General features: G+C 37.1%; 15 protein-coding genes and 2 pseudogenes across 22 annotated transcripts; 8 read left to right on the top strand and 9 right to left on the bottom strand.

The window, feature by feature from the left end:
* Positions 1-7235: 7235 nt before the first annotated feature.
* On the bottom strand, positions 7236-11044 carry LOC121787991 (ras-related protein Rab7-like). The gene is made up of 7 exons (XM_042186847.1): positions 10809-11044; positions 10244-10270; positions 10023-10122; positions 9437-9583; positions 8817-8897; positions 7819-7964; positions 7236-7538 (listed from the first exon to the last, which is right to left on the bottom strand). The coding sequence occupies exons 1-7, from the start codon at positions 10859-10861 to the stop codon at positions 7472-7474; spliced, it is 621 nt and encodes a 206-aa protein (XP_042042781.1). The 5' UTR covers positions 10862-11044; the 3' UTR covers positions 7236-7471.
* A 2785-nt stretch (positions 11045-13829) lies between these two features.
* Positions 13830-15516, top strand: LOC121773549 (putative proline-rich receptor-like protein kinase PERK6). The gene is made up of 7 exons (XM_042170433.1): positions 13830-14271; positions 14354-14440; positions 14499-14569; positions 14666-14742; positions 14812-14959; positions 15039-15203; positions 15283-15516. Exons 1-7 carry the CDS (start codon positions 13830-13832, stop codon positions 15514-15516), a joined length of 1224 nt encoding a protein of 407 aa, XP_042026367.1.
* A 1943-nt stretch (positions 15517-17459) lies between these two features.
* LOC121787981 (coatomer subunit gamma-2-like) lies at positions 17460-25138 on the top strand. Its single transcript, XM_042186840.1, has 18 exons — positions 17460-17734; positions 18736-18833; positions 18928-18978; positions 19226-19339; positions 19440-19640; positions 19716-19817; positions 20441-20548; positions 20642-20875; positions 21709-21959; positions 22072-22243; positions 22361-22516; positions 22598-22648; positions 23220-23357; positions 23491-23694; positions 23785-23916; positions 24000-24173; positions 24331-24570; positions 24736-25138. The coding sequence occupies exons 1-18, from the start codon at positions 17689-17691 to the stop codon at positions 24928-24930; spliced, it is 2667 nt and encodes an 888-aa protein (XP_042042774.1). The 5' UTR covers positions 17460-17688; the 3' UTR covers positions 24931-25138.
* Positions 25139-25432: 294 nt separating this feature from the next.
* On the bottom strand, positions 25433-28796 carry LOC121760914 (probable receptor-like serine/threonine-protein kinase At4g34500). Its single transcript, XM_042156507.1, has 7 exons — positions 28096-28796; positions 26988-27092; positions 26774-26896; positions 26320-26490; positions 26110-26239; positions 25827-26036; positions 25433-25741 (listed from the first exon to the last, which is right to left on the bottom strand). Exons 1-7 carry the CDS (start codon positions 28626-28628, stop codon positions 25664-25666), a joined length of 1350 nt encoding a protein of 449 aa, XP_042012441.1. The 5' UTR covers positions 28629-28796; the 3' UTR covers positions 25433-25663.
* Positions 28797-49477: 20681 nt separating this feature from the next.
* LOC121760895 (AP-3 complex subunit sigma-like) lies at positions 49478-52091 on the top strand. 3 transcript variants are annotated; one of them, XM_042156500.1, is made up of 7 exons: positions 49478-49671; positions 49770-49812; positions 49952-50013; positions 50126-50222; positions 51030-51100; positions 51232-51294; positions 51717-52091. In XM_042156500.1, exons 1-7 carry the CDS (start codon positions 49603-49605, stop codon positions 51789-51791), a joined length of 480 nt encoding a protein of 159 aa, XP_042012434.1. In that variant the 5' UTR covers positions 49478-49602; the 3' UTR covers positions 51792-52091. The 3 variants fall into 3 exon arrangements, with proteins under 3 accessions (XP_042012434.1, XP_042012431.1, XP_042012426.1); XM_042156497.1 differs by having other exon boundaries at positions 51232-51323; XM_042156492.1 differs by having other exon boundaries at positions 49479-49671; positions 51232-52091.
* A 307-nt stretch (positions 52092-52398) lies between these two features.
* Positions 52399-57787, bottom strand: LOC121787972 (annotated as a pseudogene).
* Positions 57788-69313: 11526 nt separating this feature from the next.
* LOC121770934 (transcription factor RADIALIS-like) lies at positions 69314-70116 on the top strand. Its single transcript, XM_042167710.1, has 2 exons — positions 69314-69689; positions 69887-70116. Exons 1-2 carry the CDS (start codon positions 69450-69452, stop codon positions 69908-69910), a joined length of 264 nt encoding a protein of 87 aa, XP_042023644.1. The 5' UTR covers positions 69314-69449; the 3' UTR covers positions 69911-70116.
* A 9113-nt stretch (positions 70117-79229) lies between these two features.
* On the top strand, positions 79230-84063 carry LOC121773543 (annotated as a pseudogene).
* Positions 84064-84280: 217 nt separating this feature from the next.
* On the bottom strand, positions 84281-85737 carry LOC121768487 (syntaxin-112-like). Of its 2 annotated transcripts, XM_042165039.1 has the most exons (3): positions 85562-85695; positions 85417-85470; positions 84281-85356 (listed from the first exon to the last, which is right to left on the bottom strand). In XM_042165039.1, exon 3 carries the CDS (start codon positions 85344-85346, stop codon positions 84468-84470), a length of 879 nt encoding a protein of 292 aa, XP_042020973.1. In that variant the 5' UTR covers positions 85347-85356; positions 85417-85470; positions 85562-85695; the 3' UTR covers positions 84281-84467. The 2 variants fall into 2 exon arrangements, with proteins under 2 accessions (XP_042020973.1, XP_042020966.1); XM_042165032.1 differs by lacking the exon at positions 85417-85470 and having other exon boundaries at positions 85562-85737.
* A 1014-nt stretch (positions 85738-86751) lies between these two features.
* On the bottom strand, positions 86752-88123 carry LOC121762561 (40S ribosomal protein S25-2). Its single transcript, XM_042158464.1, has 4 exons — positions 88014-88123; positions 87844-87918; positions 87592-87726; positions 86752-87052 (listed from the first exon to the last, which is right to left on the bottom strand). Exons 1-4 carry the CDS (start codon positions 88014-88016, stop codon positions 86939-86941), a joined length of 327 nt encoding a protein of 108 aa, XP_042014398.1. The 5' UTR covers positions 88017-88123; the 3' UTR covers positions 86752-86938.
* Positions 88124-115451: 27328 nt separating this feature from the next.
* On the top strand, positions 115452-117357 carry LOC121771657. Of its 2 annotated transcripts, XM_042168499.1 has the most exons (4): positions 115452-115591; positions 115848-115901; positions 116003-116355; positions 116442-117357. In XM_042168499.1, the coding sequence occupies exon 4, from the start codon at positions 116463-116465 to the stop codon at positions 117051-117053; it is 591 nt and encodes a 196-aa protein (XP_042024433.1). In that variant the 5' UTR covers positions 115452-115591; positions 115848-115901; positions 116003-116355; positions 116442-116462; the 3' UTR covers positions 117054-117357. The 2 variants fall into 2 exon arrangements, with proteins under 2 accessions (XP_042024433.1, XP_042024426.1); XM_042168492.1 differs by having other exon boundaries at positions 115848-116355.
* Positions 117358-117747: 390 nt separating this feature from the next.
* On the bottom strand, positions 117748-118748 carry LOC121781553. Its single transcript, XM_042179280.1, has 2 exons — positions 118433-118748; positions 117748-118344 (listed from the first exon to the last, which is right to left on the bottom strand). The coding sequence occupies exons 1-2, from the start codon at positions 118661-118663 to the stop codon at positions 117880-117882; spliced, it is 696 nt and encodes a 231-aa protein (XP_042035214.1). The 5' UTR covers positions 118664-118748; the 3' UTR covers positions 117748-117879.
* Positions 118749-119595: 847 nt separating this feature from the next.
* Positions 119596-122250, bottom strand: LOC121768025 (protein ANTAGONIST OF LIKE HETEROCHROMATIN PROTEIN 1-like). Of its 3 annotated transcripts, XM_042164383.1 has the most exons (6): positions 121895-122250; positions 121692-121779; positions 120835-121373; positions 120519-120744; positions 120002-120415; positions 119596-119799 (listed from the first exon to the last, which is right to left on the bottom strand). In XM_042164383.1, exons 2-6 carry the CDS (start codon positions 121708-121710, stop codon positions 119792-119794), a joined length of 1206 nt encoding a protein of 401 aa, XP_042020317.1. In that variant the 5' UTR covers positions 121711-121779; positions 121895-122250; the 3' UTR covers positions 119596-119791. The 3 variants fall into 3 exon arrangements, with proteins under 3 accessions (XP_042020317.1, XP_042020313.1, XP_042020304.1); XM_042164379.1 differs by lacking the exon at positions 119596-119799 and having other exon boundaries at positions 119862-120415; positions 120835-121568; XM_042164370.1 differs by lacking the exon at positions 119596-119799 and having other exon boundaries at positions 119862-120415.
* A 1984-nt stretch (positions 122251-124234) lies between these two features.
* LOC121773534 lies at positions 124235-125713 on the bottom strand. Its single transcript, XM_042170412.1, has 4 exons — positions 125137-125713; positions 124910-125091; positions 124573-124762; positions 124235-124509 (listed from the first exon to the last, which is right to left on the bottom strand). Exons 1-4 carry the CDS (start codon positions 125711-125713, stop codon positions 124235-124237), a joined length of 1224 nt encoding a protein of 407 aa, XP_042026346.1.
* Positions 125714-126593: 880 nt separating this feature from the next.
* Positions 126594-127127, top strand: LOC121773523. The gene has a single exon (XM_042170403.1). It carries the CDS (start codon positions 126594-126596, stop codon positions 127125-127127), a length of 534 nt encoding a protein of 177 aa, XP_042026337.1.
* Positions 127128-128377: 1250 nt separating this feature from the next.
* LOC121787959 (diaminopimelate decarboxylase 1, chloroplastic-like) lies at positions 128378-132374 on the bottom strand. Of its 2 annotated transcripts, XM_042186818.1 has the most exons (9): positions 131801-132374; positions 131277-131451; positions 130550-130699; positions 130173-130334; positions 129686-129871; positions 129444-129566; positions 129270-129359; positions 128984-129097; positions 128378-128523 (listed from the first exon to the last, which is right to left on the bottom strand). In XM_042186818.1, exons 1-8 carry the CDS (start codon positions 132283-132285, stop codon positions 129017-129019), a joined length of 1452 nt encoding a protein of 483 aa, XP_042042752.1. In that variant the 5' UTR covers positions 132286-132374; the 3' UTR covers positions 128378-128523; positions 128984-129016. The 2 variants fall into 2 exon arrangements, with proteins under 2 accessions (XP_042042752.1, XP_042042743.1); XM_042186809.1 differs by lacking the exon at positions 128378-128523 and having other exon boundaries at positions 128875-129097.
* A 506-nt stretch (positions 132375-132880) lies between these two features.
* Positions 132881-136352, top strand: LOC121787950 (phosphatidylinositol/phosphatidylcholine transfer protein SFH3-like). The gene is made up of 13 exons (XM_042186796.1): positions 132881-133023; positions 133182-133283; positions 133524-133785; positions 133860-133959; positions 134031-134297; positions 134397-134474; positions 134565-134666; positions 134751-134800; positions 134920-135019; positions 135125-135244; positions 135312-135426; positions 135497-135876; positions 135949-136352. The coding sequence occupies exons 2-13, from the start codon at positions 133238-133240 to the stop codon at positions 136036-136038; spliced, it is 1710 nt and encodes a 569-aa protein (XP_042042730.1). The 5' UTR covers positions 132881-133023; positions 133182-133237; the 3' UTR covers positions 136039-136352.
* The last annotated feature ends 529 nt before the right edge of the window (positions 136353-136881 follow it).

The raw sequence follows: 136881 nt of genomic DNA, 5'->3' as shown, positions 1-136881 counted from the left end.
AGGTCGGGACTAGTACAGCTCCGGAAGAGACGGAGGACAGGAACCCAAGGGGTAGGAACGTCGACCATCTGTATTGTCGAGGAACCCCTACCGAGTTTCTGAATTGTATAAAGAGTTTAACTTCACGGCAAAAGGAAGCTGTCACGGAACTTGTACATGAGTCTAAGAGTCAATGCAATATTTGTACATTATTTAGCTATTTCTATGCATTATTTATCATGTTTTATTCATCTTTAGATTGATGTTGTACATGAGTCTAAGAATGAATGTAATATTTGTATGTTCATTACTTGAGTGATTCTGTACATTATTTGGCTATTTGAATGCATTATTTATCTTGTTTTATGCATTACGTGGTTGCTGTTGTACATACTAGACCCTAGCCCCTAGGGTTGTTAAACCCCTAGGGAAAACAAGAAACATGTGTCAAACTTCGAAACACGGCACAACTTAAATTAAACGGGTCAGGATAAATATTCATTCCATATTACAAATAATGCATTACAGAAATTAAACTACGCATTATACTATACTAAAATGTACATTATGTATGTCTGTTTTAAAAAATACCTACGCGCTATTTATGTGCAACCCGAGATGAATTACTGCAGCTCGTGTATTTGGACAACGTTTTTTAGACTTAAAACATAATACACCCTAGCCCCTAGTCTTGTTAAACCCTTAGGGAAAACAAGAAACGTGCATAAAACATCGAAACACGGCACAACTTAAATTAAACGGGTCAGGATAAATATTCATTCCATATTACAAATAATGCATTACAGAAACTAAACTACGCATTATACTACACAATATGTACATTATGTATAACTGTTTTAAAATATACCTACGCGTTATGCACGTGCAACCCCAGACGAATTACTCCAGCTCGTGTATTTGGACAACGTTTTTTAGACTTAGAACATACTACACCCTAGCCCCTAGGCTTGTCAAACCCTTAGGGAAAACAAGAAACGTTCGCCAAAAAACGACACACTGCATAACTTAAATTAAACGGGTCAGGATAAATGTTCATTACATATCACAAATAATGCATTATAGAATCTAAACTACGCATTATACTATACAAAATATACATTATTTGCAACCCCAGACGAATTATTGCAGCTCGTGTATTTGTACAACGTTTTTTAGACTTAGAACATACTACACCCTAGCCCCTAGGCTTGTTAAACCCTTAGGGAAAACAAGAAACGTGCGCCAAACATCGAAACACGATACAACTTAAATTAAACGCGTCAGTATAAATGTTCATTACATATCACAAATAATGCATTACAGAAACTAAACTACGCATTATACTATACAATATGTACATTATGTGTACATTATGTGGATCGACGACCGAGTTCACGTTCACTAGCACTTCAAAGTCCCCGAGTTGAACCATTCAACTCACCAGCGCAACCTCTTCTACCGCCGCGTTTCGCTCTACCTCACCTCCCTCCCGTTGCTCGAGGACTCTGATTTCACCAACCTCTCCGCCGGCAAAAAATCAAACGACATCGTTTTATCGCTCGACGACAATCAGACGATCCACGATGATTTCCTCGGCGAGAGAGTCTCGTGGCTGAATCGCTGCAACCCCAGACGAATTTCCTGCTAAACAACGTTTGGGATTGACGACTGGTCTGAAAATAATTTACAACCTCCGAACAATAAAAAATGTAATTTGCTAAATAAAAAAATGTTCAACTGCTAAATAAAATATTTCCTCGACATTGATATATACATACATGTAAGATTCGAAACAGATCTAGCGACCAATTCAAAGTCAATTTATCAAATTACTTTAGAAATAGGTTAAACTTACATCATCATTTAATTATTGAATATGTATAAACTATGACGGTAGCATCAATCAAATTCAGACAAAACTGGGTTAATTCTTGAATAATTATGTGGTGGCGTTTTTATTCCACAGTATACAGATGGACCAACATTCAAATGGGCGGTTAAACATGACAGGAAACCGCTGGATTACCTTCTTCCATTATTAATCGAAAGACGCCGACGGGTGATTCAACGCCGGCAACCTGCGGTTTGTTGAAAAACGAAATCTGTACAAGTTCGATTGAAAGACGTCGACGCTGTGAAATTGATCTTCTCGACGGGTGACAGAAATCGTGCAGTGATGGAGAAGGGAGAGAACGAATGCTATACAATTTTGTTGAAAAAACCGCAGAGATCCTGAAGGGAGGAAATCATGGAATTTCCATAACAACCCACTTAATTGAATCTCTATTATGCCCTTTACGTTTTTTTAAATGATTATATTAAATAATTTCAGCAAATTATTTAGACCATAGGATTTGATTAAATCAACACATGAGATTAAGAAGGAGAAATGAGGAATGATGGGAAAAGGATTTGAATACAACTATATATGGGATGTATTCATTTCCTTTTCCTATATTTCCTCCTTTTTCCTTCTTAATATCAGCCATTAGATTAGAGAAATGGACGGTCAAGATCAACATTGGGTAATTAATCCCGTATTGCATTATTTGTCCTATTTTGTGCATTATGAGGGTACAATAGTAATCTAATAATAGCTGGAAACCGCTACGAATAATGCACCACATGGTCACGAGTAATGCATATAATTGCCTATATAATGCACAATATGTGAACTGCAATGCATACGAACAAGATGTGCTGTGTTATGATGTTTGACACACATTTCTTGTTTCCCCTAAGGGTTTAATAAGCTTAGGGGCTAGGGTATAGTACGTAGACATGTATGTAATCTTCACATGGTAACGAGTAATGGATATAATTGACTATATAATGCACAATTTGTGAACTGCAATGCATACGAACAAGATGTGCTGTGTTATGATGTTTGACACACGTTTCTTGTTTCCCCTAAGGCTTTAATAAGCTTAGGGGCTAGGGTATAGTACGTACTCATTAATAACAAATTATAAAACGATACGAATAATTCACCAAATTGTCACGAGTAATGGATGTTATTAACTATATAATGCACAATATGTGAACTGCAATGCATACGAATAAGATGTACCATGTTATGATGTTTGACACACGTTTCTTGTTTCCCCTAAGGGTTTAATAAGCTTAGGGGCTAGGGTATAGTACGTAGACATTACTAAATGCACGTATGTAATCTTCAATCCGTTGATTAACCCATATACACAATACCTCTAATAATGCATAATATACTGAGATAATGACAATTAACAGCTACATAATGCACTACCTAAACCAAATAATGCACATACGTATATTCCAATAACAACAATTTGTTAGTAATGTCTACGTACTATACCCTAGCCCCTAAGCTTATTAAACCTTTAGGGGAAACAAGAAACGTGTGTCAAACATCATAACATGGTACTTTTTATTCGTATGCATTGCAGTTCACATATTGTGCATTATATAGTTAATAACATCCGTTACTCGTGACAATTTGGTGAATTATTCGTATCGTTTTATAATTTGTTATTAATGCGTACGTACTATACCCTAGCCCCTAAGCTTATTAAACCCTTAGGGGAAACAAGAAACGTGTGTCAAACATCATAACACAGCACATCTTGTTCGTATGCATTGCAGTTCACAAATTGTGCATTATATAGTCAATTATATCCATTACTCGTTACCATGTGAAGATTACATACGTGTCTACGTACTATACCCTAGCCCCTAAGCTTATTAAACCCTTAGGGGAAACAAGAAACGTGTGTCCAAACATCATAACATGGTACATCTTATTCGTATGCATTGCAGTTCACATATTGTGCATTATATAGTCAATTATATGCATTACTCGTGACCATGTGGTGCATTATTCGCAGATACCAAAATGTGGCAGTTACTTTTCCGTCAAATGTCAATAATAACCTTGTAATGCATACAACCACCTTCTATAATGCAACACGGAACCAGTTTTATAGAATCAATCTGATCCGTTGATGCCTTAGATCTAACGCGTAATATTAAGAAGGAAAAAGGATCTAAGATGTGAAAAGGAGAATAACGCTCCTATATATATATATATAATCTATCGGTATACCACGGTATAGAAAAATTGATACCGTTACCGTACCGAAACACTGCGGTACGGTATCATATCGTACCAGAAACTGCGATATACCGAAAAATCAGTATTTTCGGTATTTTTCCGGTACGGTAAGTGCGGTATTTCGGTATAATTTCCCACCCCTAGATTTTACAATCTCAAGCGTGAAGTGGATTTTACAATCTCAAATCACTTCTATCTATTTTTCCTTATAAACATCTTTTATTTTTTTTTCTTTCATTTTCATGTATCTTAATTTGTACCTTTTCTTCAAAATATATTCTTCAATCACTAAATTTCTCATAAGGTTTCACAATTTCTCATAAATGTCGTCCCCCTCTCTCTGAATTCACAATTTCTTTGATTGGAATTTAATAATGGAGTACTAGTTAATACCTCTCCACAGCTCCATTAATCTCGATCTTCATCCCCACTCCAAATTGAAAAAAAAAATCAAAAATCATGGCGGAGGAATCACGTTTCATGTGCAAGAAATTACCATGTAGCTGCGAATTCAGTTGTGTTTCAGGAGAATGTAGAGTGTTTCGAAAGGGGCAAATTGTTAAGCGAATCCAAGTTTGTAGAATCGGGACACGTTTTGAGGGAGAATTCCCAAAAGACGCGTCCGCCATTGGAGGAGGAGAAGGCTTGCAATCGATGAAGGCGTTGTGTGGGCACATATATGGCGTGACACTCAGAAAAGGATAGAGGAAGAACGGCGATGCTACTGCTTCTTGCACGTGTCACCATGAGAGAAAAAAGAAATGAAGAAGAATTAACTCTATGTAAAATATGTAGTGTTCTGGAGAATTGAAAATTGAAAGAAATTTGGTTTTTGACGATAAGAAAAAGGGAGTGTGTTTGAAAGTAAATGATAAGATTAATAATTAATTGAATGAAGAAGAGGGGCTGACGTGTCATGTCGCTCAGAAGAATTGCTCAGCAGAACATTTCTCATCTATACATATATAAAATGAGAATTTTGACACTATTTTGGCGAAAAAATATTAAATTAAATATTTATTCATTGTTTCTGACTGGTGGTGGAGTAATTATCGATTAATTAAACCATTTGGACAGATGTCTTTTAGACTAACGACAGAAAAGCTATACAAACAACAAAGGCATTGGTTAGGTTGTGTGAAATGTTTGATAACCTTGACAAACAACCTAATCTTTATAAAATAATGTGAAAAGGTCTTAGAATACCAGAATGGCTAGACACTAGAGCGAGATTGCACAGATTTTAAACTTTAAAACATTTTTAAAAATTATAAAGTAATTATTAATAATAGAGTGAACTACATCAAAAGTCCATAACTTTTCGGTTTACGACACTGCATGTCCCTAACAAAAAAAAATATCGTCAGATGACCCTAACGTTAAACATAATCACGAATCATGTTTTTTAGCCACTTTTCGAACGAAAATGCCCAAATGGCTTGAAGGGCATTTTTTGCAATCCCTAAATTCGCTGACGTATGAATTATGTCACATTTATGTCAGCAACTTTTTACGTGATATCCTAATAAGTTCTGATACTTCATACGTGATTAAAGTTTTGTCAATATTTGTACACAAAAAAAAATCTTATATTCCTCTATTTCTAGTTAGTGGTAACAATATACTAGGTATATCATATAGAAAATTCATTGAGAAACTACAAAAATATGGAAAAGTGAAGTTATTTATGAAATAAAATCTGAATCAATAATACACAGAATAAAAAGTATTTCATATTTAATTAAATGAAACAATATTATTTTCTTGAAACACTGACATTTAAAATATTTTTTCATTATATATCATCGAACTAATTTGTTAATGTAAGCCTAACTTTAAGACGATTTTATATTTATTAATATTTTATTAAGAATTATAATTTAGCTCAAACTGAAATTTTTAACATCATATGAATATTCAATCTTTATATATATAATGCATAGTTTCTTGTCATTCATGGTAAAATTGAAACATGAGTAATATTTTGAAAATATTCAAGCATGTGACATTAGCTATTTAATCCTTGTAGATTTTTTTATTAATAATAGTATCTGAAATTAAGACAATGTAAATTTATAAATTAATACTGCAAAATTGGGATACTATCATAATAAATAAAATCGATCGATAAATCAAGGTAAAAAACAAATAAAAATTAGTGGAAATAGAAAACATAAAAAAATACCTGAAAGTGAGTTTTATAAGGAAGAAAGGGTCTCATTTTATTATTTTCATATTAATTAATGCAAATAATGATAAATATGTATCTTATAAAAAAATAGAAAGTGTAAATAATGACAAAATTTTAATTACGTATGAAGTACTAGAATTTATTAGAAAATTACATAAGAAGTTGCTGACAAAAATGTGGCAGAAATCACATGTGAATAATATAATGGAGTGACAAAAATGCCATTTTAGGGTCTAAGGGTATTTTGGTCCGAAAAAATATGATTCGTGATTATATTTAACGTTAGGGTCCTCAGGCGCTATTTTTTTTGTTAGAGACATGTTGTGTCGTAAACCGAAAAATTAGGAAGTTTTAATGTAATTCACTCTTAATAATAAAAATGGCTTATTCAAGACACTTGAATCGCGCCTATAAATACCAGTTCAAAATGCAATTTCAGAAAACTAATTTTATGCAAGTACATCATTTATCAGTTTTTCTATCAGGATGAGCTTTGTCTTTTAAAATATGCTTAGTTTTAGTCCTTATATTTTTTTTTATCTTTCTTATTCATGTCATATTTTTGCTTGTTTTGTTTTTGTAGAAGTACGTCCAATATGAATTGCATGAAATTATAAAGATGCTAAGAAGATGAACACGTAACCACTAATATGTCCGACTACACAAATTCAATATCTTAATTTATTTAAAACTTATACAATTATGCCTAATATAAACACTAATAATAATGTAAATCTCATTATCCACTAACACTATTTTAACTATCATTCTCATTATCTCTTACTTTACCAATTAAGCATTAATTCTCGTGTTAGAATATTTATGAATCAATGAAATGGTGGGCAAATGGCACAACCTCATAGACAGAAGAGACGTACGTTACCATCAACACCCTTTTCTTTTCCTGTGGAAAAATCGTAGTAGTCAACATGGAGAGAAATTGATAAAGAAATGTTAGAGATGAAAGGGTTTAACTTAACAGAAACTACAGTCAATTCATTGAAATTTTCTATCCAGCTCAGCCAAATCAGAGCAGTACAGTACACATTGAAGGTTAACCCAAGCAACCAAGATCAACAAATAAGAAAACGAATTCAATCAACAATACAAACACTAGTATACACGTATGAACTTAGTGCAACACATTAAAAAAAACATAAGAATGATGACTTCTTGGTGCATCCTGGGAACTTCTTAATCATATTACTCGATCAACATTCGCATCCAGTTGACCTTTGTTGGGCGCCGCTACCAACATCAATTGTGTCCGGCAGGTATCTTCACAATCATCAAGAATATTAGCAACAAGAAAATATGTCATTCAAGAATTATGAGATCAGTGCAAAATGTATAAACATGATATTATGTGCACATTCAAATCTAAACACAAAAGTCCTTAAGAGAGTTTATTTTTCAGAATGATAAAATGCACAACTATGTTATAAAGCCGTAAAACATTATGACAGCATTACGAGAAACTGAACAAGTATAATCAAGATGGTGTGGACATATGAATGCAACTTGATGAGATAATAATAATATGGGACTTTGTACTCACATTTCTTCCTCTTCTCCAGTCGTCAAGGCATTCTTTGCAATAACCTGAAAAGCTTCTTCAACATTGGTGCCTTCCTTGGCAGAAGTCTCAAAGTAAGGAATACTTCCTTTAGAGGCACACCAAGCCCGAGCCTTTTTCTCAGATACCTGTGGCGAAGCAGGCAAAACAATGTTTGTCAATATCAAAGATAATTTCACAGCTTATATATTGAAAACAGTACATCACATCACCTCAGTGCCCAAACAAAAAGGCTGCAAGTATTTATCATGGTACAAGCACTGAGTAAACAGGGAATGGAATGCAAATGAACACTGTTTACTTCCAAAAATAAAAATAAAAAGAAGTAGCAGCACAGAAGATGGGATGACCGCCACATTGGGGGGGGGAGAGGATCCACCAATTTGGATGGGCAGGGTTAGGGCCTCCGGCCTTGGGGGAGAATGGGGGCGCTGACAGAGGGGAAAGGTAGGGGCACTTGGACAGGACAATCAGCAGCAGTATCTGTCAACAAGGAGATTGGGGCGATCGAGCTTCCTTCCCTTATATATTAATTAAGGCAGCCAAATAATTTTGTTTTACTATCCACATTGACCATTTTAAGTTTTGCCTTTTCTTGGTGGGACCAGAACTTATAAACATAATTATAGGTAAGATAGCCTACTGAAGATTTTTCATGGGCGAGAGAAAAAAAACAAACAAGGAAGGTAAAGCAATGAATTGATGTCAATGTAGATTATATTGGGTTGTATGTTGTCTTACCAACCCCATAGTAGATATCAAGATAGGTCCACAATATTCCACCACGCATAAGATGAATGCCTTTGCACGGTGATTTTTTTCCTATTACTTAAATGACTTGGATACTAGGACAATGTCACAAAAATCTCTAATACAGTTCAGACTACAACACCAAGTGTCCCTTAATAATAGTGAAAAAATCTTATCTTGACTCTCAACCTCAATATATATAGAAAGAGAGTGGAGGGAGAGGAGTTTACCACTCTACTATTTCCACCATCCACATCAGTCTTGTTGCCAATCACCACAAATGGAAAATTTTCAGGATCTGATGGGCTAGCCTGCAGAATAACTTCAGTTTCATTAGTACATTTCCATTGTTTCCATTTATAGGATAGGTATAAACTATGCAATTTGAATTAGTATGAAAGTCTTATCTTTATCAGAAACATCAAACTCAGGGAAATACAACTGAACTACTCTTACTATTCTAAGAATTCTTGAGTAACACATTTGGCAATACGTCATGAAGATATTCAAGATGCAGTAACTTAGAACACCTTCTCACTTGTGTCCCCCAACATGAAGAATAAATTAAAAAGGTGAAATAAATCCTGCAAAATTTACCCTACATTATATTTTCCCCTTTCTCTACACATATAAGCATTATATTTTCCTTGATGCAGAAAAGGAAGCCCTTATTAATTTAAACCATCATATGGTTGAGGGTTGCCACCTGATGATAACTAATTTCATGCTCCAATATATATATATCTTTCAAACTTATCAGTTAACTTTAGCTTATATTGAATTGACGTGAAAAAAAAAAAGTGAACTGAAGGAGGGCACATTCTCAGAAGAAAATAAGAAGTGCAAGTACCTGAATCAAGAACTCTTCCCTCCAATTATTGAGATTGTCAAATGATTTCATGACATTCACATCATAGACAAGCACACAACAATCAGCACCACGGTAGAAAGCAACCCCGAGACTTTGAAATCTTTCTTGTCCAGCTGTATCCCATATCTAATTATACGCAGGCCAAGCATAGTGCATAAGAGGGATGCTAATGAGGAAGACCAAAGATAGTATCAAAACAAACAATTTACAAATATAAGTAAGTAATTTGATACATACCCAGTGCCCAAACTATGCCGTGATTCTCAAGTGGCTTTATCAAGTTATGATTGTTTTTTCACAATCCAAATTTAAAGGCAACGAAATTTAATTATGAAGAAATATGCTCTCTTACTTATTAATTATTTACATGAATCTGAGGCTCATTCATTTAAGAGAAGTGTTTATCGGACTGAGTCAGAACCAACTATATAAGAGTGGAGCAAAACTATTTATGTGTAATGGACATGTATGTATAAGGAACTTGAAATTTGTGTTTCCTTGTTCAGGACTGTTCAATCACATGCTATAATTGTAGAATGATGAAACAAGCAGCTCCCATGCTTACCTGTAATGTGAAGAGCCGATCCTCAAACTGCACTTCCTTTGTCAAGAAATCTGCCCCAATTGTCGCCTTGTATTGGTTGCTAAACTTCTTGTTTACATATCTTTAATTAACGGGTTAAGAAACTCATCACGTAAATAACCTGAACAAGGTTTTCGTAACAGAAGCAGTGAATTACATTTTGCATCAGCAATTATAAAATATATTAGTAGGATTGAGGATACTGATTCATCAATGAGGTCTTGCCCACCCTGAAAAAACAAAGACCAAAAACATTAACCAACATAAGAATGGAGCAAAACTATTTATGTGTTATGGACATGTATAAGGAACTTGAAATTTGTGTTTCCTTGCCCAAATGTGTAAGCACAATCAGATTGTACTATATTAGTATATAGGTATCAGGTATGATTATAACCTACGCGGCTTTGTTTAATTGCAAATTATTTCATCTCGCTCTTATTGATTGCATCTGAATAAAGTGTCAGACTTTGTATTATTTTAACAGGAACAGCATGCAACAAATTCAAATTCTCATAAATTTCACTTCTCCGTTTATCTCTACAGAGTTAGAGATCCAAACTCATGCGTTTGAATCCGGATCAATCCAAATAAACATCATATTTTATCAATTTCGCCTGCAGAAGTATTAGATAAACCAACCAAATATGAAACGGCCAGATATCTCTAACACCAACCATACACACAACAACAATTCACACAAAAACAATCGAGTTTAGTAAAAATAAATAAATAAATAAATAAATAAATAAATAAATAAATAAATACCCGCTATCGCCGAGGATGATGACCTTGAGGAGAGCTCTTCTACGAGACGGCATGGTTTCAGGTTCGAGCTGTGAAATTGACCCGATCTAACTTTTCAACGACAAAAGGCGTCTACGTGATGCCAAACAGTCGTTCCGGATTGAATCCGAGTACTGATTCGACTTGACCAGAGGCGGCTCTTTCTCTCTCTTGAGTTCAATTGTTCCTCTCACTACCCTCCTCTCCAACTTAACAGCTTGCAATTTCTGTCCTCATATATATTCCAATTAAGTGAATGGAAAATTAAATACTTAAAAATAATAACATATGAAGATTAAATTAATACTACTACTATTGTATTGAATCCTTTGTGCCAGACAGGCGTTCCAAATTAAATCCTAAGTTTTTTTTATTCTCTATTAATTCTATTTTTTCTATTTTTTATTATTAGCTAATGGTATATGACATTTTTATTCTCTTTCTAATATATTTAATGCGTTTATCTTTTCGTCTTCTAATGCATATTTTTTTATATATTTAAAATAGATGAAACTTTGCTTAGTAAGTCTAAAAATAGTTCTTAGTAAAAATAACACAGCATGCAAAAATTTAAATAATTAGCTGTATACATATAAATCTAAAAATTTCTAATTTAGATAGTGGAAGTCATCCAAAATCCAAATAATGATATTAAAAAATAATCTGTTTTTTTCATAATGAAGTTTCTTAATGAAAAAGTAAAGACATATTGTGATTAAGAAATCATATTAAAGGGAAGATAAAAGTTTCATTATAATTATTTGTAGCATTTTAAATAAAAAAAATTAAATACATCATTGATTGTCTCGCTTCACTAAGAGCATCTCCAATGGGAGAAGGTATAAGAAAATGTATATCATGTATTTACCTTCTTAAAAAGTGAAATATACCATTTTAAAAAGTAACACATTCCTAAGGGAAAAGGCATATAGAAAGGTAAATTATTTTAAAAAAATAAAATAATACTAGTACAGAATGCATTAAAAAACATAATGTGTAATACCTTCTCAAATATCTTTTCCCTTGGAGAAGGGTTTTTCATGAAAAGAAGGCAAATATGGTAGTTATAAGATTTTACCTCTCCATTGATGGGAGGTAAAGATACCTCTTCAAAATAGAAAAATGTATAATACCTTCTCAAATACATCTACCATTGGAGAATGATTTTTCATGAAAAAAGGTAAATATGGTTGTTATATTAGTTTACATCTTCATTTACCTTTCCCATTTGGAGATGTTCTAACGCCCTTGCCTAAGTGAAGGGAGGTTCCTACACTATTTTAAAAAAATATCATCATGCATATTCAATTAAGCATATGAAAATTACCAAATTTGATAGATTAATAAGCATTAGAAAAACATTAATCTAGGTCTAGGTTAAGAATTTAATCTTCGCCTCTTCGCCTCTTCGCTCTAACATGCTCTTCCAGCATAGTATTTGTTAGTAGTACAGGAGTACTATATAGTACTTACTACTGTATTATTTTCCATTTTCATGACGTCGTCTTTGCCTCTTCGCTCTAACATACTCTTCCAGCATAGTATTTGTTAGTAGTACAGGAGTACTATGTAGTACTTACTACTATATTATTTTCCATTTTCACGACGTCGTCTTTTCAGGTGTCATTCGATTGGTATGACTCAGTATCATACGACTATACATGTAGAAGTAATTAAGTTGTGAAATTATTTTAGTTGTATAAATAGTATTTCATTTCTCTTTTACGTTATTTGGCAAGGGGAACTTATATTCCACGAACTCAGTTATCAGTTTTCCCATTACATGACGCTTAATTTGTTGTCGTCGACATTGATTTCTCGATTGTCAGACAATGGTAAACGTGCAAGAGAATGGATTAATAGAAATATAATGAATTAAGTGGTGACGATAGATATGAGGCTGTGTAATAGGCTAATCACTAATGGTAGTAACATGTATTTTAGGTAAATTGGTACAATAAATATATGTGCACATAATGGTTAATGGAGCAATCTTAATTACATTATTGGAAAGAGATAGAAAAAAAGGAATTACATATTTTCCCAAGATAAAATTCCTAATTTCGGATAGCTTATAGTAGGTATACAAATAGCATGATGAGATCCCCAATTTGCTGCTATATTTAAGTTCAATATTATATATATGTTGCAAGTGCGTGATCATAATAATAATAATGCACATAATAGGTACTGAATAATTTGCAAAGGAAATAAAAATACTTTAGATGACATATTATTCGGATCATGTAACAAAAACACCTAAATATAGAAAACGAGAGTTGATTTACATTGTTGTAGGAGACCTATGGAAGAGGGTCATAGTTCACTAGTTTTCTTCGTAGAAACCAGCAGCATCTTTAGAGACTCATCCCTGGCTATGCTACACCTTTTCTTCCATTCATTCTCTCTCTCTTCAAATCTCAGTAGTTGCCGGAGATTGTGTGTTTTACTCATCCGAATTCTCACTTCCAATTCCGTATATTAATATCATGTTTGACAAAAGACTATTAAGTCTTTGATAAGGAAAAAAAAAGGTGATTAGACGGGAGCAGGGTAATATCATGCGTATTCTACAGGAGGCGCCGGGAAGAGGAACGCCGCCACCACAGCTGCTTTCGCCTAGCGAATTAGATGACGGGTGGAGCGGATCTCTATCGCAAACGGCCTCATTTTCTTGGAAGAAGCCGAGTGCTAAACATCGCGAGACCGCCATTATAGGGACCGCGGTAGGCGTAGGATTGTTCGTCGTTTTCTTGGTCATCTTCAGCATGTGTCGTAGTTGTAGAAAGAAGAAACGCAATGATCACGATGATCATCGTAGAGATTATTATCAAGATAAGCATCATACACAAGGTATTAATCATCACTTACGCCACTTGTAAATTGTAATCAATCTACTTTACTTTACATATATATATATAAGTATAATTGAGATTACATAATTATATAGGCGGAAACTACTATAACACCACTCATGGGAATAGAAACTGGCAGACCAGCGGCATGGACGGGAACAATAGATACCCAGGGGGGGCGACGAACACGGAGCAATGGATGCCGGCCCCACCCCCTCCTCCGCCGATGATGAGCTTCACGCTGCCCCCACCGCACCCGTCGGTGATGTGGAGCGGGTACAACCAGAGCACCTTCTCGTACAACGACCTGGCGGCTGCCACGGGTGGGTTTGCGCAGGCCAACCTGCTCGGGCAGGGGGGGTTCGGCTACGTGCACAAGGGGGTGCTGCCCAACGGGAAGGAGGTGGCCGTCAAGAGCTTGAAGCAGAACAGCGGCCAGGGGGAGCGGGAGTTCCAAGCCGAGGTCGATATCATAAGCCGCGTCCATCACCGCCATTTGGTATCCTTGGTTGGCTACTGCATCTCCGGATCGCAGCGGATGTTGGTTTACGAGTTCGTCCCCAACTCCACTCTTGAGGATCACCTTCACGGTACCCTTCTTGTCATACATCCATACTCCTCTACACATGACTGCATAACTGACTCATTTCTTGCATCCGTTTCCTACTGCAGCTCCTGAGAGCCCACCAATCCAATTTTCGACCAGGCTTAAAATTGCTTTGGGTTCTGCTAGAGGCTTTGCTTATCTTCACGAAGATTGTACGTTCTAATTGTTTCTACGCTTATTCTCCGTTTTTATTTTATCACCCACCTGCAGGTCATCCTAAGATTATCCATAGAGATATTAAAGCTGCAAATATTTTGCTTGATAACAATTTTGAAGCCAAGGTATATATATATATATATATATATATGTATATGCTACTGCTACAGGCTATCTTTCTACTGCATCTTTTGACATTCATTAATAAAAATTTGATGCAGGTTGCTGATTTTGGATTAGCCAAGCTTTCGTCGGAGACCAGTACCCATATTTCAACTCGCATAATGGGAACGTTTGGGTACTAACTAATTTCCGCACAATGAAATTTTATAGTAACTACAAATCATTTTATTAATTGGTGTTGCAGCTACTTGGCGCCTGAATATGCTTCGAGTGGGAAGCTCACAGACAAATCCGACGTGTACTCGTTTGGGATTGTGCTTCTAGAACTTATAACTGGACGACGCCCTGTCGACATCACTAGAGATGATGATGACGATACTCTAGTTGATTGGGTAATTAATCAAACCATATCTAGTTATGTTTTTTTTTCCTTTTAAACATCTTGAATGATGAAGTACATGGATGGTGCAGGCTAGGCCAATTTTGTTTAATGTGGTGGGAGAAGGAGGAAGCTACCAAGAGCTGGTGGATCCACGGCTAGAAAACCAGTATGAGCATGGAGAAATGCTTCGTATGGTAACCGCTGCCGCCGCCTGCATCAGACAATCTGCAAGAAAACGTCCTAAAATGAGCCAGGTATAATTAACACTAACTAGTCAATTTTTTTGAAGTTGAAGAAAACAATTTGAGTGTTAATGTACATTTTACGTGATAGGTTGTCCGGGCTCTGGAAGGCGACGTGTCGTTAGACGATCTGCAGGAAGTGATGAAAGCGCAGGGATCGTTGTCGACGAGCAACTCTGACTACGACTTGCAAAGATATCAAAGGATGAGCCCGGGACTTTCTAATCAAAACTTCAGTACCGCCGGTAGCGACTTAACCGACTATTCTCAGTCTAGCTCCAATGAACAGAGACGGCCAAGCCCGGGATTCCACTACGGCTCCTGATTCCTTTGTAAATTCATTTCCCATGCCAATAAAACCTAGCCGGAAACAATACTTTCTAATGCTTTTTTACACCATTGTTCCTTTTATCTATAGAATGCATGCATGGTTTAATTATTTGTTGATTTTCATTGTTGGCTTGGTATATGGAGGAGATTCATTAGGGATCAGTTGTACTGCAACTAACTTTTCTTAATGAATGATATGTGCAAGTTGGGTGATTAAATGTATGGGTAATTTGACCCTTAAAATACATAGATTATTACGACGTAATCAGTCCCTAACTTAGCCTAATGTTTACTCCTATTAAGTAAAGAAATGAGGAAAAATATTTTGTGGTAATACACGAAATGCACAAATTAAACGATGTAGAAAAATAAAACTGCTTGACAAAATGCTAAACCTAAAAGTGGCATCTTCTTATAATCATCACCGCAACTCTATATGAAAGTCTCTACAGTTAAAACTTCAAGCATAGTTTCTCCCTTTGTTCCCAATATGTGTCTCATTTTGATCAGACACGAGTTTAAAAAATATACTATAATAAAATGTGAGTAAAAATTAGTTAGTGAAATGTGAGATAAACTACCAAAAGGAGTAAAAAAAAGAAATGAGACGGTTAATATACGTATTAAAAATGAAAAACTGAGACACATAATAGAAGGGGGACGGAGGGAGTATTAACTATAAGTTGATTGTCATTTTAATTTTAAATTAATGTAGTAACTAGTAAGTGAATAAGTTGTCTAAACAAAATTATGTATATTGTGTTCATGTATATTATAACTCCCTTTTTTATTTATCTTCAATGCACGTACTTAAGAAATGCCACATCAACTTTTTTTGGACTTTGTTATTGAACTTTTATCATTTTGGTCCATTCTCCTCAAACTATATTGTTTTAAATTTTGGTAAGTTCTTTATAATGAGGTGCGATCAATTCTCTTCTAATAATATTTTAACAATTTTTCTTTTTACCTTTACTCTATATAGAGTATAATTTTATATTTAAATTTGTGTCCGTTCTCAAATTTTTTATTTCTAAATGACGAAAGAGTATTTAGCACCATTAGAGATTCTCTTAATAGGGTCATATTAAAATGCATTTAGTATCCAATTCACAGCTAAGACCAATCCTAAATCATTAAATCTCAAAATGAGTGACTGAGATTAAAGCTCGCGTATTTCAATAAATAGTAGATAAAAAATCAACTAAAGGGTAAAATAGTCAATCTGTTACTATAACATAAATTTTTATATCAACTTAGTGCATTACAAATACCAACACAGTGACATGAGAATTTCAGCACAAATACCAAGAAATATCAACACAATTTTATTGATATTGTAGATGCATTGTATTGTGATTGTTTGATACTCCATATTTATTAATATAAAATATGTTTATCAACATATTTCGAAAATTGAAATAAAAATTCTAAAATTTCATCATCTGATCATCGTCGTAACATATGCAATTGATATCTCATTAGAATCATTATAAACTTATCTTTAATTTCATATTTAAAAAAATAATTTAAATCGTGATAGACAGTTAGTCAAGTAAATTTAAAATTTTAAGACGATTTTGAGGAGAGAAAAAGTGATTAATTTTAGCTACGATATATGAATTGACATTAATAGCCTTTAAGTTTATTTAATAATTTTTAAATTTAAAATATAATTAACGTAACATTATTTCAACTACTAGATTACTTAATCTAATGACTAAAATTTGGTCATGTTAATTAGTTAGCTATTATTATAACCCCCTCTTAATATATTCAAATAAAAATGTGTATAAAATTGTTGGTACATGAGTTGTTCTGATCAATTTCAAATGCATTGCTTTTTATTTCGTTTTATTAATTGGAATAACGCATAAAAAAATGATGTGCACTTCAAGCACGGATTACCGAATGTACCCCTTGGAACCATTGACCTCTCACTAACATCACTCAAAGTAAATCTTCGGTTGTTCTTCAAGCTGCATCTGGGAATTCAGAGAAGAGAAGAGAAGAGAGAGAGAGAGATCTACACTCCATTCCACACAAACAAATTGAAACTGCGTTCGGATATTCGCTAATCATCCTCTTTGCACACTTGTATTCAGGCACAGGCAACAATTAACCTTATTAGTTTCTTTCCAGTTGAATCCACGCAGATCTCTGCACAATGGCTCAACCGCTTGTCAAGAAAGACGATGATCGCGATGATGAAGGTGCATTCCTGGAACTCTGTTGCCCGATTACTTGCTTTTGTTCTGATTCGAGCTCAATTAAAAACGCCCCATTTATTTTCTCATACTTCCTATTTACATAACGGGTTTCTTTTAGGTAATATCCAATTCGATTCAGATCTAAGATCTGATTGAATTTTGATTACATGAGTGTATGGTTTGTGATTAATTTAAATTCTAGAGAATGTTATACACTTGATCCACCACCCTGATTATTTTATAAAATTTGCAAATGGTGTAGTTTATTTTATTCATTACTGTTAGAACTGTATGAATATGTTTTGATTTTGTATTAATGGCTTTAAGTCTAATTGTGAATTACTGCAGCTTTGATTTGCATATCGTTTTGCAGAACTTAATTAAGCTTTAGATCTGCAGCTTCATCTGCGTTCTCTGAATCATAGAATTAATAGTATACAATTAAACAGCGTACTATGATTTCTGATGATGTGGATCAAACAGAGGCTGGGTTATTCCATGTTGTTTCTTATGATTTCATGTGCCCTGCTTCCATTTAGAGACTGCGGTAGCCCCATTTGTTAATCGTTAATAAATCTTCCGCTGCTGTCTCCAAAAGAAACACCTAATTTGCAACATGTTAGTGTACTGGATACTGATTAATAGGCTTATGTGTTAGATTGGGATGATCTCGTCTCATGAGTATGATCCATTTAATGTTCATCTAAATTGAGAGGGTGCATAGTAGTTTAAAGAGATAGGTATTGCTATGGGTTTGATAGTTGTAGTGAATGGATCTCGTTTCCTACTTTTTGGAAATAGAAGTGGGTGTATCCCTGTAGCGGGGTGGATCCCCTACATTCCCAAACCCACATACCAACCCCCCCGAGTCATTCAGCAATCATCATATAAATTTTTCATCATCTGCAAGGATTGTCTGTGGCGTGATTCTTGTGATTTACTCATGAGATAGGTATATCATTCTTTTGGATCTTAAGTAACTAATACATTAATGTGTATTGCAGCTGATTACTCACCATTTTTGGGGATTGAAAAGGGTGCAGTATTACAGGAAGCTAGGGTTTTTAATGACCCTCAGTTAGATGCTAGGCGGTGCTCTCAAGTAATCATTTTTTGCTATTTTAATTCAATAAGTTTTCCATTTTGTTTTTCTTTTCTAATTTTCTAATCTGGAGGCTTGATTTTCTCCTTGGTAGGTCATCACGAAGCTTTTGTATCTTCTTAATCAGGGTGACTCGTTCACAAAGGTCGAGCTCTGCAGCTGTTACAGATTCTTTATCTCTCACTCTCTATCTTGCACACCCACACTGCACATACGTAGACATCTGTCCTCCTGGCACACCTTTTAACTCAAATGTACATAGTAATCAGATCATATTAGAGGAGGATTAATAAATGTTGTTTTTCAAGTAGTTTGGCACTTCAGTAACATTTATTTGAAGTGATTTTTTCTTATATTAAACTATTCTTCAGCTTCTTTTATATAATTTATAGGTCGAGGCCACAGAAGTATTTTTTGCTGTCACAAAACTGTTTCAGTCTAGAGATAATGGTTTGAGAAGGATGGTATATCTAATCATAAAGGATCTTTCTCCCTCTGCTGATGAGGTACCTTGAGGATATGTTACATTTTGACATTACATTCTCTTCCAAAAATAGTTCCATGCTTTGAAGTTTCCAGACTAAACATTTTTTTCTGGCGTCAAAGGTTATTATTGTCACAAGCTCCTTAATGAAAGACATGAATAGCCGAACTGATATGTACCGAGCAAACGCAATCCGCGTCCTTTGCCGAATCACTGATGGAACACTCTTGACACAAATTGAGAGATACTTAAAGCAGGCTATTGTGGATAAAAATCCAGTGGTTGCGAGTGCCGCCCTTGTGAGTGGTATTCATTTGCTGCAGGTATTTGTCAGATCTGTGAGAATTTCACCTATTACTTACTTTCCATGGTTAGTCTACTTATTAATATAGTCACAGACTACTCCGGAGATAGTCAAGAGATGGAGTAATGAAGTTCAAGAAGCTGTTCAATCGCGCGCCGCACTTGTACAATTTCATGCCCTTGCTCTGCTACACCAGGTAAGAAGTTTAATGCCCAATAGTACATGATGACGGGATTTATGTACTTTTCTTCACTACTAACTTTGATTCTATCTCTGTATATCTTAAGTATGTGGAAAATGCATATGCAAGTTAGATTTCTAATAACTGGGAGTTCAATTAAGAACTTTCAGCTTATAAAAGGGTCTTCTTCTAGGGACCTGATCTCAAGTAATTGTGTGTTGAATCCTTCAGTTCTGATCATTTAATATGTCGCCTAACTTACTCTCTGTACATATCTTGGAAGTATAAGAGGTTATCTTCTATTTAATAACACGAAAGTCTAGGCACGCTGAAACGTTCTCAGGTCAGATTGAATAACTGTGCTCCTCTTGGTTGTGTTATAAAACTCATCTACTTCTTGCTCTGTATAAGCCATGATTATTATTTCTGTTCCTAATTAGCCTCTTCAAGTTGGTCTACTTTTCAAAAATGGAAATTGACCTGCTCAATGTTTCTGAACAATATCCTGTTTACAAACTATTGAGTTTGAAGTTTCATTGACCGTGTACAATTACAACTTGGCTTAGTTTTACTGTTCTGTACGTATTTCTTCTCCTAAAAGGGATCCTTATCAACAAAACATACTTTTGAACTTGCAGATACGACAAAATGATCGGTTGGCTGTTAGCAAGTTGGTTACAAGCTTGACAAAGGGAACTGTTCGCTCTCCTTTGGCCCAGTGCCTCTTGATCCGCTACACCAGTCAGGTGTTACTCTTACCGGCGTAAAGTTGCGAACAACACTTCTATTTTGATTTTGTTCAAAATATTGACTGTGCATTGGTTCATTGTGCTACATAGGTTATCCGAGAGACTGGTGTTAATTCTCAGACTGGAGACCGCCCGTTTTATGACTATCTTGAGAGCTGTCTTCGCCATAAAGCTGAAATGGTTATCTTTGAAGCAGCCAAAGCAATCACTGAGCTGAGCAATGTCACAACCAGGGAGTTGACTCCTGCAATAACTGTATTACAACTTTTCTTAAGTTCTTCAAAGCCTGTGCTAAGGTTTGCTGCTGTGCGGACATTAAACAAGGTTGGTGCTTTTTAATGGTAATTAGACGTGGGAAACTAAACTATTGACCATAGTAACTACATTTGTGTGATTGAGGTGTCACTGGTCTCACATAAGAAAAGATATTTCATTTCATTAGTTTCATTTAGCATTGATAGCCTGGTGTAACATTGCTGAGGCATCTAGTGTACTGGTTCTATAATCGGAAATTCATCTAAATTATGTTTAATTGTTTCTCTTATTTTGTGTATTATTAGTGTAATAAAAAAATTTAGCATGGTGGTCTCTTATGTTCAAATGGATTATGAACTTTGTAGAACTTGCTCAAGCAGAGAATGGGTTTGGGTTTGACAAAAGTTCCCACATATTTGTGTTGAAGAATGAATCGTCCTAGCTTGGAAATTTCTATGTGTTTATATTTTTATCAAACTCTGTTAAAACTAATTGAAGCTTGACTCAAAAGGCTCTCCATCCTTAGGTTTGCTAGCTATATTTGTGTCATTTCTAAGAACAGTCAACAGTGTTTATATGGTCACTTATAATTATTATTGTTGTTGTTGTTGTTGTTAGTATTTTACTCAGGATATGTAATATTCATGTTTTAACTTGGCGATATTGCTTTCTTTTTGTGAAAGAAGATGCATCATGTAAGTCCATGGCTCCATGCCCAAGATGATTCTACTCTTGTGTCTTATCTTCAATGTTAGAACGGTACTTATTGCTTGTAGAATGATAAAATTCAAATCCCATAGTTCTTTTTTCCTATAATACCGCTGAGCATCCTCTTTTATAGCAATATACATAAACCTAGCACTTACTGTTTTTAATGTTGTTCAAATTTAAACTGTGTGCAGGTGGCTATGACACATCCGATGGCGGTCACAAACTGTAATATAGACATGGAAAGCTTGATTTCCGACCAGAATAGAAGCATAGCTACTCTTGCCATTACCACACTGCTGAAAACTGGCAATGAATCTAGTGTTGATCGGTTGATGAAACAGATAACAAATTTCATGTCTGATATTGCTGATGAATTTAAGATTGTTGTGGTAGAAGCTATAAGGTCATTGTGTCTGAAGTTCCCTCTGAAGTACAGATCTTTGTAAGTGGAGTGTGCCTAAAACTAAATATTAGGAGCCTTGCGTTCTAATAATTTGATTGTGCTTTGTTCTTCATATCTAGATATGAATGTCTAATAATGTGGCTTCTTGTAGGATGAATTTCTTAAGCAATATATTGAGAGAAGAGGGTGGGTTTGAGTACAAGAAGGCAATTGTTGATTCAATTGTTATTTTAATTAGAGACATTCCAGATGCGAAAGAAGGTGGACTGCTGCACTTATGTGAATTCATTGAGGATTGCGAATTCACATATCTTTCTACCCAGGTTTCTTTCTATCTATCTACAATTCCTTCCTAGTTCCTTCTAGAGCACTCTTCATCGTTGCTAGCAGGTTTAGTTTTTAATTTTTGTCTTAATTTAGTTCTTTGTTGTTTTTCCCAGATACTTCACTTTATTGGAAATGAGGGACCCAAGACCTCAGATCCTAGCAAATATATCCGCTATATTTACAATCGAGTTATACTCGAGAATGCTACTGTGCGAGCCAGCGCTGTCAGCACACTGGCAAAATTTGGTGCCCTGGTTGATTCCCTGAAGGTAACAATGTACCTGTGTCTGTGGAAATTATGTTTTAACAATGGACATTACTAACTAGAATCATTACCATCGTTGCTGCAGCCTCGCATATTTATCTTATTGAGGCGATGCCTGTTCGACAATGATGATGAGGTCAGTGTTATGCTCTTGTGAAATATGCACTGATTGTTAATGATTTGAATAAAATTTTCAATTAGTTTCCTAATAATCATTTATCACGTGTCATAAATGAAAGTTTAAACACTATAGAACTGATGTGATTGAGGATTGTCTGGTCTTGTAATGTTGAAAGCCCTGCATGAGAAGGCACAAAGCAGTGATTTCATTGAAACCATCAAGTAGATCACCCGTGCTGAAAATCTGATTTTTCTGCTTACTCAAGTAGAAGAAACGCGTCTCCCAATTGCTTGTTCCAATCTCCTATTTTCAAATGTAAAGTTGGAAATTCTTTTAAAATATTGTGTTAAATTTAATACTGCTTGTGTTTTCTTGGAATTTGAAATCACTATCATGCCATGTGAAGATCCTAAGATTTTTTTTCTTGTCATCTCAAAAAAGATTGAAACTTATTATTAATTTGAAAGCCCAACTCTGTGAATATCTTTCCATGTCATACTCAGATGCTGCACATGCGTATTGTTTGGATGGATATTTGAATACTATGGCTTCTCTTTGTGATTAATATATGTGATTTTCTGTGCAGGTCCGAGATAGAGCTACTCTTTATTTGAACAGTCTTGGTGATGGTTCAGTTGCTGAAACTGACAAAGATGTAAAGGAATTTTTGTTTGGATCACTTGATATACCACTAACAAATATTGAGACTACTTTGAGAAACTATGTAAGTATAAATGTATTATACTTATCCATGCTTTCTTGAGGGTTGTGTTGTATTAGAGTTTGCACTTGATATCAAGCTAGATTTTTGTCCCTTTCTTTCAAGAGTTCATCTTCTCAATTTTGTTTCGCAACAGGAACAGAATCCTACAGAAGAGCCTTTTGATATCAATTCTGTACCCAGGGAGGTAAAGTCTCTGCCCCTTGTCGAGAAGAAAGCCCCAGGAAAGAAGCCAACTGCTTTGGGTGGTCTACCTCCTGCACCCACTTCTGCATCCGATGCTTATGAAAGGCTTCTCTCCTCTATTCCTAAATTTGCAAATTTTGGAAAGCTTTTCAAGGTTTGTGGATACTATTGGGCCTGATTCATTCCAATAACTGTTATTGTGTTTAGTATCCAATGAGACTTCATTTTCAATGTTTGTGATCAGTCGTCAGTGCCAGTGGAGCTTACAGAAGCAGAAACCGAGTATGCAGTTAATGTCGTCAAGCACATATTTGACCAACATGTGGTGTTTCAGTACAATTGCACAAATACAATACCAGAGCAGCTGCTTGAAAATGTATGCATCATATTGTTGCAAGTTTTTTACCCCTTTACATTTATTGTGTTTCGATAACTTAGTCGTTCTGTTCCTGTGGCTAGGTGACTGTTATTGTGGATGCTTCTGAAGCGGAGGAATTCTCTGAAGTAGGAGTCAAACCTTTGAAATCACTTCCTTATGATACACCAGCCCAAACATTTGTGGCATTTGAGAAAGCTGAAGGTGTCCCTGCGGTTGGAAAATTTTCTAACACATTGAGGTTCACTGTTAAAGAGGTATACTACATTCCTTTTGAAGATGCAAAATGCATGATTGTATAGCTTAGACTCAGAAAAATCTATGTTCTGTCATTTATATGAATATTTTTCTTTGGATCCATAAGCTGTGGTACTCTTACCGTTTATGTGATCATTGCCTTCATAAACTTGTTAGGTTGATACCTCTACTGGAGAGGCTGAAGATGATGGTGTGGAAGATGAATACCAGCTCGAAGATTTTGAGGTTGTTGCTGCTGATTACATTCTAAAAGTGGGAGTCTCTAACTTTAGGAATGCATGGGAAAGCATGGACCCTGAAACGGAGCGCATAGATGAATATGGCCTTGGGCCCAGGGAAAGCCTTGTCGAGGCTGTTAATGCAGTCATCAGTCTTCTTGGCATGCAGCCTTGTGAGGTGCGTGCCTTACAGCCCTATATTGCTTAGGGATAATTAGAATTAGCAATTGAAGTTGGAATTATGCATGTAAAAGTGCACAAGTTGTTAAAGATGAAGAAAGAGAGTTGCTTTTTGCCATGTCTTCACAGCTGTCAATAATGTTATTTATTTTGGTTTTTGCAGGGCAGTGAGACGGTCCCAAGCAACTCAAGATCGCATACATGTTTATTATCTGGTGTGTACATAGGCAATGTAAAGGTGCTTGTCCGTTTGTCGTTTGGAATGGGTGCGACGAAAGAGGTGGCGATGAAATTAGCTGTGAGATCCGATGATGTGAATGTGAGTGAAGCCATTCATGAAATAGTGGCTAGTGGATAGTCATAGCGCGATGAACATCCTTTGTTTTGTATTTCTTGGTGGAGGATACTATTTTTGATACAGATTTTGTTGTGCGGAGTGCAATTATTATACTAGTTTAAAAGAGGGAGGCAAATTGTGTACTACGCTGGGGAGGCTGAGAATATGGCTTTCCTGGGAATTTATTTGTTAATTTCATATCAAACTCCATTGGAACATTGGATTGCAATTGATGTCACTCACACAAGTCAATATAAATGCTCATATTCCTGGTAACCTATTCTTGTTTCCTTCCAAATTTGGCGAATAAGGCCGTTGCTGGGAATCGAACCCGGGTCTCCTGGGTGAAAGCCAGATATCCTAACCGCTGGACGACAACAGAATAATTAACCAATAATGAGTTTAATTTAGTTTCTTTCTAAAGTAACACAATTGAAGGTACTCTACATGCACGAACTATAATTCCTTCACGTGGTCATCTTTAATACTCTGAAAATGATATCCACGTATAGGAAAAGGAACAGATCCAACAAAGCAAAGGGAAAATATTACTATGAGTTATGAAGCAAAAATATACTAGGAGTAATATTTACAACCTCATTTAAATGGTACGCGCCAGCTGAAGAAAGAAAAAATGCCGTTCTACAAAGAAGCTCAGCCATCGTCTTCCCTTTAATATGTACACACAGTAAGACATGAACAAAAATAATCATCTTCACCTTAGTCTTCCTTCATCATCATTTATCACTTCTGCCTAGTTGGCTAATTGATCTCTATTGCTGATAGATACTCGGGCCTGCAGAGTTTCTGTATCACGAATTGGACGAGGTTCCTGCATGAAAACAACAGTTTAGCATCAAGTTCTAGAAACAGAATGGAACAACTTTGGTGTATGTATGTTGTCACTAATTACTTACCACGCGAAAAGGAAATTCATCGGCCTCAAGCATGTGAACAATCTGACCCATCTTAGGACGTTTGTTGGCATTCAAGTCTATACATCGGAGGCAAAGTATTAATATTCTCTTGATAGCTCTCGGGGGAGGAGGAACATCCATCAGTGGGTCTGTAATCTCTTTATCACGCCGACTTGCTACCATCCCTTTAAACCAATCCACCAAGTTCATCTGAAATATGAGAGTTGAACTTGTTACTACTTTTTCAAAAAGTAAAACGAGTTCAAAGATGTTTTTTCTTCACCTCTCCTGGTGGTTTGGAATAGTCTACTGGGCTCCTTCCGGTTATTATTTCCATGAGTAAAACTCCAAAGCTGTATACGTCGTTCCCCTCATTGAGCATACCAGTACTTGCATAGTCAGGGGAGACATATCTGCGATAAGTAAACAAAAATTACATCTCTTCCTCTTTCCAATCGGAGAATGAAAAGACTAAGGTCAGAATAGAACAAACCCGAATGTTCCCATCACTCGTGTAGTCACGTAGCTTTTCTCAGGTCCCAATAACTTGGCAAGTCCAAAGTCAGACACTTTCGGGTTCCATTTCCTGTCTAGAAGTATGTTACTGGATTTCACATCACGATGGACAACTTTGGGTTCTAATCCTTCATGTAAGTATGCTAGTCTGCAATATCATTCAGAAATTACATAAAGAAAAAACAGAGCATCTGCATCTCATGAGATGCTCCAAAGAATTGTTAGGTCATAGATCATCATTTTCTTGTCACAGTCAATACATCAGCAAATTGTAGACGTGCACATGAAAAAACAAGCCACAACCCCAAAAGAATTTGACAAAGGAAATAGGAGGATGCATGAAATGAGAAACAGAGCACCAATCAATCAATCAGTCATGTGAAGTATATCCACCCATATATTGGTAGTATAAAAATGGGATGACCCCTCACCCCCTGGCTGTCCCAATGGCAATTTTCATGCGAATATCCCAAGTCAACGGACTAACTGGCCCCACATTGCCATGCAGCCACTGCTCCAAATTGCCATTGTCAATGTACTCATAGACCAGCAACCTGATTGAACCAAAAATGAGCAGAAATAAGTGAAGATAAATCTATATATTAACAGAAATAAATCTAATGATAAGGAGTGGAGACAGGGTACCTTTGAGTTCCTTCAGCACAATAACCTAAGAGACTCACAAGGTTCTTGTGTTTTACTTTGCCAATAGCTTCAACCTCCACCTTAAACTCCTTCTCCGCCTGACCCCTGTTGAGAAAAGAACCAATGAGTGTTAAAAGTTGGTTGCTGTAGCATGCTTCATGAAGACCGATGAAAGAATATCTGCGTTGCATTATCCTTCGATCCAATATCATATCGTGCATCCCTTAGTTCAGATCAATCATCAATTAAAGAGATTACGAGAATCTTCATCCTAGCTCAAACAAGTAAGGAAAAAGATGTAGTTCCATAATATGCCACATATTTGAATCATGGGCTTGTGGCTGTCAATGTGCGCCCATATTATACCGTAACTAAAATTGTATGATCAGGACACAATGAACTTAGCCATGCTGCAAACAGGGGTGCATTAGACCTCTGCAACCAATAAGAAATTTGATGTCTACATAAATTTTGGCAATGGTGTCATGAGTCTTAAAACACCTAACATTCCTAGGCAAAGTTCGACTATGGGGCTAAAAGTGATTAAAGATGATGATACCCACTTGCACTACAATCCTCTGTGCCTCCAAAATCTCAAACATAATACTTGATTTCTCTACAGCAGCGCTTAACCAATTATCACAAAAAAGAGACCAAAAGAAAAGGGATCGAAAATACAAGCAATGGTATCTAAACTGAGAATGCAAAAAAGAAAAAGCTAATCAAGATAAGATAAAGCAGCATAATGATATTAAAGACTTGAACGGAATTATTTAAAGGGAACATAAGGATTAGTCTAAAGTTTCCATATACAAGAGAGAAGATAAAGAAGAAGCAAACAAATAAAATCTACCGATTACTTTGTTTTCTTCTTTTAATCCCTAGTCCGAAAAGGCAAAATTATTCACCTCGAAGCAATCTAGATCGAACTTCTGATTCCATCAACGAATTCCACACTCGCAACAAGTTCATTCAAACAAAATCAGCAATCTAAAATCACCATTCCTAACAAGCAATCTTAGACAAGACCTTAATCAAAATTAAATATGCACGTTGAATCCATACAGATAAACCCTAATTCTTATATTGGTAGAGATGAGGTGCATACTTGTTGTTTAGAAGATTTTTGACAGCAACCACGGAACCATCCTGCAATACCCCACGATAAACAATTCCATAACCACCTTCTCCAATCACATTCTGAGTCGAAAACTGATTCGTCGCAATCTGCAGCTCTCTCATGCTAAACCACCGCCCCCACCGAGAGCTCCCCAGACCGTCGGTCGACGCCGACATTGCAGACGAGGACTCGCTCTGCATCGTGCTGGACTCCTTGCTCTCCGACTCCGCATCAACGCCCCCAATCACAAACACCTTCTTCATCTCGCTCTTTCGCTGTGTCTGATCCGCCTCCCTCTCATCTCCGGTCTTAGTGAAAACCAGCGGCAGAAGTCCGGAGCTCTGATTCACGCCAATGAGGCGTCGCCTCGAGCTCCGGCTGCGGAGGAACAGGAGAATTAGAGCGAAAGCAGCGACCACGACCACGACGGTGGCGATGATGATGATGAACAGCTTCTGTCCGAGAATTGGGGTTTTTTGAGTGAAAAAACCGCCGGCGTCGGAGCTACCGGGATCCTCCATTTTCTCCGGCGAGATGGATCGATAGGTGTGCGAAGGGTTGGGTGAGAGGCATGTATGAAAATTAGAGAGATGTGGTTGGAGGAATTGAGTAGGAAATGGAAAAAGTGGAAGCCATTGTTATTTGTTAGCTAGCTCAAGGAGTGCGCAATGCCAATGCCATACCAGTGGAAAAAAGTGTGAGTTACGAGAATTAGAGAGAAAGATAGGGGCAATTTGGGGAAAGAAAATATGACCGTCGCCTCTGACCGTTAAGGTGGTGACCAATTTGACCGTTCTACCCTCTGTTCCTGTTCAAACTTGAAACCCAACACGATTTGTAATAAACGAGTTTTGAGTCGAATTGACTAATTCTGTTTTGGTAGAGTATCCCAGTCTTTTATCTATGTTTGAACGTTTCATTTATTGTATTTACTTAAATTTTGGTTACTATTAACATAATTAGTTACTTCGTCCCATATTAAGAATCATTTTAATTTTTCTGCACTCATTTTATAAAAATGATAATAAATAGTTAAAGTTAAGATATGGTAAAGCAAGAGAGAACTTCTCTACATTATGATCTCTCTTACTTTAACATTTATCCACTTTAACTATTTATTACTCCCTCCGTTTCACTACAGTTTAGTCATTTTTCTATTTCGGTAGTTTCTTCACAGTTGAGTCATTTTCATATATAGTAACTTTTTTCTCTTTCTTACTTTACTCTCTCTTACTTTATTATCTCTACTTTATTCACTTTATACTTTATTCTCTTTATCTTTTCTTCTCTCTTACTTTTTTAACTATTTATTTAACACACCCAACATCCATTTCTTAGACTCCGTGCCCAAAAATTCTGCCTCAACTATAGTGAAACGGAGGGAGTATCATTTTTATAAAATGAGTATAGAAAAGTCAAAGGGAGTATATTATAAGTAGATGGTGTTTTTTTAGAGTGAAGCCTTCAAAATTATAATTTATTTAGAATGGTTATGGATATTTTATCATTCATTGATAAAAGAGATGATTTATGAACACTAAAGAAGAAATCATTTAAGAATGATTTGATTTGTGTCATCTTGTAATATGTGTATGTACCACGTTACCACAAGTTTTTGACTTGTGTAGCAATTAGAATTATTAAAGGTACTATACATGACCTACATTATTTGCACCCATGTAAATTTGAAATGGACAAATTTGACCTTACAATTTGCACCTGTGGAGGTGGAGCCTATGCTGCACGTGAAGTAGACAGATTTTATTTCCATACCTAGGCAATTAAAGAAACATCATTTTGACGTTTTAGATTTTAGAATAACAACAAGTTCGTGAATAATCCGCATAGCTTATGAGATGATTTATTATTTTGTCACCGAATTTTACAATGCTAAAAATCAAACGTATGTGAGGCCATCGTTTTACAAATGCTAAAAATTAGAAACACATCCATCCACCGGTAATCGTAACAAGTTGATTCGGCTCGGATTTTAGAAAATGCAAAGAAATATAGATGGAAAGTTAGTAGAGTGTGAGTCCTAAATTTATATATTAGTTTTATAATAAAATGTGAGGGAAATAAGCTAGTGGAATGTGTTGTCTATTATTAAAAGTACTAAATAGGAAGTGTGACACGTATCGGTGGACGGTCCAAATAGGAAACTAGTTACTAGTGTTGGCTGACGAAATGAGTAATTCTTAATTTTATTAAAAGATATTTTTCCTAGCCTATCGGTCTTTTGTCAAATTAAAGCAATAATAATATTGATAAATACTAAGTCATATTAGTTCTCATTAATATATTTGTCAGAAGTAAAAGCAGGAGCACGACCCTTTATGAAGATCACAGTTTTCTTTCTGAAATAATACAAAATCACATGTATCGAATAAATTTACTTTAATGGCAACGATAGGTATGTGAAAATCAAATTTTATTAATGTTACATGCAAAAATAATTTAATAAAATGTAGGAATACATAACTAGTAGGAGTAGTACCAATCCACCCGCTGTCAGAATTAAAGTATAGTTTTATTTAAACATCTCCCTATAAAAACATAAACTGGTAAACATGTATACACTTTTTTGTTTGATTGTTTCCCGATTATCATACCCAAAACAAACAACATTTTACATTATAAACAAAAACAATCACGACGTGGGACATGCGTAACATGCAGCATACATTTAAGGTGATTTTTTTTCTCTTTTATATCAATAAGTTTTCAATTTATTCATGTGCTGACTCAAATCTCTCAATTATCGGGCAGATGAAAAACGTCTTACCAATCCAGCTGAGGTGAATTAATTTGACAATTACTATAAACACTAGATTCGCTTACTCTAGTCTAGCGACATACTATATGGTTTATGGGTATATGAAATAGTATAATTAGCAATCCATAATTATATTGACTCATAATTATGCGCAGAAGCTGTATATAGTCTTGTACGAGTACATTGCCTCAGATAACGTGTAGAAAATTTTGGGTATTTTTATTTTTGAATTTAATCAAGCGATCGTAGGAATTGATGAAAATATTTAATTCCCTACATGAAACCCATATCTTTCAAATATTTGCAGACCCAGGCTTGGTGAAATTATTTAATATAATGCAAGACAGAGAGGCAATAAATAAATAAAAAAAGATATGGTCGTTTATCATATCGAAACAAACAAAATAAAAGGAGAAAGACGACGGAACGCACAAGCTGTAATACTATAAATATAAATATAACATCACCAATATAAATATAACCCAAAACACGAAACAATGCGTGGAAATTATAAATATATAAAAATCTAGAAGACGCTCTATTGTTTTCAACTTACATCCATGCACACGTCCATTTCATGATCCCCATTGACTTGTCTATCAGCAACAAATTATGAGTGATGATGGGGTACGAACTAAACAAGCCCAACAGCAGTGACGGCCCATCAGCCCAAAGCCCAAGGAAGAGTATGAGTTCGGCATTACCAAAGAGTTCGGAGGAGTTCGGCATTACCAAAGAGTTCGGCCTCAGCCTACAGCTCGGTAAAAGCCAACCAATCAAGCTCTGCTCTCAGGTCGGCATCAAGCTCTACTCTCAGATCGGCAACCAAAGCAGTTCGGTCTCAGTATTCGACCGAACAAGGAGTTAGTGGACCCAGGCAGGATTTCCACAACTTCCAACACACCCACTACCACGTGGCGTCAACTCAGGCCACGATCTTAGGCCATGACCTACACGACCTCCACGACCTAGAGTGATGATGTAAGCCACGATCTTAGTTCAATGTATAAATAGAACTTAGATCTGATAGAAAAGGGTTAGAAGCTCTCTAGAGATAAAACACCATATAGCAAATAGCAAGTTTGTATTTGTAAGCTGTAGAAAACAGATCAAGCAATACAATCTTGCCCTCCCTTTTTCCCGTGGACGTAGATTTACTTCAGTAAATCGAACCACGTAAAATTCTCTGTGTCGTAATTTATTTTTACGAGCATTTATCATCATCAAAAATTCGCCGAATTAGGACGACCAAGTTCGGTCAAAGCAGTTTACCTCATAAGACCGAGGACGACCATGTCTAGTCAAAGAGGTTTACTGCATAAGACCACTTCGGTTAACTGGGAAAGTCCGATCCACGCGATAAAACTCGCCGAATTAGGACAAGGGAAAGTTCGATCCCGGCGACGAAAATCGCCAAATTAGAACACAAAGACGAGTCCGGTCAAAGATGTTTATTTCATCAGACCAAAGACGAGTCCGGTCAAAAGATGTTTATTTCATCAAGACCAAAGACGAGTCCGGTCAAAGATGTTTATTTCATCAGACCAAAGACGAGTCCGGTCAAAAGATGTTTATTTCATCAGACCAAAGACAAGTCCGGTCAAAGAAGTTCACTTCATAAGACCGAGGACAAGTATGATGAAATTTTTTCGCGAAGCTGTAAATACAGTGTTAAAAGCGAAAACAAAATTTCATTTTTCAAATCTTGTTCGGCACACAACTCCGCTACCCTACGAGATGGCGTTACGCTATTACAAAGGACTATTCTACTGTCCAGGGTTGCTAAAGTTGAGCCATCTATTCACAAAATCCTCGTGAAGCTGAGTTCGGGCGTTCCAGGCAGCCGCAGAATAAGCAGGTCGACGAGATGCTCTAATCGACCTGCCACCTCTTCTCTGAGCCCGGGAAGCCCTAGCACCTCGGCGGCGAAGAGTCTCTTCACGAAGCATCTGCTGATCTTGCTCGCTCATAGTCACAACTCCTCGGCGAATTTCAGTCCGTCCCTGTCTTGACGATTCCGGTTGCTCCTGAGCCCGTTCTCGTCTTGACGTTTCCGGCTGTTCCGGAGTTCGTTGTTGGCTGGGAGTAGGATTTTGAACAAGGGAACCAGAGGTTTGATCTGGAGTACGAGCATCTGTTGGCGCGATATGCCGAAGGAATCTTTCTATGGAGGGGCGCCGAGAAAGAACAATGTTGTACCGAGAAGCCCAGCGCCGCAATGATGTCACGACTTGTTGGCAAGCCGAGCTCTCCAGCGCATTGTTCCTCCGGAGTACATTATATTCCTCCCACAGTTCGTCAACTCGACTCTGAACATCTGATATGGTCATTCCCCCGCGCACACGGATGTAATCCTCGTACGCAGTCCTCTCAGCAATGGTCGTATTCAGCTCGGCCTCCAGATCATTCTTATCGGACTCTAAGTCCTTATTATCGGCATCCAGCTTCACTAAACGAGCCAGAAGCTCGTCATTCTTCGTCTGATCGGCTATAGCTCTTTTCTCAGCTTCGTCTAAAGCCGAAGAGTACAGCCGCTTCCAGTGAAGTACCTCCAGCTCCTTGAGAGTTAAGAATACAAAGCAGCTACGTCAGTTCGGCATTTCAGCTTACCGAGCAGGTAGTAAACCACAACAGGAGCAAGAGAGTACGAAAGGCTATACGAAGACACAAGAGCAGAAAGAAGAATTTTTTCATTCATAAGAAAAAAAAAAAAAATTTTCTATACAAGGAGGGCTTCAAGGCCATTTTACATAAAGGAAGAAACTAAACTAAGAGAAGGGAGACGAAATCATACTTCGCTAGCTTCGTCTCCACCTTCTCGGTGAGGTTCAGCTTCCTTCTCTGCTTCAGCTTCAGCCTCTGCCTCCTTGCTCTCCCCAGCCTGCTCGGCGCCACCGTAGCCGATCTGCTGCGTCTCCTGATCGGCTTCCTTCTCCGGATGCCCGGCTCGCTCGACTTCGGCCTCCCGCTCCAGCGGCTCGGCCTCACCCTCTCCGTTGTAAGTCGAAGCGGGTGAAACGGGTCCCACGGAGGCAAAGATAGCCTCCAGGTTCTCGTCCCGATCAGCTCGACAACTCCGGACTCGGTCTGCAGAAAGCAGGACCGAGGATGAAGCGAGCTCCTCAAGGAGCGGCAGATTCTGAAGCCGAGCTGCTATCTCTCGGCTGTACAGAGGCAGCACGACGTCGGCCCCCTGCTCGCCCTTATCGGCAATTAGCCTTACCAGACTACCGACAAAAGCCGAGAACTGGCTACTCAAGAAGAGTTTCTCCGTGTAAACACGGAGAGCCTCCCCCTGGGCAACCACGGCGGCAGCATCACTCCGTTTCGTCTGCTCTCGCTGGATGACGAGCTGGTTTTTGGCAAACTGAGCTTCATCCTAGGCCGAAATCCTAGCAGCTCTGGCTTTCTCAAAGTTTGCCTCGGCCTGCTCGGCCCGGTGACAAGCAGCCGCTAATTTCCTCTGCATCTCAGCATAGTCGTTGGACGCTTTGGAGAGTTCGACGGCGACGAGCTTGGAGAGCATATCGTTCCTCTGAAAATGGATAAGGAAAAAAGTCAACAGAGGGCACCAAAAATACAGGACAGAAGCCAAGCCAAAGAATCAAGAAGACAATTCACCTCGGCGAAGTCCGTGGGCCATAAAAATGGCTCACAGATATGCTCCGAAGGAGGCGCCAAGACCACGTCTTTCTCTGGCGCTCTCGGGGGCTTCTGGGTCTTCCCCTTCCTACTTGCCGAAGTCGACTCCGGCTTCTTTGGACCCGAAGAGGTCTTTTGCCTCTTCGGATTCTTCTCGGCATCAGGCGCCGAGCTGGTAGCCTTCTCTCTCTCCGGCTCCTCAAGCTCGGAGGACTTTCGGATAGCCTTATTCAGCATGAACACTGCCAAAAAGCAAGAAAACAAGGTTAGTTTTCTTCGTTAAAGCAGTAGAGCATAAAGATAAAGAGAAATCCTCACCCTCGGCCTCTTCGTCCGAAGACGAGATATTGAACACGAGGTCGCCCTTGACGAGCTCAGTTTCCGAATACTGTTTCCTAATCATAGGAATCTTATTGAGCTCGCCCTCGAGCTCGGCCAACGGTTCTAACCGAGGATGGGGAATCACGGACTTCGGCCTTCTCCAAGGAAAGCCCGGAGCCGAAGTCCTATTATAAAAAAAGAAACGGTTTTGCCATTTCGGCCACTTGGTTTTGCAGAAGGCCCTAAAAGGCTGTAAGGGGATCAAGTAAAACCAAGATCCTTTCCTTTTAAACTGGAAAAAATTAAGGATTGCCCTCAGAGACAGATCCTTATCTAGCCTACGAAGTTCGGCAGCAAAAGCCGATAAGTGCCTCCAAGAGTTCGGAGTCACCTGACCTAAAGGGAGTTGAAAAAAATCAAGAAGCTCTACAAAAGGTGGGGGAAGAGGAAAACGAAGCCCGCATTCTAAGCAGGCTTCGTAAACGGTGGCATAACCCTCCGGCGGGTCGTTAGCCCTATGATCATCATCGGGAACCACCGCCTTCCCCCCAGGTAAAAAATATTTCTCGTGAAGGGATATCACAGTATCCTTACTCAAGATACTGTGAAAATACTCTACGGTCTTCTCCCCGGATTCTTTCCGGCTAGAAGACCCCTTATCCCCTTTCCTACCGCTACCCGACACCGAAGAAGAAGAAGAAGACATTCTTCTTACTTTTTGAAAGTGAAGAAAGTCTGAAGAAGCTCTGGAAAGCGGAAGAAAATTTCTCGAGAAAGAGAGAGTATAGAAGACGCAACAGCAAAGGTGTTCAAATGAGGAAGAAAGAGCATATTTATCAGATTCGGCGAAGATTTCAAAATCGTTGCACCGTTTCGAATCCCACCTTTTCAGGATTCAACGGCCGGATTTTACTGTCGCATTTAATGCAGTCACATGCAAGGCACGTCCCCTGACGTCAGCCTCCCCCGTACCTTTATCCAGAATGCCGAAGTGACTCGCTTCGCCGAAGTGATTCACTTCGTCTTTCGGGGGGGGTAGTGATGGGGTACGAACTAAACAAGCCCAACAGCAGTGACGGCCCATCAGCCCAAAGCCCAAGGAAGAGTATGAGTTCGGCATTACCAAAGAGTTCGGAGGAGTTCGGCATTACCAAAGAGTTCGGCCTCAGCCTACAGCTCGGTAAAAGCCAACCAATCAAGCTCTGCTCTCAGGTCGGCATCAAGCTCTACTCTCAGATCGGCAACCAAAGCAGTTCGGTCTCAGTATTCGACCGAACAAGGAGTTAGTGGACCCAGGCAGGATTTCCACAACTTCCAACACACCCACTACCACGTGGCGTCAACTCAGGCCACGATCTTAGGCCATGACCTACACGACCTCCACGACCTAGAGTGATGATGTAAGCCACGATCTTAGTTCAATGTATAAATAGAACTTAGATCTGATAGAAAAGGGTTAGAAGCTCTCTAGAGATAAAACACCATATAGCAAATAGCAAGTTTGTATTTGTAAGCTGTAGAAAACAGATCAAGCAATACAATCTTGCCCTCCCTTTTTCCCGTGGACGTAGATTTACTTCAGTAAATCGAACCACGTAAAATTCTCTGTGTCGTAATTTATTTTTACGAGCATTTATCATCATCAAAAATTCGCGGAATCATCAAGTGACAATAATTTATGAGTGAAAATGTTACTATGTTAGATTCACTAGAAATAATAAAAAAAATTATAGAAATTAATTACATATTCATGTGACTGCCGGAGTAGTTTAATGAAATGGCCGGACAAGAGGAATGATTCATTAATTAATTAGTTGACGTGGATTTATCAAATCAGATATTTATTTTGATTTTCAAGGTTGATTATATTCTTTTATTTATATATTAGTACTCGAGGACAATAATTTAATGATAAATAAGTTTGAAATTTAATGAGCCACCACATATATTAATGTGCTTATATGAACTACACGATCTTGATCGGCGCAGTAAGTATAATCATATAGTGATCATATCATCAATGTTTCAAATTCATATAAGAAGTTTAGTTTAATCTTGAAATCACAAGGTTTCAAGTTCATATAAGTTGGGCAAAAAAGGAGTGAAAAGTTTGACAAACTTACTTAACAACACCAATAATTCAATCACCCTAAGTTTTTACTTAATTAAACACACGTCAACATTAAGTTATTCAAGTATGTATATGTAGGAAAACACGTGTGAAAATGTCAAAAGGCTAGGCCTTTGGCCTTTCATATGGTGTAACCTCCAAATGTTTATGAGGTGCCCTAATTGCAAGACCTTTCACTTGTTTTTCCTAGCCTATAATTATAGGCTTGATCTTGAAGTAGAAAAACCCACCAAGAAATCATCTTCTTTTCTCTCAAGGTCTCTACATCATAGTGTGCATCTTAGGAGCATTGTCTAGCTTGATTCTCGGAACTCCATCAAGTTCGCCGGTGCCTAGCAGGTTTGAGGTGCTTCTACACGCTAGGAGGAAGTCGTTTTATCTTTGGGGGCAATACGTCATTCCGTGAGCACTAGCCGGGGCCTAATTTGTCTTGCGGAAAGAGGGCTTTCCTCGACTCGACTTATAAATTTGGTTTGCTTTATTTTCGTTGTAATTTTCATTCCTCTTTTGTTGCAAGTTTCCTTTCGATTGTAATAGTTATAGTACCGCTTGTACACTGCTTGAGAATTTCTTCCCACTATTTCTGACAATCGCAAGATAAATTAGTGTACTCTTCTAAGACAGGGTTATATTAATCGAAGTTGGAGAAAACATGAGCTTCAAAGCTGGAATGAAGAAACGAACAGTACCAATGTTCATGGGCTACGAAATGGTTAATTCCTTGAGATCTACTTTCTTGAGAATTGTGTTTATCGTTTGTCATTTGACAAGAAAGACCAATTTAGACTTGATAGTAGTAATTGGGATGCATGGGTTGTTGAATATACCAATGCACATATGGTTCAATATAATTGTGTACTTATTGATGGAGACAATATTGTGCAAATTATTTGAACGTGTTGTTATAAACTACAATGATCACGAGGTGGTCGCAATGGTCTCCGATGTGAACCATGGTAACAATCCAAATGAATGGTTTGTTGATACAGGTGCCACATGTCATGTGTGCTCTGAAAGAAGCGTTTTTTCTACCTACAAATCTGTTGGAGGTAGAAAAGTACGTATGGGAAACCAAGCCTCTTCTAAGGTGGTGTGGGTAATGTGTTCCTAAAATTAGGATCTAGAAAAGTTCTTGCCCTTAAGGATGTGCTGCATGTCCCAGACATCCGAAATAATTTGGTGTCAAGCTCACTTCTAGTAAATCATGGATTTTCACTAGAATTTGAGTGTGAAAAGGTTATATTGACCAAGTATGAAAAGTTCACAGGTGAAGGTCACCTAGTGAATGGACTTTTTGAGCTGGATGTTATTGTCATTCACCGTGGAAAATGAATAAGCAATAAGGAAGATGACACATCCTCTTATTTACTTGAGTGCTCCGATTTATGGCATTGTAGAGTAGGACATGTAAATCTAAATGCTATAAAAAGATTAGTAAATCTTAATTTACTAAAAGTAGATAAGTTTAACTCACGAGAAAGATGTGAAGTGTGTGTTGAAGCCAAAATGGCTAAACTGCTGTTCCATTCGGTAGAGCGAAGCACAACACCTCTTGAATTGATCCATACAGACGTATGTGATTTGAAATTTGTGCAAACAAGAGGTGGTAAAAAGTATTTCATCACGTTTATAGATGATTGCACAAGGTATTGTTACCTTTACTTATTAAGAAGTAAAGATGAGGCAATTGAAGCGTTCAAAGACTTCAAAAATGAAGCTGAAAATCAACTTAATTGTCGAATTAAGTGTGTTCGAAGTGATAGAGGTGGTGAGTATGTAGCTCTGTTTGCATAATTATGTCATGCAAGTGGTATAATTCACCAAACAACGGCTCCATATTCTCCCCAGTCAAATGGAGTTGCTGAACGAAAAAATCGAACACTTAAAGAGATGATGAACGCTCTGTTGATTAATTCTGGTTTATCCTAGAACATGTGGGGGAGGCTGTGTTAACAGCGAATCATATCCTGAACAAAATTCCACTAAAAAATAGGGATGTGACTCCTTATGAGTTGTGGAAAGGCAAGAAACCTTCGTATTCATACCTCAAAGTGTGGGGGTGCTTAGCGAAGGTAGAAGTGCCTCCTCCAAAACAAGTTGCAATAGGCCCTAAAACAGTCGATTGCATCTTTATTGGCCATGCACTTAATAGTAGTGCATATCGTTTCCTAGTCCATAGGTCAGTTGTGCCTGGTGTGGCTGAAGGAACAATAATTGAGTCATGAAATGCTATTTTCTTTGAGAATGTGTATCCTTGCAAGAAGCAGTAGGATCGTTCTAGTGAAAGAATGATGGATGAATCCACTAGTTCTAATCCTCCAAAAAGGACGAGTTCAAGTCCTGAGGATTTAGAACCAAGACGTGGTAAAAGAGTTAAAATTGCTAAGACTTTTGGTCCATACTTCATAACTTTCATGTTGGATGGTGAACCAAAGTCATTGGCGGAAGCTTTGTCTGGCCCAGACACAGCGTGGTCGCAAGAAGCTATCAACAGTGAAATTGAATCCATCATGAGAAATAACACTTGGGTGTTAGTAGACTTGCCTGAAGGCTGTAAGGCTTTAGGGTCCAAGTGAATTCTGAAAAGGAAATATAAGCTTGATGGTACTATAGAAAAGTACAAAGCTCGCCTAGTTGTCCAAGGCTTTAAGCAGAAAGAAGGGTATGACTTTTTTGATACCTATTCACCTGTTACGAGAATCACTTCCATTCGGGTGCTTCTTGCGATTGCTGCTTTGCACAATCTTGAGATTCACCAAATGGATGTGAAAACTGTGTTTCTGAATGGTGATCTGGAAGAAGAAATATATATGGAACAACCCGAAGGGTTTGTTGTGCCTGGGCAAGAGCGTAAAGTATGCAAACTGGTAAAGTCATTATATGGGTTAAAGCAAGCACCATTACAATGGCATTTAAAATTTGACAACGTGATGTTGGCAAATGGATTCACTATCAATGAGTGCGATAAGTGTGTTTACATTAAGAACACAAATAACGGTTTTGTTATTGTGTGTCTTTATGTAGATGATATGTTGATTATGGGCAGCAATAGTGCCATTATCAATGAAACCAAAAATATGTTGAAGAGAAATTTCGACATGAAATATATGGGTTTAGCTGATGTGATTCTCGGAATCAAAATTAAAAGGAATCATGAGGGAATTGCTCTGACACAATCTCATTATATTGAGAAAGTGCTAAAGAAATTTCACTCGTTCGATTGTGAGCCAGCTAAAACTCCATTTGAACCCAACGTGCATTTGAGTAAGCACACGGGTAATCCTGTAGCTCAAGAAGAGTATGCAAAGGTCATTGGAAGTTTGATGTTTATCACAAACTGTACTCGACCTGATCTTGCTTGTCCTGTAAACAAGTTGAGTCGATTTACGAGCAATCCAAACAAGGAACATTGGAAAGCTCCGTGTAGAGTTTTGAGATACTTAAAGTATACTATTAACTTTGGGTTGCATTACACAAGATATCCCCAAGTACTTGAAGGGTACTGTGATGCAAATTGGATCTCTGATTCAAAAGACTCATTTTCGACAAGTGGGTATATGTTCACTGTGGGGGGTGGTGCTGTCTCGTGGAAATCAACGAAACAGACGTGTATTGCTCGTTCCACCATGGAATCTGAGTTTATCGCATTGGATAAAGCAGGGGAAAAAGCCGAGTGGCTCAGAAATTTCCTAGAATGTATTCCATGTTGGAAGAAGCCAGTGCCGACAATAGTGATACACTGTGATAGCCAAGCAGCTATAGGGAGAGCACATAGTGACTTATACAACGGTAAGTCTCGACATATTCGTTGGCGACATAATACCGTCAGACAATTAATCACAAGTGGTGTTATCACAGTTGACTATGTAAGGTCAGTTGATAACTTAGCGGATCCGTTAACAAAATGTTTAAACCGTGATCAAATGCATAAATTGCTAAAAGGAATGGGACTGAAAACCACATCTTAAAAGATGATTATAGTGGTAACCCAACCATACGATTGGAGATCCCATGGGCTTGGTTCAATGGGAAAACGAAGCTATATGAATCTAGTTGTAACACTCGGAAGATTTTTAATCTTTGCCCATTCTTTAGAAAGCATTGAGTGTTGTAACCCGCATGTGGTATGAGGCTAAGTTTTGACTTTTAATGATTCTTGGAAAAGAATCACCTATGTAAGTGAAGAAGTGTGGGCCGCTTCAACATGTGAATCACTTATGAGTCCAAAGTGGTGTTCCATGGCCAGTAAAGGACACAAACGTGAGAACTGATGAGTTTGTAAATAATATTGTGTCAATATTATTGTCTCGGTATACACTAAGGAGGAATGGTTCAAGGCATCACGTCCACCAGGCCGCCGGTATGCCCGATAGTGTTGACTATGGAAAGTTCAAAGCCACAAGCTACTATTCCAAATGCAATATTGTTTCTCGAGAATTGAGCATAGAGTCTGCATGCATGCATTTGTGTATGGTGTTGGTTTGAGCTTGCAGCGCTCTAACCAATGTGGGGGATTGTAGGAAAACACGTGTGAAAATGTCAAAAGGCTAGGCCTTTGGCCTTTCATATGGTGTAACCTCCAAATGTTTATGAGGTGCCCTAGTTGCAAGACCTTTCACTTGTTTTTCCTAGCCTATAAATAGGCTTGATCTTGAAGTAGAAAAACACACCAAGAAATCATCTTCTTTTCTCTCAAGGTCTCTACATCATAGTGTGCATCTTAGGAGCATTGTCTAGCTCGATTCTCGGAACTCCATCAAGTTCGCCAGTGCCTAACAGGTTTGAGGTGCTTCTACACGCTAGGAGAAAGTCGTTTTATCTTTGGGGGCAATACATCATTCCGTGAGCACTAGCCGGAGCCTAATTTGTCTTGCGGAAAGAGGGCTTTCCTCGACTCGACTTATAAATTTGGTTTGCTTTATTTTCGTTGTAATTTTCATTCCTCTTTTGTTGCAAGTTTCCTTTCAATTGTAATAGTTAGAGTACCGCTTGTACACGGCTTGGGAATTTCTTCCCACTATTTCTGACAGTATATATGTGGTAAAATAACAAAATTTGTCCAAAATTCGAATCCAGACAATATTTTATGGATGAAGGACATAAAAGAGTTTTACCCAATGCATGCATGATGTATCATGTTCGAATGAGACTAAACCCAGGTAAGAAAGTTTAGCAAGGCATATACCATTTGCGCACACATACAAAATGTGCGATTATCGTCTATGTAATCAAGCTACAAAATACAATCTTTTTTCTTATTCTTTTAGCGTGCTTTTAGGTTCTTATAATGCGTCTGTGTTGGCCGCAACACTGGCTAATACCAGGCGTTCGGTGCAGCATACGGAGTAGTAATTTTGAAAATCTTATTTTCAAATTTTATTTATTTATTTATTTATTTTCAGTTTTCAAATATCGTGATTTAAATGAATAAGTTATGAGTATAATATGCATTTGTGATGTATAGAAATAATATTATGAATAAATTTAAAATGCAATTATACAAGTGAATAAAAGTCTATCAACTGAAAAAATTGGAACTGAGTAATACTATGATACTAGCTAGTATTAACTTCCAAAATTGATTGATGACTTTTGTCTTTGGTGTGATGGACCGAAGGGCTATGATTACTGCACAACTACCACCACCACCACCTTACCACCACCACCATCATCATATAGGATGGTCATAACAAAAGAAAGGGCTAACATTTAAAAAATACACCAACTTTTGATTTATTTAGGTTTTTATCACAAATTTTAAAAAACTATAAATGCAGTGAAGAAATATAATGTGATTTTTTCACCATATTTAAAGTTCATCATAAAAACTTGAACCGATCAAAAGTTGGTGTATTTTTAGTATATTAACCCTAAAAGAAATGTAAATAGGTGAAATATTTTTCGCCAGCGTTACAATAAGGCCTATAATAATAAAAAAAATTGTTTGACTACAAGTATACCGAATTTGTCTATTGGCGGAATTCAACTAATCTTGCTCAACCGGATTTGCGGATTAACGCTGAAAGTCTCCCAGCGGGTGGCATTAAACCCGTGTCTCAAGGTCACCGAAACTTTGTGTTGCCAACTATGTTACAATCCGTTGGTTACAATATAAACCTAATTTTGTCACACTATATTTTAAAATTCATTTTATCCATTTTAAGTTAGTTTACATAGAAATGAACAAATCTACTTAGTATTAGTAGTAACGTACATAGAAAATAACAGCCTTAGTTTCCGCCATCCGAAACCCTTATATATTTGAAATCTTCATTAAATTGACAACTCAGCTAATAAAAACTTAGTCATATTATTAAAAGTAAACTACACTGATCGTCCCTGATCTAGTAGAAAAATACACCAATGGTCCATAAAAATTTTTATATCCTATTTGGTCCCTAAAAATTACATTTTTGATACCTGTTGGTCTTTTTATATCCCTCTGCATTCTAAAAATCTCCTAAATGCCATTGAGGGCATTTTCGATATCTGGAAATTACAATTTTGGTACCTCTTCAATCATGCAATTATTTTGTACATACATAAAAGCACCTTTTACAACAAAATATTTTCTTTTGAACTAATTCACTTAATTTTTTAAATAATTACTTGAATAACGTATAGATTAAGCTTTATAATAAAAAAAATTACTATAGTTCGCTTTAATATTTTTAGTAAAAAAAATGTTACTTGCAAGAGTTACCTTTAATTTACGTTAGATATACTTCACTTAAATTTTAATTATTATATTTAAAAAATATTTTTCACTATACTATATTTTAATTAACGTAATTAAAATATTTATTTTTCACTTAAGTATAGTTACATTTAAATATTCAAGTAACATTTTTAAATAAAAAATTACTATAATTCACTATAATATTTTTTCTTCTCAAATTTAAAAAAATTAAGTAAAATTTTGAAGTAAAAATAAATCCCACAAAGAATTTTTAATAATTCAATTTAATATTTATATTTTTTCTTCTCAAATTTAAAAAAAAATAAGTAAAATTTTGAAGTAAAAATAAATTCCACAAAGAATTTTTAATAATTCAATTTAATATTTATATTAAAAAATGTTACTACTTATAATTTTTTCTTCTCAAACATACAGATTAAGTTGTATAATAAATAATATTTAATTTTAAAAATAAATAAAGCATAATTAAAACATTTGGTTTCTTATTTAAAATTTTGAAATCATAAAGCATCAAATATTATTTAAATGAAAGTATAATTGAGTTTATAAAAGAAAATGGTGATGGAAAAAAATGAAAAAATTAAAGAGTAGAAAAGTCCAAAATGCCCCAGAACTTTAAATATTCACACTAGTGGTGCCTAAAGTTACTTTAGTCTTATTGTACCAAAAATGATATAAAAATTTTTTATGGACTATTGGTGTATTTTTTGACAAGATCAAGGACTATTAGTGTGATTCACTCTGTTATTAATGTGAGCATGTATTTGTCTCATGACCTCATCAAAATACACTTGAGCGATCTGAATATTTTATTGCGGGATATTTGTGAATTGTGGAGTACTTAAATTTCATGATTTTTTAATTGATTTTTTAAATTATAGGACAAACTAAATTTGATCAGATTTAATAATTTTTTTCTGTCAACTTTTATTCTGTAAAAAACTGAAAGCTGCGTGATGAGAGGAGCCATCCTGTGCCTGTGGTACTTAAATTGGCGCATGTGATCTCATAAATACTACTGGTAAATTCAAATCTTTTTGTTACTACTTGAAATAACTCAATCATAAATGCAAAACACAGCTGCAAGCTGGTCATTTTATTGTGTCACGCATTTTATTGTTACTGTTTCCAACTAAATTGTACTCCCTCTCAAGTTTGTCCCCTTTTGTCCATTTCCATCCGTCTCACAAAATTTATCTCATTTCATTTTTTACTATTTTATATATTAGACCTCATATTACACTAATTCATTCTTACTCACATTTTATTATAAAAATTAATATATAAAAATAGGATCCAACGTTCCTCCAACTTTTTCAACTATCTTTTTATTATATTTCTTAAAACCCGTGTCAGATCAAAATAAAAACAATATTTGGAGGATGGAAGGAGTACCAACGCGGTTGTTGTAGGCCTACCCTAATCCTTTTTAACCCATTTTACATTAAACTTTAAAATTATTTACTACTCCAGTAAGATTAATGGTTTGGGACGAAAGAAATAAGTACTTCAACGATAATACTCTTAACAGACTTTCTTGCCTAATATAGTCCAACAAAAGTAGTAAAGTTATTTGTATTACGGAGTATTAAAAAACTTAGGGAAATTTGGAAGTTGTTTAACAATCTTTTGAGAGAGAAAAAAAGGAGTACTACTTTTTAATAAAATAAAATCAGCATATTTGGGTGAAACACTGAAATAATTTATTTTGAAACACATTAATTAATGAGTCATAGAAAAATTATATTGAGGAAGTTGTTTAAATATGGGAGTATTTGTGGTGAAATAGATTGACATGGTTGTGGGTGGAAAACGGCAGATTTGATGAAATCCATGATATTCGATTTATGAAATTATTGTTACTTTTGGTCCGCGTCAGGCGGGTTTCCTCTCTCGTGGATCACGTCCGCATCGGTTTATAAGATTTGGTTTTTTGAATTTACCGCTACAATTAAAAAGTTGATTATTTATTCTTTGCACTCTCATATTGGCCCATCACCGACAACATTTTGGGCCTTTTTTAGCTATGGCATGTGGGCTCTCGTTTTTAATATAACAAACGAGACTGAACTGATATCAAAAGTTTTGAGTTTTAATAGGAGTTTAGAATGCTTTTTAAACCTGGCTAATTTAATTCAAACACATGATACACAGTAGGGATGTCAATATAGCCCGTAACCCGTGGGCTGGCCCGAATAGCCCGCCAAATTTATAGGGTTAGGGTTGGAAATTTCTAGCCCGATAAAATCAAAACCCGATTAGCCCGCACCCGATTAACCCGCAACCCATTAGGGCCAGACCCGAAAACCCGATGGGCTGGCCAGAAAACCCGATAAAATTTCTATTATTCTAATTTTTTTTACTCCTAATTCGACATTTCATTGATTAATTTTAACTAAAAAAATAACTTTCAATTTTATATTAAATATACAAATCATATATTGAATTTTTATTAATATAATAATTGATAAATAAATTAAATACTTCAAATTCACAAAAAAATATTTAAATTTCTAAAACATGCATTAAAATTCTACGAAATATCTCAAATATTAGTATTTGATCATATTTATGATTGAGTTTAAGCATATATATCATAATTAAATGTTTTACATTGTATGAATATTAGTAATTTTAATCATTATTTATTGGATTGATCACATGTTAATATTATCGGTAACAACCCGATTAACCCGCTGGGCTAACCCGAAACCCGAGCTTTTAGGGTTAGGGCTGAGCTTTTATAACCCGAAAGAAATCACAACCCGATTAGCCCGCACCCGATTGACCCGCAACCCGAGTAGGGTTGGCCCGAAACCCGACGAGCCGGCCCGATTGACATCCCTAATACACAGTGTCTTTTAATTCGATGGAGTAAAAGTTTTAAGAAAACTAAATTTTATTAGTAGATTTGGATTCAAGAAAGTTAAAAATAGAGTACTACTATATTTTTAAAAAAATTATATTTTGGCTTTTGTTTTGCATATGCATGTCTTTAAATTCTTGACTTTTTTAAATTCTGATTTTACATATTAATTTAAAATTTGTTTATAAATTATTAATTTATTTTGATTTTGTGCAGAATGGAAGGGCAAGCTGATATCAACTATAATGATGCCACATTATAAGTATCGAAATACTATCGTATAATAGTACATTAAAGTAGTATTATTTGTTGTATTTAATTCTATCTTGTTTCTTGGAGTATTTTTCGTTTCTTGTTTTCATATTTCCATTTCATTTTTAATATAAATAAATTATAATTAAACAAATGAAATTATTTAATTTAGAGCATCCACAATAGGGGAGCCGCGGCTCCCTATTGCTGAGGCCACTAAGAGCCGCGGCGGGGGAGAGACCATGGGAGCGCCACACAGGCGGCCTGGCCGGGGCGCTTGGCCGCGGGCCGCGGCTCGCTATTGTGGCGGCCGAGAGCCGCAGCGCCTGCCCAAGTATGATTTTTTTTTCGAAAATTGTTTATATATTCCATTCCACCCATTTTTCACATCACACACATTTTTACACCATAATTTTCATTCTCTACAATTTTTATAGTCTAAAAAATGTAAGGTGGAGATGATGATTCCCCCGGCTATGGAGACTCAGGATACGAAAACTTTTCACCTTCCCAACCGTGGAGATCGAGTCACACCCCCCTTCCAAACCAAATGTGGAGTCCGCAATCGCCATCGTCGTGGCAACAGCCACCCAAGTATCGGAGTCAGTCCTCCTATCATCAGCAGAGGAACATGGGTCGTCCCCAATCGGGGTTCGGAGACTACCGGCCCAACATGGACGCGATCAACACCCCTTCTCAGCAATTCCAATCCACACATTTCCAATCCTCCCAATTCCAATCCACCCAATCTCTGAATCTGATAGACTCACATGGGAACAGTTGATGGAGACACCGGACACCCCGACGTCCGGTCGTGTGGAGACGGGGAGAGGAGGCGGTAGGAGAGGTGGCGGCGGCGGCGGCAGCGGAGGAGGCGAAGCAACGGCGGTGGGCAAGGCGCCGGCCGCGACGGAGAGCAGGGCGGCGGCGGTGGCAGGCCAGACGGCAGCGGCGGCGGCGGTGACGGTAACGGTGGCGGCGGTAGCGGCGGTGGCAGTCGACGGGGGACGTTCTACAAAACAGATGAGTCCGTTGCTATTGCCAGGGCCTGGGACGCGGGTACGACGGATGCCACAGTTGGTACGGATCAGACCGACGTTTGTTTCTGGAAGCGCGTCCTGGCGGTGTACAACGGATTCAAACCACCAGGCACCGTCCAGCGTACACATGACCAGGTCCGGAAGAAGTTCAACATGATGACTAGAGCCCTGAAGAGGTTCACTGGCATATATGAAAACCAACTCCGCTCTGCTGAGAGCAGCTGCAGCGAAGCTGACATACAAGCGTTGTCGTGTCAATTATTCAATACTGAAGGGTGGCCCAAGTTCGGCTACTGGGATGAATTCCTCGTTCTACGAGACCCCGAAATTCAGGGCCATCTGCGAGGAAGAGCGTGCTCCTGGTGCGAAGCAGACAAGACTCGGCGTCGCCGGCAACTACAGTAGTAGTAGCGGCTCACGTACCTTCGACCTTAACGACAATGTTTCGGAGGAGCCCCCCTCGTCACTCTCCAGGCGCCCACGTCCACAGGGCATGCATGCCGCAATCCGAGAAGCTAGATCCGCCTCCCAACTCTTTGCTGCGGGCACGTCTGCATTGCGCCCAACACCGATCGCGGCGGCGTTGACCCATACCTTAGAGGTGCAGATGATGAAGCAACTTCATGAGAACTTGTCCTTGTACGAATGAGGATACCGCCCATTCAGGAGGTCATGAGTTCGAATCCTGGATGGCGCAACTTGGGATTAATTTCCCCTGTGGGCCTTTGGGCTTGGCAAGCTTGCAGACCCCGACCCGCTTGATGGCGAGAATTTACGGTCCCGACCCCGGCTGCCCCGGACCCGTCGAACGGGGGGCTAGAGAACGAGCCTGAGGAGGGGCTTGCTCACAGGCTGGTGCGCGGCTGCGTGTGTGTCAGGGCTAGTCTTCGAGCCATGAGGGGCTGTGTGTCAGGGTTAGCTCGCTTGCCAAATGTATCACGAACTCCGATGTGTGGGTGTGTGTCTGTGTGTGTGTGTGTAAAAAAAAAAACTTGTCCTTGTACGAGAAGTCGACCGACCCGGTCACCAAGGGGATGTACTACAACCTTATATTGAGACTGAAGTCGAAGTTGGGGTTCCGCGAAGGGGCGGGAGCGGTGGGCGGCAGTGGGGGCGGCGGCGGCGGCGCGACGAAGGTGGTGAAGAAGAAGTGCCAGATTCTGATGACGCCACCGAGTAGGCGGCGGTGGCGGTGTTTTTATAAAATTTTCGTTGTATAATTTTCCCCTATCTATAATACAATGAAGATTTGGTGTTTGAATTTTTTTTTATTAAATTATGTAATTTCTTTTATTTATTATAGTCCTATAATTTTTATTACAATTAAATTAAAATATAACCAAAAATGAAAAAAAAATAATTTGTGGCTTGAGCTTATCTACTATTAGGGTGGACAAATTTTTTTATGGTCCGGCTAAGTTTTGTTGGCTTGGCCTTGGACTTGGGCTCCACTATTGTGGATGCTCGTAGTGTATCTTATTGTCCAAAGTGTGACCTTAATTCGGCAATGATAAAGTCACGTGAACAAGTGATCAAGTTAAATTAGTGGTATAAATTTAATTGATTGTAAATTTGTAACATCAAAATAACTTACATAATTCCATTGCAAAATCCGAATAAAAAATTATATAGAATAGAGCAAAAACGCAAGAAACATTACAAAGTAATGCTCATATGGTAAATCAACACTCTCCTTTACACACGACTTTGTCTTCATCCAGCTCATACACAAAACAGCAGTGAAGTCGCACAATATTGGTGAAGAAAATGATACGAGGAGTGATCATAATGAACGATCAAGGCAAGCCTCGCCTCATCAAATTCTATGAATTTCAGGTTTGCTTCATTTCCCCTCCCCCCGAATCAACCAATAATTATTGTTCCATTTTTTTGAACCATTAGATCTGTTCTTCCTACTGAGTTTTTTTCATTAGCCGCCGGAGAAGCAGCAGGAGCTAGTTCGAAGCATTTACAGAGGTCAGTCCTGATTCTTTTTAATTATAGATTAATTTTCTACTGTTTCAATTTTTGGGCATTGTTTGGTATAGAAGTATAATTGAGTGTGTAATCATTACTCAACTTGTTACGTTTGATTCATCAATGATTCTGCGTGCAGTTTTGTGCAGTAGAGCAGAGAACGTCAGTAATTTCATTAAAGCGGATTCACTTTTTGGGCCGGTAATTTAGGATTGGGAATTTTGTATTGCTTGTTGCAGAAATTTGATTAGGTGCTTGTAAAATTATGTATATGGCTTGTTTTCTGAAACTGCGGTGTTGTTCAACCTTGCAGGATGTACGGCTTGTTTATAAAACTTTTGCAACGTTGTACTTTGTCTTCATATTTGACAAATCTGAAAATGAGCTGGCGGTGATCGATCTTATGCAAGGTATTCCAAGTTGAATTTATGGGTAGACCTGATATTTTATCTTCAATTCACAAGATTCTAGCTACCAGTTTTACAGAATTTGCATAACTAGCACTATCTCTCAATGTGGCAGTCCTTTGACACGAATTTATAGGATTTAGGCCAGGCATAAATAAGGTAAAGCATATGAACATGACATGAAAATACAGTTCTGCTCATCGAGTTCAAGATTATGCTAGTCTTATGTTTATGATGACTAAATATATTGAGGAAGACAAGGTATGGCAATGGCATGAACCCTTATTCGTGTTACTTGTAAATATTTTAAAATAAGGAATGAGGATAGGTGGCACTCTATGTAGAGTCTTTAGGTGATGAGTGTTCTGAATACTCTAAAAGTATGGGGTTAATCGAGTACTACATAGTGTAGCACTGCAATATGAGACTTGTTCTGTAACTGAGAGAATATGAAATTAGCTCTTCCCTTATGGTGAGGTCAGTCACACTGTCTGTTTTATTCATCATCTTATCTATTCTAAGGATTGACCACCAACAGAAATTGATGAATAATTGCATTTGCCATTTCTTTTAAAATTCCATGTATTAATTGCTATCATAGTGCTGCCTATTCCATGCCTTATCATGTTATGTTTATAGTGATTTTACTATTGCTTGATTATATGTTCCATTTCTGAATCACTTTTATAAGCTTAATTTGAAATAGAAAATAAAGATACGTGTTGTTTTCTGCATGTTGAAACTTGTCCATAGTGCTGTTTTTTGTTCTAGTCGTATCTAATATCCAGCCTTCTGTTTGAACTATTACAGTATTTGTGGAGACATTGAACAAGTGTTTCCGAGAGGTATGCGAGCTTGACATAGTGTTCAATTTTTACAAGGTAGCTTCTTTTCCTAGCAATACCAAAGTACTTTCAAACACATCATTTTGGCTCCTTATTGTATCTGCTGTATCGGGCTTAATTCACGCTATTATAGCAAATTTGCTTATTACAGTGGATTTGTTCTTCAGGTCCATACAATTTTAGATGAGATCATAATGGGCGGCCAAGTACTCGAGACAAGTTCTGAAGAGGTTGCCAGTGCAGTTGATGCCATCTCAAGGCCTCTCTCTCTCTCTCTCTCTCTCCCTCTCTCTCTGCGTGTGTGTGTGTGCGCGCGCGCGCTCGTCAGTAGTTGTGAATGGGTCCTTAGGTGCAATAGGCATCTCTTGCTGCAACTTAGTCTTAGGGTCTTAGAACATGGTGCCCAAAAGTACCTGTGGCTTAACAGCACGGAGTGCTTCTTTTCATCTCTTTATTTCCTTCTCTTTAGATTTGTTTAAGTTGAAAGCATAATTTACAGTCATAATCCTAATTTTCTGTTTTTTCAGTCATAGTTATTTATCCCTAAAATAGAGCTTCCATCTTTGTAGTCACCCATAAGTATCCCTAAAATAGATATTTTAAGAGTTCCAAAATTAATCATCACAAGGAATAACCATATTATCTTTTGCAGGTTGGAAAAGAGTGGCAATTCGATGATTCCATCTATTCCTGGTTGGCAGAGATGATAGCAACTGAACTTTGTTAATTTCTTTGATTTCGAGGAGTAAACATAATATTATCCACTCCCTTTCTTTTGGAAATCATAATGTTGTCAAAATGATGTTGGAAATCTGCCCGTGGGACACGAAATCCTCTTCATTTAGAATGAACATTTGGCATGATATGGGGCATAATTCTTGAATGCCATTAATTCATGCCTTTGTATAGTGTTCATGGGTCCATCTACTCATTCTTTTAGTTTTTTCTGGTGTACAAGTATTGTTTGTGCGTTTGGGATGATGAAAGCTCTTTTTACATATGAACAAAGTCCTTTTTTTTTTCTGGATGTTTGTTTTATCGTGTATCTTTGTTCTGGTTTCAAGAGATGAACTTCCAAAAACTTGGACTAGTCTAGATTTTCTGCTGAAGAATGAGACTCTGAATAGTGAATACAGTTATTGCACATTCGTAGATAATAGTAAGTGTTTAAATACGAACAGAGAGGTCTCATACAGAATAAGAGTCAGATGTGCAGTCTTATTACTCCATTTTTGCGTTAAGAAAATTGATTTTCCATTCCTCAATTTAAAAAGAATTTTAGCAGCATTTCATACCGAATAAGAGTCAGATTACCATTGATAAATTAATTCAGATTTCAGACAAGAATGTCGTTCTTCTCCTTGCCCCAGGAACACCATGTCCAATACAATCATGTACAATTCCGACAACCATTAAAAAATATGCAGTAACAAAACCACGAACAATCACTCTCCATTCAATTCCCACCCTTTGTTAAACCTCTCCCAGATAATTAAAAAACAAAAGAAACGAAAGAGTCTCCTAAACCTATAATCAACTCTGTTTGCTGGAATCACATATTATTGATTTCCAGAGCGACTTTGAAGATAGGAGAATGTACGGAAGGTAGTCTGGGAGGGGACTCCAAATCTCACACCAAAACATCCCCGTCTTTATTTCAAAAATCGTCATCCATCACCTCACCTTCTCTCTCTAATTCCCACCTCTTTCTACATCCAAAGGTTCAGGGACGATTTCCTTTGAATGCCGTCTGTTTGAGGACGAACCAATCCGCCCACTCCCTATATAGACCCTGTCGTTCCTGACTGCTTGAAACTGTTCCCACCTTCAGCTTTATGGGTCATGGCACTGGCTGCTGCTGGTGCAGCTGCCACGTCTGAAGAATTCTGCCGCCAGCTCCCAAATACAGCAGCATTCCATGAACCTCTAGAGGATGTGGTTCTGAGCCTTGCAGAAGCAGAGTGCTCTTCTCTTACCACCTTCAGAGGATTTTCCAAAGCTTTGAGAACATAGCGCATCAGGGGACGCCTTGTTGGCTTGGGATTGAGGCAAGACCTCGCCACAATTGCCATTGCCCATACTTCTTCCAGGAGATCCTCATCAATGATCAATGAAGGGTCCACGATGTTTGTGACTAGCTCCTTGTCGTATATACTAATGTACGGTAATGTAGCTTCCAACCATTCCTTCGTGGTCGTGTTGGTGGATGAACTCAAGCCCAGCTTACCAGTCACGAGCTCAAGCAATACCTTCCCGAAGCAGTATACGTCATAGGCACACGTTGCATTAGGTGTACCTGGTCATTTGGATAAAAGAGAATGCTTGGATCATTATCACAATTCGAAATGTAGACCAACTAACAAAACTGGATTGAACTAACACTATTATGAAGCATTTACAGCTTGCATCCATACTTATATAGGTCGCTAAATGAAGTAGTTCCATATGTTACGTTATAATTATGCCCTCCACAGCATGCTCGAATGAGATAAATAAAGGTGATAAGCACAAACTATTTCACGTTTAATGAATTGGGACTGCACGTAGTTCCCGGGGTTCATTGCAATTAATGAGATAAACGAAGGTAATAAATAAGCACACTCAAAATAAACGAAGTAAATATACCTGAACCTGACGCAGCTTGGTTCGAAGTCCTGCATACAAGAAGGGAACAGTCATTATCTTGGCAAAATATTGCAAGTTACAGAAAAAATAATAGGTAAAACCGTAAAAAATCCACAGAATAACAGGGTAAAATAATAGTGTTCATATTCAGCTGAATATTGGCAGTATAATTGGCGTAACAGCACACACAATTATATTTATACCAATACTAAATAGACTGCATCAAGCAGATTCCCAACTTTAAACATTGATAATGAGAACCTTCATTTAAGATGGCATAACATTCTGTTTATTATTTCAGAGTCCAAACAGATTCAACATCCCAAATGAATGTGTTCAGGGGTATCATGAATGCAAGATATGATCACAAGTTTGAAAAGCTATATTCATGAACAAGTCCTCAGTACAATCAAAGATTCTATACTTTCTGTCTTAAAGTTCATTTGAAAATGAAAACTTCAGAATGATAAATAAAGTGGCAATCAGGATCAATATAGGAAATACTCACTGGGAGAATATTAGCAATCTTGTGATCCTATTCTGATGAAAGTCTCCTTCTTGAGCACAAACCTCACTTAAGCTTCCTAACCGTACTTCATATTTATCATCAAGCAGGATGCTGCTGGCTTGAATGTCCCTTCAGGAATACGATAAATCAAAGTCATTGTTTATTGGGAGACTAGAGGGTCAAACAGATACAGTAGACAAATTACCAACAAAATATGTTTTAAGTTGTAAAGGAGTTCATTTGGATGTTCTCCATTTTTCTTTGCAGTATGACTTATTTCTTGATACCATAAGGATTTGAACTCAAGTAAAGATCAAGCACAGAAAAAACAGGCACCAGAGAAGACCCCGCAATAGTAATATATTGCAAAACAATCATAAAACCAACTATGCATTGACTACAATGCCATAGGAAATTTTCTATTCAAAACTTGCCAAGTAGCTAAATATAGAACACGTTTCAATTGCCCTTACTTAAATAGTGTGTAATGGGCATGGAAAACTCAAAAGTACTCTTCCTGAATAAATGCAATAAAATTGCTGCATTATCCAACAATTGCTCAATTCCACTCCAGGCACTTAGGAAACTCCAGCTCATGTTGAGAATGAATTAGCTCAAAAATTTAAACAAGCACCAGATCATCTAAGACAAGCATCAACAAATAGAAAATGAAAAAACAAAGAAATGAAGAAAATTGCAATGCGTTATCAAAGGAAAAAATAAACTACTTAGCGAAGGAATACGTTAAAAGAAATTTTTATTACTCCCATTTAAGACATGATCATAAATAATAAAAGAGAAACTATAACTGCTAGCTATCAAAAAAGGTTAAAGAAAGCTTCTCGACAGTTGGGGTAAATTTTTATACTGTTTAGCTTGTTTCGATAACCTAAAATGATATGAAATCAACACACAATGACACAATAATTCTTCAGACTCAAGTCTGGTGATACTCAATCACTAGATTGAGTTCTAGTCTAAAAACAATGAATAGGAAAGCTGGGTGCATTACACAATGACATATCCTACATTCTATATGTGTAGTCGAATAGGTTATATCAATATAACAAATCACAGGCAAATGCAATATAGATTATGTAAATCATTTTCAGGACTACGATTTAAAGGTTTAAAAATATTTGGCTCAAACAAAGCATTAATTGAATTGGAAAGAAAAGAGATTCACAAACTACCTGTGAACAAGTGGTGGAGTACATTCTTGATGCAAGTAAGATAGACCTTCAGCAGCTCCTATTGCAATTTTAAGTCTGGTTATCCAGTCCAATGATTGTAAACTATCATTATCTGGTTTTCTTTTCTTGAACAAAGAACTGGACAGGTCCCCATTTGGCATGCGTTTGTAAACAAGAAACTTCTCATTCTCATTCTCCAAACAATGCCCCAAGAGAGGGGCTAGTCTAGGATGGGAAACCTTGCTGAAAATTTCCAACTCTGACATATATGTTTCCCTTTTGACTGATGACTGCAAATCTATCTTTTTTATAATTACAGGGATTCCACCTTCAAGTTTCCCAGAAAAGAGATCACCAGAATGACCATGCTTTATAAGATTTGTGTCATTGAATTCACCAGCAGCTTGAAGAATCTGTTGGTATGTAAATGTATCACCCAGTGTTGAAAAGTTCAGTAAGACTACCGGGGGTGGTGCACTTCCACCAGCAGGATCAGGCCCCACGCCATTACTCCTTTGATTTGTTGTCGCTCCCTTTTGCTTGCATACAATCAGAAGCACAACAATTGATAACACAATTGCAAGAAGCCCAACACTTCCCAAGACAGATGCTAAAATGACAACTGACTTGTTGCTCTTATTTTTGGACTCTGGAGAAGCTGTAGGTTGAGTGGTCTTAGGCTTTCCAAAATTATCGAATGTCAGGTTCCTATCAGCATAGAATGACGTGCAATCTGTTGCAACCCTCTGATTAGCCACACTTTGAAGGCAATTCCTACTAAGAAATGTTTTGCCGCGTGCATAGATTGGAATCGGACCCTCAAAATAGTTGCCCGCCAAGTCCGTTAAATTAAACATTCCAATTACAGGTGTAAGAGGTCCGTATAATAAATTCAGAGAGACGTTAAATAAGGCAGCAGTGGCCTTAGCAGTGGAACTCACGTTGGGCAGCAAACCAGTAAAGTTATTCACAGACAAATCAAGGAGCTGTAGTGAGGGAATTGACCACAGCACATCCGGAAGTTCCCCACTAAAGCCATTATGAGTCAATACCAAAGACTGCAATTGAGTCAAAGAAGAAAACAGATCACCAGGCAGCAAACCTGAAAGAAAATTGTACCCTAGCACCATTCGTCGCAAACTTCTCAACCCTCTCAAATCCGCAGGCACTGACCCCGACAAAGAGTTAAACCCAAGATCAAGCTCAACTAGACCAGAAAGATCACCGAGTTGAGCAGGTATCGAAGACGACAAGCTGTTTGCTGAAAGATTCAATAACTGCAACCTAGACAAAGTCGCAATGCCAGCAGGTATCGCTCCAGACAAAAAATTCGTTGACATATCGAGCAAAGTGAGATTCCGAAGATCACCAAATGTAGCTGGAATGGAGCCAGTGAGGAGATTCCGCGAAAGGTCAAGCACGGAAAGCCCAACCAACTGGCCTAAACTAGGTGGAACCACACCTGTAATGTTGTTATCCGACAAATACAATTCGATTACACTGCTCAAATTGCCAAGAGTCAATGGAATAGAACCATTGATAAGACAAGACCTAAGATCAAGCACTTGGAGTGAAGGCAGCTGCGACCCGAACCAGTCAGGAATCGGCCCCGTCAACACAAAATTCGAGGCGTAGAGTGAGGATAACAGGGTCAAATTCCGGAGTGCATCCACTGAAAATTGAGGATTTAGACTTCCCCTCCGAGTTCTCCTGAACCCTGATATATTGATTCCCGTAACCCTTCCATTGGTGCATTGTATACCCGCCCATGAAGTGCACGGGTCAGATTTAATAGGCCAATACCTCGCTCTCAACCCTAACGAAGATCTCAATTGAATCAGAGCCAATCTCTCTTGCCTTGACACCAACAATTGCTGCTCCAACGTATGCACAAACAGAAAGCAAAATGAAGCTACAAAAATTAAAACTACCCTGCTCCACCGGTCCACCATTTCTGCACCAACCTCATTGAAATTCAGGAAACCACCCGCCTTGCATTCACGTATCACTCGCTAGGATTTTAGCAGCACGCAGAATTTAGGGATTTTCGGTGTATGCGTCCAATTTTACGTTGCTTTAAAGTACATAAAATGTAGAGGAAGTAACAAATAAACTTTAATCCGGAGCTCACCTTCACGAAAAACCGAATCAAAAGCAGTGATTCAATCTTCAAACTTCACCTCTCCTCATCCTCTTCTCCGTTGCATCTTTTGACGGATGGGAGAGAAATGGAAGATTTCCGAACAGAGAGAAGCAAAATTATGGATTTTAGGTGGAGAGATAAGGAAATACAGAGCGGCTAATGAATGCTGATGATGATGGAAAACGGTAAAGCTGTAGAGACAAATGCCGAGGTTCAGTCCTCTCTCTCTCTCTCTCTCTCTAGGATGAATTATAGCGCGCTGAGAGCAAAAGGAAAGAGAGCTCTACCACTGTTCTTATCTGTCGGAAATTTTTTAGAAAGTTTCATCGGCGGCAGGCTTAACGGGTCGGGTCCAACCTGGGTGGGTTATTAGTGTGACCCGTAAAAGGTTTGACCTCCGAAAATCCCGCCCAATGCACCTAATCCTCTCCTTATATGATGTCTATGTCTATTTCTTAATTCTAGTAGTAGTATTTCACATATTATTCATTTTTCATCTTTTTAGATTAATGAGGGTGATACTCGGTAATCTATCTATAATTATGAAGTACTACTTAATAATTTTTTAAAATTTCTGCTGCCTCTGACATGTTTTTTCAACAATGTAATCTTATGAACTAAATTATAGTAAAGATATTTATTTTTCAAAAGATATGACATGTTGAACAACAATGTGAGCTGGTACAATTAGTCCAACCTGCCATATACTACTCCCTCCATTTGTTCCGCGGTACTTGAGTCATTTCATTTTCTGCACTCGTTTTAGAAAAATGATAATAAATAGTTAAAGTGAAGAAAAGGTAAAGTAGGCGAGAGAATAATGTAGACAAGACTCTTATTTATATTATTTTCTCATTTACTTTACTCTCTCTCCACTTTAATTATTTATTATCATTTTTTCAAAACGAGTGCAGAAAAGGAAATGACTCAACTACCGTGGAACGGAGGGAATATTCCAATTGAACACACACCGATTCCAATTAATATGTGTATAGTATAGTATGTCTTTTGTATAGTGTGTATATCTTGTTTACAACGTATGTGATGTGTGTGTAAAGTTGATGTGTGTGTAAATTATGTATACTGTGTGTATTATTGATATACTAGTATCTACCTTTACTAACTATTAGTATTTGAAATTTTATTTATCTACTTTAAATGGTGAATTTAGATTGTGGGATTGTAATTCAATTTTAAATGTAAATAGATTGTGGGATTTAATTCAATTTTCCAAATCTAAATAATTTTTCAATATCAAATATTGAATTTAGAATTGAAGACTGTAATTTCAATTCTACAACTCCAATTTCATGTACCAAAAAAGCCTTAATGTAATGATTGGTAGTAATTGGTAATTAATTAAAGACGACTCTCATGCACGTCTATTCTCAATTCTGAGATTCTTAAATAAATAACATCGCTTGCCTAAATGAAAGTTAATTCCCATTAACATGTGATTAGTTGATTTTTTTCCTTTAATAAATACTTTAATACTGTAAAACGGTAATGGCTTCAATGATTGTAATCTTACTAATAGACTACTTATTGACGGAGGAAGGAAGGCCTATGCACACCTAGCAATTTTGATAAAAATGAAAGGTTATTTTCATAAATTTACATTTATTTATAAATTTTAATTTTTTGTTGAAACATTTAAATATTTAACCATTTAGTGTTCACAATCTCAACTTTTAAAGCATATTTTGTATGCATGTGTTGTTAATATTAGTCTGCAGTCCATATATAGTTCAAAATTTTAGACTTTTAATTTGACATTTATGTTAATCTAAGAATTTAATTTGAAATTAATTGGTTTTCATTATACATATTTTATCATTTTAATAAGTTTTCTTCTAGTGTTGGTGTTCGTTTTTCGTCAGTTGACGGATCTCTATTTTTGCAACTTCAAAACTCATTTAAAAAAATTTAAAAATGAGATCAGACGATATTAATTGCTGTACCCCCAGTGTGTTAATTTAATTCTGAGAATGTAGTTTTATAGTGTCACGTCTTAATTGTCTAAGCTGCGAAATTGTATGAAAAGACTAACTAACCTTAACCAATAATTATTTAATTACGTACAAATATATCTTTGTGAGTCAGAACTCAGTAGATAATATTAATATGTTTACAGAGTGGACTCTTCGTTGTATGAAGAAATACTTTTCTTAACATGGATAAGAAGATTTGTTCGTATTTAAGTTTTTTATTTTTTTATCTATCAGTCATATAAAGAAATCGTTTTGGAGGGAGGGTACAGCATAACCCATTCCGCAAAAGTCTTGATAAATTTATTTAAACTTCTTCATGGTTCTCGAGGTTTATATATATAATTAATACTAGAGAGATATTTATAATTATTTTTATGTTGCTCGACTATATAAATATCTAAATATATTTTCAGATTTTTTGTCCATAAACTTTCCGAACGAATTTGATATTGAAGTGATACGAATTTATCAGGTGTCTTAAAATCCAAAAATTTCCCCCTTCCAAAATTTTTAATTATACTCAAAGAGTGAAGAACAAGCACGATCGATAGAGTTAGATTGGTTCTATAATTTGAAAATCTTGAACGTGAAATATATTTATATCCATTAACACTTTGTGATAATATATTTTATAGGACATGGCAAAAAGTCTGATAAAACAAAAGAGAATGAAATAATCAAAAGTCAAATCATAATTTTGAAAAGATAAATGAGAATGTATTGAGTATACTCGTTTCCAGACGGGATTTGACCTATACTCGGGATCGAAAAAATCATTGTCTATATGAAGCTCAACTAAACAAAAAAAATTGTACTCCTAGTAATTAAATATGGTGATTCTTTTCATACTTTTATATAAGCTGAAAATGATTTACTCTCTTTTAATGCGCACGGCTAATTGAGTTATTCTAATTTATATCAATATACTCTCTTCGTTCAAAAAATAATAATTTTACTTGTAAATGACACTGATTTTAATAAGAAATTGATAAAATAAGAAATAAAGAGAAAAAATAGATAAAGTAAGAGATATAACGAGAAAAAGTAAGTAAATTACGAGAGAGAAACTTTCTATTTTTAAAAAATGAGACTATTTTTATGGACATATCAAAATGACAAAATGAGACTATCTTTTATGGACATAGAGAATAATATAGAATCACCCAATCACATAAATCCCTAAAATATGATTAGTTTGTAATTGAAGAAAAACAACAAATATATATTGCAAAAGATAAAAAGAATGGTCCCTAGGTATAAAATACTAAAGTAGTGGTTCCTTAGGGCATCATTAACTCCGGCCCGGTTTCATGTCCCAAGTCCCCTCCACGTCATCATTCCCTCAAATTTGAGTCTCAGGTCCGAACTGCTCTAACCCTGCAGGCCACAACCCGAGCCGCAACTAATAATTGACATTATTCACAACTTCAACCTATTTGACTCGTAAATGCAATACGTTGAACAATTCAAATCGGGAAAATAAATTGTTCATTCGAAAAAAGAAATTACAAATCCTAGAAAAAAATACAAATGCAAAAAAACTAAAAATTATAACATAAAAATGTAAAAAAACTAAAAGTTATAACATAAAAAATGCAAAAAAATACAAAAAAATAAAAATTAGAAAATTGGATCTGCCGCCCCTCTTCTTCATCTTCCTCCCTCTTCTTCCTCTACCAAATGCAAAAGAAATCAGAAAATTGGGCTCGGTCACCCATCTCCCTCTCCCTCTCCCTCTTCTTCCTCTTCCTCCCTCTTTTTCCTCTTCCAATTTTTGGCAAAAATTGCAGCTCCGTCCCGTCCCGAACCATCTAACGCGAGCTTAGCCGGACCCCGTGACCGTCCCCCAGGCCGCAAATGCGGCCCCGGGACCGGCCCAGGCCGCAACCCCCCCCCAAACGCGCATGACGGGCCGAGACTCGCGATTTGCGGCCCGGCCCATGGCGTTAACGATGCTCTTAGGTATAAAATATTAAGTCGTGGTTTGAGGGATGTGGAGCGGGAATTTGGTGTGCTCCAAGTGCGTTAGGCACTAGTGAAAGTTCCGTCGCGTTTCTAGTACAAGGTTGTTATCGCTGATGCCATGTATGCGTTTATCATCTTGCATAACATGATAGTCAACGATGAAGGTGCAGGAGTCACCGATTGGGTCGATGAAAGCTAAACCTAGCTCTGGTGTGACGTCCCCGCCCCACTTTCGAGGTTTACTGATGAGCTACAATGAGGTTTTAGCCGCAAAGATCACAATGCGCGACCAACAACTCCATGCTCACCTCATGTCCGGCGTGATTGAAGAAATTTGGTCACGTAACCGCCCTTGAAATTTTAGGTTGTACTCTTTCGGCCTTTAAAATAAAATGAAGTTTTTCATATTGTGATCTTAATTTTATGTATATTTCGCTATTTTATATTATTCAAAAATAAAAAAATTAAAAGAAATACAAAAGACTAGTTGTTAAAAGATAGGACGAGTTATAGTCCACCCATTGCATATAAATATGCAGGACTATAGAATGATGACACTAAGGACTATAAATTGCTATCGGGCGAGTTATGAGCTGAATTGCTGATGCTCTAATGTTAAACTTGACTGTGAATCTTTAAATCATCTCAACTGTGAATCTTTAAATCATCTAATTACTTTTTTACTAAATGAAGTCTTGTATAAAATTATCATAATGTCTCGTTAGTGTTTTGCAAAATGAAGACTCGTCGTATAAAAATATCATACGAAGATGACTTTGGCACAGAGCAACGCATGCAATATTTTAAAAATAAGACCTGATCATATACGAAGATTCCCTTTAAATTGCACTATTACTTGGTCCATGTTCCCATCATATGCCATCAGTTATATAATCTATATATTTTAATTAATATCACTAATTTAAAGGTCGTCCAATATTTGGGTCGATTAGCTATTTATAAAGAGCAATTATTTTGTTCATTACACTATCATAGATCTATATAGTTTATCAAAAGCATAATTCATTTTTTCACACAAATATGAGTACATAGATAACATAGTGAATAACGCATCTGCCTGGTAAACAAATGAACAATATGAAAACCCTTTAGTTTTTAAAAAAGGTTTAAAGAGAAAATGGAAGTCCACTACTATGTCAGATCTATGATTAGCCACTCATTTGCTTAATCATAATTAACTAACTCCCGAAAGTAACTAATTTATTGATTATAGTATAGTATAATTGAATAATCATTTGAAGGATAACGTATAAGTGTGTGACTGCACATGTGATGACAATTAACAACCGTTGATACAGACAATTATTGACCTTCCATCTGGATTCTTCCGATTCTTTTCTTCTAGTTCAGATTATTCAAAAAGAAAATAAACATTTACTTTTTTTTATAAGAGATTCTAAGATCGGAGCAAATGAACCAAAGTTTTAAAAAAATAGTGCTCCGTATTAACAAAGTCTTGGCCACTTAAATAAAGTCAATGATAAAAGAAATTATACTACTACTTACTATTTTAACAAATCATGGCGACCTAAAGTAAAGTGGTTAATGCAAGATGTTAAAGATCTTGTGTTCGAGTTTACTGTGATGCTTTGGAAATTTTTTATTTATTTTGATCATGCTTTTGAAAATTTTTAATCATGCTTTAAAAATTTTTATTTATTTAAGAGTGTATTTTCTCTAGTGATGATTATCCATGTTTTTAACAAAAAGATAATCAGTTTAATGGGAAGTGTTTAAATATTGAAGATTTATAATATCCATGTTTTGTAATTTATGCAATTTTGGATAATACCGCTGGAACTTGAAATATAAGAACGATTTTATGCGAGCAGTATTTTGTTATTTGTGTGAAGCGGAGAAAGTAAAATATGAATATATGATAGTTGCATCAATTTTAAATTACGCCACATTAATCTGGGCCAGCTCAAAATTCTGCAACAATGGAACTCTACCAATGTCAATGGATGAAACTTAATACTACATCCTTAATGAAACTCTACCAATGTGAATGGATGAAAATGATGTGACTTTATAACGACTCACCAACCGTAATTCTATATGATTTTGGGGTATAAGAATAATTGTTCAATTTCTATTAAAACCTATGGAAACAACGAATAAAGGTTCGGAAAAAGGGATTGGAAGCAGAGATAAATATATTAACTACTACTACTACTACAATTCTTTTAGATTTTGGGGATTCGATGATAATGATATTATTTTCATTATAATTTTAAAAGGTGTAACTTATAAGGGTAAAACTGTACAGATAGTAATATTTTATTATTATTATTATAAATTTGATTCTAGATAGAGTTTAATGTGGTTATGAATAGAATTACCCAAGTTTAAATAGTGGAAATATTACTCCATTTGACAATTGAGTTGGTGGCCGGTGGCACGGCTCAAAATTGGGAGTGATTCGCAATAACATTAATTTCATTTTGAATTACGTGATTGGGAGATTGTTTGGACAAATTCGAATTTTTGGTGAATTTGAGTATATAACAGGCTAACAGCTATAAAAAAGAAATATAATTTGATCTAGAAATAGAGAGAATATTAGTACATATTTTATGAGCACTGTTCCCATTTAGTTAACATTCCATTATTTTTTTCGTTCTATCCTCATTTAGTTTTAAAATGATATCTACAAAATAGTCATTGATGCAAGTTACATAAAAATCAAAGTTTGATCTGTTTCTTTTCTTTATAACTTTAGAAAATAAATAATAGAGTAAACTGAGCTTTAACTTTATGTTATTTGCAAAATCAATTATACCAATGATTATTTATAAAATATTAGAATTAAATCAAATGAATAACACAAAAAAAATAACACTCACATGAATTAAATATGAAATGCACCCACGAATAACATTTTTGTCGATATACAATATCTTAGGATTTTTTTTCTTTACTTGTATAGTTTTGGGCTTAAATGGGCAAATCCAATGGGCTAAGAGCATATCGGTCCACTACTCTGCTATTTTGTTTACACGCCTATTGAAAAACATTTTTATACCCTAATATTTTTCATTTTGTATTATGTACATAAATAAAATTAAAATTTTCAACTATATCATATGATACATTTGACTATTTGATTATTGATTCGATATACGCCAAAAATCCATGAAAGTGGAAATCCTAATTAATAAGGATTTATTAAGTTGCACCAACCGATCGACTAATAATATGTGCAAGAGTAGTTGTAGAATAAACTCTGTTATGCTATAGTATATATAATCTTGGCTTGCTATGAACAAATATTATATCCATTTCCGTATCCTAAATAATTTGGACATATTTTTCCATGGACTTCAAGATATCGGTGTATTAATATTTATTATTGGAGCACTTAAATCTAACATATTATATACTTATTATAACTTAAATTATTTAAATAGCAAAAAATCATTTTAAATTATTTAGTTTTAGATGGATAAATTAGCATTAGTCATTATTTGGTATATTTGATTAATCATGTAGATAATATAATTTTTTGTTTGGCATACAGATTTAATTAGATTTTTGTTTAAATTATGAGAGGACAATATTATCCCAAAAAAAGAAATTATTAATTACCAAATTATGAAGGCATAAAAAAGCAGCCGCCCCAAATTCAAGAGAAATCTCCCTCACAATTTTTCTACCGGTGCGTTCCATGGCCGACCCAAATCTTAGTTTGCTTCCTTTAATTCTTTTTATTCGAATTTTAACCAAATGTTTGGAATTGTGATGTTCACACGACCAATTTTCTAGAAATATGGATTTTAACTAAAACTGCCCTTACTCAATCCTGTTTCATAGATACACTTATGTTCTCCAGTAAAAACCTAAGAGCATCCACAACCGTGCTCTTGCCAGCGGCACGGTTGTGGGCTCGGGCGGTACTATTCATGCCTGCTCTCTGGCAAGAGCACAACACCCACAACTGTGCTCTTCCGCAAGGACGAGCACAATTATATAAAATTCAATTACACAAAAACATTTTCATAATACTAAAATTCATTAAAAAAACCACAATAAAAATAACAAATTACAAATAAAATAAAAAGACATAATTAAAATCCTAAAAATTAAAAACTACATAATTAAAATACTAAAAATTAAAAATTACATAATTAAACTCCTAAAAATTAAAAATTACATAATTATTGGCTAATATAACCCGAGGAAGACTACGCATCCGGCGGCACCTTGATCGTCGATTGGGTATGGCCGGTAGCCACTCGGAACGCCCGAATCTTGGGTGAGAGGAGGGGCCGAATATTCCGTTTCCGGACTATGAAACGGTTGCGAACCGAACCATTCGGGGTTCCAACCGTGAGAGCCGCTTGGGTTGTCGTCGTTACCGGACATAGTGGTGTTGTAGGGTGTGAGAGGAAGATGAAAATGGATATGAGAGATTGATGATGAGAATTGTGTAGTGAAAGTGTGAATTTTTTGGAGTGAAATTGGGGGTATTTATAGATGAAAGTGTGTATTTTTGGGGTAAAAAAAATAAAAAAAAAATTAAAAAGTGGGGAAAAACGGTTATAAACGGATATAATTTTTTGGGGAAGTGAAATTTTTTTTTTTATTTTTTATCGATTTTTTTAATAAAAATCCGATTTTTTAAAAAAAAAAAATAAAAAAATGTTTGAAACCAACGGCTATGCCGTTGGCGAATGGGAGACCGCCACGTGTGCGTCCGCTGGCACGGACGTGCTCGATACATCGAGCAGCGCCGTGCCAGCGGCGCGGTTGCAGCGGTGGCGGTCCTTCGCCTTGCCGCTGGCACGGACGGCGGTGGCGCCAACCGCCACCGCTGCGGATGCTCTAATAATTATTTGAGTCTAACAGAATTTTACAGATCGTGAACATTTTGATTTTGATAGTTAATTTAACCTTCTATCATTTTGATTTTGATTTTGATAGTCATTCAATCCATGGAGGAAACGTTAAGAGAAAAGCTATGGAGGAAACGTCTTTGCAAAGAGAAGATAAATAGATGATTTCAGGGTAAACTTTTTCGCTAAGTAATTAAGGTAATCAACTAAACGAGGATAATTAAGTAGTTAAAATAATTAATTCCTTTGATTTTTAATGTAGATAAATAAACTTAGAAATAACACAGACTTGTAGTTATTTATTTTATAAATCAAACAATAAGTAGAATTACGATAAATAATAATGAAATATAGTGCTAACAAATTAATGGGGCCTAAAAAAATAACTAAAGTAATTATTTTTGTTCATTATTGGGGGACTTATCTTCTGCACCGTCTCACTAGGGTCTGGCTATGGCCTATGGACCTTATCTTGGATGTAATCTCCTTTTCAGGATTCCATGCCAAGAATCAATTAAAAGAAGCATGAATCAGAGCAACTAGACAAATGTAATATGTGAAGATCAAATTATTTTCCTTATAAGCAATACAAAGATTTATAGTACATATGTCCCTATGATTTATCATGATATGGTTATGTCAGCAAGAATATTTAGTACCCCTCCACCATCATACTCAGTATAACGATTAAAATGCATGTAAAAATTAATAAGCAATCACTACTATAAACTAAAAACTTGTGCACATATGGAATCATTATTATGTGCTGCAAAATTATTGACCTCGTTAATTTTGAGCAAGCTCATTTGCAGTCTTGTAATTAAGCTTGATCGTTAATAAGATCATACTTTACCTTAAATTTCATAGTATTAGCCCAAATAAAATAATCAACCACATAAATAAAAATTTAGCATTAATTTGGATTGAAGATGAGGGTACTAGAAAGATGAACACTGATGGAAATGGTAAAACAGTGTGAAAATCTTTTGCAGGTAAAAAAATCTTGATGTAACGGCAAGGGTCTGAACACATCAAGATCTTATAAAATGGAAGCATATCGAACAAAATGTCTTGTAGTTTACACATGCCAAATAACCTTTTATTACAATGAATAGAATGTAGAAAATGTAGTGTACAAATTCTTTTGGTGCAAAAAATTATTGTACTATTTTTAGCTTGACATCTATGATTGTTATCGACTACACTCTTATTATACACCAAAAAAGAGGATCATATACAATTTTAATTATCCTCTTGTTATATGGAGTATATATCTACTATTTTTTAAATTCAAATACAAAATTATAACAAAGTTAAATATGATGTGGCAGTAAAATCATAATCATTTTAGATAAATAGAAGAAATTTTAATTAACATTCAAAATAAAATGATGTCTTTTTGTCCAAGACAACATCGTTTTATATCATATTCTATTATAGTCCTACCGCCTCTTTCGTGTTAAGCAGCAAACAAATCACAACCATTAGATCTTTAGATTGGATGGTTGAGATAAGCTACATTATTAGACTAAGATGCTACATTATTAGACTAAAATGCTACATTATTTTACTAAAATAGTACATTATTAGTCAACCTACATTATTACATGACACGTGACATTAATCTAACTGTTAGATTATAAGATCAAATGAATTACAAGTGTTTTGATTTTGAACAGTATTTAGCTATTGAATCTGAATACATCCCTCATTTTTTGTTGATCATATTAATCTCGATTTTAACAATGATGGACTTCAATTAGGATTGGTTAGAAATCAATGTAAAATTGTAATAAATAATAACCGTCCTTATTAATTGAGAGTAGTACTTATTACTAACTCCTCCGCGAATCTTCAATAATAATTGGAGTTTAAAGCTATTTTCCGACAATTTCCAAAATTCAAATATGTAACAGAGGATCCAGCTTCTCCAATCTATATATGTCAATCAGTTAAATACTCCCTCCGTCCCGCACTACTCGCACCTTTCCTTTTGGGCACGGAGATTAAGGAATGAGTGATAGACAAAGTCAACAATTACGGCTGTAGGTATAAATTGTTACTAAAAATGGAAAGAGTGCAAATAACTTGGGACGCCCAGAAAGGAAATAAGTGCAAGTAGTGCGGGACGGAGAGAGTATTATTTAAAGCGTGATTAATTAAGCTAGATGCTACTAACCTCGATATTTTGAACTATTTTTTTCCCAATAGATGTTTAGTTTAGTTGATTTTAAGCAGAGATGCTTGCTTTCGACGGAAAAGTAAGCCAATGGAAATGGAAATGTCGAATCCCAAAATACCAACCCATGTGGAAAACAGCTGATTAGACGACTTAAATATACACCAAAGAAGTAAGTTCCCAACACCTCAAAAAGTCCCATTAAATATAACCAAACAACAACAATACACAATTGTTAAATTTAAGAATCCAATTAAATATAACGAAGATTCAGCTGATGATACTTAACTATGACAACAAACCTACCAAAAGGTTGTCAAATAACCAAATTAATTAATAAAGAGTTAATCATAATTTATATACTCAACATTCAGCGTATTTTTTTCAAAAAAAAAATGTCCTTAACTCATATTTCAATTTAAAAACTATTGACTTTGGAAAAAGTTTTAACGTAGGAATGGTGCGTCACTTCCACCTGGTTTTTAGGAATTAGAATTGTTGTCCTCATCTATCTTAGTTAAACTATAATTCATCTAATTAAGAATTGAAAGAGTGGACACCTCAATTCTCCACCTTTTGGTGTGGAGAATTTCTAAAGTCAATGATAATTTTTAAAAAAACGTTGAAAGTTGGAGGGGCAAAATATGATTAAATCATTATTAAATCATGTGTTGAAATGAGAGGAATTAAGCTGTAATGAGATGTGAGAGGTGATGATATCAAGTATCAAGTGTGGACCATATTATAAGATGTTGTCAGTCCTATATTAGTATTACATGATATCTTGCTTTGTAATTGTAAGTTGTAACCCAAACCCAACCCACCCACCCCACCGGAGAGAGCCGATAAAAGAGAAGCATTTCCACTTGTTGGGTTGTACTCCATCTTAAAAAAGTGTTGCAAGATTATAAGTAGGTAGATAGAAATGGCATCAAGCTCCATGAAGTGGAGTGCTAAGGAGAACAAGGATTTCGAGAGGGCGTTGGCGGAGTTTGGGGAGAACAGTCCGGACCGGTGGGGCAATGTGGCGAGGGCGGTGGGCACTCGCACACCGGAGGAGGTGAAGGCCCACTACCAGATCCTCCTCCAAGATGTCAAACATATTGAGAGCGGCAAAGTTCCCCTTCCCACACACTGGAACGTCTCCAGTTCCAGCTCCGACGAGGTACCTACCTTACCCACATTGGCACTGCCTTAAAATTCTTATACTATTTCACTCCCAACTTTTAATTTTAATTCAAGTACTATATCTTTTTCAAGACAGGGAAATTAAATATTTTTTCTAGTTATTTAAACATATTTGCTGGTGCAGTTGGATGCTTAGAAAAAAAGAAAATGATATATATACATTAAATTGTGCAGGACGAGAAGCCGAAAGTGGGTTGATGGAGTGGCGGTGTTACCGTGTAGTAGAGAAACAATTAATTAAAGGTGGATCATATATATATATATATAGGCATGTTAATGTGGGAAATCACGAATTATGTGAGTCTTGATGATTCGGGATTGGCCAACTTGCATGCACTTTCAACTTATCTATGTTTAATCTACATTGCATGCCCTTTTATTAATTAATCTTATTCTTCGCGATCTACTGTCTGAACGTAACCCACTTTCAACCTATTTCTTCTCTTACAAAATTGAAGTCGTAGCTAGATCTTAAATTGCAAATTACCACTAGTGGGCGTCGCATCGCATCGCATCCACCATAAATAAAAACTACTCCTAGTAAAAATAAATATATGGAAAGATATACTAGTATTTAGTTGTACTTTTAATTAGGAGATTCTAATCTTTAGTCCGAGGTAATATGTAGTATTAAATTGGTTGTTGTCAGACACTGTAAACATATAAAAATGCTTTTGCTGGCAATTAAAATAGATAAAAATAATACTCCCTCCCTCCCTCCGTTTACTCCTCGGAATGGAGCTTTCGTCATGCAAGGATTCTCGGGTCTGATTTGTAAGTTATTATTATAAGACCAAACTTCTTACTGGGATCCTAACAAAATACACTACATTTCAATCTACTCTTTAATTTCTCAACTTTTTTAACCATCTACATCTACATCTACATCTACATATAAATTTATTAGTACAATTAATTTCTTTCTTCTTTTTTTCCTCCATCAACATTGTATATGCATTGGCAGTGTAGAGAGTAATAAAATTACCCAAAATTCCATTTTCCTGTTTTAAAAATTTAAATTTATCATTCAAGAAACACAAGAATAATAAATAAGACGATAATTTGAAGGATAACAAGATGGATCCTAAATGCTACTCCATGAAATTATTCCCCTATCACAAATCAAAGCCCACGTCCATTTTATCCTAAGCCCTTTATCTAGTAATGACTGGGCTGCTACCTTCAACCGCACACCACTCATCATTAGTCCATCCATTTCTCATTAAATATCTAATATTACAACTACATTCGGATCTTAATGTTTCATTTCTTTTTACTATTGGAATGTTATTATAAAATTAATATATAAAATATTTGATTCACCTTTCACTAATTTTTTTACTTATTTTTCTTTTTAATTTTGAACACGCATAATGTCAAAGTAAGATACTTAATCTGAAGGTAGTATTTGCCCCTAAAAAACATAATTAAAAGATAAAGTGATTGTGCAAAATAAGAAGAAAAAAAAAGAAAAAGGAAATTCGTAAAGTACTCAAAACGAGTAGTTTGAAATTAAAGGGGTAAAGATACCTCTTTAATATCAAACACTTTTTCAAGGAGACAGATTAATGGAATGATAAAGTCTTATAATTAGTATATTTATATTTTTTTCATAAAAATTAATCTTAGGGGAAAAGTATTTGAGAATTTATTTTACATTTTTTTTCTATTTTAAAGAGGTATTCTCCTCTTTATCAATAGAGAGGTAAAATCTTATAACTACCAAATTTATCTTTTTTACATGATAAATCAATTCTTCCAGGAGAAATGTACTTAAGAAGGTATCGTACCTTTATATTTTAGAATGCATATTGTACTATTTTTTTTATTTTAAAAATAATCTTTTATGTATATCTTTTTCTTTTGAAATTTGTTACTTTTGGAATTGTATATTTCCCTTTTTAAGAAGTTAAATGGATGATATATCATTTCTATATACATTGTCCATTAGAGATGCTCTTAATAGGACATACCATGTCATCATGCCAACTTGGTATATCTAGTTAGCCAGTCCACTTAATTTTTACTCTAGAGCTCAGGTAGTCTAATTCGCATTATATTTCATTTGTCTTATTCAATATGTTCATATTTGAAATATAAAATCACTGCTATTTTTCTTTTTATGAAAGTACTCAACGATTTTTTTTAAAAATATATTCTAAGTTTCTATTTAAAATTTCATGCCATTGAAGAAAATGATCATGGGATGGAATGTATAATTTTCTCACCTAATCATATTATGAATACGAATAGAAGCCATGAAATGGTTGGCGGCACCAACGAGATCAACATAAGAGAATTTGTAGCTGTTGTCGTAAAATCGTTTTCCATACAAAGTTGGACCAAGAGAAGCCAACCAATTAAATTCTCCGACAATGCTCTTCTACTAATGCTTCTTCTATTATATTGTTCCATTTTCAGATTAGTTTTATTCTAGTTTCAAAAGAATAGTTATGTGTGATTTAAATTTTAAATATGCTAGCAATAAATACAAGGCAATACTCGGAAAAATTCTTTTTTTGGTAAAGATCTTTAATGGAATTCCATTTTAATGAAGAGGATTAGTTGAATTCCGCCTTAGGGAGTGACGCACAAGGGTTATGCGTCGTTAACAGAGAGACGCATAACCATTATGCGTCGCTAGCGAAAGACGCATAACCATTATGCGTCGTTAGTTAGTGACGCATAATGGTTATGCGTCGTCAGCTAACAACGCATAATCATTATGCGTCACTAACTAACGACGCATAATGGTTATGCGTCTTTCGCTAGCGACGCATAATGGTTATGCGTCGTCCGTTGCGTTTTAAAACGGGCAGAAGGTAGAAAGAGACAGAAACAAACGACGAAGAAGCAGCAGCCGAAACCAAGCGACAAATCCAAAGCAATTTCCGACGAATCCGAGCAATTTCCGGCGAATTTCCACCCTCTTTCCGACGAATCCGAGCAATTTCCGGCAAATTTCCGGCGAATTTCCACTTTCTGGAACGCATGTATTGCAGGCACAAATGCCCAGAAAACATAGTTGAACACCATTGTACGCCTCTGACTCAATAGATCGTTATGCTTCCACTCAACAATTGTGCCCATATTCTGTGACTGGAGTTCAAACATGTAGCTTGACAACTGCCTAAATGATTCCTCCCATCCACCGTATACAAACTCTATAGCCTTTCTCTTTGCATACCACGCCTTCTTATAACTGATTAACACACCAAATCTGTCTTGAATATCAGCTATTATTGAGAAGACCTTGAAATCGGCACATTGTCGCACATGATGTCGAATCAACAGAGCTATCATTGGGGATGAAAAGTTAGCATGATCTCTATTAGCACGATGGCCTATACAAGTATGTCGAGCCTTCCACTTCCTAACTTCCCACATATCGTCATGCGACTTTGTGTAACTGAAACCTCCCACTTACATTCCCTCGCCTTTTCAGCGTCAGTGGTGCTGATGATGCCTGCCCCTGTTACTGTCGTTCCTGCTGGAAATTTGCATATTGCATGCCACCTTCTTAATTTGCTCTCGACAACCTTAAACTGTTTTTCATTCCACAAACTCCACATAGTTATAGCAGTCTTCACGTGTAGCTTGGAATAAAATTTTGTTCCCAACACAATCCGATGCGGCTCATTCTCATTCCAATACAAAAGGCTGTGTTCATTACCACCCACATCATCTGATACTCCAGAAGGACGACTTGGTAATTCACGAAAGAATCTAAACCCACTAGGATTGTATTCCGGAAGTGGTTGTTCACCTTGCATAACAGGTTTACATGGTACTATCTCATCATCAGAACTACCACCGACATCATCAGCACCATCACCATCACTGAGATCGGGGTCTGGCTCTGTCTCAGATAGTGGCCGTGGCTCATCAAGATCATCTGCAACATCTACCTCATCATTCAATCCAACACCAACACCAGCAACACCTACAACATCTACAACATCTCTCTGCTCATTCACACTACGATCAAAACTCATTTGGTCCACCCTCGCAGATGATCCAATACCACAGTCAAAACTCATTTGTTCAAACCTCGCAGATGATCTAATACCATAATCAACAACTGGTGGGATTTCTACACTCCTTACCGGTGCATACTCAACAAATAATTCAATACACCCACTTAAATTTTGAGCATTGTTGAACATAAACATTACACTTTCATCATTGCAAATCACAGAACATGTATAACTCATACCGGAAGCAAAGACTATACATTGTCTCCATAATAATTCAATTGTGTTGGTTCATATCTATTCTCATCGCATCACAGATCATTGCTACCAATTCAAAATAGGAAACACCTGAATTTAATATGATGGAGCTCCTCGGACGAGGTGGTTCATAACCAATACCCATATGTGGTAGTTGAACTACTCTACTACCCCAATACAAACTCACAAATACTTGCATGATTTCTGCATCAAAAACATTTAAAACAACGACAATTATGGACATTTTTCCTACAAGCCCTAATTTGTATAAATTGGGTAAAACTAACAAATGAAAGCAAAATAAACATGAATAATGATGAATGCAGCTAAATTGATGAACAAATTACCGGATCTTATGGAGAAATCGCCTAAAATCTCCTGAAATCGCCGAGAGATGAAGTGAAAGTGTGTTATGTGCGCTGCGTTAGCCGGCAGGGGGTTAAAAGCCGACTTAACGACGCATAAGGGTTATGCGTCATTAAGGTAAGACGCATAACCTTTATGCGTCGTTAAACGACGCATAACCCTTGTGCGTCACTAAAGAACGACGCATAAGGGTTGTGCGTTTATTAATAACGACGCACAACGATTATGCGTCACTCCCTCATTCAGAATAAATCTATTCTCCTTCATTAAATTGGAATTCCATTATTTGCCTAGAACAAAAGAAGAAAGAACTCGGCAATACTCTCGTGTAATAGTAATAATACTCATTCCGTCCGCCAATAAATGTCCCATTTTTTCCTTTTTCGTTCGTCCGCCAATAAAGGTTCCATTTCACTTTTATTATATTTGGGAAGTGGACCTTACCTTCCACTCACAATTTATTATATAAAACTAATACTTTATTCGTCTCATCTCAAGTGATTGAGTGCTTTTTGACACTTGTTTGGATAAAATAATAATAAATAGTTAAAGTGAAGAGAAAGTAAAGTAACTAAGAGAATAATATAGATATGCCTCTCTTATATATTATTCTTTCTCTAACCTTACTTTCTTTTCACTTTAAGTATATATTATCATCTTCACAAGGCCAAGAAGAGTCAATCACTTGAGTTGGGACGGAAGGAATATATAAAAGTAGGCCCCACATTACATTAACTTCTCTACCCACTTTATCTATACTAATATAAAGGTTGAGTTTTGAGGGCAATTTGGTAAATGAGAGAAGAATACCAAAAGCTACCAAATCTTCTATAAATACCAATTCTATTAATCACACGTTACAACCCTTCCATTCTTAAATAAAAAATACTCACACTACATTAATCAGCTCAACAAATGCTTATAATGCCCACCATCCATGTACGTTTCTTATTGATGAATAAGAGGATAAGAAGGGCATGAGCATTTGTATAGACTTTTCATTAAATACCAATAGGTATGGGAATTTATTTTTTTAAATTGCATTCGACGCCATACTACTTTGCATTAGAATGTACAATAATGATGAGTTGATGACAATTTATTTTCCTAATTTCATTAATTGTATTGTAAGGTTCGTCAAATTACATGCATCTCTAAAATTGTCATGGAATACATCAAAATTTAATTTAATTAATTAATATAAATTAAATTGTGCTCACTAAAAGTCAATAGAGACGAATTTGAAAGGAGAAGAATACCAAAAGCTACCAAATCTTCTATAAATACCAATTATATTAATCAAAAGTGTCATGAACATGGTGGAAAAAGGAGTGTTGCCGGCGATGATTCTCATGTGTCAACCGTACAACATGGCTATCGACAACTGAGTACACTACACATCGTCCTAAATGTCTAGCGTCCGTTGATGATAGTTCTACTGAAGTGGTAAAGGGATACAGATGAAATAGTCTGAGATCGTGCGAGATGGTGAGAGTCGAAGAGCGGACCGGAGGTGCTGGTAAATAGAGGCGCAGAGCAAAAATCAACGAAAAAGCTTCAAAGGAGGAGTGTGAAAGAAAATAGAGAGCGCTCAACTCTTCTCAGGATTAGGGTTTACAGATGTAATAGAAATAAGAGATATATAAATTACATCTTTCTAAATTGTAAAAATATCCTGTCAGTTGTATAAAAAAATATACAAAACTACGCTATTTCATTGCATCCATATTATGCGTATGGTATAGATTTTCTAGGGCTCATTTATTACCCAAAATTTGTGCAAAGTAGATTATGAGATTGGTAAGTTACTTGAAGAACAATGGGGGAAATTGTTGCCATTTCAATTGTTTCATAAAGATGTAAAACTGCTGATTTGAAGATTGAGTGATCGTTAGTGTCAGTTGCTTTTCCCTTCATATTTTAGCCGAAAGCATGGCCAGCAATAGGCGTCCAATCGTTTGTTCTAACAATTACTTAAAATTAAAATAATAATTTTACATATAAATTTAGAATCTTATACGACAGTTTCATATGTAGTATAAATGTAATCCTCCATAATTGAACAATTAAGTTGATTAAAATATTGATTTTATAACAAGAAGATGCAATGTGAGGTAAAAAGCAATATTAAATGTTTGTCGGTTAGAAATATTGGCCTCCAATATGTTACTAGAAGTTTGAATGCATTACACAATTTAATAGTTTTAATGCTTACGGTTATGCAAATAATTAAGGGGTTTAAATGTAAGAATGTAATGAGCCATGTATGTCGTTTTTCTTACTAGAAGAATGCAAAAAGCTACCCATCTTCTATAAATTTAGCTTGTGTTGGTTTGGTTTTGAGTTGGGGGAGATTGGAGAGCCTACAGTTGCGACATGCGATTCAAGTAGGAGCTTGAAGGAGAAAGCTAGCAGGCATGGTGATGAACTGATATGGAGGTGAAAGAAATGAAGATCTGACGTATGGTGATCGGGTCGGGGAATGTCAGGGTAGAAGGCGTAAATTGCCACCATGGATGGAGGCGTAAATTAAGATTTAAATTTCTAAAATGAAAAGATTTTTAAATCAAATAACATAAATTTTATTGAAATATCAAATGTTAAATATTAGAAGTGATAGTAAATTTATTTAAAAGATTTCTTCAGTTACATAACTTGTGTAATTATTTATTTTGGAAATTATGAAAGAGAACGGTTGGAATTGAGATGGTCGAGCTGCCGTTTAAATGTAAAAAAAATATGTGTGAATTAATTGTACATTTCATATGCTACTATCTTTTAAATAAATTTACTATCACTTCTAATATTTAACGTTTGATATTTCAATAGCCATTTATGTTATTTGATTTAAAAACCTTTTCATTCTAATGCTTGGATGAAAACAAGCAAGATTTTTTTTTGTTTACTGTTCACATAGCCCTATTGTAAAACACTTTCTTAATACGAGCATATAAACAAATTTACAGACAAGATTCAGGTAAAAAAACCTCCACTATCAGTAAGGATTATCAAGTAGGCCGACCCAATGTAAGATATCAAATACAGATCTAAAACCCTCAAAATAGAATAAGTGATCAACAAAGTACAATTGAACTGGAACGGAGGGAGAATTTTATTGATATTTGGCTCATTTGTTGGTCATGATGAGTATATTTTGAATAAGTGATCAACAAAAAATTGAACTGGGGTGGAGGGAGAATTTTATTGATATTTGGCTCATTTGTTGGTCATGATGAGTATATTTTAAAGTTAAGGGTTTATGATTTGGGTTTCAAGGTTTGGGTTTTTAGTGTATAGGGTCACTATATTGCAATGAAATGAAGCTCGACTAGGAAGTGTCTCACCAGTGCAATCTTAAATTATTGCAACGTAAACTTGCTCTTGCAGTTATAACGCAACAGTTAATTCATATTTTCACAGAATTAAAATGCTTTTTAATTTTAAGTCTGATATTTAAATGTCAAGACAGTTTATTAAAATGTCAACACAAATATGTGTTGAAATTTTAATGTGATCGTATTGACATTTTTAAGAAAAGTTAGCATTTAAACGCACTCTTGTGGCCATGTGGGGTTAATGTGATTGAAAAAGTATAAACCCGAAATAAATATGAAGAAATTAAAATGACCCGTGCATCGCACGGGCGTGATACTAGTTAGATATAAAGTCACACAATTTCTTGAAATCTATGCCGATCAAATATGAGACATTTAATTATGGACGGACGGAGTAATAAGTAGTAAACATTTGTATTAAAAATATTGAACATTAATAATAAATAAAACAACAAACAAAAAAGATGCTTTCAGTTTGTTTTGCAAGTTTTAGCATGAGTACCTCGTAATGAATCCTATTATCTCACACAATAACTATAGAATAGTAGTAACTCTGAAACGTCAACATATTAACAACAAAATAAGTATATGAAGATTAACAGAAGAGAAAGATGAAGGATAAAGCAAGAGCATGCTGCAATTCAGTACAACATTAAACTAAGTAAAAAACTTATCCAATACCTATTTCTTCAAGTTAAAGCACATCAAAATGGTTGGTTTTATGTACCTCTCCATCTTCACATTTATACAATCAAACTTATTGCTTAGAAGCTTCACATTTCTTCACCTAATCATAACTGACTGATGGCCTCTCACTCATACCTCCTATAAAATTACACAAACCAAAATCACAACATCACAAATTACTTTGCAAGGAGTTTAACTTTAAGGGCACCCGCAATGGGGAGCCCGATGGCGTCCATCGTCCTCGGACGATGCCCACATTGTGGGTGCCCGCCTACGTCGCGGACGATGGCCATCGGGCGCGCCATCGTCCGCGCCATTGTGGGCGACGCGGACGATGGCACACATTTTACTTAAAAAATGCATTTGCCAAGGATTGAACTCGGGTTTATTGCTTGAAAGGCAATAATCCAAACCGTTGGACTACAAACAATAGGTGAGATATCTTGAAAACTAAATTGTTTTATACATTTATTAAGATGATAATGTGATAAAAAATGATAATTTATGATTAAAAAGTAGAATTCGGTGAAACGAGAATTTGCTTCTTCGAGTTATTAAGATGATTATGTTGTGTGATTGAAATGAAGGTTTTTTATAAATGTATTAATTTTTATAAATGTATTAATTTTTAATTCATATTGTAATTTATTAATTTTTATAAATGTATTAATTTTTAATCAATGCAATCTTCGCCGGTTTTTAGTTACTCTTTGTGTTTTTTAATTAGTTTGCATTACATATTTGAAAATATTTAAATTAATTAACATAACAATAGTAAACATATAGGGCACGCCATAGGGAGCCACATTGTAGGTGGGGGTAGGAGGATAAAACTGATGACGTGGCGCGCCATAGGGCGCGCCTTAGGGCGCCCTATTGCTAATGGCCTAAGCAGATATGGGGAGAAGACATGTTTTTGTGTGGAATTTTGGTGCTTTTTTATTGTGTTTTCTTATTGGATTTGTCCAAGCTCCAGTGCAAACATACAACTTTGATGTTAGTACAATATTATTATCATCACTTTACATTTCTTATACACAGCAGAAAAATGAAAATAACTTTTTTAGTTTTAAAATATGTCAGGTTCAAGTGAAGAATGTAAGCAGATTGTGTCATGCAAAGCCAATAAAGACTGTGAATGGGATGTATCCTGGGCCGACAATCTACGTTAGAGAAGGAGATCGCCTCCGTATTAACGTTACTAACCATGCACAATACAACATGTCAATTCACTGGTGAAAATAATTCTCAAACCTAACAACTCCATCAAGTTGTGTAATGATATCTTGGTCTGTATCACATGTTACTTATTATGATTTGGTAGGCACGGACTGAAGCAGTATCGCAACGGATGGGCAGACGGGCCAGCCTACGTAACACAGTGTCCAGTTCAGACCGGGCAGAATTACACCTATGATATGAATGTGACAGAAGAGAGAGGCACATTCAGCGCCGGCTTTGTGTTTTGAAGGGTCCTTGGCCAAGCTGGATGTCAAGGCCCCATACTGGTCGGCACTCGGGACGGGACGCAGTGTCGAAGGTGCGATGCCGTGCCGCGATCTGATCTGAGAGACGACGGAGGCGCAACGTTTTTTGGAGGAGGCAAGCAGGGGCGGACGCAGAAAAAATTTACTGTAGGGGCTGAGCTCCACTATATATTTTTTTCATTCTCAGCTTAGTTGGAACGAAGGGAGTATTATATTATATTATATTATATTTATTTAATATAATAAAATATAATATAATACTCCCTCCGTTCTAACTAAGTTGAGACATAACTTTTGGGAACGAATGGTATAGATGAGAGAGGAATAAAGTAGAAAAGATAAAGAAGAAAGTAAAATAGGTGATGAAATAAAGTAAGAGTGATTAGATGTTTGATTTTTGTCAAAAGGGGAAATGACTCAACTTAGTTAGGATATCTAAAAAAAAAGACGGAAGGAGTATAATGTAAAAACTGTAATAACAACCACCATAAAGTAGTAATAGTATATATTTAATATGAATTAGTCCAAAAGATATATCTTATAAAATGAACATGTCATATTTGTGTTTTAATATCTAAAGTGATGATAACTCAATTCTACGTATTTTCATTGATTGAAAACGTTACAAGATTTGTTCGTTATTAATAGTTGAAAACAAATCCTTCTCAATATACATGATTAAACTACTACTCCTATCATTTATCTCCCACTTAATTTTGCAAGTTAATTTTGATAGTCTTCATTACGCCCAAATGCTCATTCTTTACTTTTTTTTTTAAATCCAAAAAACGTGTGTCGACTTTTAATTTTAAATCCTTATATTAATAAGAAAGAAAAAAAATTGTGTGCCCTTATAGAGCTTTTATAAATCTGAAGGATGCATTCTTTTTTTTTAAAAGTGAAAAACGTGTCAAACATATAAATGTGGAGTCAGACTTGTTTTTATACTATTATTTAATTCCTTTTAAAAAAGTACTCATCATCTTCCTCACTGGGCCAACGCCATTGTTACTATTTTTTCTGCAAATTCTTTCATTTTCCTTCTTTAATTTCAGGCTTTCAGCCCCTTACAATTCTTCATTCCAAGATAATTTGTTCTTCAGTAGCATTGTTTGGTAAGGGCTTAACATCATTTTTCAGAATTTTGAAAAATTTGGAAGTAGGAAATACAGAAAAATGAAAAATTGGGTAAGGGCTTAAGCCCTACCCTCTTTCCTAGTGTGTCCGCCCCTGGCGGCAAGGTCAAGGGCTGTTCTGCCTGTTCGTTTTCGTATGGATCGACTGGCGACTGCGTCTCGGACTCTCGGTGGAACGGTGGCAGGCTGGCAACTCAAAGGACATCGCTGGGTGCCTGGGTTACCTGGGCTGACCTGCTGGGCCTAAGAAGCTGCAAAAAAATTTGGGCCCCTGTCCATCCTGGGCCCCTAGCCGTGGCCTTGGTTGCCTATGCCCAGAGCCGGCCCTGCCCTGGGCACATTATGGTGGCATGCACATATATTTTGGCTCAGAGCAACTGTTTAATCTACTCCTAGGTTCTTTAATCAATGAGAGGAACAATTCTATTTTTGGTAATACATGTTAATGGAATTCCATTTTAATGAAGGAGATTAGTTGTATTCCGACTCAAAGAGTGACGCATACCGTTATGCGTCGTTAATAGAGAGACACATAACCCTTATGCGTCTTTGGTTAATGACGCACAAGGGTTATGCGTCGTTCAAAGACGCATAAGGATTATACGTCTTACCTTAGTGATGCATAACCTTTATGCGTCACGCTGGTAAGTATTCCCGCTTGTCACCCCGGTGACCCGGGTTCGATCCCCGGCAACAACGCATTTTTTAAGTGATTCGTATTTGATAAATAAATTCAATCAATGATGAATTAATATGATAGTTGAATTAATAATTAAATTTTAATAATTATTTAAAATTTTCTTAATATGATTAAGTGATAACATAATAATTATATTAATAAATAGTTAATTATAAATTGAACTATTAGTATTACAATTATAGTAATGCATTATTATAATAATTGAGTACGATTTTAATATCATACTATTGCATTTCATGTTTAATTAGCTTTCTATGATTACATTTCCAAGATCGGATTACTTAGCTTTGTATGGTTATTCTTTTTTACGGTAGTATTCTTACATGTTTAGTTATTCTAATATTAGTATAATAGAATTATACCAAAATGACGTCGTGGTCTTGATGAATTTTGTGTTCTAAAGTAATTTTAATTTAATTATTTATAGTAAATATAAATATATTTTTGTACTTATATGCTCATTTTATTATTATACGTGCATATAAAAGTGACTATTCTTGTAGATTATGATTTATTTTCGTAAAAGAGTGAAAGGAATGAGAAATCATCTTTTTTGATCCATTATAATTCCAATTAACTTCTTTAATTAATTCTTTTATAAGAGTAATATCTATTTGCCAAAAACAAATGTTTAGAAAAACTCATTTTTATCAAATACTAATCACTTAAAAAATGCGCCGTTGCCGTGGATCAAACCCGAGTCACCCGGGTGACAGGCGGGAATGCTTACCAGCGTGACGCATAAGGGTTATGCGTCATTAGGGTAAGACGCATAACCCTTATGCGTCTTTGGGGTAAGACGCACAACCCTTATGCGTCTTTAAACGACGCATAACCAGTGTGCGTCATTAACGAAAGACGCATAAGGGTTGTGCGTCATTAAGGAACGACGCATATCTCTTATGCGTCACTCCCTCTTTGGGAAGAAATCTAATCTCCTTCATTAAAATGGAATTCCATTACTCGGCTAGAACAAAAGTAGAAAGAGAGATCATCTTGATTATTAGTGACAATGCTAAAACAAAATTGATGTTTTTGTGGGGATGCAGGGGAGTGGTAGAATGATGATGTTGAAGAGGTTGTGAAGCAAGGGAAGAAACTAGGGTTTCCTCCTAAGACAATCAATGGGAAGCCAGGACCACTCTTCCCTTGTTCAGAGAAACGTATGTGCTTCGACACATTTGTATATTTTTTGCCTCATTCTATAGGTCAAGGTGTGTTGTGTGTGATCACAATTTTTTTGTTTGATTCTTGAAATGCAGATACTTATGCCATTGAATTCGAGCAAGGGAAGACGTACCTGCTGCGTATCATCAACGCTGCACTCAACGACGAGCTTTTCTTTGCCATCTCTGGGCACAGCATGACAGTGGTTGAGGTTGATGCAGTGTACACAAAAGCCCTTCTCAACTGAGTCAATCTTGATCGCGCCTGGCCAGACCACGAACGTGCTTGTTCGAGCAAACCAAGCTGCAGGAAGATATTACATGGCTGCAAGGGCTTTCATGGATGCAGGGCTTCCTATAGACAATAGGACAGCCATAGCCATACTGCAATACAAAGGCGTTCCGAACACAGTTATTCCAACCCTACCTCAGTTACCTGCTTTAAATGACACTTCCTCTGCTCTCACCTACAATGCCAACCTAAAAAGCCTAAACTCTCCTCGTTTCCCTTGCAACGTGCCACTAAAGGTCGACCGCCATCTCTTCTACACAATAGGGTTGGGAATCAACCAGTGCCCAACGTGTCAGAATGGGACACAACTCACAGCATCCTTAAACATCACTTTTGTGATGCCTCAAGTTGCATTGCTTCAAGCTCATTACTCATCCCTCAAGGGGGTTTTCACTACAGACTTCCCCGACCGCCCCCCGACACCCTTCAACTACACTGGTGCAACATTCACTAACCTCCAAACGACACAGAGCAAACTACCGAGGCTCAGCAAGATAGCATTCAATTCAACAGTTGAGCTAGTGTTGCAAGACACTAACCTCCTCTCTGTGGAGTCCCATCCATTCCATCTCCACGGTTACAATTTCTTTGTCGTTGGAACTGGGGTTGGGAACTTCGACCCCAAGAATGACCCTGCAAAGTACAACCTAGTTGAACCTCCTGAGAGAAACACAGTTGGTATCCCAACTGGTGGTTGGACTGCCATAAGGTTTAGAGCTGACAATCCAGGTGATTTACATAATATACTACTACTTTTTTACTTATGTTAAACATTTGTTTCTCAAATACGAAGATTTTTTTTTGCTGTCATTACAAAAGGTGTCTGGTTCATGCACTGTCACTTGGAGCTTCATACTGGATGGGGCTTGAAGATGGCCTTTGTAGTCGCTGATGGACCGGATAAAGATCATGCAGTTCGGCCTCCACCTAAGGATCTTCCACATTGTTGAATTATTTTGGAGAGAAACTGTTTATTGCTAATTTTTCCTTGTTGTAAAATGCACGAGGAAAGACAATAATAAAATACAAAAAATCTTTTCTTTATGGAGTTATGCTAATTTCAACATATCACTGCACAAGAAAATGAGTATTCGCAAATGATGTCTGCTTAATATACTACACTTCTCAAGATATCATATTGAAAAAGTTGAAAATGGACATCATATATATCTATCAACACTCAAAATTCTCGAAGCTGTTGTATTCAACACACTGAGTGCATACATTCTTGAAAAACAGCAAAAAAGAAGAAAAAAACAGCTTCTCATGAAACCATAAATGATGAATAGAAATCATCAAGGCAAAATTGCACACTTTCACTTCAATCCCTAAGCCTAAAACTCATTCTCAAAAATCAGAAGAAAATGGCAATGAGGCACACCAACATGAACACCAGCAGCACCACTCCAATCCAACAGGCACAAGCCCTCCTCCTCTTCATCTGCTTAGCACGATCGAGCTCCTTCGCACCGCCCCTCACATCCTTTGCAGCACTCACCACATTCTGCTCAATGTTGTTCAAATTGTCAGCCTGAGCCTCAACCATCACAGCCATATCAAGAAAAACTTGATGCAGCTCAACCAGGCTCTTCTGCAAGTCCGCCACTGCCCCGTGCCTCTGCCGATTCTCTTCAAACAACTCCCCTTTCCCATCAACCACAACCCCTCCATCCAATATCATCTTCTCAACCATCTCATCGCTCGGCTCCTCCCCCGTGGCACTGCAATACCTCGCCTTAACCCCTTCCCTATGTTCCTCAACGATCCTCTCCCTCAAACACTGAAAATCATTCATCATCTCCTTCAATTTGATCCTCAATCCGTGTGTTACGCCGGTCCTCGTGCGATCCACGTGGCTCCCCTGTCTGTACTCCGCGGAGAGGCTCCGATTAGCCACGTTGGACTTATCGAGGGATTCCAACCGGGATTTGATGCTCTTGGCTTTTCTGAGCACCGTGACCATGTCAGAGTTGATCTGATCCCTAAAGCCTCGGAGGATTTTTGAGCTTTGGTTTGATTTGGTCTCTTCGTTGAGGTGTTGGAGATGGAGGAGGAGGTTGGTGATTTCGTCCATCTCGGACTTGACTGCGCCTACTTGTTCGAAGAATTTGGAGAGGTTTAATTCGTGGGAAGGGTGGAGTTGCCCCATCTCGACATCTGCTTCGAGATCCTTCATCGCTTGTTTCTTCAGATCGACGTAACTTAGAAACGACTTCGTCATTAGGTCATTCATCTTCCCGCTTCTGCACAAGACAATTATTGAAACGAGAAACGGAAATTAAGAAAATGTGTGTTATTTTTACCAGAGTGATGAAATTGGAGAGTGAAATTGATTTATGCTTGACTTGAACAGCAAACTGCAACGATTACAACCGGAACAATCTTGATATCAACAGAGAGTGCAAGAAAAAGAAGAAGTGCTGTGCAATGGATAAATGTGGATTGAACCTTTTCGAAGAGAAAGAAAGGGATGGTGATCTCAGACGATAATGCTCCAAGGCAAGAGAGTTCCCGAATTTAAATGAAACTATATTTTGCGTAAACCTATTTTGGCCGTTAGGATGAGCGGTAATATATTGGCAATAATATTTTTTTGAGGTGCATTTCATTTTAAGTATCTAGTGGGGTATACTTTTTGATGAATGTAATATTTCATCCAGTCCAGTTTTCTATTTTATGCCTACTTTTGCAGCATGTCTATTGTTGTGTTCTTTAAGATCTGCATTGCACGGACAAATAATTAATGAGAAGCGGAAATTTGTGTGTTCCTGTAAACTTGGTTTTCTTTTTGTTGTTGAATATATGATACAGTTGACAGTCCCAACTCCAGTCATTGCTAGAAATTGTGTAGGGGGGGTTGCACAAATAAAATGATCAATAATCTCCATCCTCTCTCATCTGTAGTACCTTTGTAACATAAAACTCTATGATTGTTGTTTTACCTGTCCTGCTTACTGAAAATATCGTGGGAAGATAAGGAATAGCTGATAACACCTTCACCGTGTCTAGTCTGCTACATACCTGATTGCCTAGCATTAGGTATTATTTTTTATATAATCTTTACAGGTCTCAAAAACTCATCTGATTGATCTAGTCGAGCCACCAACACCTTGCACTTGGCTGAAAGTTTTTTCTCATGAGCGTTTTAAGATAGTCTACTCAACAAAGGCATCGTTCGCTCAGAATCAACTCCAGAAGAGCACCATGGGAAATCAACATTTTTGTTAGATTCAAGTGGAAACTCTTCGAAGGAAGTTGAGCACTTGTCACCCAACCTACCAAATAAGAGCAAGGAGTTGTTGCTTTCACACATTTGGATAAAAAGATGGCTCTGTAATAGGTCGCAAATTTCCCAAAACAAACCTCCAACACGAGTATTCTGTGAGCAACAAGGTTTGAATTCATCAATGGAAAACAAACACTATTTAGGACCCAGCCACATTTTGCTTCATAGAGTTTCATCCAATTTGTTTTGAATTTGCGTCCAAATTGTCCTTTGATAAAACAGAGCACAACCTTTGTCAACTAATGTTTTAATGTGGTTATCATTGTAAAAGTACCATGGTAATGTTATTTTCTCAAGTAGAATGAGTAGTCCCATACAACCAACACAGAATCTTAAATACTACTTAAAGAGATTTTTCCGAGTAAAATATCTCATTAATAATTGTATGCTCAAGGAATAACATATGTAGTGGAGTAGTAAAAAGTAGACAACGAAACCTTAACATCTTTCAGTGTTCAAACGAGCATAAATGCTAAAAGAGACGGAAATCTAATTCGACAAAATTCCTCCCAAGCTCCACAATACCCATGAAGCTACATCTAGGTATTGGTTGCCCTGGTGTAAATTTGCTGGCTTGCATGAGCAGAGACCATTCTGATCAAACCTCTTGCCATCAACTCTCTGATGGCCTTCCTTGCAAGGGATCCACTAATCTGTTACATTAACAAACAACTGGTCAATAAGCAGAATTAATGTTCTAATCATTAATGAAAACTTGAATCATTCAACAAATAACCCCACAGAATCCACTCAAACAGCCGATCAATAAGCAGAAAGGCAATCACAATTTATCCTCTCAATGGTCAAAATATTCAGAAGCAAATATGCTTTTTCTATTGAATTGGGGTTAAAAATTATCAATTCGAGCAGGTCATTCTGGAGTATAAATTAAGAATAAAAGAGTAATGCTAGTAAACGTAAAATTCCATAGCAACAATTAATGCACATGCATCTAGAGAAATCTTGATGAGCAGCTAGCAAGCAGGCAAGAATTCAACAAACAAATCAACAACTCTAAACAACGATATACGTATCATAAAACTCACAAAATAGAGAGAACAAATAAGAAGCATATCCTTACAACCCTAACGACACTCTACCGACATAAAATTAACCACAAATCAAACAAAAAAAATAAGCCAAGACATTTGCGATCTCAACTACAGTCATATCAATTGTAATGAGAAATTACCCTGAGACGATCCGATAGAACGGAAGGAGTGATGAGCTTGTACTTGGGCGCCTCAGTCAGCAGCTTATCGTACGTGCCCTTATCGAACAAAACCATATTGTTTACCTTTTCCTTTTGCTTTCCCTTGCTCCACTTCTGCAATAATTACAATTCCCGCAACAATTCAAACAAAATCAGATATCCGTTACACAAGCAGAGATATCAAAACAAAAAAAGCATTCAAACGAAAACGAAGAATAGATTGGTTATAACCTTCTTCTTCTGCTTTCCTCCGCCGGACTTCGCTGGCTTCGACGAGGGCGGGGGAGCCTTATCCTTCTTCGGCGCCTGCAAATCTCAAAAATAAAAAAGAATTAGCGATCAACAAACGGAATCCAGTGCGGGTAAGAGAAAAGCGAGGGTTGAGAGCAGCGGCGACGTACCATGGTTGATGTTGTTGAGCGGCGGAGGATATCTGATGAGAGGCGAGTGAGGATTTAGATTTGGAAGAAGTAGTTAGGGTTTTATTTGTGAACGCCGAAACTATCAGTCTATCACTTCTTTCCCAAACGGGTTTAGGGTTAGAGATAGGCCCGTTAAAGTGCTTAATGGGCTTTCACGAGCCCACTGTTCCTACTCTATCAATTTCAATTTTAATTCTAAAGCAAAAAATTATGAAACTGAAGTCCATTACCAAATTTAATTTCAAACTAAATTTTAAAATTTTACAAGTGCTTGTTTAAGCCCATTACCAAAAATAAAATAAAAAGTGTGTTTGTGTGTGTGAGGGAGTCTGAGATTGTAAAGTTTATTTGATCCAATCATATTATTGCTCATTATTTAAAGTTTACTTATGTTTAATTTAAAATTTCTCTTATTAGTAAATTATACATTAGGCCTTGCAATTTGCATATATAGACAGCTTCTCTTGTGACTAGAGAGAATAACATTTGATTATTGGGGTTTTCCTATGAATGGACAAATAAAACCATTGTGTGATGTTGAACTTTTAATTTCCCAACTTTCATCCATAGAATGATAGAATTGTGTCTATCACTTTTTTAGGAGTTCGTGAAATAATTTCTTGATTATGACTTTTCTAGGCCTTGTAAGTGCATCATGAACGCATGAATATGCCTCATTATATTTTATTGTTAGTAAGATGCTTAACCATTATTTTAAACCCAGTGTAAAAAAGACCGAAAAAGAAAAAAATGGACAGCATATATATGCAATGGAATCCAACAGAAAAATGCCTTCATCCACCGTGTACATGATTTAAAAAAAATATTTATGACAAAGTGAAACATGCATCCACTACTTGTTGTGTTGGTGCAGAATGGGCAAACCTTGATCTTGTGTAATATTATGCAAATTGAACATATGCCACAAATTGGCCAACAACAATAAATTCGACCTTTGAGAATTAGTTCTCTACTGATTAGATCACCTCATTTGATTTATGCATGTATCTCTTATTGCAAGCATATTACCTCATGTCACACAAGAATCTGATGATTTTCACTAAAATAATAACGAATCAAACAGATTTAAGGGAATAATTAACATATATAGTACTCATGTTGTTTCCATACTTATTAACAGAATATAGACTTGGTAGTCAATTAATAATAGCAACTAGGTTATCTTTTACCTGCATCCTTATCTCTTCCTTATGCCTTTTCAGAAGCATATACATTCATATATTTTATTAGAAGCATATTATCTTCAAAGATCTTAAGATTAAGATTTAGGACCCAAACGTGCATGAACTACAGATTTGGAAATGTATCATTTTCTTAAGAGTGAAGTAGCGTACACTTAAGCACAACTTTAGCTATGTATACTTTGCTGATGGTAAATTTTACCCTTTTTATTACAAATTTACAATAACCTCAAGTTTGTGACAACCTAAACAAATACATTACTTTGTCGACTATCATTAACTCGGAGTACTAACTATGATAGGCATTACGTTCATTACAGATATTTTTATTCTTTATTTTAGTTTTACATAAAGAGAGAAATAGTGAAATAGTACATTATTTTTTGGGAAGAGATAATCACAATACCATTTCCTCTCTCTATCTCTCAATTTCAACCTTACTGTAGTCAGTAGACCGTAGACGTGTATTTATCTTTATTTTCTTATTCATTATTTTGTGATAAAAGATTAAATTTTTTACTACTCCTACTTTCCAGGATCTTGATTTAACCTTCCAATAATGCGTGGATAGTTTCACCTCCACGTGTAACTCTCTCATATGTTGATGCTTTTATCTTATAAGATAATTATGATCAGTCTTATATAACGGACCGATAAAATTTCATCAAACTGGATTTTAAATTGTTAATTAATTCCTTGAGTAAGTAGTATAGCTAGTTTAACTTAATAAGTACATGGAGTATTAATTCAATGCATGACATTTATTTCCCAATAAGTGTTTACAAATTACTCTCCTACTTCCATTTCATAAAAATAAAAATAAGGATATTTTCTTTTTTCTGTCCATCTTATAAAAATAACATATTTTCATAAAGTGGGTTTCACTATATTATGTATACTAATACTATTTAATTATTTTTATTTTATTTTTCTTACTTTATCAATTATATATAAAATGGAGGAAGCATTAAAGATAGCATAGAAATTGTCATATTATTTTAATCAAGAAAGGTATAGTCTCCTAATATACTGAATTGAGTTTGACAAATGTTCCTTTTGGTATTTCATTGCACGTAGGAAATGGCTAAATTCCATACTCGGAAAGTCGGAAGTACGGAGTATATATTATTCAAAAATATTAAGAGCATGCACAACGGTGGCGCCGGGCCCAGCGTCCGTCCGCGCCGCTGGCACGGCGCTGCTCGATGCATCGAGCAGCGCCGTGCCAGCGAGCAGGACACGTGGCGAACGGCGATTGGGCAACGGCATAGCCGTTGCCTTTGGATATATATATATTTTTAAAATCGGTTTTTAATTAAAAAAAATTCACTTCCCCAAAAAATTTATCCGTTTATTACCGTTTTTTACCACTTTTTAATTTTTTTTTATTTTTTTCCTCCCAAAAATACACACTTTCATCTATAAATACCCCCACTTTCACACCCAAAAATTCACATCAAACTACACAATTCTCATATTCATTCTCCCATATCCATTCTCATCTTCATTCTCTCATATTCATTCTCAATCTTTCTTCCACCCTACAACATAACAATGTCCGGCCAAGGCGATGACCACCCGCCCTCTGACGGTTGGAACCCCGAATGGTTCGGTTCACAACCGTTTCGTAGTCCGGAAACGGAATATTCGGCCCCTCCTCAAACCCAAAGTTTGGGCGTTCCGGGTGGCTACTGGCCATACCCAATCGACGATCAAGGTGCCTCTGAAGGGCGATACGGGTGGAAACCGGAGCCTAGGCCGACCGCCCCCTCCCAAACTCCGACTCCTCCTACTCGCGGTGTCCGCACACCGTACACTCCGGCGGAGATGGATAAATTGTTCAAGGCTTACTTGGAAATCTCCGAAGATGCGGTGGTTGGCACGAACCAATCCGGCGAGCACTTTTGGTGGCGCGTCGCTCGCCGGTAAAATGAAAACCGGCCGCCGGGAACGATCGAGCGCAACGAGAGTATGGTGCGCAACGCCATCGGCCGAGCCAACGATGAAATTGGCAAGTTCAATGGCTATTTCCTCCAGGAACAGCGGAATGTCGGGAGCGGCCGGAGCGAGGTCAACATCATCACTGCCGCGCTGAGCACCTACCAATCCATGAACTGCAAGTCGTTCAAGTACCTCAACGTTTGGCAGGATACGCGGACGCACCCGAAGTATATGGGAGGCGTAACATCCTCCTCTAGCGGCTCCTCCAAACGGTCAAGGTCTGTATCCCTATCCGACGCCGGCTCTGAAGAAGTGGCTAGCCAACTCGCCGGAGCTAACTTGGGTAGCCCCGGCGCTAGACCGAGCGGTTCCCAACGCAGACCGCAAGGAAGGAAGAAGGCGGCGGCCAACCGCCGTCGCGCCGAACCCGCTCCCTATGCGCCACCTCCACCCCCGAACAACTCGTTGTGGATGCTCTTAGGCCAACTCAATATGGCCGATAGGTCAACTATGACCCCCACGCAACTTCAAACGCACGAGGACATGATATTGGGTCTCCAAAAACAATTGGGGTTAGTGCCGCCGGATCAGTAGTCTTCCACGGGTAATATTAGCCAATAATTATGTAATTTTTAATTTTTAGGAGTTTAATTATGTAATTTTTAATTTTTAGGAGTTTAATTATGTAATTTTTAATTTTTAGTATTTTAATTATGTAATTTTTAATTTTTAGGATTTTAATTATGTCTTTTTTATTTTATTTGTAATTTGTAATATTTATTGTGGTTTTTTAATGAATTTTAATATTATGGAAATGTTTTTGTTTAATTGAATTTTAAATTGAATTGTGCTCGTCCTTGCGGAAGAGCACAACTGTGGGTGTTGTGCTCTTGCCAGAGAGCAGGCATGAATAGTGGCGCCGGGCCCATAACCGTGCTCGCTGGCAAGAGCATGGTTGTGGATGCTCTAAGCAATTCACAGCCCAATTTGAACTATTCGTTAAATAATTGGAACATAAATTTTCTAACCAAATATGAATAAGAGTTTATATAACTTTATATATTTCGATTCTTTCATTTTTCCATCTTAAGTAAGAAATTGTGAAGAGAGGAATTTTTTGTACATGTGTCGTGTGCACGTGTTCCCCTTTCAACAAGATTTATAATTTTCCCACTAATGCAACAAATATTACAAAGTATAAGCGGCAAGAGCGGGGTCGAACCACAGAGACTAGGGACCTACTCGAAATTGTTTCTACGACACAATCGGAAAAGAGGTCGGCTGCTGCCACACATTCATTAAGTGGGTTAAGACTCTAATCTACTTGACCTGGCGGAATTAAACTGGAACTATCTACCTGACCTAGCGGGTGGGAAAAGTACGAACACTTGCATGACAACCAAACTCATAACAACTTCTAAACTGGAGTTAAACTAACTAGAACACTTATGATTGAAGGAACATGCTGAAACTTTCCCAAAATAGGCAGACAAAGATGCAAAAGCAAGTGAAGACCATTTTTCTTAAACTGGCTGGGGCTGGCAGAAACTGTAAAAAGCAAAAAAAGCAAAAACAAAAAACAGATCTGATTTCTAACAACCTCTTACTCCATCTTCTCCAAACAACCAAGTAAAAACAAAGCATGGAACAGAGCTTCTACACCATTGACGAAATAAAACAGAGCATGCTTGAAAACGAGACGTAAACACATATTAACCTTGCATGCATGACCTAAACTAACAGATCTCAGAAATCGAGCACGTGAACAACTAAATCTACTCTCATGGGTCAAGTAGAAAGCGGAATAAACACATATTAACCTTGCATGCATAACCTAAACTAACAGATCTCAGAAATCGAGCACGTGAACAACTAAATCTCAACCTCTAAACTACTGGAAATCATGTAAACATCATGGATCTAAACATCTAAGCCACCAATTGCGAAAAGCATCCAAGAAACATGAGTAAATAGCATCATCAACATGAAAAATAAACACCGAAGCTTCATAAACCAGAAATAGGTCGAGATCCAAAGGCGGAGTCGTCAATTCCTCCGATGAAACTCAAGATCTAACTACATCATCTCAAAGGCGGTAAAGAAAGCAAGGATCCAACGTCGGAGTCGTCAATCCCACCGTCGAAACCTTTGAACTAAGCTAAGAAAGCAGTGAACTATCTAAACTAAGCTAAGAAATCAACAACTCAACTAAACTAAGCTAAGAGAGCAGTGGCGTTAAGCTCCTATGAGAGTTTCCTACCTAAACTATGAGAATGGTAGCGTTAAGCGCTGCTTTCTTCATTCATGTTGGTCCCCTTATATAGGGAGGTTACAAGCTCGAATCCCTAGGGTATGCTCTTCATGATTTGACGTTTGTACCATTAAAATATGATCTTTTAAATCTGCTCATTTCTTCACTTTTTCTGCTCCATTTTCCCCGCCCCGGGTAATTTGTCTGCGTTCCTGGGTCCGGCAGATTTTTCACGCACCTGCTCTCCTGATAATTCTCTTTGACCTAGCGGATTTTTGACACTTTTTACTCCCTTTCTGCTCATTTTGCATCTGCTCGGTCAATTTGCAGCATCTACTTGACCCATCAAATATCTACACACTTAAGCTCAAATTTGCGCATTATCTCCCCCAAAAGCATGTAATATCACCCAAAACCAATGCATGAAACGAGCCTTATCAAACTGCTCACACTTAAACCATACTTGTCCTCAAGTATTAAAGACAAAATAAAATACATAAGGCAAGTTTTAATGCATGGTTATCAAATGACCGACTCTAGAACGGGAAACAAAAGACTCCTAGACCTAGACTCAAAAAGGACTTGGACAAAGAAAACAGACACAAACACACATACAAAGACAAAACACATTAACGCATAAACTAATATTTTTCCTAGCAGTCATCCCCACAAGTTTAAGGTCAATCCAAGTATTTACAGCCCCAGAGTCTTCCCCCTCCCTTCTTCTATCTAGTCAAGTTGTCAGTTCGTCAAGATAGCCTTAATTCTTACCATCTGTTGGATTCGCTCGATCACTCATTCCTCACCAGGGATGTTAGGATCATTCACTCTTTATTTTGCCATACCACTGATGCCTTAATATCAGATGTCACAGAATAGTTCCTTAAGGTCTTTCATTGGGTTATAATGGGGCTAGGGGATTACAGTGTATATCGGTGAGGATCCTAGGGGGGCTAAGTTCAAAAAGTAATAGTAAAAGCATGATGTGGATATGTGAACTTAGGGACAAAACTTGGTAACAACCTCCCCTCGTAAAATTTCATCTTTCCTAACATCTGGAGATATTCCCTGGCTAATTAGCCCCTTTTTTCCTACTTTATCTCACTGGGCCATATAATTTTCCTGCCCTTCTCTTTTTTTCCTCTTTTTTAATTATATTTTTTTTCTTGGGTCAGGTGACAGCTGTTCCTGCCCAAATTTTCTTTTCTAATTTTTTTCTTTTTCTTAGGCATGATAACATGTATATATATTTTTTCTGCCCATATTCTACCATTTTCTCGGGTCAAGTTACAACTTTCCTTGCCCGTTTATTTTTTCCTTACTTTTTCTCATTTTTCCTTTGTTTCTCAATCTATCTTCTACCCCCACCATCGAGTTACTCCATCCCTGCCCCTTTGTTCACATGGCATGAAGACTAATGGTTCCAAAAAGTAATAGTAAAAGCATGATGTGGTTCTCAATCTATCTTCTACCCCTACCATCGAGTTACTCCATCCCACACCATCTGTTGGATTCGCTCGATCACTCATTCCTCACCAGGGATGTTAGGATCATTCACTCTTTATTTTGCCATACCACTGATGCCTTAATATCAGATGTCACAGAATAGTTCCTTAAGGTCTTTCATTGGGTTATAATGGGGCTAGGGGATTACAGTGTATATCGGTGAGGATCCTAGGGGGGCTAAGTTCAAAAAGTAATAGTAAAAGCATGATGTGGATATGTGAACTTAGGGACAAAACTTGGTAACAACCTCCCCTCGTAAAATTTCATCTTTCCTAACATCTGGAGATATTCCCTGGCTAATTAGCCCCTTTTTTCCTACTTTATCTCACTGGGCCATATAATTTTCCTGCCCTTCTCTTTTTTTCCTCTTTTTTAATTATATTTTTTTTCTTGGGTCAGGTGACAGCTGTTCCTGCGAAAATTTTCTTTTCTAATTTTTTTCTTTTTCTTAGGCATGATAACATGTATATATATTTTTTCTGCCCATATTCTACCATTTTCTCGGGTCAAGTTACAACTTTCCTTGCCCGTTTATTTTTTCCTTACTTTTTCTCATTTTTCCTTTGTTTCTCAATCTATCTTCTACCCCCACCATCGAGTTACTCCATCCCTGCCCCTTTGTTCACATGGCATGAAGACTAATGGTTCCAAAAAGTAATAGTAAAAGCATGATGTGGTTCTCAATCTATCTTCTACCCCTACCATCGAGTTACTCCATCCCACACCATCTGTTGGATTCGCTCGATCACTCATTCCTCACCAGGGATGTTAGGATCATTCACTCTTTATTTTGCCATACCACTGATGCCTTAATATCAGATGTCACAGAATAGTTCCTTAAGGTCTTTCATTGGGTTATAATGGAGCTAGGGGATTACAGTGTATATCGGTGAGGATCCTAGGGGGGCTAAGTTCAAAAAGTAATAGTAAAAGCATGATGTGGATATGTGAACTTAGGGACAAAACTTGGTAACAACCTCCCCTCGTAAAATTTCATCTTTCCTAACATCTGGAGATATTCCCTGGCTAATTAGCCCCTTTTTTCCTACTTTATCTCACTGGGCCATATAATTTTCCTGCCCTTCTCTTTTTTTCCTCTTTTTTAATTATATTTTTTTTCTTGGGTCAGGTGACAGCTGTTCCTGCCCAAATTTTCTTTTCTAATTTTTTTCTTTTTCTTAGGCATGATAACATGTATATATATTTTTTCTGCCCATATTCTACCATTTTCTCGGGTCAAGTTACAACTTTCCTTGCCCGTTTATTTTTTCCTTACTTTTTCTCATTTTTCCTTTGTTTCTCAATCTATCTTCTACCCCTACCATCGAGTTACTCCATCCCTGCCCCTTTGTTCACATGGCATGAAGACTAATGGTTCCAAAAAGTAATAGTAAAAGCATGATGTGGTTCTCAATCTATCTTCTACCCCTACCATCGAGTTACTCCATCCCACACCATCTGTTGGATTCGCTCGATCACTCATTCCTCACCAGGGATGTTAGGATCATTCACTCTTTATTTTGCCATACCACTGATGCCTTAATATCAGATGTCACAGAATAGTTCCTTAAGGTCTTTCATTGGGTTATAATGGGGCTAGGGGATTACAGTGTATATCGGTGAGGATCCTAGGGGGGCTAAGTTCAAAAAGTAATAGTAAAAGCATGATGTGGATATGTGAACTTAGGGACAAAACTTGGTAACAACCTCCCCTCGTAAAATTTCATCTTTCCTAACATCTGGAGATATTCCCTGGCTAATTAGCCCCTTTTTTCCTACTTTATCTCACTGGGCCATATAATTTTCCTGCCCTTCTCTTTTTTTCCTCTTTTTTAATTATATTTTTTTTCTTGGGTCAGGTGACAGCTGTTCCTGCCCAAATTTTCTTTTCTAATTTTTTTCTTTTTCTTAGGCATGATAACATGTATATATATTTTTTCTGCCCATATTCTACCATTTTCTCGGGTCAAGTTACAACTTTCCTTGCCCGTTTATTTTTTCCTTACTTTTTCTCATTTTTCCTTTGTTTCTCAATCTATCTTCTACCCCTACCATCGAGTTACTCCATCCCTGCCCCTTTGTTCACATGGCATGAAGACTAATGGTTCCAAAAAGTAATAGTAAAAGCATGATGTGGTTCTCAATCTATCTTCTACCCCTACCATCGAGTTACTCCATCCCACACCATCTGTTGGATTCGCTCGATCACTCATTCCTCACCAGGGATGTTAGGATCATTCACTCTTTATTTTGCCATACCACTGATGCCTTAATATCAGATGTCACAGAATAGTTCCTTAAGGTCTTTCATTGGGTTATAATGGGGCTAGGGGATTACAGTGTATATCGGTGAGGATCCTAGGGGGGCTAAGTTCAAAAAGTAATAGTAAAAGCATGATGTGGATATGTGAACTTAGGGACAAAACTTGGTAACAACCTCCCCTCGTAAAATTTCATCTTTCCTAACATCTGGAGATATTCCCTGGCTAATTAGCCCCTTTTTTCCTACTTTATCTCACTGGGCCATATAATTTTCCTGCCCTTCTCTTTTTTTCCTCTTTTTTAATTATATTTTTTTTCTTGGGTCAGGTGACAGCTGTTCCTGCCCAAATTTTCTTTTCTAATTTTTTTCTTTTTCTTAGGCATGATAACATGTATATATATTTTTTCTGCCCATATTCTACCATTTTCTCGGGTCAAGTTACAACTTTCCTTGCCCGTTTATTTTTTCCTTACTTTTTCTCATTTTTCCTTTGTTTCTCAATCTATCTTCTACCCCTACCATCGAGTTACTCCATCCCTGCCCCTTTGTTCACATGGCATGAAGACTAATGGTTCCAAAAAGTAATAGTAAAAGCATGATGTGGTTCTCAATCTATCTTCTACCCCTACCATCGAGTTACTCCATCCCACACCATCTGTTGGATTCGCTCGATCACTCATTCCTCACCAGGGATGTTAGGATCATTCACTCTTTATTTTGCCATACCACTGATGCCTTAATATCAGATGTCACAGAATAGTTCCTTAAGGTCTTTCATTGGGTTATAATGGGGCTAGGGGATTACAGTGTATATCGGTGAGGATCCTAGGGGGGCTAAGTTCAAAAAGTAATAGTAAAAGCATGATGTGGATATGTGAACTTAGGGACAAAACTTGGTAACAACCTCCCCTCGTAAAATTTCATCTTTCCTAACATCTGGAGATATTCCCTGGCTAATTAGCCCCTTTTTTCCTACTTTATCTCACTGGGCCATATAATTTTCCTGCCCTTCTCTTTTTTTCCTCTTTTTTAATTATATTTTTTTTTCTTGGGTCAGGTGACAGCTGTTCCTGCCCAAATTTTCTTTTCTAATTTTTTTCTTTTTCTTAGGCATGATAACATGTATATATATTTTTTCTGCCCATATTCTACCATTTTCTCGGGTCAAGTTACAACTTTCCTTGCCCGTTTATTTTTTCCTTACTTTTTCTCATTTTTCCTTTGTTTCTCAATCTATCTTCTACCCCTACCATCGAGTTACTCCATCCCTGCCCCTTTGTTCACATGGCATGAAGACTAATGGTTCCAAAAAGTAATAGTAAAAGCATGATGTGGTTCTCAATCTATCTTCTACCCCTACCATCGAGTTACTCCATCCCACACCATCTGTTGGATTCGCTCGATCACTCATTCCTCACCAGGGATGTTAGGATCATTCACTCTTTATTTTGCCATACCACTGATGCCTTAATATCAGATGTCACAGAATAGTTCCTTAAGGTCTTTCATTGGGTTATAATGGGGCTAGGGGATTACAGTGTATATCGGTGAGGATCCTAGGGGGGCTAAGTTCAAAAAGTAATAGTAAAAGCATGATGTGGATATGTGAACTTAGGGACAAAACTTGGTAACAACCTCCCCTCGTAAAATTTCATCTTTCCTAACATCTGGAGATATTCCCTGGCTAATTAGCCCCTTTTTTCCTACTTTATCTCACTGGGCCATATAATTTTCCTGCCCTTCTCTTTTTTTCCTCTTTTTTAATTATATTTTTTTTCTTGGGTCAGGTGACAGCTGTTCCTGCCCAAATTTTCTTTTCTAATTTTTTTCTTTTTCTTAGGCATGATAACATGTATATATATTTTTTCTGCCCATATTCTACCATTTTCTCGGGTCAAGTTACAACTTTCCTTGCCCGTTTATTTTTTCCTTACTTTTTCTCATTTTTCCTTTGTTTCTCAATCTATCTTCTACCCCTACCATCGAGTTACTCCATCCCTGCCCCTTTGTTCACATGGCATGAAGACTAATGGTTCCAAAAAGTAATAGTAAAAGCATGATGTGGTTCTCAATCTATCTTCTACCCCTACCATCGAGTTACTCCATCCCACACCATCTGTTGGATTCGCTCGATCACTCATTCCTCACCAGGGATGTTAGGATCATTCACTCTTTATTTTGCCATACCACTGATGCCTTAATATCAGATGTCACAGAATAGTTCCTTAAGGTCTTTCATTGGGTTATAATGGGGCTAGGGGATTACAGTGTATATCGGTGAGGATCCTAGGGGGGCTAAGTTCAAAAAGTAATAGTAAAAGCATGATGTGGATATGTGAACTTAGGGACAAAACTTGGTAACAACCTCCCCTCGTAAAATTTCATCTTTCCTAACATCTGGAGATATTCCCTGGCTAATTAGCCCCTTTTTTCCTACTTTATCTCACTGGGCCATATAATTTTCCTGCCCTTCTCTTTTTTTCCTCTTTTTTAATTATATTTTTTTTTCTTGGGTCAGGTGACAGCTGTTCCTGCCCAAATTTTCTTTTCTAATTTTTTTCTTTTTCTTAGGCATGATAACATGTATATATATTTTTTCTGCCCATATTCTACCATTTTCTCGGGTCAAGTTACAACTTTCCTTGCCCGTTTATTTTTTCCTTACTTTTTCTCATTTTTCCTTTGTTTCTCAATCTATCTTCTACCCCTACCATCGAGTTACTCCATCCCTGCCCCTTTGTTCACATGGCATGAAGACTAATGGTTCCAAAAAGTAATAGTAAAAGCATGATGTGGTTCTCAATCTATCTTCTACCCCTACCATCGAGTTACTCCATCCCACACCATCTGTTGGATTCGCTCGATCACTCATTCCTCACCAGGGATGTTAGGATCATTCACTCTTTATTTTGCCATACCACTGATGCCTTAATATCAGATGTCACAGAATAGTTCCTTAAGGTCTTTCATTGGGTTATAATGGGGCTAGGGGATTACAGTGTATATCGGTGAGGATCCTAGGGGGGCTAAGTTCAAAAAGTAATAGTAAAAGCATGATGTGGATATGTGAACTTAGGGACAAAACTTGGTAACAACCTCCCCTCGTAAAATTTCATCTTTCCTAACATCTGGAGATATTCCCTGGCTAATTAGCCCCTTTTTTCCTACTTTATCTCACTGGGCCATATAATTTTCCTGCCCTTCTCTTTTTTTCCTCTTTTTTAATTATATTTTTTTTCTTGGGTCAGGTGACAGCTGTTCCTGCCCAAATTTTCTTTTCTAATTTTTTTCTTTTTCTTAGGCATGATAACATGTATATATATTTTTTCTGCCCATATTCTACCATTTTCTCGGGTCAAGTTACAACTTTCCTTGCCCGTTTATTTTTTCCTTACTTTTTCTCATTTTTCCTTTGTTTCTCAATCTATCTTCTACCCCTACCATCGAGTTACTCCATCCCTGCCCCTTTGTTCACATGGCATGAAGACTAATGGTTCCAAAAAGTAATAGTAAAAGCATGATGTGGTTCTCAATCTATCTTCTACCCCTACCATCGAGTTACTCCATCCCACACCATCTGTTGGATTCGCTCGATCACTCATTCCTCACCAGGGATGTTAGGATCATTCACTCTTTATTTTGCCATACCACTGATGCCTTAATATCAGATGTCACAGAATAGTTCCTTAAGGTCTTTCATTGGGTTATAATGGGGCTAGGGGATTACAGTGTATATCGGTGAGGATCCTAGGGGGGCTAAGTTCAAAAAGTAATAGTAAAAGCATGATGTGGATATGTGAACTTAGGGACAAAACTTGGTAACAACCTCCCCTCGTAAAATTTCATCTTTCCTAACATCTGGAGATATTCCCTGGCTAATTAGCCCCTTTTTTCCTACTTTATCTCACTGGGCCATATAATTTTCCTGCCCTTCTCTTTTTTTCCTCTTTTTTAATTATATTTTTTTCTTGGGTCAGGTGACAGCTGTTCCTGCCCAAATTTTCTTTTCTAATTTTTTTCTTTTTCTTAGGCATGATAACATGTATATATATTTTTTCTGCCCATATTCTACCATTTTCTCGGGTCAAGTTACAACTTTCCTTGCCCGTTTATTTTTTCCTTACTTTTTCTCATTTTTCCTTTGTTTCTCAATCTATCTTCTACCCCTACCATCGAGTTACTCCATCCCTGCCCCTTTGTTCACATGGCATGAAGACTAATGGTTCCAAAAAGTAATAGTAAAAGCATGATGTGGTTCTCAATCTATCTTCTACCCCTACCATCGAGTTACTCCATCCCACACCATCTGTTGGATTCGCTCGATCACTCATTCCTCACCAGGGATGTTAGGATCATTCACTCTTTATTTTGCCATACCACTGATGCCTTAATATCAGATGTCACAGAATAGTTCCTTAAGGTCTTTCATTGGGTTATAATGGGGCTAGGGGATTACAGTGTATATCGGTGAGGATCCTAGGGGGGCTAAGTTCAAAAAGTAATAGTAAAAGCATGATGTGGATATGTGAACTTAGGGACAAAACTTGGTAACAACCTCCCCTCGTAAAATTTCATCTTTCCTAACATCTGGAGATATTCCCTGGCTAATTAGCCCCTTTTTTTCCTACTTTATCTCACTGGGCCATATAATTTTCCTGCCCTTCTCTTTTTTTCCTCTTTTTTAATTATATTTTTTTTCTTGGGTCAGGTGACAGCTGTTCCTGCCCAAATTTTCTTTTCTAATTTTTTTCTTTTTCTTAGGCATGATAACATGTATATATATTTTTTCTGCCCATATTCTACCATTTTCTCGGGTCAAGTTACAACTTTCCTTGCCCGTTTATTTTTTCCTTACTTTTTCTCATTTTTCCTTTGTTTCTCAATCTATCTTCTACCCCTACCATCGAGTTACTCCATCCCTGCCCCTTTGTTCACATGGCATGAAGACTAATGGTTCCAAAAAGTAATAGTAAAAGCATGATGTGGTTCTCAATCTATCTTCTACCCCTACCATCGAGTTACTCCATCCCACACCATCTGTTGGATTCGCTCGATCACTCATTCCTCACCAGGGATGTTAGGATCATTCACTCTTTATTTTGCCATACCACTGATGCCTTAATATCAGATGTCACAGAATAGTTCCTTAAGGTCTTTCATTGGGTTATAATGGGGCTAGGGGATTACAGTGTATATCGGTGAGGATCCTAGGGGGGCTAAGTTCAAAAAGTAATAGTAAAAGCATGATGTGGATATGTGAACTTAGGGACAAAACTTGGTAACAACCTCCCCTCGTAAAATTTCATCTTTCCTAACATCTGGAGATATTCCCTGGCTAATTAGCCCCTTTTTTCCTACTTTATCTCACTGGGCCATATAATTTTCCTGCCCTTCTCTTTTTTTCCTCTTTTTTAATTATATTTTTTTTTCTTGGGTCAGGTGACAGCTGTTCCTGCCCAAATTTTCTTTTCTAATTTTTTTCTTTTTCTTAGGCATGATAACATGTATATATATTTTTTCTGCCCATATTCTACCATTTTCTCGGGTCAAGTTACAACTTTCCTTGCCCGTTTATTTTTTCCTTACTTTTTCTCATTTTTCCTTTGTTTCTCAATCTATCTTCTACCCCTACCATCGAGTTACTCCATCCCTGCCCCTTTGTTCACATGGCATGAAGACTAATGGTTCCAAAAAGTAATAGTAAAAGCATGATGTGGTTCTCAATCTATCTTCTACCCCTACCATCGAGTTACTCCATCCCACACCATCTGTTGGATTCGCTCGATCACTCATTCCTCACCAGGGATGTTAGGATCATTCACTCTTTATTTTGCCATACCACTGATGCCTTAATATCAGATGTCACAGAATAGTTCCTTAAGGTCTTTCATTGGGTTATAATGGGGCTAGGGGATTACAGTGTATATCGGTGAGGATCCTAGGGGGGCTAAGTTCAAAAAGTAATAGTAAAAGCATGATGTGGATATGTGAACTTAGGGACAAAACTTGGTAACAACCTCCCCTCGTAAAATTTCATCTTTCCTAACATCAGGAGATATTCCCTGGCTAATTAGCCCATTTTTTCCTACTTTATCTCACTGGGCCATATAATTTTCCTGCCCTTCTCTTTTTTTCCTCTTTTTTAATTATATTTTTTTTTCTTGGGTCAGGTGACAGCTGTTCCTGCCCAAATTTTCTTTTCTAATTTTTTTCTTTTTCTTAGGCATGATAACATGTATATATATTTTTTCTGCCCATATTCTACCATTTTCTCGGGTCAAGTTACAACTTTCCTTGCCCGTTTATTTTTTCCTTACTTTTTCTCATTTTTCCTTTGTTTCTCAATCTATCTTCTACCCCTACCATCGAGTTACTCCATCCCTGCCCCTTTGTTCACATGGCATGAAGACTAATGGTTCCAAAAAGTAATAGTAAAAGCATGATGTGGTTCTCAATCTATCTTCTACCCCTACCATCGAGTTACTCCATCCCACACCATCTGTTGGATTCGCTCGATCACTCATTCCTCACCAGGGATGTTAGGATCATTCACTCTTTATTTTGCCATACCACTGATGCCTTAATATCAGATGTCACAGAATAGTTCCTTAAGGTCTTTCATTGGGTTATAATGGGGCTAGGGGATTACAGTGTATATCGGTGAGGATCCTAGGGGGGCTAAGTTCAAAAAGTAATAGTAAAAGCATGATGTGGATATGTGAACTTAGGGACAAAACTTGGTAACAACCTCCCCTCGTAAAATTTCATCTTTCCTAACATCTGGAGATATTCCCTGGCTAATTAGCCCCTTTTTTCCTACTTTATCTCACTGGGCCATATAATTTTCCTGCCCTTCTCTTTTTTTCCTCTTTTTTAATTATATTTTTTTTCTTGGGTCAGGTGACAGCTGTTCCTGCCCAAATTTTCTTTTCTAATTTTTTTCTTTTTCTTAGGCATGATAACATGTATATATATTTTTTCTGCCCATATTCTACCATTTTCTCGGGTCAAGTTACAACTTTCCTTGCCCGTTTATTTTTTCCTTACTTTTTCTCATTTTTCCTTTGTTTCTCAATCTATCTTCTACCCCTACCATCGAGTTACTCCATCCCTGCCCCTTTGTTCACATGGCATGAAGACTAATGGTTCCAAAAAGTAATAGTAAAAGCATGATGTGGTTCTCAATCTATCTTCTACCCCTACCATCGAGTTACTCCATCCCACACCATCTGTTGGATTCGCTCGATCACTCATTCCTCACCAGGGATGTTAGGATCATTCACTCTTTATTTTGCCATACCACTGATGCCTTAATATCAGATGTCACAGAATAGTTCCTTAAGGTCTTTCATTGGGTTATAATGGGGCTAGGGGATTACAGTGTATATCGGTGAGGATCCTAGGGGGGCTAAGTTCAAAAAGTAATAGTAAAAGCATGATGTGGATATGTGAACTTAGGGACAAAACTTGGTAACAACCTCCCCTCGTAAAATTTCATCTTTCCTAACATCTGGAGATATTCCCTGGCTAATTAGCCCCTTTTTTCCTACTTTATCTCACTGGGCCATATAATTTTCCTGCCCTTCTCTTTTTTTCCTCTTTTTTAATTATATTTTTTTTCTTGGGTCAGGTGACAGCTGTTCCTGCCCAAATTTTCTTTTCTAATTTTTTTCTTTTTCTTAGGCATGATAACATGTATATATATTTTTTCTGCCCATATTCTACCATTTTCTCGGGTCAAGTTACAACTTTCCTTGCCCGTTTATTTTTTCCTTACTTTTTCTCATTTTTCCTTTGTTTCTCAATCTATCTTCTACCCCTACCATCGAGTTACTCCATCCCTGCCCCTTTGTTCACATGGCATGAAGACTAATGGTTCCAAAAAGTAATAGTAAAAGCATGATGTGGTTCTCAATCTATCTTCTACCCCTACCATCGAGTTACTCCATCCCACACCATCTGTTGGATTCGCTCGATCACTCATTCCTCACCAGGGATGTTAGGATCATTCACTCTTTATTTTGCCATACCACTGATGCCTTAATATCAGATGTCACAGAATAGTTCCTTAAGGTCTTTCATTGGGTTATAATGGGGCTAGGGGATTACAGTGTATATCGGTGAGGATCCTAGGGGGGCTAAGTTCAAAAAGTAATAGTAAAAGCATGATGTGGATATGTGAACTTAGGGACAAAACTTGGTAACAACCTCCCCTCGTAAAATTTCATCTTTCCTAACATCTGGAGATATTCCCTGGCTAATTAGCCCCTTTTTTCCTACTTTATCTCACTGGGCCATATAATTTTCCTGCCCTTCTCTTTTTTTCCTCTTTTTTAATTATATTTTTTTTCTTGGGTCAGGTGACAGCTGTTCCTGCCCAAATTTTCTTTTCTAATTTTTTTCTTTTTCTTAGGCATGATAACATGTATATATATTTTTTCTGCCCATATTCTACCATTTTCTCGGGTCAAGTTACAACTTTCCTTGCCCGTTTATTTTTTCCTTACTTTTTCTCATTTTTCCTTTGTTTCTCAATCTATCTTCTACCCCTACCATCGAGTTACTCCATCCCTGCCCCTTTGTTCACATGGCATGAAGACTAATGGTTCCAAAAAATGGAGAAAATTTAGTACAAGCCCAAAGAGTTCACTAAGGGGTGCCCTTCCAATGAGGCAGGTTCAACAAGTTCGAAAGAATTGAGCTCAAATGGTTATCCCTATTGCCTTTAGTCCTTACTACCTGTGTCACTTTTCTCTTAGCATCAATGGCAGCCACTCTATTCTTTTTATTGTGTTTAGTAGAAAGTATTCTACTCTAGGCTTATAACTCACTTTTAAGAGGGCTTCACAATTAGTTTTAATTAAGGCTTTTCTATCGTTCTTACTTCATCCAACTGACTTTGATTTATTAAGGAAAAGGGTTTCAAAAATTGGCATGTATTCTCTCTTCAATTACTCTTCCTAAGGGGCTTTTGCTTTTTATTATACCAGTTATGCATAAACACAGAACCTAAAAAAAACTTCTACTGACTCTTAGACCTAACAGATTATTTACGTGCTTGACACTAACTGCACTAACTGCTCTCCCTCCCACTTCATTCATGCTTGTCCCCAAGCAATCCCAATGAGGTGGAAAACAAGGTAGTTAGTGGCGACAACAAAACAAAGATCACAAGCACAAAGAAAACATAAACTTCTTACACTTAGACTAAGAAATGGGCTAAGTGGGAGAAGACACAAATACCAACTAACAAAACGTATATACACAACAATCTTCTCACACTTAGGCCAAGCAATGGGCTAAGTGGGAGAAGATATACCCAGAAAACACAGATACCAAACACATGCTATATTAACAAAAACTTCTCACACTTAGACCAAGAATTGGGCTAAGTGGGAGAAGGCACACAAAACATACATATATACATGCACGATAACAGAAACACAACATGCATAGCAGACATCTAACAAAATAAATAAAAAACTGAAAATAAAAATTACTCGGTCATTTGGGGTGGTTCAATTTTGCTTCTGGCTCCTTTTGGAGTTAGCCTTACTGGGGGTGTTGGTGGTGCTTGCATTCTTGGTCCTCTTGCTGGTCATGAGGGTTGCATCTTCTTTGGGGATTCCTTGCTCTCTTACTGGATGACACGGGGGTAAGTCCTCTCTTGCTTGTACATCAACATCGACAGTTCTGGAGTTTGTAGAGCAGGTTTGGCCACCCCCCGCTGGGCGGAATCCTCTGTTTCCCCTGTTTCTGACTTGTCATTCTGCTGGGTCAGGTAGTCGTCTTCCTTATTTCCTGAATTGGGAGCTTCATCATTGGAATTCTTGGAGGTCCCTTGTACTCTCTTCCTGACCTACGAAACTAAAACTTGAAATTCTTAAGCAAATTGGTCAAGTGGATGTAAGATCCAAAAGAATTTTTTTTTCATTTATAAACTTCTTTCCCATATTTACTTAGAATTTCAAAAATATTTTTTTGGGATTAAATTTTTTTCTTTGTTTGGATTTTAATAAGGAATTTCAGAAAAAAACATATTCACCCTATGTACAACTTTTGCTCAAGTATTCTTGGGAGTATACTGGTTCAGTCCAAAAATTTTTAAATTCTTTCCTATCTACCTGACCTAGGAGATTTCCGAAGAGTACTTAGCAAACTGACCAGTTATGCAATAATAAGGTGCATGCGTAATGGAGTTTCTTCCTTTATGCGTAACTCCGAATTATCCCTATTTTTTTTGAAAATATTTTTTTAAAAAAATAAACTTAATTAGAAAAAAGGATTTAAAAAAACTAAAAATCTTTTTTCAATTTTCTAAAAAAAAATTAATTAAATTTTTTTTAATTTTTTTAAATGTTCTTGGAATTTTCTTATAAAACTATTTACAAGAATTAAAAGTCGACTAAAAGTATTTACAAAATGAGCTTCTAAAGTATCCAAGGATCATATATGCAACCATTAATCATAAAATTGAAAGAACAAGAAAACTCCCTAGCCCCATAGGCATTCTTTCAGCCACATGTAATCGGAGAGCTTTCCTTCTCCCCTTCAGCCTTGATTTTTTCAACCTTGGAAAACACCTTGGATAAGAAGTCATAACTGGACAAAAGAAAACGATCAAAAACAGAAAATTAAAGAAAGCCGAAAGCTATTTACAGTGTCAGAGAAACAAAATCAAGTAGATAACACCATAGTCCCCGGCAACGGCGCCATTTGAAGAGAGGAATTTTTTGCACGTGTGTCGTGTGCACGTGTTCCCCTTTCAATAAGATTTATAATTTTTCCACTAATACAACAAATATTACAAAGTATAAGCTGCAAGAGCGGAGTCGAACCACAGAGACTAGGAACCTACTCGAGATTGTTTTTACGACACAATCGGAAAAGGGGTGTCGGCTGCTGCCACACATTCATTAAGTTGGTTAAGACTCTAATCTACTTGACCTGTCGGAATTAAACTGGGACTATCTACCTTACCTAACGAATGGAAAAAGTACGAACACTTGCATGACAACCAAACTCATGGCAACTTGTAAACTGGAGTTAAACTAACTAGAACACCTATGATTGAAGGAAGCTACTGAAACTTTCCTAAAATAGCCAGACAAAGATGCAAAAGCAAGTGGGGACCATTTTTCCTAAACTAGCTGGGGCTGGCAGAAACTGTGAAAAGTAAAAAAAAAAAGCAAAAGCAAAAAGCAGATCTGATTTCTAACAACCTCTTACTTCATCTTCTCCAAACCAAGTAAAAACAGAGCATGGAACAGAGCTTCTACACCATTGACGAAATAAAATAGAGCATGCTTCAAAACGAGACGTAAACACGAAATTCAAGCTAGAACTGCCTTATCTGCTCTCCTGGGTCAAGCAGAAAGCGAAATAAACACAGATTAACCTTGCATGCATAACCTAAGCTAACAAATCTCAGAAATGTACATATTATATGAAAGGTGTGCGATCAAATACTAACTTTTTATAGTAATAACTAATAACTAAATATCAATTTTGTATGTTAAAAATATCAATACAAAGACATAAAATTATCAATCTTCTTGTGTTGATAAACTTATGTCTTTGTGTCGATATTTAAATTTACATATTGTATTGATATAATTATATCTTTGTGTTGATAATTTTAATACACAGAATTGAAAGTTATTAGTTATTACTGAAAATTAGTAAACACAACTGCTACGAAATATTTAATGATGGATAGAGCGGTAGTAAATCTTTCAATTTGCAGTACTGCAGCATGCAGAATTGTATAAGAGCATCTCCAATGGCGGCGAGCGGACAGGCTAGCTGATTCCCGGCGCTGGCCTGTCCGCTCGCCGAACCATTGGAACCGGCGAGCGCCATTTCGGCGAAAAATCGACGACCCGACGCCAATTTTCGGGCGCTGGCTGATGCGAATCAAATTGTACATTTTTATTCCCCTAACTTTACATGATTTATATAGTTTGATGCTTGCAAAAGTATGTTTTATGGTGTAGGAAGAGGAATGAATGGTGAAACGAAACAAGGAATGAAGCTCGGATGGTGCAAAAGTTGTGCAAAATTCCCAATTTGACAGACTGCCCAGAAAGCTCTCAAAATGAGGCACCCGACCGGGTGTATTTTATGCCTAATAATTCCACCCGGTCGGGTGAAATATTTAATGCATGCGAAGTCCAGATGAAAACGCCCAGTCGGGCGATGTTCCCTTTTAATTTCGCCCGGCCGGGTGAATCAATTTCCAACTGCAAATTGGCAGTTTCTCGACAGTTTTGCTGGAAAAAGAAGAAAATGAAGATTGGAGAGAAAAAAGGGGGAATGGGAGAGAAAAGAAGGGAGAAGAGGAAGAAGAAGGGAGGAGGATCCGGCATCCAATCTTCATCATCTCGGAGACGGACTACCGCCGGCTATCGGAGAACACCATTAGTCTTACGGTTTTTCTTCTTTAGCATGTGTGGCTAGTTTTTCTTCATTGCTCCTAACACTAGTAGGATGAATTGATTGTAGAGATTCTATATTTAATCATTTGCTTTGGTTTTCGTCTATGGTTTGCATTTTATATATGCTATGTTATGATGTATCTAATGTAGTATATTATTTGCCTCTTTCTAATGTCTCTTCAACTTGGAAATTGGATGATAACATAGATGTAGAACTTATGAATTTTACCTTGTTCAGAGATAAATGCATAAGTGAATATTGATATAAAAAAGTCTTTGGAGTTGAATTATTACTTACTACGCATCCGTGGGAGTTTAGTTTGATGAGAAGATGTTTTAAGTATTCAGCTAACCATAATATTTGTTTTAAGTTAATCTAATATTTACTGCGCTTTTGCGGGAATAATAGTCTAATGAGTAGGTACTTTTGGCTTTCTGTTCAGCTAGCATTAGTACTATATTTCTTTAAGTATGTTCAATACTTTTAGAGTGTAAAATTGATCATCGTTCTCAATTGCTTATGAACTTGAATATAGAATCAATGCAATAGTAATTCATCTGAATGTTGTTGGGAGCAATGTTCTTTATCTCTTGAGTTTCTCTATTTTCGTACTTTAGTTCTTAAATTTAGTTTATTAATCTTGTCAATTCTTGTTAAATAATCAAACGCCTCCCTGTGGTTCGACACTCTTTTACTACAACTACATCTGTACTCTTGCAGAAAGGTTGTAATTTTAGAGCTAATTTATTAAGCTTGTGTGTTATTAGTTCATTGATATAAAAGCTCGAAAAATACACATCACTGGCATATCCGCTCGCCGGTCGGCTGGCCGCCATTGCAGGCTCTCGATCGGGGAGCGATCGGCCAGCTCAATTTATTTTTTAATTTTTCAAAACACTATATATACGCGATTTGCACGTCATTTTCATTCGCATCGCTTGTTTTAACGAGTTTTCTCTCTCACTTAATTTCTGTACAAGAGCAATAAAGCAAAATGGAGAACAACAACGACTCTACTCCAGTGACGAGCGGGTCTCAAACTCCCACGGTACCCGTGGGAGGTGGATGGGGTCCGATGGCTGGGTACTACAACATGTACCATTGGCAGCAGATGATGCCCGAGATGGTAGCCGGGGGTAGTATGCCGGGATGGCAGGGGATGCAGGGCGGGCAGGGGGTACCGGGGATGCAACCCGGGATGCAGATGATGCGGGGGTGGGCAGCCGGGATGCAGATGATGCCGGGGTGGCAGCCGGGGATGCAGCCCGGGATGCAGGGGACACCGGGGGGGGACAATGTCTATCCTCCCAGTCTTGATTTTTTGACTGCTTCTTCGCACACATCGACCCCATCGGAGACGCAGTTCACTGGGTGTGATACTTTCTCCTTAGAGGAGTTGGGGATAGATCTCGAGGATGCGGACACTCCTGTTCAAACGGGGGGAGTATGGCAGGGTCAGGGCGCACCAAAGAAGAAGAAGTGCAAGGGGAAGGGCAAAAGGGTGGTCGACGAGTCGTCGCAGCCGGCTGATGACGACAGCCCGGCACCGAGGAAGTGGACGGATCCGGAGAACGTCGCGCTGTCCAAGGCTTGGGTGAGTGTTTGCGATGAGCCTCTCCATTCAAACAATCAGAGGATCGTCAACTTGTGGGCTAAAATATCAGCAGCCTACAAGGCATTTTGCCCGGAGGGGAAGCCACACAGCGGGGAGGAGTGTCGGAAGGGGTGGGACCGAATCAGGGCTGCGGTGTCCCGATTTTTGGGCTTGTACACCAACGCCCTTCGCATGCAGACCAATGGCCAAACTGACGAGGACTGTAGAAGGATAGCGGAGAAAGCCTTCCCCGTGCCCGGGCTTTATAAGGAGTTCACCTACTGGAACTGCTATGAGGTGCTGATGGACTCCGAGAAGTTTCGGGCAGGTGTCAATGCTGGCTGGCCGAAGAAGCAGCGACTGAACTATGCCGGTGATTACAGCGGTAGCAGCGGCGGTTCCCACGACCTCCCCGAGGATGTTCAGGAGTTCCCGTCCCCTCCATCATTTACTCGCCGCACTCGCCCGGTTGGTCAAAGGCGGGCGCAACGGGTAGCGAGGGGGGTCGTCCAGGGGTCCAAGGAGGTCCAGTCAGCATCCCCCTGTTGGCAATTCGCCAACCGAGCTCGCCTTCTTCGCGCGTCAACAAACGCGGGCTCAGATGCACAAGATCTTAGCGGAATGGAGGGCGGCAACTGACCCCGTGGAGAAGAGGTTTCTTCACTCAATGCTCGAGAGTATGCAGGTCGATTTGGATGCCCCTCGGCACAGTTGGGGGGCTCAGACGCGGGCTCAGATGCAGCAGATTTGGGGGTCCCGGATAGCGGTGATAACGGCGGCGACGACTGCGACGGCGACGGCCACGAGGAGTGAGGCGGAGCGGGGGCTCGTGTGTGGAAGATGTTTTTTTTAAATTAATGTAATTTTTTTAATTAATGTACTTTTTTTAATTTTACTATTATTATTGAATTTTCCCGTATCTGTGTTGTAAATTTAATTCCGTATTTTGTGTGATTGTTAATTATTTGTTTTTTATAATTTTGTTTATTGTGGCTAGCCTATTGCTTGTCCAGTTGCTTGTCCTGATGATGTGGCAGAAGGAGTTTTTAATGCTGATGATGTGGCAGGAGGAGTTTGTGGCTGGCCTATGGCTAGCCTAAAACCATTGGAGATGCTCTAACGAAGGAGTGAATAACGATGCCATGGATATTTTGTATTTTGGTAGTGTTTTTCCCATTGCGAATTTCATATTTGGTTTAAGAATTTGATTTACAAGGCAATTTTGTCCATTCACCCCAAAATGAACAATTTTTAACTTTGTAAATAGTTTAAGAGAAATGAGTATTTTATATCTTTTAAAATTAAGAGTGAAATACCTTAATAGTCATTGATCTTATCGAAAAATTACTAGTGATCCCTAAAAAAAATTTATAGCCTTTTTGGTCCCTAAAAATCACATTTTTGGTACCTGTAGGTTTTTTATACCCCTCTACATTTGACAAATCCCCTAAATACCATGAAGGGCATTTTTGGTCTTTGGAAATCACATTTTTGGTACCTCTTCATTCTTGCAATTTTTTGGACATATATAAAAGCACATTACTAGTTGATTTTATATTTTTACAACATAAAAGATTTTCTTTTGAATTATAATTTATTTAAAATTTTTCAATAATTACTTGAATAACGTATAGATTGAGCTTTGATAATAAAAAAAAGTTACTTTAGTTTACTTTAATATTTTTATTAAAAATGTTTGCATGAGTTCGCTTTAATTTATGGTAGATATAATTCACTTAAATTTTAATTATTATATTTTAAAAATATTTTCTCACCATACTATATTTTAATTAACGTAATTAAAATATTTATTTTTCGCTTAAGTATAGTAACATTTAAATATTTAAGTAACATTTTTAAGTAAAAAATTTACTATAGTTCACTATAATATTTTTTTCTTCTAAAAATTTACTATAATTCACTAAAAATAAATAAATTATAATTAAACCATTTTAAGATTGTATTTATTTTTAAACTCATAATAATAATAAACTATTTTAAGTAAATAAAAATATAAAATATAGTATACTAGTATTTAAGGAGTAACTAAAAATACAAAAATAGTATACTAGTATTTAAAGTCTAAAATGTCCTCAAAAATAAAAAAATTACATTTTTGGTGCCTAGGGTTACTTTAGTCTTATTGTATCAAAAATGCTATAAAATTTTTTTAAGGAGCATTGATGTATTTTTGATAAGATCATGGATTATTAGGGCAGTTCATTCTAAAATTAAAAATGAATATTTTCATAGATGTATACGAAAAAAAGGGCTAAGTCCATTTTTAATACTCCATTATTGAGGACGTTAATTTGTGTTTCTAAATATACCACTCGCACTTCAAAAAGAATTTCCGAGTGTTTCAACAGAAATTAAGGGATGAAAATGGAAGTGTTCTAATAAAACAAAATATTAATATAATTTGTGTTTCTTTTTAACTATTTTGCGTCTGAGATTATAACTATTTTTTAAAACTTCCGAACAAGTAATTGCGTGTCTATTTTTATATTCTTGAAAAACCTTTTGTAGTGACACCCATTGGCGGACCCATGTAGAAATAGGGTAGGGCTAAAGCCCTTAATAAAAATATTTTTTAAACTATTTTCTTTTATAAAATTTTAAAATTTATTCAAATTTAATGTAAATTATTATATAAAATCCCTTATAAATGATCTAAAACACCAAAAATATAACTTTAGAACAAAATTTAGAAATCACAGCCTCCAATCACATTTTTTTCTGCGTCCGCCCCTAGTGACACCTGCTAATCATGTGTACGAGTTTGCCCCTAGTGACACCTGCTAATCATGTGTACGAGTTTTGAATCGACCACCACTCCTAAATATAAGTATTTATTAATCGACATAATTGGATTTATTAATCAACACTTATTAATAATCTATATTTTACAAATCATGATTTGAAGTTTAGCTCAATGGCAATGGAAAAAATATTTGTGGTCGTTGTAACGTTATATATAAATCAACTGATCAACATCACTGATCAATTTTATTTTTATCGTTGGCTTTACTTTAACTAAAAGTAAAAGTCTACTTTCGGAATGCAAATCTTAATTTAAAACATTGATTTAGGACTTGAACCATGAACGTGGCTCTTCACCACTCACTTATAATGCATTTTGCTAATATTTTAATGTGGTAATTATAACTTAAAAGCTAATATTGGATCTGTCGCGATCATTTAATCTATCATTGCCTGAGAACTATACAATTCACATTAATTTGTGGAAGCTTCCATAATAGAACACAAGAAATGTTATTTTTTACTACTAGTATGTTAGCTGAACTATAGAAAATATGCATTATTATCTCTCTCTAAAGAATGATAAAATTCAATATAAAAAATGATGAAACCATTGTGAAGCGGGAGTTTAGATTTAAAGTAAACAACGGGATCATATATACTAGTATAAGATTTACAGTTATCTAAATTAAATTCAATAAACACGATCGATCTTTCGTTGTACTATAAATTATAATTATTGCATGTATTCATCAGTGATGCATGGTCGGCTCTTCACTCTTGATATTGGCGACTATCGGTGAAGTACTACTATAAGAAAAAAAAAAAGATTGTTCACCTAATTGAAATATTGAAGATAATGGAAAATATATCAAGAATTAAAACATCATTTTCTAAATTCAGTCCCTAACATATGCCTTAGAGCATCCACAATAATGGACTAGCGGCTAGGGCATGGCGTCCACTATTGCGTTAGGCTAACACGGCGGACGAGAGATCGGGCGCAGACTTATGTCCGTGCAAGCCACTAATGATTATTGGGAGAAAATCGTTGTGAACTATAGAAAGCTGACCATAAGCAGGTGATGAGAAGAAGAAAGAATGAGAGAGTTGATATATATGGAAGGGATTTTCATGAATGATTTATTATGATTTTGAGAATATGGGGTTGTGTGTGTGTGTCTAGACTCTAGTGTTTGAAAACATTAGTACTGTATATGCGGTATATCTCTATCATGTGTATGCATATCGATACACATTAATACAGACTGATCCAGAATTGGTGAGGGCTAACCGACCAATTCCGAAATTGACCGTGGTGTTCGGTGTATCAGATTTGTTCCATTTCAGATATTGAGGATTAGGTGAACTGCCAAAAATACCCCGCATAAAAAATCAAATTTTTAATTGGCGCTTCAATTAAAATTAACGCGGGTACAATCCCGCTGAAATTTTGAGGAATTGCTCAAAACTCAGCTAAATAATCACAGCAACCCTCAGCTCTTAAATTACAGTCGACCATAGCAGCACACACTATGCAACAAGGGTGAGGTCAGAATCTACTCAGACGGCAATCTTCCCTTCGTCGTCAACACAGAGGTGAGTCTCTCTGTGTCGTAATCAGTTTGGATAGGATGTTTCTTAAGCCACGATATTGGTCTGATGATTCTTAAATAGTGCTCTAATGTTTATGTTCAGTTAGATTTTTGACCGAGTTTGGTTGTGTGTTATGTTAATAACTGAGATGCCTGCGTTTCCCCCTATAAATGGTGTTGCGATTTCCCCAACTTGCCTTTGCCGGAAATTACATTGTCGCACAATCCGATTTCTAATATATGAGTGTACTCTATTGCAGTTGTTATGTCGTCAAATCGTACTGCAACTGATAGCAATGGGTGTCCTCAAGTTGGTTAGTGTCTTGTCTTCTTCCTCTGTTTTTTTTGTCGAATGTTGGTTAAAATTACAGATGGCTACTGTCTTCGTGTTGTTGTTTTTGTACCTAAATTTTAGGTTGGAATGGACTAGCTCGAAACAAGTTCCGCAAGGGTGATCGTACCCGGCGTATGTGGGTAGTAAGAGAGGAAGAAATATTGGTCTCATCGTTGCTAGAGTTGGTGGCGAGGGGCTGGAAATCAGACAATGGGTTCCGTGCTGGATACCAACAGAAGGTTGAAGATGATATCCGGAAATAATTTCCAAATTCCGACATCAAGGGAAACCCGCACATTTCATCCAAAATAACGGCTTGGGAAAAAAACTATAACAGTCTTCGCGACATACTCAGCCGTAGTGGCGCAGGTTTCAATGTGAACAACGACTATAAGATAGATATTGATGACGATCAGTGGGCGCAAGTTGTGGCGGTAGGTTGTTTATCTTATCGTGTTCTGTCATAAACTAAGAGCAGTGATTTTTTGGATGTGAAAGTTTTTGTATTGGCTTTGTGTAGGCTGACAAAGATGCAAAATTCATGCGATACAAATCGTGGCCGTACTGGGAGGCTTGGCAATGCATCTTTGGCAAAGACCGTGCTAAGGGATCGAGCTCGGAGAATATAGACGTGGCAGCTACTAGTCAGCGTGCCCAAATGGCAAGTGCTAGCCAAACTAACGAGAATGACTACCACCCCACATTTGAGGATTTCCTAGGTGATGAGATACCTCCAAATTCGTCAGGTACTGCTGATAAACAGAATAGCAGTGAAGCACAGTCCGGGGAGCAGCAAGCCGTATCAACGACCAAATCTGGCGGGCAGAAACGAAAACAGCCGTCATCTGACGACGCACTCATGGAGTTCCTTGGGAATTTGCATGCCCAGAACAATTCACGCTTGGAAACCATCTCTTCTAGGATCGGATATGAGTTCGATATGGGAAAGGCTCGTCAAGAGGTATTCGACAAGTTGGGAAGTGTCGATGGTCTTACACTTAAACAGAGGTACTACTTGTGTAACATTCTCAGTGACAAGCCCCAGCGGATGGAGGTTTTCATGGGGATGCCCATGAATGCTAAGTTGGGGTATCTGCTACTTCTCCTTGATGAAGAACGTCCTAGCGTCTAAGTTGCCGTCTGTCAAGTGCAAGTATGGTTCTCTATCTTTTGGTTGTATATAATCTAGTTGCATATAAGTACTACTATTTTGTGATTTTCCTTCAGCTTGCAATGCAGATGTGCATGTCCCAAGGAGTTGTTGGTTTAGGTGCAGTGTGGTGTACGTTCTGCACTTGTCCAACAACTCCGCTTTTGTATGAGCTGAAATCATCTTAGTGTGAACTCAGTTATAATGTTATGTCATGCTTGTAAACTCTTTGCTTCCCAGATGTTGTATTAGAAAACCTTATCAATGGATGGGGCACCTTTGTCTTTGTAATGCCTCTTAAATGGTTTGAAGATGCTATTGTTTATAAGAAAACCAATCACAACATTGGAAAGGTTGGATTTTTGGTATTATCCTTGTATTCTGTTGCTGTTAATTGCAGATTGAGACTCTTTTTATGGATTTACAGAAGTGCATCATGTGTACAGCTTGTTAGACTATATTATATTGTTGATGAAGAAGCCAAAACTTTTGAGGAAACTCCTCGTGTAATTGAAATAGTCAGTTTATAAACACAAAGCATGAAATCAGATATGCAAATTTACATGCGCTCCATATTACACTAATATAACCATTTATGGACAATACAGACAAGTTGCCTTCGCGAGGTGTAGCAAAATACCGAAGGCATAAAACCTAATAAATGAAGGGTCTATCGATTATACTTCTCTAACTGGGATTATGCAATCACGAACTTTGCTTCCCATAGGATTAACAAAAAACAGTCCATAGAAAAAAGGCAAAACACGAGAGGTGGACGTGCACTTATAGACCCATAATAACGCTAATTTTAGTTTTTAAGTTTCGGCCACCAGCTATTAGGGGAGTTGGAACCACATGAGCTTCCGTGGGAAACCCTCACAGACGTGCTTGCTTCGCCATTGGCCATCGATGGTTTTTTTGGCAAGGACCTATCCTTTTCCAGTCTAGTCCGCAAATGGCCATCCGAAGTCACATCAATGAAATATATTCCCAGTTCGGTTGTTGATTCTCTGTCTTCGGGCTCCTCTATCCCCCCAAAAAGCTTACGCCTTGCGGTGACCGGTGGGATAACCACAGGGGAGTTAACTTCCTCCATGGCTCTGGACACCTCGTAGCAGCTAGGCTCATCGTGGGACAAGGTCACCGACCCATCCGAAAGGAGAATCACTTCCTTCTCGTCCTCCACTTTGACATCATCCATGCCAAATAAACATGCAAGCTTACGGTGATGTGGCTCCTCTTCGTGGTAGTAGGCTAAGGCGAATGGGTTTCGCTATAACAAGACAACCAACGGTGTGAAAATCATATAACGAAATCTTCTTTGAAAACATGCATACAAAACATATCAAAGATGCTATTACCGTGCATAGCTTCTGCCAAACATTCTCGGGTGCGGTCACCGACTTAGTCGGGAAATCCCAGCGTGCCCCTGGCTGTCTGACCACCTCCTTGAAGGTGAGATATCGAGTGTGCAGCGCCTGGACACGGGCTGAAAGCTCCTCTTCCAAGAAGCGAACACCAAACCTCTTCTCAATCTCTCGGCCAGCTGTAATGAGAAAATAGATAGGGAACTCCTTCAAAACCCATCCCATTTCTCGTTTCAGCCGCAACAAGGTGTCCACTAGGATTGTGTCTGTTTCAGGCGACCATGCTCCATTATAGAGAAAGCTTGCTTGGGGTGGGATGTTCATCTTCAAGTTGGAGACAATGTCGGTTGAGTAGAGAAGTTGTTGTTGTGTTATAAGTGACTTTCATCAATGGCATTGCTTAAATAGGCAGTAAATGTGTAAATGTGATTGACGTAAACCAACCCTTGCTATAATGAAAGTATCCTCCCATTTATGAAACAAGACATCACAAGATATGTACTCATTTCATAGCCTCCCAACGGAGTGAAGTTCAAGGAACCAAGTCAGGGCATTAACTCCTTAATTTTTTGGAGAAAATAGGTCCCTAGGCAAGGAATTCCATGTTGGCAATCCTATTTTGTATTTATCTCAATTAAAATGTGACAAATGGAAATATATAAGCACACACAATTAAATTAGCTGGAAAGTGTATGTACATTACATGTATAATAAAAAAAAATTGTACATTACATGTATAAAAAAAATTATACATTACATGTATTATACAAAGAGTTAATAATAATAACATGATCTAAAAAAATAAAATATTACGAAAAACTTGGTCTAAAAAAAAAGACAGATGATTAGTTAAATGAACAATTAAAATAAAAAATTTGGCTGATGTGTGATGATTTCCATTTCTGAAATTTTGTATGGTTCAGCATTAAACAGAGATGTCAACTAATCAATTTTGTGTGAGTGACTTTTTACTACCCATATTTATATCGACAGTTGGAATGCAGTATGCTGAGATGGAATTGTGGAGGTGGATTAGATGTAGTTGCTGATGCTATGTCCTCTATTAATACATGAGTTGAAGATGTACATCAACATTTTAATGGAACTTATGATGAGTACTACAAAAAAAAGATTGTGATACAGAACATACATATTGTTTTACACATTACATCACACAATAAAGAGGAGCTAGGTCCACATCACACATTTCAACTCCTCCATAGTGTTCAGACACACTGTGCGGCACATAGCGACGTACAAAATAGATGGCTGACTTGCCCGCACAACGGAGCTCCATCATTCCCTTCCCCCAGCCACACATAGGGGTGCATTCAGAGCTTGACATCTTGTTGTTCATCTAGCTGGAGACAAATCACATTAAAATTTATATGCGAAAAAAAAGAGGGGTCCCTATACAACATTCAACCAGAATAATAGTGCATACATATGTTCTGTAAACATCAACAAAAACAGTCAAGCAAAACAGAATAAAGTTCATAACAGATACAACGTTGTTTACAAAATTCTATCTGTTGTTCCACATGTGAGTAGCTAAGGCCTCACGTTTTTGGGTCCATTCAGCGCTGGGATCAACCCCTCCGACATAATCTTGTGCTGCAATTTCTTCATCTGCAGCGTATTCCCAAGTTTCTTCGTCTAGTTCAGCCTCAACAGGGGCAGTTGCCATCTCTCGGCGTATAAAATTGTGCAATAAGAAACATGCCATGATTAGACGTATTTGTATCTTGATTGGGTAATACGAAGCACTTCTAAGGATTCCCCACCGCATTTTTAAAACAGCAAAAGCTCGCTCAATTACATTCCTTGCCCGAGTATGCCTCATATTGAAAAGCTCTTTAGGGTCCTGGGGCATTGCATTGCCCTGACCCCATTCGTTTAGGTGGTACCTTACACCTTTATATGGCGTTAGAAAACCATTGCTATTCGCATAGGCGCTATCGCACAAGTAGTAACAACCTAAAATAAGAGGGTATAAAAAATTCAAATTGAGCCATGAATATTTACGTTGTAACAGCAAGCATCGATGAAAAAGGTAGATCAGGTTTGTCATATATCATACCTTGCGGAACCTTAAAACCGCCTGGACGGGTAATAGCATCGCGTAGCACACGGGAATCACGTGCAGACCCCTCCCAACCCGCTAGAAGGTAAACAAATTGCATGTTGCGGTTACATGCCGCCAAGGTGTTGGTCGCTATATGCCCTTTTCTTGTTCTGTAACGGGGTTTGTCGGCACTACTCACCAAGACATCGATGTGTGTCCCATCAAGCGCCCCCAAGCATCCCTATTTTACACAAAAAAATAAACTAATAAAAATTATGAAACATATAAACCAAAATCTAGTCAATAACAGTTCATCTTCAAAAAATATTACCGGAAACCACTTCCAGCGATGGTCTACACAGTCTTCACCGATGGGTGTTGGTTTGGAGAGAAGTACGGAGTGGAGGCTAAGAACCGCACCAAGTACATTATTGACGTGATATGACACTGTCGCACCTGACCTTTTGAAATGGAAACCTACTATCCGATTCTTTTTATGGTGTGATAGGACCCCAACAAAGATTGCCACCATTTCTTCGACACCAAGACACCTACCAGGGCGCAAACCTCCTCGTTCAACTAGAATTCGGCACAACCTCCCGAATGTGTTACGATCCATACGCAGATTTGCGATGCAGTCGGCATCCGTCAAGTAAACTAGACGGTCTAGGTATTCCAATTGAGAGGGTATTTTATTCAAGACGCTATATCGCCTGGCGTTCTGAACAATTATACGTTTTGCTCTTCGTGTTCGTGCGCTTTTATATCGTTGTACGAGGATGGTGGTCTCAACATGATAGACAAGCATTATATCCTCCAGCAACATGTGGAGCCTTGCATAGTTAATCGTCGGAGAGCTCATCCTGCCTCCTGATGTATAATGTAATTTAACTAAAGCTAAACACAACAACAAAACAGTACTTTACGGACAGTACCCACACCAACTGTTGACCAAACCAGATGCTGTGTGTGCAACATCAGCCATCACCATTTTCGATTCACAAATGCAGAATAATATATCACAAAGTAACAATATTTACACACTCAAATTAGCGCAACAAATCCCTGCAACCAACAAATAACCACGATATATGACTAAATGAGAGCAACTTGTACGAGCAAGCAGCATGATAACGATGTTGAAATACTAGAACCAAAGGCAGTGATAGGGTAGGATGAAGCATTTACCTGAAGAAGCAGTCGACATGTCTCTTTCCTGTAAAATAATGCCTTCAATATCCGACGGTGGCTCTGGGAACTGCCGCGACCAATCAAACTACACAAAAAAACGACATTAAATTCAACACTCTATTCAAGCCGACAACATTGCATCCACATATAAATCACTCAATCGTATTCGGGGTTTCCACCATTGTAATCATCTATCTAACCTCGCCAATTCCGGTGGACGGATGTTCTACACTGTGCTTGGAGAGTGGTGAAATTGGTGGAGCGGCGTCTCACCGAATAGGGCACGTAGAGGTAGAAAATGAGAGCTGCAATTCACGATTTGGGGGATTCAAATTTTGCAGAGGGCAAATTTGTCTTTTGCTGCCCAATTAGCTCAAATCTGACCGCCTCACATTTGTAAAGCACGCATCTCTCCCGTTTTATTTTCGGAGTATATTTGATGAATAGTGCGGGCCTACCCCTTTTCTTTGGGCCCGTCTGATACAAATCATAAAAACTGAACATCGAAAATTGGGCAGAAATGGACCCAAAACTTGCCATATCGGACTAACTGAACAGCTCCTAATTATGAAAGCGTGGAGTGAGTTTAGGATATAATATTACTCCATTTTTTGCCAAAGAATATACACTTTGGGTTCGACACAAGTTTTAATGTAAAATTGGTAAAGTAAGAGATATGTAGAGAAAACAAGTAATTAAAATATTGTTAGTGGAGAATATGTTAATAGAGAAAAAAGACTTTTCAAAATTAGAAAGTGCATATTCTTATGGGGTGGATTAAAAAAAAAAGAGTGCATATTTTTATGAGATATAGGGAGTACTATTTAATGGTCTATCATTCCATTTTCTATTTAAATTAATTATAAAATAATGCCATAAATCGAAAGATCTAATTAATATTGTTGAAACATAGTCATCATTTGGAATGTGATTAATTTTTAATACAATTTATATTTATAAATATATTTTGTATTTATATAGTACTACTATTAAATTATTTTAATATACCGTTCGCACAATCGAGCACTACATACACTAGTACTCCCTCCGTTTCGCCATAGTTGAGTCATTTTATCATTCCGAGAAGTTTCTTTATAGTTGAGTCATTTCAAAAAAGGAAATAATTAGCAGATTTAATGGTGATTTATGCATATTTATTAACACCCCTAATTACACTTAATTAGTGTAATTAAATGAAGAAAACCAAGCGCCCTTTTGTTTGGCTCATTATCCACATCTGCCGTCTCTGTACACAACAACTCTCCCTTCTCTCTTCCCCAATTCTGAAACCCTAGATCCAGATCCGCGGCCCTCATCCTCTCTCATTTCGCCCACCCCACAATGGACCGCTCGCCCTACCCTAAAGGCGATGGATGGATTAACCCTCGCCTCACCCGCGCTCCAGCCGGCTCACGCGGTAGAGGGCAGATTTCGTCCGCTTCCCGGAGAAGAGGTCGTATCTCGGCGAGTTCCCGGGGGAGAGGTCGTATTTTGAGCAATTCCTGCCGTAGATCTAGACAATCAGCCCGAGATGATGAAGGGTTAATCCACCATCTATTCTCGTTCATCTGTCGTTCCCACATCGGCGAACCTGCCGGAAGCGTAGGTGCCTTTCCCCTGACCGGAGGCCTTGCGGGTGGTGTAGACGGCTCCCGAACCCCGGCCAGTTGCGTAATTGGCAGTGAAGGCAGCGCCTCCCCGACTGGAGGCGTACCTGGCGGGGAAGGTCGCGCCTCCCCGACCGGAGGTTTTGCTGGTGGTGAAGGGGACGACATCTATGAGGTGACTGACAGCCCAGTAATGTCGGATGAAGAGTTTGTAAGGCGATATGTCATCACCGAAGCTGACAAGGAAGCATGGGAGAGAAACAAGGCCGGGGCAGAAAGGGAGGTGAAGGCACTCTTCGGTGAAAATTGCTTGAATCCGTAATATGGGTGAGATCTTTCTGTATGCTTACTTTAGGGTTATGGATTGTCATTTGTGTTTTGATATGTGATCGTTGGTTATATTTGTGTGATCCGTGATATGTACTATAATTGAATGGGTTGTCTTTGGTTTATATATCTGTGATTGTGCTGGTGATGTTGTGAATTTAGTTGGTGATGGTGTTGGTGTTGGTGATGTTGTGATGTTGTGAATTTGGTTGGTGATGGAGCTGTTGATGTTGTGATGTTGTGAATTTGGTTGGTGATGGTGATGGTGCTGGTGATGTTGTGCTGTTGTGAATTTGGTTGGTGATGGTTCTGGTGATGTTGTGATGTTGTGATTTTGGTGGTGATGGTGTTGTTGATGTTGTGCTGTTGTGAATGTAGTTGGTGATGAATTGCTTGCACAGTTACAGGCATTTAGAACCACATAATGCATGATTTCTGCACAGTTACAACATTGTATAAACACAAAATGCATCATTTCAGCCTATTGTCTGCCTATTCAAAACACAAAACACTAGCATGATATGTGCATTCATGTGTATTCACTGAATGCATCATTCATGTACATAGGCAGTCTATCCAAAAAACACATAAGCTTCTTCTATACCTTCATAATCCTAATGACTGAGCAATCATCTCCAATCCCTGGTTGCTCCCTTGGTCCTTCAGATAAGCAATTGCTTGCATAGCCAGTTCCACTGGAACTTCTAGATCCATTGGAAGTTGATTAGTCCTCCTTAAATGTGCTTTTCCTATGTGGGGCAGCTTGTAGCTGTTATGACCCTGGACTTTCATGATTTCCATAAAACAGCCTTGAAGACTTAGGAAAACATTGTCCAAAGTCTGTGGCTGTAATTCATTGAATGATTGCACCACTGCATTGACTAAATCATCCACATTTTTTCATGCAGTCTGAGTTTGCAGTGATTGTATTGCTCTAAACCAACCCAAATCATTGACATTAGTGTTAGGTGAGTTAGGTGGTTGTTGCACAAGTGATATTGAGAAACCACTTTGTTGTGTAGCTTCTTTGAAAGCTGGATCACTGTCTTTGATGTGTGGTCTTGCATTGTCTTGTTGTATCTTGAGAACTTTAGTTGTCCCATCAGGCCACTTGGCTATGATGGCAGGTAATATCTGTTCCCAACAAGGTGCCATGTATGAAATCATCATTTGCACCACATTACAAAGCTTCATTACTAGTGTATCATGAGTATGTAGGTACACTGGTATGTAATGGCTGATGTGCACAAATTAATTGCATTAAAGAGATGCAAACATTACCTTATTGATCAAGCAGTCCCTGGTCACATCTTTTGTGATACTTTCTATGGGTTTTGTCTCCAAAGTGCCTGCCTTTCTATTTTTTCTTGACCTTTTGTCTGGAACTTGTTTGGTAAATGGAAAAATTCCAATTTTTCCATCAAACAAGACTTCACCATTAACGCCAAACAATGGCCTACAAACTGCACACATGAACATAATTTTTTATATGAACTGCTTATTTTTACATGTTCTATGAGGTTCTTCCTCTCCTGGAGCAAGATATAATCTTTGAGCTCCTTTTGTCATGTAGAACCACTTTTCATCGATGTGTATGTTGTTGTACATGTTCCTGAACTTGATCTTGTTCAAGATCCTGTCTAGTTCTAAAGATTCAACTGTGAATCTCAGTCTCAATAGCTTGTTTGCAGCTGTTAAGCTGGGCTTAATGGCTGATGTGTGTGGCCTAATTAGGCCAGCCTTAACCCACCTCCAAACAGTTGCTTTTGAACAACCCAAACCGGCTGCCACACTTAAGAGGTTGCATCTCTTTAAGAAATGCATACTCTTGAGTACCTCAACATCCAGATGTAACTTTTTGGGGTAAGACCTCACTTTTTTTAGACTTACCAATTGCATTGATTCTCCTCTTTGTTGTTGTTTCTTTGCAGCATTCCACCACCGTCTACAGGTTTGACGAGAGATTTTCAATTTTAGCTGTGCCTCCTTAAGTGTGCCGCGAGGAGGAACAATGTCGATGCACCTTCCAATGATGAATTGAACCACTTGGTTCTTGAATTCTGAGGAGTACTCTTGATGCCCCATTATGAGCATTCAAGGCAGTGGTTGAGCATTCAAGGCTTAGAGAATGGCTGGATAGAGAACATTTACTCCATTTGGTGGTTGAAGTCTTTAATGTTTAATGGTTGGTAGAAGTGGAGTATTAATACAGTGAATGGAAAGTGGCGTCACATTTAATTATCTTCAATATGTAGTGGCGCCATAATTTTGGTGAATTTTTTGTAAAGTGCTTGAACATGAATTTTGAATTGTTACAGAATTCATTTTGAATTAATAAAAGAAGACCTTTCATATACTCTCTGTTTTTGCACGTTGTAGCTCTATCTCTCTTTTTTTTATCTACATAATTTAAATATTGAATGTGGATAATTAACAAATAAATAAATCAATTATATAAAGAATTTTTTTTCAAGTTTAAATAATAATTCAAATCAAAATTGAAATTCAAATGTAAAAAGTCCACTTACTTCATCTACTTTATTATCTATCCACTTAATCCACTAAACATCCCTTTCTTAGACTTCGTGTCGAAAAGTTCCGCCTCAACTATGGCGAAACGGAGGGAGTATAAGATAAAACAAGAGATAGACCCACCACGTACACTTGAAACGAAAGTAAAAGGAGGAAAAATAAATCAAAACCACTACTAACTGATTAAAGTAAATTCAAAAGAAAAAGAAACAGATTCTACACACATACATAATTAACCTCTCCCTATAAATATCCATCACTCACCTCAACCCTTTTCCTCATTACTCAAAATCTCACCAAAAATAAAAAATAAAAAATAAAATTAATTTCATCTTTACTTTCAAATAGATAGACTACTCTCCCTCCCTCTGTGTATCCAGTGAGTGATACATAAGGGGAAAAAATGGATTCAATCAAGTTCGAGAACGTAAAGATGGAGAAAGCAAACGCGATTTCAAGATATAGCAGCGTTAAGCGAATCACGACTTGGTTTCGCGTGGTGGAGCTGCTCTTCTTCGCGATCGTCGTCTCTAGGTTTTCGACGACGCTGCCTCTGAAGCTTTCCGGGGAATATTTCCGAGCAATCTCCGTTGCTCTAATCAGCCCCCGATTCGTTTTCCTCCTCGGAAACGCGATCGTGGTCATCCTGTTTTTCAAATCGGGGCAGTTTTCGGCACAGGAAGGCGAGGGGATCGCCGATTTCTACGATGAGTTCGTCGAGAAATGCCGGAAGAATGAGGAGAAGAAGGTTTCCGACGATTGCAAAGCGATTTCCACGAAGATTTGCAGGAGCAGCTCGGAGAAGTTGGCGGTGCATGGCGGCCGTAAGCTGACGCGGAGCAAGACGGAGGACTGCCGCACCCGCCAGAAGACGGCCGCAGCAGAGGAGATGAGTAGCGAAGAGTTCCGGCGAACGGTGGAGGCGTTCATCGCCCGGCAGCAGAGGTTTTTGAGGGAAGAAGATTGAATTCTTATCTCCACCTTTTTTCCCTGTATGAAACGATCCTTTTTTACCCCTTTTCAATAATTTTATAGTTTAAAAATGGGTTAAAACTTAGAACTTAAAAGTAGAGAAGAACTGTTTCAGCACAAAAATACATTTGTAAATATATACTAGATGACTTTGGTCTTTGGATCACAACTTCACCCTCTATAATTTGGTGAGTTGAGTGTGTATTCGATGTCCACATTGTTAATACAATCCTAAATTAATGTAAATAAAAAGTTATTAAGTGGGATTAGATGAATGAGAACTACTATGTTACTACCATATAAATGCATCTTTCATTTTTCAAAATAGATCTAATCAAACAAGCTCCTCTGTGACCGTAATCTTGTAATTCCATGAAACTCGCGTTAGAGTGCTGGGGAACTAATATTAATATGTAGGGGTGAGCAAAAAAACCGGAAACCGAATATCCGAACCGAATCAAACCGAAATTTTGAAATTCGGTTCGATTCGGTTTTAAAAATAAAAAAAATTCGGTTTTTCGGTTCGGTTCGGTTCGGGCGAAAAAAAAAACCCGAAAAACCGAAAAACCGAATTTTATATATATATTCTATTAATTTAATATATTATATTATATATAATATATATTCTTTTAATATATTCTACTATATAATATATATTATATGTATTATTAATTTTATATTATATATAAATATTCTATTAGTATATATAAAATAAAATAAAATAAAATACACATATATAAACATATATTTATATTATATTTATTTTTTTCAGGTTTTTCGGTTTTTTTTCGGGTTTTTCGGTTTTGTTTGGTTTTTTCGATTTTTTAAGTTCGGTTTTCGGTTTCGGTTTTTCGGTTTTTCGGGTTTGGTTCGGTTTGGATTTTAAACTAAATTCGGTTTTTCGGTTTTGGTTCGGTTTTGGTAAAAAACCGAACCGAAACCCGAATGCACACCCCTATTAATATGTTATGATAAATTCAACGAAAATGATCTAAAGAATAAAGAATCTGCATTTATTTTGTTATTAAAGATGAAAAATAAATCAATAAAAGGCGTAATGAAGAGGATAACACTATGTTTACCATTTCCGAGCTCATCTTAAAATAAGACGCAAGAAAAAGGAATAATTCCTCAATAAGACAGAGTATTTATTTTCAATATGACGGACAAGTCACCTCATTGCATATATGCTTCAACTCATCCAACTTTAATCATAAATAACTCACGCACACATATATAGAAATATAACCGTGACAAGATAAAACGATAATCTTACGCTTGAATACATTAATTTATTTGATTGTGTTAAACAAAAAAAAAACAAGTTAATTTTGGGAAAGGCAGAAACCTACAATATGTCCTTGAATCTCTATGCCAGCAGTTCTCCAATGCTACAAGGAAAGTTAAGAAAAGAGAATATTGACTCCACTCCATAAAATCTCAGTATGACAGTAATATGCTCATTTACAGGTCCATAATTTTTAACACAAATTAAAAAAAATTTAAATAAGGATAAATAATCACATTGTCCAATTGTCTAGTACTTTACAGACTAGTTTTATCTTTTTGGATACCTACTTTCCTCGACAATTCAAAACAATCTAGTATGAAAAATCCACGTATTCATCATAATATAAAATAGTGTTTGTAAGAATAACGAGATGCTCATGATCACTCAAAGATATTAAACAATGGACTGTGAAATGGATTTGCTAGAATATATGCAGAGAATAGGAAGAATCTGGAAAACAAAAGTCGATTTTTATTCAGCCAACAGAATATTCTGAGATACAATAGTCAGATACAGACAGCGAGCCGAAACCAAATTTGACCAGCGTCCAAGACACTTACCTCTATGCTGAAACAACGGGCACCAGAAACAATCTAAAGTCCCTCAAATAATCTTAAATGGTCTTCGAATGTCTCCCCATGTCGGATCTTGGATACTGATCCGTCCTCTTCAACCTAGAGAGCGAGCTCAGTTTCAGTATCCGGTTTATGAATCAGTACTACTTGTGTCATCAAGGTGGGAATATAACGAGAGGCGTGCAATTGATATTATTATAGAAGACTGAGTGTAGTTTTTCTAGTTAAGAGACTGACTGAGTTTAGAATGAGTGTAAGTGAAAATACGAACCCAATATTCCGGAGGTCGCATTTTGAGATTGTAAGTGGAAGCCATGCTCATGCAGTAGGCACCAGCATCATGAACTACCAACCCAGCACCCTAAAAGCCATAAATCAAACTGATTGTGACAAGAGGTGATTGGTACGGCCATATTACATATGGAGAGATAACATGACATTCTACCTTAGTTGGCGTGGGTAGTTCCCTATCCTTTCCCAAGAAATCAGCAGACTCGCAAACAGGACCGACTATATCAAACGTCGAGACCTCAGCATTCGGAGTTGAAGGTGAAACCAGCTCTATGTGCTGCAATGACAAGTGAAGCAGTGAGTTACTTGTCCAGAAAAAAGAGAGCTTTAGAAGGGCGCCATGTATACATTTTTGGAAACACGTATATTTTGTAGAATTTAAACACTAAACCTCACCTGATAAGCTCCATATAAACTAGGTCGAATAAGCTCAGCCATGCTCCCATCAATCACAACAAAATTTTTTGTTCCATTGGTTTTCACTCCAGTGACCCGATTGACAAAGCAGCAAGTGTTAGCAATGAGCGATCTTCCAGGTTCAATTATGAGATTGAGATTTCGTGAAAGAACCAATTCCCGTACCTGCAAAACAAGTAATCTTACATGTTGATCAAGTAAATGGCACGGCACTTATTGAATTTAGAGTTCAAGCAATGTACCTCTTTGCAAATTATCAGTGCACAAAAGACATGTACACAAGTAAAACGAAAAGGCGCTTATATACCAAATATATTGAAAATGCAAGGGTTTCAGAAGTGGAAACAAACGGTCGTGAAAAGGCAAATATGAGCAACAAAAGAAATACTACTATCTAATACAAGCAGAATGACACTTGCGACTTAAAGGAATCTGAATATTGATATTAGCAGTTATTATTACTTACAGTGTCAATTAGGTCTCTTGGAGTCGGAAGGACAGCTCCAGTATGATAATAGTCTATCCCAAGCCCACCTCCAATGTTCAAGTAATCTATTTCAAAACCTTGGGATCGGATCTCATCTATGTAGTTCACCATCAGAACTGCTGCATCTCTAAAAATGTCTACCTGGAGAATCAGTTAACTCACAAATTACAACATACTAATTCCAACATTTACAAAACAGAGACCCAAGGAGAAAATAACTATAGATAGGGCTTGCATTCTCAGATAGCATTGCATCCAAACTACAATATTTCAAAGGGAAAAATAGATATCATTATATCATAGACTAAACATAGTTAGCAAATGCAAGCTTTGCAATGGCCAAAAGGTAAAGGCACCTTTGTAATAGTAGAACCAAGATGACAATGGGCCCCGACAAGTTTCAGTTCATCGGGGTGTGACTTCACAGCATCTAAAAACCACTGCAACTTCTCATTTCTGATACCAAACTTGGAGTTCTTGTTTCCCGTTGCAACATAAGGATGGACCTATAACACACAAGCAGCATATGTTAATCCTAGGTCCACAAACAGCAGTATAAGCTACAACTTTTCCAAATAACGTAAGTAATGCATCACAACTGAAAATTAAGTAAGCTAAAATTACAGAATCGTACTGATAATTTGCATAGACAACCAAAATCACATCTCACGAGTTCATGTCAAATTGTAAGAGAAACAACTACTAGGTCTAGGGCTAGAATCAAGTTTACAGCATCAAATTTTGATCATGTGGGATGTAATAAGTCTCCGATGATCTAGATCAAGCAGTTAAGATCTAAAGCATTTCTTCACGAGAGAGATACAATGATAGTGAGGATTTGGATGGCGAATGAAACCTTAATATAAATGAAAGATATAAATGCTATCTAGTGAGGTAATCTGCAGAACAAACTTGGACGCAACCATCAATAAAATTATCATGCCATTACTCTTTTTACATATTCTTATTCTTATTCATATAAATGGGACTTTGATAATCAAGCAATAACTCAAAAGAACACATCGATTTTAAGCAACAGTTGAAAGGCTGTATCCAGAATTAGATGTCCAAGCATCTGAATACCTGAGGATCAACATCCGGATTGATGCGCAGGAGCACATTAACCTTCTTCCCCGAAATTCTTGCAGCAGCCACAATATTCTCCAAATCAAATTCACTGTCAATGTTCACGAAAACACCTGCTTGGGCAGCCAAGACTAGATCCTCCAAGATCTTTCCGTTCCCATTAAATACACACCTGCGCCACAAAGGAAAGTAAGCTCTAAAACTAGGTAGAACGATGAACTAAACAATACTATATGCAGCACAAACGAATTAACCTCTGCTCTTATTCTTTTGATACATAAAGGTAGTGCAAAATTATACATTTAGGAAGAGAATGTGTGTTTAGTAAGCATCGGTAATTAGGTGCAGGTACTTCACTCTATTGCAAATAACGGGAAAATCCAAAGCTCTAAAGCAAAGGAACAAAGTGAAACCTAAACCCTAATCAGATTAATGATTTCAAACGCATTCAGATCAATGAATTGAAGAATAAATCGACAAGAAAATGATGGAACGACGATGAAACTTGACATAGTATATACCTGGTAGGATCAAAACCAGCTTGGAGCGCTAGCCTAAGCTCATTTCCACTAACCAAAACAGCTCCACACCCCAAGCTCTGCAAAAGCTCCAAGATTTTGAGATAATTATTGGCCTTAATCGCGTAGCCGATGATGGAATTCAAGCCCTCCAACGCTTCTTTGTAGGCCTCGACATTCCGCTTAATCTGCGGCTTGCTGTACAAGTAGAATGGCCTTTTCTCGGCGACTTCCATGACTTGTTCGACCTTAACCCCCTCGCAGTATAGGAATCCATCGCCTGATTTCCTAAAACAGTGTTCCAATTTTTGGGTTTGGGGCTCCGGCGTGGACAGGACTGCCCTGGGAGGGCGGGCTCTGAGAGACGCTGAAAGGGGCCTCAATTTGAAGGGGGAGACGAGGCTTGTGGCGAGGGGGATTGAAAAGAGCTTGAGGTGTTTGGAGTGCGGAAGCGTTGGGGGCTGTGAGAGGAGGTTCGAAGCCGCCATTGTTGCGAGAGTTTCGGAAGTGAGAGTGAGAGTCCACGTTATTGCATTTAACAGAGATGGGTTTCGGGTTTCGAGTTTCAACAACCAAATTATAGGTGTAACATAGGCAGGCCGCTCAACATTCAAATTTAACCGATCAAAATCTCAATTGAAATTTGCATTTACCTATATTTATCCACTACATAAAAAAAACTACCCAAACGCAATCAGATTCATCCAATAATTTAAAAAAAGTAATTAAATTATAACTTTGGCATATTTTTTAATTGTCCCACTTAATCAACTGTAGCAGCTAATAAATTTACAAATTACAAGTAGATGTCGTCAGAAAGGAGACCGAATTGAAGAAAATATATTATGCATTATTTGATTATGAACTTACAGACCGATTCGAACTACATAAATGGTGTGGTTAATTATATACTGACATATTATAAGATGGTAATAAAAAGAATGGAGACAAAGAACTAATTATGGACAATCGTTGTTTTTATGTGGAATTGAAAAAATAATGGAGGGCCTTTGACTCATAATAAGGTAAGTTATGATGAAGGCGATATTAAGGTCCTCATTTTTACATTTTGATTAGCGGCCCTCCATGTTTTTGGGCACTTGTATTAGGTTCCCTCTTTTCCATCTCTCCTTATTCTCTATTTCTCTCTCTTCTCCCAAAAACAGTGTCTGGAGTTGAAATCTTTCTCATATTCTTGGTGGGTACAGTTTATCTTCTCGCCGAAGGTCTGTATACATATTCTCTGTGTTATTTTGAAAATGCACTTGGATTGCAATGATATATATATATATATATATATATATATTTGTAAATGAATTACTTTAATTTTTGGGTAAATGAAAGAGATTACATTTGTGTTTTTATGCTCTTTGGTATATCGCAGATAAACTGCATGTTCGTGATCGTTGATGCTAAAGTGATCAATCTTAGGAACTAGTCATGAGTGGCAACATTCCTAGCGTTGCGGAACGCCCATTCAGGCCAAGTGAGTCTCAATTCTTGCTTCACATGTATTCAAATTGAATTTTGTTACTTCAATTTTAGGCTTGTCTGCAGCTAAAGAATTATATTGTTGATATTGAAGATGATAAGAAAATCTGATGAATAGATGAAACATGAATTGTGGCAATGTTGGTGAATTGTTTTTTTGTTTTTTGAAATCTTGAATTATGATGAAGGATGTTGGTAGGCGTGGTTGGTTGGTGATGTAAGTGTTATGTTGCAGGTGTTGAGAAAATTGAAACAGATATAGCGGAGGATGAGAGGAAGAAGAAACATGGGTCTTTTAAGAAGGCGGCAATCTGTGCCTCTTCCAAATTCAGGCACTCCTTAGCTAAAAAGGGTCGCCGTAACAGCAGAGTTATGTCTGTTGATTTTGAGGACGAGCGTGATGATGAGGAGTCGCAAGCTGTAGACGCCTTACGTCAGGCTCTCATCTTGGAAGAATTGCTCCCTGCTAAACATGATGACTATCATATGTTGCTTAGGTAACTTCATCACTCCCCATCGCAGCTGAAGAGCTACTTAACCATTAATCATGAAATTTCATTTGGTGAAACAGGTTCTTGAAGGCTAGGAGATTCGATATTGAGAAAACAAAGCAAATGTGGGCTGATATGATTCAATGGAGGAAAGACTTTGGTTCTGACAACATTATGGAGGTACCTGTGTATTGTATTTAGATATGAAGATACCTCAATCTTAGATTTCTAAAAATGATGATATTGTGCAGGAATTTGAGTTCAAGGAGAGGGATGAGGTTGTTAAATACTATCCACAAGGCCATCACGGTGTTGACAAAGATGGAAGACCTGTTTACATTGAGAAGCTTGGTCAAGTTGATTCGACCAAGCTCCTGCAAGTCACCTCGTTGGATCGCTATCTCAAATACCATGTTCAGGAGTTTGAGAGGACCTTCATTGATAAGTTCCCAGCCTGCTCCATCGCAGCCAAAAAACACATTGATCAGAGCACAACCATTTTAGATGTTCAAGGAGTGGTATGTAAGGGAATCTTTCACAGCGATTATTGATCTCTAATGAGAAAGACATTCAAAAATTACTTTTGAATTCTCACAAAAATCGATCTTCGGTTTTAGGGACTGAAAAGTTTCAATAAGGCTGCTAGGGAACTCATTCAGACCCTTCAGAGCGTTGATGGTAATAACTACCCTGAGGTAAATTCCTTCTTTTCTTCACTGACTCATTTCCTTTAATTTTCTTCTAGTTTATGTTAGATTGAAATTAAACTTTCTTCTTTCTTTCAGACTCTGTGTCGCATGTACATAATCAACGCAGGATCTGGATTCAGGCTATTGTGGAGTACAGTTAAATCATTCCTCGATCCAAAAACCACATCTAAGATCCATGTGAGTCGAATTAATCTACACCTCTTTGGTACAACATCTTATGCATGTTCGTATAACCAATTACTATTGTGTTTGTTTAACTAGGTTTTGGGAAACAAATATCAGAGCAAGCTTCTTGAGATCATTGACGCAAGGTAAAGTTACCTTCATGTTTCGAATGATATTGGAGTTTTGTTTTCCATCAGAGGAAGCTTTTTTGTAATCAATTTTCATCAGTTCAATTATCATAACATCTGATGATTGATTGTATCAGTGAGTTGCCAGAGTTCTTGGGTGGAACTTGCACTTGTGAAGATAAAGGTGGTTGCATGGTTTCTGATAAGGGACCTTGGAACGACCCCGACATCATCAAGGTTCATCTATATTCATCGATCTATATACGTTGATATTCTTGGTTTCAATTTCACTACAACTAAGTATCTTAAAACCATACATATCTTCTTTTTTTGTATTGCAAGATGGTCCGAAACAGTGAACAAAAATGCACAAACAAAATCGCTCTTTCACCTGTCGATGAATCCCCGAGAGCTGCTGATGATGATACTACACATTCACACATCTCCCATGTTCATGAAGAAGTAAGTTCAAAATTTGTTTTAGACATAAATCAGTTTTCAACTTTATATTTGTCTCATATTATTACAGGTGACCAAGCGACCACTAAGTGCATGTGAGACTGTGAAAGACAAGCCCATGAATGATGATAAGCATGTTACAACCATTGTACGAAAAACAGAGAAACAAATAAACTTTGCTAAAGGTAATATATCATATTTCTTGTTTCCAATATTATATATCCATGGAAATTTTAATTCTTGTTTTTTTTCTAGCTGCATCCGCGGATTGTTTTCCTGCCAAACCATCTCTTAAGCCTTCTGAGAGAATTAGCAACCATATCTTGAATGGAGTAATGACTGTTGTTATGGGAGTCGTGACTATGGTTCGTATGACACGAACCATGCCAAAAAAACTCACAAATGCCACCCTCTACTCCTCCTCCATATATAGTGATAGTGACACAAACTCGCCTAGGGAAACCGTCTCAAACGAGGATTACATTATCATGATGAAACGCATGAACGAGCTAGAGGAGAAATTGGTCATCCTCGGCAACAGGTCCACAACTATGCCACCCGAAAAGGAAGAGATGTTAAACAATGCCTTGCAACGCATAGACATGCTGGAGCAAGAGCTGTCTACAACCAAAAAGGTACTACTAAAATCCAATCCTCAGATTTTGTAATATTGCATCAAATAAACCGAAAATGTTAATGTTTGTTAGACTTTGGAGGGTGCTCTGGTTCGGGAAGAGGAACTTGTTGCCTTCATTGAAAAGACGAAGAAGAAGAAGAAGAGATTCTTTGCTTTCTGAAGGGCGAAGATTTACAACATGCTTTGATTATTTTTAGAGATGGTGTTGTGCTGCATCGAACACCATTTCCTACAATTCTTATGTTTTTCGAAACTTGTTGTAATCTTATGTAAATAGAACTCTTTGTTGTTTGTGATGGAAGTTTACACTACAATTTGTAGGCTGAGAGTTTCATTGATGACCTCAGCATTCTCTGCTCTTGCTTACACCATGACGGAGCCCAAAAACAAAGTGAAAATTCCAAAGGGATTTCATGCATCCTACCAAGAATATGTATTGAAAGATTTTCATCTTCACTTTTTAAATATTTTCTACATTTCTGTTTTTTAATATTGGTACGACAGTCCTTTAAATACTACTCAATCATGTTTGATTGACCGTATCTACGCTGTATGCAATATTTTGGAAACTATATAAGAAAAAAGATGATTACTATGTTGGGAAGTACTATTCAAATGCAGAGAATAATCTAATATATTGAAGTTGTCTAGTGAAGAAATTGCTCGTCTTGTGTTCAAGTCTCAATGGAACTATTCTTTTTGCTTTATTTTTGTATAGATACATCTATCTCCTACGTACTATCAACTGAACCTTAAAATATTCTATGAGAATCAAACATTTATTATACTACTAAATTCTATTGATTTTGTGATTTTATTTGTTTCAATTATAGATCAATCATTGAAAATATAGTTTTGCCTGGCGGAAAAAAAATTCATGAATACAGTGGAAAAGATATTTGAGAAAGTATTATTCACCCAGTCCCATAAAAATATGGGCGATGGATATGGCATGAGAATTAAGACAAAATTGGTAAAGTAAGAGAGAGAGGAGGAGGAGAAT

Source organism: Salvia splendens, chromosome 2 (genome assembly GCF_004379255.2).
Source record: "Salvia splendens isolate huo1 chromosome 2, SspV2, whole genome shotgun sequence".
NCBI lineage: Eukaryota > Viridiplantae > Streptophyta > Magnoliopsida > Lamiales > Lamiaceae > Salvia > Salvia splendens.
This window is presented reverse-complemented; position numbering and strand designations above follow the sequence as displayed.

Bases quoted from the DNA above. Each gene is read 5' to 3' on its own strand.
- LOC121787991 (XM_042186847.1), bottom strand. From the start codon at position 10,861: ATGCCGTCTCGTAGAAGAGCTCTCCTCAAGGTCATCATCCTCGGCGAT. The intron at 10,123-10,243 runs GTATCCTCAATC...CGTTAATTAAAG, and splicing joins AAGACCTCATTGATGAATCA to ATATGTAAACAAGAAGTTTA. The intron at 7,539-7,818 runs GTGAGTACAAAG...ATGATTGTGAAG, and splicing joins ACTGGAGAAGAGGAAGAAAT to ATACCTGCCGGACACAATTG.
- LOC121773549 (XM_042170433.1), top strand. From the start codon at position 13,830: ATGGACGGGAACAATAGATACCCAGGGGGGGCGACGAACACGGAGCAA. The intron at 14,570-14,665 runs GTATATATATAT...AATTTGATGCAG, and splicing joins ATAACAATTTTGAAGCCAAG to GTTGCTGATTTTGGATTAGC. The intron at 14,960-15,038 runs GTAATTAATCAA...TGGATGGTGCAG, and splicing joins ACGATACTCTAGTTGATTGG to GCTAGGCCAATTTTGTTTAA.
- LOC121787981 (XM_042186840.1), top strand. From the start codon at position 17,689: ATGGCTCAACCGCTTGTCAAGAAAGACGATGATCGCGATGATGAAG. The intron at 21,960-22,071 runs GTAAGTGGAGTG...GGCTTCTTGTAG, and splicing joins CCTCTGAAGTACAGATCTTT to GATGAATTTCTTAAGCAATA. The intron at 23,695-23,784 runs GTTTGTGGATAC...GTTTGTGATCAG, and splicing joins ATTTTGGAAAGCTTTTCAAG to TCGTCAGTGCCAGTGGAGCT.
- LOC121760914 (XM_042156507.1), bottom strand. From the start codon at position 28,628: ATGGAGGATCCCGGTAGCTCCGACGCCGGCGGTTTTTTCACTCAAAAA. The intron at 26,240-26,319 runs GTTTGTTCTATT...TACTTATCGCAG, and splicing joins CGAGTGATGGGAACATTCGG to ATATGTCTCCCCTGACTATG. The intron at 25,742-25,826 runs GTAAGTAATTAG...GTTTTCATGCAG, and splicing joins ATGAATTTCCTTTTCGCGTG to GAACCTCGTCCAATTCGTGA.
- LOC121760895 (XM_042156492.1), top strand. From the start codon at position 49,603: ATGATACGAGGAGTGATCATAATGAACGATCAAGGCAAGCCTCGCCTC. The intron at 49,813-49,951 runs GTCAGTCCTGAT...TTCTGCGTGCAG, and splicing joins AGTTCGAAGCATTTACAGAG to TTTTGTGCAGTAGAGCAGAG. The intron at 51,101-51,231 runs GTAGCTTCTTTT...TTTGTTCTTCAG, and splicing joins TAGTGTTCAATTTTTACAAG to GTCCATACAATTTTAGATGA.
- LOC121770934 (XM_042167710.1), top strand. From the start codon at position 69,450: ATGGCATCAAGCTCCATGAAGTGGAGTGCTAAGGAGAACAAGGATTTC. The intron at 69,690-69,886 runs GTACCTACCTTA...TAAATTGTGCAG, and splicing joins CCAGTTCCAGCTCCGACGAG to GACGAGAAGCCGAAAGTGGG.
- LOC121768487 (XM_042165032.1), bottom strand. From the start codon at position 85,722: ATGAAATGCACCTCAAAAAAATATTATTGCCAATATATTACCGCTCAT. The intron at 85,357-85,561 runs GTTCAATCCACA...TGTCTTGTGCAG, and splicing joins CTTTCTTTCTCTTCGAAAAG to AAGCGGGAAGATGAATGACC.
- LOC121762561 (XM_042158464.1), bottom strand. The intron at 87,727-87,843 runs GTTATAACCAAT...TAATTATTGCAG, and splicing joins GAGGAAAGCAGAAGAAGAAG to AAGTGGAGCAAGGGAAAGCA. The intron at 87,053-87,591 runs GTAATTTCTCAT...TTAATGTAACAG, and splicing joins TTCTATCGGATCGTCTCAGG to ATTAGTGGATCCCTTGCAAG.
- LOC121771657 (XM_042168499.1), top strand. From the start codon at position 116,463: ATGCGATACAAATCGTGGCCGTACTGGGAGGCTTGGCAATGCATCTTT.
- LOC121781553 (XM_042179280.1), bottom strand. From the start codon at position 118,663: ATGGGATGGGTTTTGAAGGAGTTCCCTATCTATTTTCTCATTACAGCT. The intron at 118,345-118,432 runs GTAATAGCATCT...GTCTTGTTATAG, and splicing joins TTTGGCAGAAGCTATGCACG to CGAAACCCATTCGCCTTAGC.
- LOC121768025 (XM_042164370.1), bottom strand. The intron at 120,745-120,834 runs GTAATATTTTTT...TGTGTAAAATAG, and splicing joins ATCGCTGGAAGTGGTTTCCG to GGATGCTTGGGGGCGCTTGA. The intron at 120,416-120,518 runs GTATGATATATG...CTCTTATTTTAG, and splicing joins CGGTTTTAAGGTTCCGCAAG to GTTGTTACTACTTGTGCGAT.
- LOC121773534 (XM_042170412.1), bottom strand. From the start codon at position 125,713: ATGGGGCATCAAGAGTACTCCTCAGAATTCAAGAACCAAGTGGTTCAA. The intron at 124,763-124,909 runs GTAATGTTTGCA...TGTTGGGAACAG, and splicing joins GGGACTGCTTGATCAATAAG to ATATTACCTGCCATCATAGC. The intron at 124,510-124,572 runs GTTGGTTTAGAG...TGGATGATTTAG, and splicing joins CACTAATGTCAATGATTTGG to TCAATGCAGTGGTGCAATCA.
- LOC121773523 (XM_042170403.1), top strand. From the start codon at position 126,594: ATGGAGAAAGCAAACGCGATTTCAAGATATAGCAGCGTTAAGCGAATC.
- LOC121787959 (XM_042186818.1), bottom strand. From the start codon at position 132,285: ATGGCGGCTTCGAACCTCCTCTCACAGCCCCCAACGCTTCCGCACTCC. The intron at 130,335-130,549 runs GTGCCTTTACCT...CTGATTCTCCAG, and splicing joins TTGGTTCTACTATTACAAAG to GTAGACATTTTTAGAGATGC. The intron at 129,567-129,685 runs GTGAGGTTTAGT...TTGTCATTGCAG, and splicing joins GTTTATATGGAGCTTATCAG to CACATAGAGCTGGTTTCACC.
- LOC121787950 (XM_042186796.1), top strand. From the start codon at position 133,238: ATGAGTGGCAACATTCCTAGCGTTGCGGAACGCCCATTCAGGCCAA. The intron at 134,298-134,396 runs GTATGTAAGGGA...CTTCGGTTTTAG, and splicing joins TTTTAGATGTTCAAGGAGTG to GGACTGAAAAGTTTCAATAA. The intron at 135,427-135,496 runs GTAATATATCAT...TTTTTTTTCTAG, and splicing joins ACAAATAAACTTTGCTAAAG to CTGCATCCGCGGATTGTTTT.